This window comes from Mercenaria mercenaria, chromosome 7 (genome assembly GCF_021730395.1).
Source record: "Mercenaria mercenaria strain notata chromosome 7, MADL_Memer_1, whole genome shotgun sequence".
Taxonomy (NCBI): domain Eukaryota; kingdom Metazoa; phylum Mollusca; class Bivalvia; order Venerida; family Veneridae; genus Mercenaria; species Mercenaria mercenaria.
In genome coordinates, this window is record NC_069367.1 from 84,936,729 (window position 1) to 85,080,907 (window position 144,179).

At 33.3% G+C, this 144,179-nt stretch overlaps 1 protein-coding gene and 2 long non-coding RNA genes across 5 annotated transcripts; 2 read left to right on the forward strand and 1 right to left on the reverse strand.

Moving 5' to 3' along the window:
* The first annotated feature begins 1,566 nt into the window (after positions 1-1,566).
* On the forward strand, positions 1,567-61,153 carry LOC128545971 (carbohydrate sulfotransferase 14-like). Its single transcript, XM_045329421.2, has 2 exons — positions 1,567-1,841; positions 59,821-61,153. Exons 1-2 carry the CDS (start codon positions 1,584-1,586, stop codon positions 60,604-60,606), a joined length of 1,044 nt encoding a protein of 347 aa, XP_045185356.2. The 5' UTR covers positions 1,567-1,583; the 3' UTR covers positions 60,607-61,153.
* A 17,376-nt stretch (positions 61,154-78,529) lies between these two features.
* On the reverse strand, positions 78,530-89,468 carry LOC123543350 (uncharacterized). Of its 3 annotated transcripts, none has more exons than XR_006684948.2 (3): positions 89,452-89,468; positions 81,217-81,417; positions 78,530-80,573 (listed from the first exon to the last, which is right to left on the reverse strand). It is a non-coding gene; the product is annotated as an uncharacterized LOC123543350 (long non-coding RNA). The 3 variants fall into 3 exon arrangements; XR_008371872.1 differs by lacking the exon at positions 89,452-89,468 and adding an exon at positions 82,134-82,151; XR_006687784.2 differs by lacking the exon at positions 89,452-89,468 and adding an exon at positions 83,022-83,171 and having other exon boundaries at positions 78,531-80,573.
* A 46,611-nt stretch (positions 89,469-136,079) lies between these two features.
* On the forward strand, positions 136,080-139,117 carry LOC123543340 (uncharacterized). The gene is made up of 3 exons (XR_006684942.2): positions 136,080-136,185; positions 137,205-137,308; positions 137,835-139,117. It is a non-coding gene; the product is annotated as an uncharacterized LOC123543340 (long non-coding RNA).
* Positions 139,118-144,179: the final 5,062 nt, after the last annotated feature.

Genomic DNA, 144,179 nt, shown 5'->3' on the forward strand with positions numbered 1-144,179 from the left:
CTTTTATTAAGAATTGCAAACAAAGATGGCAACAATTTCAGAAACTTCTATTTTCATTCTTTTTTCCAATATTAGTTAAATATAATTAAACGCAATGCCTTAATATATTTGATGACATTTTTGGAAATAATGCTGACTTCTGTAAGTCCATCTTACGCGACTTTTCTGACAACTGTTATGAACAGTTATATCCATATTTAAAATTAGGCAATGTCTTTATAAGTGGACAAATACTCTTGAAATACTCTTTTTGTTGGGTTTAACAGTTATCGTATACATATATAATAGCGGATTAATTTTGCGGGTTTTTATTTCTGCTTTTCTGCGAAATAAATTCCGCACAATTAAACTATCAGCTTAGTGTTGTGACCCAAAAATAAACTTTGATTTTTCACTTAATATAATGGGCCGTAATCTTTATCTTACGAGTCTGCTGAAAAGTTATTCAACGTATCGATTGTGCTTTTGTTATTGTATCAATCTAGTATCTACAAATAAATGGTTACAGTTTCGGGCGTGTAATCGTACAAGTTTATATAACCAAACACGCTAGGTTTATGAAAAGTTTGGCAAAAGTTATATTAATTTGGGAAAATAAAAATGAACATTTTGCAATATTTGAGACAGAAAGACCCTATTTCCAAAGAAGACGGATAAATCTGCTGCGCCTACTTCACTGTCCTAGATTCAGACCTAAATAATGCCATTAAGACATAACTGATGATAACGATATCATTGAGTCCTTAATAATCAATTATGACATAGTAAATGCGATAGCTATTTCCCATGCGCCGAATTTACTTCTGGTTTATGCAAAAATAAATGTCTGCTTTTCTTGAAGGTCGAAGAATAAAAAAACAACACAGAAATAACTTAGGCCCATGTAAGGATGAAACCACAGATATTTTCGCCTGCAAAATTAACCCGCTATACTGTATATGTCATATTTCTACTGTTATATATCATATGACAATTTTATATCGTGGTAGAAGACCTCAGTTTCCCCTTCCTGCATTATTCCATCAAGGAAATCTGCACTTCGTAATACAGCTTGATCGCTTCTTCAAATGAAGAGGTGAGAGACAAGTGATTCAAATTCAGCGACCTTAACCACACGACCATGCATTCCCCTCTTGACAGTATTCTTAAGGTAAACTTGTTCTCTTTACATTACACTAGTTTCTATAAATTTCAACCAACTCATTAGATCACATTGTAAGATTTTATAATGAGTATAAATAAACGCAATGCGTTTTCAGATTTCAAAAATGTTGGTATTCCCAGAGTTCAAGAAAGATAGACATCGCAGGAAAAGCAACGCTGAGCCTTTCAAAAACAAACTTCAAAATTCTGAAATTGCAAAAAGTGATCAGAAATCAAATAGCAGTGATTAGAATGTAGTATTTAGTATTTAAAATCATGATATTCCCTTTATAAAAATGTTGTTTATCAAATAGAGACGTAAAACATCTATAGGTTATATTTATTATTTCTTCTTTAAAGAACAACAGCATCAGGTAATATGCATTTTGTCATTTGTTTTTGTTTGTATATCTGCAGTACTAAAGTATATTTCAATACGAATGATTGAAAGAGAACGCCGATTGGAACTTCCTCAAAGCGAAATAACAATTACTACTTCCAAAGTTCAACAGACAGTCATGGAGAACGTTCAACAGGAAAACGAAGGAGCTAGATACATAACAGAAAACAAGTCAATGAAACAGCAAAGAACGCAATATACTAACAACGCAAATGATTCCAGTAACGATAATAGGAGACCAAATGAAACTTATCATTACTGGAAGGACGAAAGAAGTGATTATATCAAAACTATATATGTAGGTATATTAGCACAGCCGTATGGAAACCCTAACTCGCATTTAAAATCCAAGATGCCTGACTTATGGGCCATTTAAAAACTTGCCAGGAATCCAAATATTACTTCCTTACCACGTCAAATATTTTTTAAACTGTGACAAGAATGCAACATATTTACACAGTGAAGTATAAGGGGTGTATACTTGATTCAATTTCATAGATTTTAGAACCTTAGATAAAAATACGCTGTTTAAATATATGTCCCATAAGCTTAAGAATGATATTTATATCTCAGTTATTTTATGAGAACTGGGTTTGTAAACTGACCATGTAATCTTATATAATATATATGTATATTTATATGTGTGTGTGTGTCCCGCCATGACATTTTTATCCGAAATGACACAAGCCTCGATATCGGTAAAATGACGTTGAAGTAGACGTCACTTAATCAGATAATTGTTTTATTAATTTGTTTTTAAAGCAACAGCCATTAGAGTTAAAATCAATAATATCGGACGAAGATTTTTAAGTTTAAACGTTTCAACATTTAGTTATCATACTAGAATAAAGTACTTAGTGAAATATCACAAATAATAAGTGAATTAGCGGATTGTTTCCCTTTGAAATCTACACGCCATTAACGGTGTATATACATGTGTGAAAATGGGTTAGAGAAAACATGCAGTTATTGCTCTGAATATACGCGGATATTTAAAGCGCATGGTGGATTTATTGGTTGTTATGGTAAGTGTTTATTTTCATCATAAATTCATTCGTAACTTAAGTAAAAAATGAATGAACAGACCGCTTCTTTTGTTGATGTATCGAAGATAAAACTTGGCAGCGAAAAATGGCCGTGTTGTCTGTTGACTTTTTGATTTGACTGTCTGCTGTCACATACTTTTAATATTTTTTTCTGTATAATTGTAAATTTTCATGATGGCAGAATATACTTGCAACCAAGACAGTCAGGTATCTACTATATTAAGTACATTCTGTAGGACATTTTCTATCCAGAAATTGTAAATAAACAGGAATATTGTACATTTTCTTTAACTGTCACAGATGTAAACTGGGAATAATTACATGGGCATTAATATTTAAATTATTTACATACAGTAGAATCTATGACAATTAGAAAAGAAAATACACAGGAAAAGTGATGTTTTAAATTGTCACTTTTTGTTGTAACAGCAACTAAAATAGACCTTGAAAATTTCTTTAAAAAATCTACATGCAATTTATAGTGCTTTTTTTTTATTCCCACTACTGTCAGTACTGACAGACAGCATACTGGTAGGCTACTAAATAAATGAATAATTCTTTGTTTATATTTTTCAGGACAACCTCCAGCATTATGAGATATAAAGGTTCACTGCAGTTTTGACTATGCTCAACAAGTACTGTACACATACTATGCTCAGCAGGTGGAGTTGCTGTGTGTTCTCATGCAGGTATAATATTTAAAGTTAGTGTTTACATTCATATCAGTGTCAGTATTGATTTCTCAATGCAAATGCATTTAATATAATATCAATTTTAAATATGAAATTCCATATACTGCAGTATCACGAACTTAAATTCCACAGTCTTCAAAACAACCATGGTTCTACAAATAAAACCTACAAACCTACAGTGCACATTTTACATTTGAATCTACAATGACACCTTAATAACAGAAATTTTGTTAAGTGAAAAGAAAGTTGTGTTTTTAAGACTTGATTTTACTATTAATTTCTTTGCTTGTTTTTTTTTTTTTTTTTCACTGAATTTTTTGTAAATCCCTGAAATGGGGTTGAAAATACTGCATTGGTTTATAATAAAGATGCTGTATAATAAGCACTTCAGAATTCACAGAATAAACAGAATTCAATTAAATTTTGACAAATGCAAGTTTTTGTCAAGCAGTGCCTATAAGAAATGATGGACATTTTTGGTCAGTGTTGATTCACCCTATTTTGATCAGGATTTTGATACATTTCTCATAAATTGTTCTTGTTTTTAAGGCTCTCAGATTTTCTACCTAGTGTATGAAAAGTACAGTACAGCTGTTGGAAGAGGAGCATCATGGCTATGGATAAAAGAAGGTTTCATTACATATGGACAATTATATTGGACAAAATAAGAAAAGTGTTCTAATAAGGTAAGGATTTCCAAAAAAATATTTATAAAACTCACAGAACTTGATGTTGAAATATTTAATTTTACAGTGTGATCATACACTTCAGTTTGGAGAGTCACTGGTTTCCAGTTTATCTATATAATATACATACGTTTATGTAAATGAAACATCTTATCTCCACTGATAAACATTGATTTACAATCTGAATATTGCATACTTACATAGCATATTGTATTAAAAAATTCAACTGTGTAGCTGGTATTTAATTGTTGTAATAAAGTGATGCTATGTTATATTCTTAGGACTACACTACTGCTACTTAAAAGTTATTGTCTAAGAATTCATTGTTTAAATATATCCTTATTTCAGTTCTGGAATGTGGCTTGTTATGATGGGTCTACATGATTGACTTGGACTGCAACCTGATTGAGGCCTGGCTTGCAGAATTCAGTCCAGAACATGTTTAGGTATATTTGGCTTGTCACCTCTTTAAGCAGTTTTTTGTAATAATCAAGTATTGATAAAACTTGCTACAGAGTTCATGTCTGTAATCAGGCCACTTATATTAAGGTGTCACATTTTCTGTTTCCTTTTATGTTGTTAAAGAGTTTGTATCTCACTGCAAGCCAGTTCAACAGAAATAACATAATTGTAATACAATAACTATTTTTTTCTTATCCAGATTAAAGAACTATTTGTTAAAGCAAGATCAAAATCATGGTCCTTACTTGATGTAAAATATGTGCAATGGATGAAATTTTTGATGAAAAGAGGTTGTCATTACTATAATAAAATTCTAACATGTAATTTAATGTAATTATGTGTGAGCTGTCTTATGGACAACTGTTGTTCAGGATTGAAAAAAAGGTTATTAGTGTTCTTTTTCTTAAATATTTGATACATTTATCATTACAGAATGTCTTCTGCGTGACTTAGTATAGTATTCTTGAAGGATTATAACTTCAACACAGAGACAGAGATTAATATTTTAGGCAGGTGATTGGCATGACGCAAATTCTTCAACCGTATTACCATTCCTGAGCTGGATGCCAGTCGACAGTTGTACTTGTATAATGAAATAGTGCCCCTTTGCAGCAACAACAATGTATGCTCAAAATTAGCAGTGCCAAAGCCATTAAAATTGAGAACTCAGTCATGTAAAACAAAATGAATGGAAAAAGTGTTTAACATTTAAAGTAATACAGAGAAAGAGCTCAGCTCATTTTGGTACTTTCTGAAATTTTAATTAACTTGAAAGTGTTTTTGAATTTTTAAAGGTGTACTTGACCAAAATTCCATATATGAATATGAACAAATGCTACATTATGTCAGCAATAGTATGCATTGGTTAGATATAGAGACACTGTATCTATGTAAGGCTGAACACAGTCTAAATATGAAATTCATAAAAAAACACTGGAAGATTTTTCAACAATCTACAGTTTAGTACTGCATGACATAAAATTATGAATGGAGCTCTACATACACATGATTTATACATTAAGCAAAGTTAAACATATTTATTGATCATTTTGATGATTTTCTACATTTGAACATTGTTGAAGTAATTACCTAAATGTTAAATATTTTACTGAAGATATATTTTATGCAACTATATAAGTTGAAAAAAGCTAACATCCAGGAAGAATATTTTGAAATGATACTTTTACTTGAAAATTTATGTGAAAAATGAAGGAAATAGATGTTAAAATGAATTCTTTATTTTATATAAAATTCTGTTGCCATGGAAACAGAACTCGAGTATTAAGTTTATCTGCTTTCATACCAGAGTTATATGACTTTTAATTATAATAATGTTAACAATTTAATGTTATATAATTATCACTCATCTGATACTTTTGATTTTCAATTAACAGTCATTGAGCGATGCATCTTAAGTACATTTGAAGTTGAATGACATATTACAAATATTAGATATTGATGGAATTGGTTTTAGATATTTTTGAGTTGAATATAAATCAGAAAATTCACAAATTCTAGTTCTTTTAGAGAATTAATATACATTTTATAAATTTACATTTTTAGTATCAAATGTAGACTAAAATGTTTGTTAAATTGACATTTAAAGCAATTCTTGTATTTTGTTGCTATGGAAACATGAATTGTGACAATTTTTTAATATAAAATAGCATATTTATAGCAAGAAGGAATTATCAACTGTGCTAATCGTGTTAAATACTTTAGATATTGATGGTAGAATACGAAATTAAAATATATGATAAAAGTAAATGATTTTATTATTTGTCATTACTATTATACAAAAAATGCAAGTTTGCGATGGGGAGTTATTGTACAAAAAATGCTATAATTTTGTTATTTTAAAAGATGCAGGTCTAAAATTTTGAATTTATGTTAAGGACACATGTACAGTTCAGAATATGTGAACAACTCAGTTTCCATAAAAATGTCATTTGGGACCATTTTGTCATGGCTTGCCACATATATGTGTGTGTGTGTGTGTGTGTGTGTGTGTGTGTGTGTGTGTGTGTGTGCAACTGTTTTGAATGCCTAGAAAAATAACACTGCACTGCAAAACCAGTCTGTCTGATTGTATACTAAATCCCAGGGCTATTTTATGTCGAATGGTTCAGTTAGAGAAGCAATTTAGGGGGTATTTTTGTCACTTGAATACAGGTAATAACACATAACAACATAGCTGTTATATATTATATTGACAATTTCATACCACTCTTTGACAAAACAACACAAACATTTCACATAACAATACGTTCTGTAGACAAGGTCACATCATTCATAGGTGACTTACATGTTGGGCGTACATGTGAAAGTGCTGTACATGGTGCGTGATAAAGAACGTGGCTGTCAGATCAAAATGAGCTAAGCTGTGTTAACTGGACGCAACCGTCTTAACATTTATTTCTTTCTGGCTACTTGGTCCTCTGATTATATCATCTTATAATTGGACATTTAGGGGAGGCATTTAAGTCTCTGAGTGGCTGTCACTATCTTTAAATGGCTTTCGTTCGATTGTGTTTAACACAAGAAGACGCTAAATAAATTCGGTATGGTGTGAACAATGAATTTATAGCTGTATGACTATGTGGACAACACGTCCTGATATAAGACATATGCGACATTATATTATTTTCTAATATTGGCCTCATTTGTGCATCTTCTACCAGTTGTATGGTAAAGGCATTTAAAAACAATAATTGTCTCTTAAAATCAGTTACACAACTATGTGTACTTCTCTCGCTTAGATTTAAAGCGGCATGCCTCCAGATTGTTCGACAACAATACTTTTAGATATCTTGAAATAGATGCTATCTTTCTTAAGACCGCTTTAAAACTTAATTATTGACAAACTTAATGTCACGGAAACACGTGAGAATTTGCAGTTTTACTACCTTTTACGATGAAAATCTGAAAGCGTTTCTCACGCTTTTACTCAAGGTAAAATGTCTCGATTATAAATATTTATATTTTGAACTGCTTTTTCACTACTTTAGCTGTAACGCTTTTGGTAACGACAACGGGAAAATGTCTTTATTTCCCCGGCGATCCAGGGTTCGATTACCGACGCGGTCATATCTTTTTTCTATTCTGGAACTTTTAAATCTTTTAGAATTAAAAACTCATATTCTAATTTTCATAATATGACCAAACTTCAATTTGAGAAAAAAGTTTTTTTAGCCAAATCTGGAGGTATGTTGCTTTAAGGGTATTCAGTTTAAAGGGCCAAAATTAGGTTTAATATGAAAGGCGTTCCATGACTGCCAGTCTGCTCCTATTGTTTACAATACTCTACTGTACTATATTATTTCAATGTTTTTGTAATACTAGACAGTTGGAACTTTAATGTTTTTAGGTATGAAGAATTACCTAAAATGCCACTTGTACTAAAGTTTTCAATTCGAGTTACAAAGTAATCCTTTCACATTTCACTTTAAATGAAATTAGTTTTTGCCATGCTTGCCTCTGGTTTTTGTTTTATGTGCTCTGAGCTTCCGGAAACACTACCCTTAACATTTTATCATTTTCAGTATATTTAAAGTGCAGTCTGGTGCATCTGTTCTAATAATGGTAATATAAAAGAATTTAAATCTTTAAATATTCAAGGAAAACAAAACCCAGTAAAGCATGCTTTACTTGTGTCATGCAAGGTTCAATGTGTTAGAAATACTGGACTGTACAAATTAATCAATGTGGATAGGGTTTTCTAGTAATGAGAAAAGAGTGTAATGATTTGGGTCATTCCATTGACTTGCATTAATTACAGGTAGTCAAAATATTGATAAATAAGGGTTTTAAAGTACACTTTTTTAACTTTCACGGAAGTTCTCTTAACTGCTTCAAGAATCATAATGCTTTTAAGAAAGTCATCGATTGTGTTAGTATTTTACATTTTGTGTCCACTTTAGAAACCCACATATAAATTTTTCTTCTTGAAATTCTTAATATTGGTTCTTCGAATTAATATTTGGCTAAATTCATAGAAGGTACCTGCAGTTCAAGGACATTTTAAATCCAATTTCATTCGAACTCGAAAATGGAATACCCTTAGATCAAACCAATTAAATAGAAGTCTTAAAAACTTTTGTTTCTGCATGGCTTATTAAATTTTAGAACATCTCAGTTGATCTTGTAAATCTCATAAGCATTTCAAAGATTATTTGATGGAAAATTTATTACAACAGTGTTAGTGTGTTGCCATATACAATGCATAAATGTAATTATGAATAGTATTTTTCTTATCTTCATTCTGCTAATCTTGTATGTGAATTATTTCCAGTAATTAAAAAAGCTACAAATAGCTTGTAAATAAAACAACCAGCACAGCATTTTACCATCTAGTGAGCAGTGGGTAAGTAGAGTAAATTTCAACATAGCCATTGTGTGTGTTTTTTCCGCTCAATATTGTGCGTACTAAATCGAAGACAGAAACATCTGAGTAAAAGCAGATGGAAAAGAAAATGTTATTTTTAAAACATCCTAGCTAACAACCACTAAGAAGCTGCTGAGACATAAATTTTCAATGCAAGCATTTGTTTTGGTTTGTTCTAAATTCTGAATCTGTTTAAAGTGCTCATGATAAAAGAAATTAAGAAAACTGGCCAAGTATATGATCTAAAGAAAATGATCAATATTTACCCCACCCACTCAAAATTGTACTTTTAATGACTTTTAAAGGATCAATTAAAAGAATATGCATTCAATAGATAGCAAAAATTGAATCCTTCGAATTATTTGAATTCCAGATTTGCTGATTACTGGGGTTGATTTACCCAACCCACTTGCAGAGCTGTGCATGTTACAAATGTCCATTCAGAAATGGTAAATAAGCTTATATTTTTTTCTATGTTAATGTTTCCAAAGTATAACAAACATTTATGGATGTTTTGCCTATAAACTAAAAATCTATAACACACAGAAAAGAATATATTGAAAAAAAATCAGCTACTTTTAGCTATTTTCTTTTCTCACTAAAATTCCGAAATATTCGAAATTGCTGAAATCAGTATGAAAAAAAGGATATGTTTGTATTAAGACACGCGTTTTAAATAATAATCAAGAACAAAATTAAAAGTTAGTTATTAAATACACTTAAAATAGATAGAATGAATAAAGAAGGAAAGATTTTAAATTTTGCGGCCATCTTGGATTGATGCGACACCATCACCCTCGATTTTTTTACATCTTAGATGTTCGTCTGAACATTTCTAGAGAATATTTTCTGGACCTCTCCTGTGCACAGACACCCCTTTAGGAACTATATTTTATTTCATTTGTTGACAGAGACATTCAATAGGTTTGAATTCATGTTTAAAGTAACTTTCACCTAAAAGCAGAAAGTAGAAACAGTGAGTATAGAAAAAACTATTCCTGGTCGTGAAAACAGACGGCATTTATAATTCTTATGCCTGTACCGGAAATGGCATTACTAATAAAACCTGTAAAAAGATCCTTTGGAAGTGAAGAACGCTACCAAAGAGACTAATAGCCAACCTGGTTTGATTGAGTCTGTTCATGAGTGGTAATGAAATGTGCAATACCTCTCACGCCCCTAGCACTTGCTAAAGCGGAACTCTATTACATATATGTTGAATAAACTTCATGATCCCAAAAGGACTAGATAATATAACAACACTGAATTTTGTACTCTCGTTCTGTAACCGCCCCAGCACCCCCTATCCATAGACCCCCACCCCTACGCCCCCAACAACATCACCCTCTTTCCACAAATATTGATTTCTTTCGTTTTTCAAATTCTTTAAAGCTTCCATAAATATTTATCAATGTATGAAGTTGTAAACCCCTTACCCCCGTTACCATCAATTTTCCAGATTTCTTTCTTGATCGTGCTGGCTTAATAACTCCTGTTCTTTTAAGTTCAAGTGTAATAAAACTAGTTTCCTCTTAGTAACATCATTTTTGCTGAATATATTTCTTTGCCATTCTTCAACACAAACCTATTTGGCGGGGGATACCAATTCATCGACTTCGGCTTGTTCCGGCTTTTAGTATGCTTCCGAGAAAAAGCCAATTGCAGAACACAGCAAGTTGTCTTTTCATTTTCTTTGAATTAAATGTTCCTAAAACTCGCTGAAGGTGACAAATATTATATCTTGGACTGTTGTTTGTCTATAGCTGTTCAAAATAATATGCCTTTCACACTTTGAAATTTACATTTTCGGCTACATTTTGCCAAAAAAAAACCACACACAACGAAACATGTGTTAGTAACGAGGTACTTATTTTAAAACTGTCCTGTTATGTTCCAGTAAATCTTCTTGTCAATTTAAGACCCTGGTACTTGTAAAAAAACGTCAGCTATTTGTGCAATCACATCTTTGACAGGAAGTGTGATGTTAAGTCATCATTCGCGAGAATAGAAAAGATGATAGAGCTACATCATGATCTAATAAAGCAAAAGTAAGTAGAAGCCCTTTGTTTGAAGAATACAGCTGTAGTGTACTCTTGTACTCGCACAAAAGGAAGCTAGAGTGTCAAAGTGGCATACTATTTTTTGTTCGATTTCAATACATCGTATGAGTTAATTCAGACATTCAAAGTCGACTAAAATATCGAGGATAAAGACATGTGAGCATTTTTCAAAATTGCTGCTAGTGAAATCAGAGTGCATGAAATTGAACTAGGAAAAACAAGAGCAAATAAATCCATCAGGTTAAATTCATTCTCTTATCGGGTTGTAGCACCTGAGTTCATAAATGCAAAAAATGTTGACCATTTTAAAACAAGGATGGACAAGCACTGAATTAATGAACGTTTTGAAACGTTAGATGTATGTTAAGTGAGGTTTGAATTTTAATGTTTCTGAACAGGTGGTATAATACCCAATATTATAAGCATTCTCTTTACCAAAGGAAACTATAAGCACACCAAATATCGATTGTATAAAAAGGGAATCGACTATTGAAGTCTAGATAGTTGACCAATAATTTGTGTTTATTATTGTTCTATCCAGTATTTATGTAGATGTAGTGTGTGGCTTTCCTGTCACCTTTAAACATTAAATTAAACCCTGGGAGAGAAAATACCAAGATCCGTATTAGGGCTCGAACCCGGACCTTGTGGTTCACATGAGGGCACTCTTAGTTCTACCTCATTGTTAAACGGTTAACCCTAGGTCACTACGTAAAAAAAAAATTAAGGTCACACCCGGGGGGTCAAAGACCATATAAGATCATAGGTTATAATTTTGACAAGCAATAATCAATCATTTGTGTAACGTTGTTATCATTGGCTGTTATAGGATTAACCCAACAGCCATGTTATAGGACATGGCTTATAAACCTACCATCATTGCAATAGAATCAATTAGCAGACATGCAGTAAATGCAAGAAAAGTTACTTACTGAAACGGAAAATGTGCTAAATACTAAGCATGCCTTTTATTATTATGAGTCGAGTCAGGTGGATCAAAGGTTTTAGGTTTTAAGTAATTTCTTATATCAAAGAAATGAGACATTTCTAGCATGGTTTAGGAAGCATGCCTCCTTGAAAAATAGTTTCGCAAATGAAAACAATTATAAAACTTATGTATGTTTGACAGACATTGAACCTAACCTTTTTAGATTTGTAGTGAAAACACCGATTCGGTATTAATTACTACACTTGTCATTCATCTTTCACTGACGCGCAGTTACGAGTTACGCCCTATATAATTAAATAGGGGTTACACCCTTCTCTCAGTGACCTTTTTTTTTTGGATAAATGGGCTAGAGAATTAAGCAAGAGAAACATTCTTAATAGAATAGTCACATTGCAAGTACCCAAAAGAGCGTACAGCAGGTGGTATTTGGACATCTATTGCAGCCTCTGACTTTGTAACTCCCGGAGACTAAAAATAAACATAGAAAACTGGCATTTTCCTTAGGTTATAAACTTTGTATAGAAGGAAACTCGAAAATGCAAAAGTACGTGTCATTGCGAAAACCTTTGTGCTAGAGGGTGCTATACTGACAAACCTATTACCGTTTTAGTTGTGTTTAGCCAAAAGCATCTTAACTTCATTTTAAAAATAAAAGTAAAATAGCACTAGGTTTGTCAATCTAGAAAGTCAAAAAATATAACACTAGCGATTTAAGTTTCTGCCATATGTAAAAACATACATTTCGGATATTCTTCAATAAATTGAAAGCCTACCTTATATTCCAATCAATGTAGGGTCCTTACCCTAAGGAATCTTCTCTGTCTCATTTTAATCTTACGAATGGTTTTCCTAATAAAATATTTGTCAAACAGTATACAACAACCAACATTATAAACAGGATGTTCTATCGTAGTAATTTTACCACTGTATTAAATAGGCTCTGTAGCGTATACAGAGATACTCTTACCTACTCGTACCATGCTCTGCAGGAGTATTCCCAAGGCGATGTATTGAAGATCTCAATTGTGTATAAACAGAGCGATAATCTACCTGGTCAGTATTGATGATTTATTCTACGGAAGCGTAGGAGAGTCAAAATTATAAGCTAAGCGGAACTAGTAACAATATATTACAATATATACACTCAACTGACCGCCGTTATGGGAACTGACGTCTTTATATCGTGCCAGGATTGGTATATATACTCTACGCGTCAGAAAGCATACTAGGCGTCAAAAATGTGGCTAATATTCTGCAAACAGTTCTGGGACAAACACCAATGGAGAAGTTTAGCGTGTAATCTGTACTGCTTGTTTAGTATGCTTGTACTGTAAGGAGTGATATGTGGCCATAGATATGTTCTAGATAAATATGCAGTAACATTAATAAATGTTTGTGAAGGCAGTGACGGGACATCAAATATATCACCAGGAACTATCTCTTCATGTGGGTGTTCTGTATGGATCATATTCTGAACGATTGCTTGTACTGGCGTCAGATGTTTAATCCAACCCTGGACCAGAAACTGAAAGCAGTATCTTTGATGAAAATACACAAACAAATTGAAAGCTATATTGGAAACGACAGATGAAATTCGAGAGTCACAAATGTAGTCCAGAGTGTTAAAACTGAATTGATAAGTATAAAGTCTGAAATGAGCTCAATTAGATCAAAAGTTATAGCTGTTAAATCTGAACAGAAATGCGTCGAAGATAGACTACGAGGTATGGAGGGTAAATTAGAGTATATGGACCACAATCAAGAAATATTACTTGCGTGAAATTCGGTTCGGTAATATTGAACACCAAATAAATATTATTGAATCAGATAGATTGAATATTTGGACTTGAAGAGATAGAAACAGATGATAGGCCACTGAAGGCCGTAGTCGAGGAAGAAGTACTGGATATTGCTGATGAAGTCGAAAATTTCGATGCTGAAACTATAAAATATGTTAAAGGCATTGGTGAAAAAGATTGCGAAAGTTCAAGGATGGCAATTGCACAGTTTGCACGAAGTGAAGATAAATTTAAACTCTTTAAATATCAAAATGATCTTACGAGAAATGTCATCCGTATTTCTAATGATTTGTTCTACATTCAGCGACACCAGTTGAAAGAGCTAAAACGAAAGGGCTAACGTGGGTATTTCAAAGGTGGAAATCTGCATACTTATAAACCGGTTTCTGAGGATGATGATTATAATGGAGAAACTAGAACTTTCAGCTGTGAAGTACGTAACAGGCTGGGTGGTAATAGCGGCGAACCTAAGTCATGTGGACGGTCTCTTCGGAGGTCAATTACACCAAAAAATAGGATAAAGGTCAAAGCCCAATACATACAGGAGATACGCTTAATCTATTGACATGGAATATAGAAGGTTTCAAATCAAAGTTCAATAATTTTGACATACTGGAACTTTTGGAAAGTCATGACGTCATTGATATTCAAGAAACATAGGAACTGGAATCAGATTATTGTGAACAATATTTTCCTGAATATAATGTGTATTCCTGTAGTGCTGAAAAATCAAATGCTGGTGGAAGGCATATGGGCGGTGTTACTGCCTTAATTAAAAGTGATATGACATATTTTGTATAACGTGTATGTGAATGGTTTACTTTTGGTGTTATGCTATTGTTTGATAAAACATTACTGACCACAGATAGAGATGTTCTATATGCTTCATTGTATATACCACCAGGCAATTCTCCGTTTTATGATAATAAGGATATGACGGGGTTACAAGAACTGTTGGATTGTATTATCACAAATCAGTTAGTTGATACAGAATTGTTGTTAAATGGTGACTTTAATGCCCGAACTTTTAACGCGCTAGACTATGTTACATGTTCTGTCAATATACCAGAATTAACGGACTTTAGATATATTATTGGCAGTGATGCAGTTATTGCAAGGTCTTTGTCTGACACCCAGATGAATAAATTCGGTCATGAGCTTATAGAAATTTGTAAAATTTATTCCTGTATTATAGCAAACGGTCGTTTTGGTGTGCACCCAGAGATTAATGGCTATACCTTCGTTAATAGTAATGGCTGTAGTACTGTTGACTATTTTATAACATCTAAACGTTTTTTTGACCTCATTCAACAGTTCCAGATTTCACCGAACACGGAGAGTTGCCATATGCCTATAAGTCTAAGTCTGAAATTAAGTCATGGTGAAATACCCGTCATCACTGACAAGACTTTACACGTGCGTTACAATCTAAATGATGTCAATTGTAAGGAGTGTTTACAATGTTTATCGGAAAATATACTGAATGGCTTTTTCAACCCGATAGATAACATCGTCACCTCAGTGCAAATAGTGGATATCTGCATTAACTTAAAGAAAGACTTTTTGCACTTAGGTGACGACATGCTGGATGACAGTAATATTGATATAAACGTTATTGTATGTGAATTGAAAACGGCTACAGTAGATAGCAGTTCTAGATTTCAAAAATCAAGAAGGCCGATTATTCATAAAGAAAATAAACTATGGTTTGACAGTGATTATAAAGCTGCAAAATTACAGAGTAGAAAAGCTTTAAACAAGTTTCGGTCCAGCCGATGTGAAAATAATTTAAAAGACTATATAAATAGCTAACATGTTAATAAAAATATGTGTAGACGGAAACGTTACTTATATAATACATAATATGTGTCTATAATAGAATCTGTTGTAAATAATTCAAATATGTTTTTGCGTGAGTTGAAGAAATTGACAAATAAACACAAGTCGCAACCAAATATATCTTTGAACACCTGGTTTGAACCTTTTAGCAACTTGTTTGCAGGTAATGTTGCTGATGACAATATTGATTATGAACAGGACGATAGAGATATGAATATAAATATAGATGACATCGAGGACTTAGTGTTCAATTCTATTATAACAGATAACGAGATTGTAGATACTGTAAAGTCTTTAAATATACACAAGGCATCTGGTGGTAACCTTATTCCACAGCATATAGTTTATGGCGTAAATGTATTATTACCTTTTATACAAAAACTGTTCAACAGGTTGTTTACAAAAGGTAAATTTCCAGATAAGTTGGCCAAATCAATAATTATTCCGCTGCAATAGAAGGGAAGTGTTAGCAATCCAAATAACTAAAGGGGTATTGCTTTGTTAAATATTTTAAGTAAAGTCTACATATATTTTTTTATCAAAAGGTTAACTTTCTATGTATAAGCATATAGTAGAATATCAGAATGTCAAGCTGGATTTAGAGCTGGTTATTGTACAGTTGATAACACCTTTATACTGTATTCTATTTTTAACTAATGTGTAAGTGTAAAAGGAAAATCGATATACGTAGTTTTCATTGACTTTCAGAAAACCTTTGATTCAGTAGACCGGTCAGTATTGTATGATATTGTGAAAAACAATGGTGTTCAAGATATTTTGAAAAACAATGGTGTTTATTATCATTTATACAATCCATTTCTGTGTCTGTTAATGCCTGTGGTACAACAAAACAAGGTTTTACCGGTATATTTTCATGCCCTGTTGGACTAAGACAGGGGTGTAACTTCAGTCCCATCTTGTTTGCCATGTTTATAAACGAATTGTATACTTTGTTATGTCAAAAAAGAGACATCCAGTTATTTCCTGATACTATGGAAATATTCCTACTTATGTTCGCAGATGATATTGCCCTTCTAGCAGATACTGTGGTAGGGCTACAAAGGCAATTAAATATTTTAGAAACCTTTTGTAATTCAAGTAAACTTACAGTAAAACTTTCTAAAACAAAAGTATTGGTCTTTAAGCGAGGTGGACGATTAGCGAGGAGAGACCGCTGGTCCTTTGGTAACAACGTGTTAGATACTGTGAAAGGTTTTAACTATGTTGGCATATATTTTGCTAACATACTGTCTTTGTACAATATGGCTGAAGCTATGTCGGTTAAAGCGAATAAAGTTCAGATATATATGTTTAATTCTCTACAAAATTTGCAATGTTTACCTTATAAAACGTTCTATAAAATATTTGATACAAAAGTTCCGGCTGTGTTACTATATGGTTCAGAACAATGGGGACTAAAACATATGCAATGTGTCAAATCAATACAGGTATATGCGTGTAAACGATTTCTTAAAGTGAACAGAAGTGCATGGTAAATATGCTGTTCTTGGGGACGTTGGTAGATTCCCCATGTATATATACTTAGCTAATCGTTGTATCAAATATTGGATGCGTTTGCTTACTTTGCCTAGAAACAGATATATCAAATTGTATTATGAAATGCTTTGAAGTTATGTTATGTCACAAACTAACATACGGGCTTCACTGTATCTGAAGTGTAAATACAGGTATTGCATCATCACTTTGTAAATTTAATTTTTGAGTTATTGAGATAAATATGGACGGATAGCTCAATGGTTTGCACACTGGCTTTCCAATCCTGAGGTCTGGGGTTCGATCCCCGGCAGCTACTCGGGAATTTTCAGAAACGCTTTTCAGTGTTTCCCACCCAACTCGAGGTGTACTGGTCAGGAACCCAGGCAATCCTTGTGTGTATCAGTGCTATACACTGGGCACGTTAAAGAAACAGGATGTCTATTCGCAACGAGCTAGGCTAAGTTAGCCGGCCAAGCCTGTATCTGATCTCTGATCTCTCTGTCAAGGGGGCTTTGTCTCTCTCTGTCCCTCTGGTCAGATCGCTCTGTGTCTGTACTAGTAGAGGATGAATTATGCGCCCTGTCTGGCTGCATTGAACTATGTAAAGCGCCTTTGAACGTGAAATTGGTTATGAAAAGGGCGCTATATAAATCTGGTGTAATATAATATATATATATATATGTATATGTCTGACCTTTCGCATAAAATACCTCTCATGTGTTTCTGTATTTCATAGTTTACATTTCCATGTACATTTTATTCAAATCGGATCAGTAATAAGAAAGTTGATATTTCATAAACTTCAGTAATTCATGTTTTTATTTCCAAAACCACTATAACGGGCCTTAAATTCAGTCAGATTTCCCGGCTATATCGTGAAACCCGTGAAAATAAGAATAGTCAGAGTACACGCAAGCCGTATAAGTCCCATGAAATTTAGTATTTAGTGGGACATTACCCTACAAATAGACTGGTCTAGATATGCCTAGTGCACACCACATTTCGACATTAAACGAATCTACGTCAAATTTACTTTTCTTGGTAGAAATTTATGCTCGATCGAGGTAAGAAGTTTATTAGTTAGATTTTTGTATAATTTTTGAATTACGACTTTTATTTAATAAACCTTTGTTCATTCTGCACGATTTTGCAACATTAACTTTTCGGCGTGTGATTTTGGCTAGTTTCGGTATGTCAGGATAATTTATTAAATTTTTCAGACTTTTGTAAATCATTCCGAAAGAGGAATCTAAATGTTTCGTATATATAAGCTGTAAGATTTGTACTGAAATTTGCGTAACATGATAATTGTAAAATACTCTTTGTCATAAACATATATTAAAGATTTCGTTGTTAAATATGGAACGCCGATACTACATTGCATTGTAATGTTAAATCTAAGTGGCAAGTCTAGTACCATGTATGTAATATGTTATTGAAATTTGAAATTATTGTGTGCCAGTCTAAAGCATATCTAAACAGCGTCCGTTTTGTTGAATGAAAATTGATATTATATTCATGCTAGGTTTTGTATTACGTTTAATTCCCATTGTATTGTGTTAATTTGTAGTTGTAAATAATAGCTGCAGTTTACCATTTCCTCATCTAAAATTTTCCATCAGAAACTTTTTTAATGTATTTTAATCACATGACGTATGAACTTAGCAGCACGTATATTTTGAATAAGTTACACGTGTTATTTGTGGGAGCCTACGAAGGTATGATGTACCCAAAGGAGCAGCTTTATGCCCTAACTTTTGTTTTACTATGTTGCTTACCATATGTTTTATATTTTAGTTTCTTCCACCAGACGACTTTTACCTGGTGATGATGCCACAACCCGGACGTACAATAACCGAGGTTCACTTGTTTTCAGTCGCCTGGATACGAGTTTCCCAGCACAGAGGTTTTGTCCCATGGTTGTGCCGTAAACCGCAAAGACGATGCCTTTTGAGATCCACTGGTCAGGTCAGTGATCCAATCACCTACAATTACATGGAGCCAAAACGGAGTCAAGGTATTCCCGGTTTAAAGGGATCTATGAAGTTTCCACTTTTTTATATTTATTGAAGATATTTTGTATATTTCTGCTACTTAAAGTTCAAAGTTAACAGAAACATCTGTGTCAACGAACAGTCAGTGCTAGAACTTTATACTTGATAAAAGAGTGACTGAGCTCAGATTTTTTTCTTTCTATTTGATAATAAGATTTGTTTTTTCACTTTTCATTTATTTAATGTATATAATGATTTTATGTAAATACATTTGTAAATATTGTAAAGGGTGTTGAATTGTTCTGATAGATATTGTCCCCGGTACGTCCATCCTGTCACAAATGGTGTCAGAAGTGGGATGGGCCACCAGACACAGTAGCTATTCGAACATTATTAACACTCATTAAACTGCAGCAATAATTTGTAAAGATTCCTGTCGTTTTGTTCTGTTGTTTCACATATAATTGTTTTATTCATTTTTCAGAGTGACGACTTACCTCAGACAAGACAAGACAGGCTTATAACCAGCTTAAATGGTCGCAGAGTCATAGACAGTTGCACACGATACTTGGATTCTGGGGTGAGTTCGTTCCTTTTATTTTATTTTTGGGTTTATTTTGTGTCACTCTATGATTAAGCCACCATATATCTGTGCTGAAAGTGACCACCCTTGACAAGAAGAGTTATCCTACACTTACTCACTCTAACTTGTGCGTCGCCCTACTTCTCCCAGTGATTCTATTATGTATTAGGGAACTGCATACATACTAGATACAGTACGAGGGGCGTTCAATAAATACCCGGAAAAGTGCTCTCAGTTCTTCATGTATCATCAAAAATAAATGAAAATGCTACAAAATGTTGACTAGGGAATACTGAGTTGATATGTCAAAATTAGATTGTCTATGGATAAATAATTAGTAAATGCAAGTCCCCATGGCAACGTCATGTGACGTCATCCGGCCCAATTTTGTCTCTTTTTCTATTTTACATGCGCTAAAACATTACCTGCCACTTACCTATTTTTCAAGCTACCTTTTCTTAAACTGGGTGAATATTAATATGAAAAGTAAGCGTTACGCCAATAACGTCAAATTATAAATGTGACATCATTAAGATATTTGGCAGGCATACTGAGTTGGTCGTCGCTTGAAAATCAGTGTTGAACGGAGATGTGAGATAACATTTTGTGTTCTGAATCGAAAATCAAGGAAAGAGACAAATGCTATGCTGAAAAAGGTTTAAGGGACAATGCCCAGAAAAAAAAACAAAATTTTATTAGTGGGACGTGACATTTAAAAGTGGTCAGGAAAATATTGCAGACGACTTGTGTTACAGACATGAAAAATAACGCTCAGTCACACTTAATAAATAAAGAGCTCCTTGATAGGGTATCAGTTTAGTGTCCAATATCTTCAGTACAACAGGAACATCATATGAACAGTATTTATTTATTCTTAGGAAGGTGTAAAAATGCATTTAATGGTGATAAACATTGAATCAATGGTAATCACGAGTTGTATTGATTAATTGAGTGTGATATGACAGCATCATAATGACGTTGGGCCGCTTTTGAGGTGATGGCGTTGCCTAGGAGACGACAAATAAATATTGTGCATGTTCTGAAATCTGTAATTTAGGTATTTGCATTCAGTATGTTCATATCCGTCATATTTTCAAATTTTAGCAAAATGAGACCAGAAATAAAGAAATGAGAGCACTTTTCCGGGTATTTATTGAACACCCCTCGTATTTGTATTTGTGTGGTAAGAAGCTTGTTCACTTGCATATACTTCTACCTGCTCTTATGTTTTAGTGTTGCACAGTTGGGTTATACCTACACTTTGGTTTATTTTTGTGTTATTTGTGTTAACACTAGTTACTGTCGATTATTACTTGATAAGCCTACTGTCACTGTACATTGTTGATTGTTGCTACACAACCTTGATTGACACATCGCACTGTTGCGCAATTTAGTGTATTATTATTTAGTGATGATATTTTGTATACATGTAGTATATACGTGGAGTATAGTAGTGTTGTATAGTGTTAACATAGTGTAATCATTTAAACATGACTAGTGTAGTAGAGTTAGCGTAGTTAGGACAGGAGTTAGGTTATGAAGAAGAGGAAGAAGAGGAGCACGTAACTTTGTGAAGGAAGAGCAGGCTAGGGAATGTGGGGAAAAACATAGTAGATTAGAAGCAGAGAAAGAAAAGTTAAAAGCAGAGAGAGAAAGTGAGAATGAAAGGTTAGAAGCAGATAGGGAAAGATTAGAGTTCTAAGTTAGGTTGCAGAAGAAAAAGATAGACTATGAACGACAAAGTGGTTTTGAAGCTGAGAAGGAACGATTAGAGTTAGAGGCTAGGTTGCAGAAGGAAAAGATGGAATATGGACGTAAGTTAGAACAGGATAAATTGAAATGGAAAAGGAGAAGTTAATGTTAGCTCGTTGCGCAGAATGGGGTAAAATACATTATCACTAAGCTTACCCTTCCTTCTGCAAGGTACGGCAAGAGAGGCTTTTAATAGGCTTCGGTTAGAAGATAGGAAGGACTATGATAAACTGAAAGCCGCTTTGTTACGTCAGTACAAATTCACTGACGACGGCTATAAGAAAAAAGTTCAGAAGACACCGTGATAATGAAATGTTTGTAATGTTTTTAGACAGACTAAGTAGATATATAGACGATTGGCTTAGATTGAGTAAGGTAGAGAAAACTTACGTATGAATGTTAGATTTTATCCTTAGGGACCAATTCTTAGATTTATGTAACAGAGAACTGTATCAGAATTTGAGTAGTAAGAGGTTAGTTAAATCTAGAGATGTAGCAGAAGGTTTAGATTTGTTTGCAAAGACTCGTGGAGGTCCCAAGTATGTCGTGAATCAAACCAATAAGGACCGAAGCCTTAAACCATATGAAATACCTCGGAGACAGTATCCTAGTAGTCGTAATGTAGGCACTGGTAATAGAGGCAGTAGTAATGGTGCAAAAAAAGGTAGAGGTTATCAACCCTTTGGTGTACTGAAGTGTACTAATTGTGGTCGTGGGGCCTCCGTGGCCGAGTGGGTAAGGTCGCTGACTTCAAATCACTTGCCCCTCATCGATGTGGGTTCGAGCCTCACTCAGTGCGTTGAATTCTTCATGTGAGAAAGCCATCCAGCTGGTTTACGGAAGGTCGGTGGTTCTACCCAGGTGCCCGCTCGTGATGAAATAATGCACGGAGGGGCACCTGGGGTCTTCCTCCACCATCAAACCTGGAAAGTCGCCGTATGACCTAAAATGTGTCGGTGTGACGTTAAACCCACCCCAAAAACAAAATTGTCGTCGTATAATGCATAGCTCATATAACTGTAGGAGCGGAAAGTACGGTAATAGCGCTAATGCAGCAGCAGAAGTAGAGTAGGAACAAAAAAGTAGTAAAGGGGAGAATAGAGATATTAGGGGAAATAAAAATAGAGGTAGAGGCCGTGACCGATCTAGGAGTAGAGGTAGAGGAAGAACTAGAGATAAAGATAGGAGTAAGTCAAATAGGTCGGAGAGTGGAAATAGTATTATAGAACTCAGTGATGTTGAAGAGTTAGATATGCTTGGTGTAATTACATGTCATACAAAAGCCGGTACTTGTAATGGTAGGGATGTTAACGCTATGCGAGATACAGGTTGTACATATGTGATAGTGAAACGGGACTTAGTAGAAGCAAGTCAGTTTTTAGAGAAAACCCGTAGACTTTTGAAGTAAGTACATAGACTGGAGTGAACATAGGCTGGATGTAGCTAGAATAAATATTGATTGTTCGTAGTTCAAGTAGATGGTTGTAGATAATCCTACCAATGATGTTATAATTGGTAATGTAGAGAGAGCTGTAGAACCTCAGTTTAGTACTTAAACGTCTGCAGTAGAAACTACGGCGCAAGCCAAAGTTAAGAAGCAAGTAAAGCTTAAAGTTCCGTCTCGGATTTTAGATATATCTAGAGAGAAATTCTTAAAAAAAGCTTGTAAAGAGGGGTGAAAGTCAAGAAAATGCTTTCCAGACTTTGAGGGCTAGCTTAATGGGTCCGCCTGTTGCCAGATATAGATCAGACTTTCATATTGAGTGTAGATGCTTCAGATGTAGACTTAGGCTCTGTATTGCTGTAGCGTTTGTTAGTAGAAAATTGCTACCTAGGAAGCAAACTTACTCAGTGATAGAGAAGGAGTGTTTAGCGATAGTATGGACATTAGCCGGTATTTGTTCAGTAAAGGCTTTGACAGATCATCAGCCGCTCACTCATTTGAACAAAGCTGAACTTAGCAATGGTATGGGCATTATCATTGCACCATATACAGGATCAGTATTAGAGCCATTCCTTGAAGAGAAAATGTAGGCGCAGATTATTTGAATAGAGTGTTGACAGGTAGCTGTATTATAATGTGTACAGATAGTAACAGTGTTTTTTTTTTTTCTATATATATATATTTTTTTTTTTGGTGTTTGTTATTTTCTGTAAGTCATTTTGTTTTCATTTAAGAAAATTATAAATTTTCATTTCAGAAGGGACGTGCGTCACTAAATTACATACGGGCCTCATTATATCTGTAGTGTGAATGCAGGTATTGCATCATCTTTTCGTAAATATTAAAGTTATTGCGATAAATGTCTGATTTTTCACATAATGTAAATTTTATTCAAATCGGTTCAGTAATAAGAAAGTTTTTTGTTTTTTTAAACTTCAGTAATTGATGTTTTTATCCCCAAAACAACTATAACGGGCCTTAAATTCAGTCAGATTCAATCCGCACCAAAGTAGTCAGATTTCCCGAGAGTACACGCATAAGCCGTGAGTCCCATGAAATTTAGTCTAGATATGTTTAGCGCACACTACATTTCGACATTTAGACGAATCTACGACAAGGAAGTTGATATTTCATAAACTTCAGTAATTCATGTTTTATCCCCAAAACCACTATAACGGGCCTTAAATTCAATCAGATTTCCCGGCTATATCGTGAAACCCGTGGAAATAAAAAGTCAGAGTACACGCAAGCCGTGAGTCCCATAACATTTAGTAGGACATTACCCTACAAATAGACTGGTCTAGATATGCCTAGCGCACACCACACCTCGACATTAGACGGATCTACGTCAAATTATTTGTTCTTTGTAGAAATTTATGCTCGATCGTTTAAAAAGATTTAATTGTTAGACTTTTGTAGAATTTTTGATTTACGATTTTTATTTAATAAACCTTTGTTCATTCTGCATGATTTTGCAACATTTACTTTTCGGCATGTGATTTTGGTTAGTTTCGGTATGTCAGGATAATTTATTAAGTTTTTCAGACTTTTGTAAATCATTTCGAAGAGGCATCTAAACTGTTTCGCTTATTTATGCTGTCAGATTTGTACTGACATTTATGTAACATGATAATTGTAAAGTACTCTTTGTCATAAACAAATGCAAAAAAAATATCGTTCTTAAATATGGAACGCCGATACTGCATTGCATTGTCATTTTAAATCTATGTGGCAAGTCTAGTACCAGATATTCAATATTTTATTGTAATTTGAAATTATTGTGTGCCAGGCTATAGCATATCTAAATAGCGTCTGTTTTGTTGAATGGAAATTGATATTATATTCATGCTAGCTTTTGTATTACGTTTAATTCGCATTGTATTGTGTTAATTTGTAGTTGTAAATAATAGCTGTAGTTTATCATTTCCTTATCTATAATTTTCCATCAGAAACTTTTCATATTTTTTCATACTTTAACTTTAGTGTTTTAAGTAATTTATTTTTGAAATAATGGATGTAATTAGTGACGTATTTTAATCATGACGTATAAACTTAGCAGCGCATGTATTTTGTATCAGTAGCAAGTATTATTAATGGCAGCGTGCTTTCCATAAGTTATATATTTTAGCTTTTTCTACTACACGACTTTTACCTGATGATGATGTCACAACCCGGAAGTACAATACTCGAGGTTCACTTGACTTCACTCGCCTGGCTGTGATTTTTCCAGCGCAGAGCTTTCGTCCCATGGTTGTGCCGTAAACGATGACTTTTGTGATCCACTGATGTCAGTTCAGTGATCCAATCATCTACCTTCACAGGGAGCCAAAACGAAGTCAACCTATTCACGGTTTAAAGGGACTTTACTTGAAGATAAATTATGTTGTATTTTTGTGCTACTTAAAGTTCAAAGTTAACGGAAACATCGATCTGTGTCAACGAATAGTCAGTGCTAGAACTTTTTTTTTCATTTATTCATTGTAAATAATCATTTTATGTAAATAAATTTGTAATTATTGTAAAAGGTGTTGATTTCTTGTCCCCGGTTCGTCCATCCTGTCATATGTTATGATAATTAGGGTTATATAAATTGGGTTACAGATGTAAAACAATATTTGTAGTTATGTTATTATGTTGAGTTGGCATATGAACTTGTCCAGATATTTTTATTATAACAGTATGTCATATTATCATGTCAAAAAGTTCTGTATTTAAGTCAAAGTTTGGCATGAACTTTTCGAAATGGTGTCTTAGATTGTCCATAGGGTTTTAATTATTGCACATACCTTTTGTATGTGTTAAACTGTGATAAAAACAGTCAAGTAATCAAGTTCTGTCTATAAGACAGAACGCTCGATTTTTCTCAGTGCCTGACTCTGAAATAAAGCTTTGCCAGTAAAAATATTTATACTTTTTTAATCTAAATTAGAAAGGGGCATAATTTTGTCAAAATACAAATCAGATTTATGGGCATTGCTTCTCCTGGTGAAGATTTTAATAGAAAAATAACTATTTTAATTTTCAAGTCAAAAGTTTGAAAGTAACAGTATCATTTGACTTAAAAGTTTATTAGAAACTTTAAAAAATCTAAGTAAAAAGGGGCATATCTGAAAATAACAAAATTCAAATTAGAGTTATGAGGATTGTTGCTCTTGGTGTAGACTTTGATATTTTGTAGATTATCTATATTAAAGATCTCAAAGATCTCTTAGATTTATATCAAAACTTAACGTAACATAAACCAAACACATACTTATTAGTATTTTTTTTACAGTTTCTACGGCCATCTTGCAATTTTTGTACTGTACAGTGCTTCAAAAAAAGCGTCACTTTTTGATCTTGACTTTAACCTTGCGTGTTCCACTTATCCATATCTGGAATCAGTTTAAAGCGCTCGTGATAAAATAAATGAAGAAAACTGGTAAAATATATTATCTAAACAAGAGCTGTCACTATTGGTGACAAATGGCCCGAAAAGACCCAAGAATGCCACAGTTGTATGCACAAAAAGAATCACATATCATTGTGTGAATTTGACCTAAGAAGCCTCGGTCATAAGTGTGACACATCCTCTCAATATGGTTAAAATTTGTGTCAAACTTTTTTCAAATCTCTTGATAAATGGCAGAGTTATAGATCAAACAAGAAACACCTTTGAATTCTAAGTGTGACCTTGACCTTAGAGCTAGGGATCTGAGTCTTGCACGCAACACCTCGTCTTGTTATAGGGAACATTTATGGCAAGTTTCAAAATTCCTTTCGTCAATGGCAGAGGTATGGACCGGACAAGAAACTGTTAACATTTAACCTCTATGTCTGACCTTGACCTTGGAGCTAGGGGTCTGAGTCTTGCTTATAACAAGTCGTCTTATTATGAGAAATATTTATGCCAAGAAATTTCAAAATCCCTTCATGGGTGGCAGAGTTATGGGCCGGACAGGAAACAGACCATGTTAACATTTGACCTCTTAGTGTGATCTTGACCTTAAAACTAAGGGTCCGGTTCTTGCGCTGGACACGTCGTCTCATTAGGGTGAACATTTATGCCAAGTTGTTACAAAATCCCTTTGTGGATGTAAGAGTTACAGCCCGGACAAGAATTTACTGGACGCACGGACACACGCAAGCACGCACGCATGCATGCACGGACAGTTCGATTTTAATATGCCCAATTTCGGGGTCATAAAAAATAACATTAATTTTAATAAATTTACCTTACTAACTCAAAATATTACTATCTATGATATTTACAGGGTCATTTGGCCAATTATAAGCATATGATTCATAGATAGCAAGCCCGCCCACTTAGCTCAGTAGGTAAGAGCGTCGATCTACGGATCGCTTGTTCGCGAGTTCGATCATCGGGTCGGGCGTATGTTCTCCGTGACTATTTGATAAACGATATTGTGTCTGAAATCATTAATCCTCCACCTCTGATCATTTATGGGGGGAAGTTGGCAGTTACTTGCGGAAAACAGGTTTGTACTTGTACAGAATCCAGGAAAACTGGTTAGGTTAATTGCCCGCCGTTACATGACTGAAGTACTGTTGAAAAACGGCGTTAAACCCAAAACAAAACAAACAAACAAACATAGATAGCAACAATTTAATATTTGGCACAGTAAAAATGAAATTTGAATGAAAATCATTTGATTTTTTTTTTAAATTCCAGTTTTGCTGATTTCCGGGGTTGATTTACGCCACCCACTTTCAGAGCTGTTACAAATATTCATCCAACATTTGTTTATAAGCTTATATGTGTTGCTATGTGAGTGTTTCCATAGCATAATACACATTCATAGATGTTTTGACAATAAACTAAAAGTCTATAACACAAGGAAAATAATATTTTAAAAACAATGCTTTTTTAGCTATTTTTTTTCACTAAAAATCCGAAATATTCGAAATTGCTGAAATTATTATAAAAATAGGGTACGTTTGTTTTATATAATTATCAAGAACAAAATCAAAAATTAGTTATTAAATACAATGTAAAAAGCCAAATCAAATATAAAAGGGATTTGTTGTGGTCTTAGAAGCCATCTGGATTTTCTCGGACTGCACCATGATGCGACACCATCATCCTCAATTTTCTTACATCTTAGATGTTCCTCTAATAATTTCTAGAGAAAGTTTTACTTGGGGACTGAGGGATTAACAATAGTCCATGGCGAATGTTTTAGTCATACAGATAAAGCATGGTGGATATCTCATATTGAAAACACACCAAAAGCACTTTAAGAGAAAAAGAAGTTCGAAAGTAACTATAAAATAGAATGTGGACTGTTAATCCGAAATCACAAGAAAATATAACAACCCTAAATCCAAAAATACTACTGTTTCATAACAATACGTCTTTGTGCATTACATCCATGTTTGACATCACAAGTAACTCTAGTTCGTCCGCAATCAAGACATTTCTGACTGATTAACATGGAACGAATGTTTTTCGACTGGATTTAATATATGCTCTCATTTATTATACAAATCCATTTCATTAATCCGAACTGGTTATTAGCCAAAATATGATATTTTGTGGAGACAACGATCCTCATTTTACGGAAATATATTTCTACGGATCTTTGACTTTAACTCAAAATAAAAAAAAAATCTTCTACAATTTTAAAAATGCTTTTTCTAATACATTTACAGCTTGTTGTAAACTATTTTGTAATGCAGATTCTCCTATTGAAATTGATAAATCCAATCAATTAAAACTAAGTTAAAGACATCTACGAAAGGAAGCATCAGAAGATTTCTATTAGAATGTTTTTGTCCAGCATACCAGTGGTCTATGATGTCATCGTCGTTTAGCGCTACAATATATTTACGTTTTACACAAGAAAATCCATAATACTAAAAACTACACATTTGGGTCCTTTCAATGAATAGGATTTGGTCACTAATCACATCCCTTAATTTGTGTTTTCAAGCAAAGCTTGCATATATTATCAGCAATACTATTTTTGATTCCTAAATTGCATATACAATTAGATTATGTTTGTTTCATAGATAATTTAACCTCTAATACCACTTCTAATATAATAAATCGTATAACTTCATGTCGAACTGATATTTACCTCATGTGAAAAAAATATTGCGACAAAGTATATGCAGATTCTGAAAAAGAAAAACATTCCCGGAAAAGGTAATATCCAGCAATTACAGGGTGTGATGTTCCTTTACACTTTATACCTTCTTACGAAATAATCCAAATTACAAAGGAACTGATTTAATTGAAATTTTCTTGTGTATTTGATTTCAGGTAAGCCCGTTCCTGCCTGTAACATTGCTAAAAATAATTTCCATGTGAACCTGTCAGGCAGTTTGTTAAAGCGTTTTCTTATTAAACGAGGGAATGCAGTTTTCCGAGTAATAACAAGTAATCCATGAGAACTACTAGTGCCTAGTTTGTCGTATGATTTAGAAAATGTTAAACACAGTTATGTATGGCTACTATATAAAAACATGTTAAGTATTCTTGATGAAATTTTCAATTACAAACAATCAGTTGTTGCTGGAATAATTGACATTTTATGTCAGGGAGGTGTCGTTATTAAATAAAACTTAGTCTAACAATTCAAAGACTATAATACTGTATCGCTTGGGATTGATATATCTCCATTTGTTAAATTGATTTACACTTTCACTTTGAATACACTTTCTTTAACTTTTATATAATTTTCATATATTTGCAAGAGCGACTTTCAAGAATTCAGTCAACGTTATCAATATGTCCTTTTGCAGATATACTGCTATTATCGAGTGCAAGAATATTCTACTAAATTGTACGATTGTAATTCAGACTTGTGTAGGTTATTTGTTTAAAGTTTAATAGCAATTTAAAACACTTCTATTACTAAGTGTATCAAAACAGTAGTTATTTATCAATTTCAATGAAAATTTTCACAAATGACGAAATGTTTTATCATATGCGGTTCTGACCCTCTGATTTGGAGATATGTTGCATATTCGGTGTTCATTCTTTTGTCAGCTGGGTGCTACACTTTCCTCTTTGATCGTGGCCAACGAGAGAGGTGGACCACGCCATGACTAGTGGTCCTTAAAGGCCATTGGGACTGAGCTTCTTTGATATATTTATATTTTCCTGATTTGTCGCATCCTTAATAATGTTCTGCTGGTATTCTGTTTTCTGTAACGACATGGAGAACAATTGTGCAAATGATTTGTTAAAAGCTTTAAGAAGATCCCTTGAAAGTATAGAACGCAAAGAGTCAAGATAATGTAACACTTGGTTTGACTAAATTTATTCCTGAGAGGTTTAGAAAGGTGAAAAAAATCTCATGCCTTTTAGCACCAGCTTAAGCTTAATTATATTATAATGATATTTAACAAACTTCATAATACTAAAGGACCAGAGGCTATTTGCATATTTAATGTAGATATTTACCCGATCATTTTTGTGTTTTATTATTAGCGTGCCCTCAGTTTCCCTTGCGTGAATAAGACACTCAGCAGTCAGGGAATTATGTTTACGTATAATGTTCTATAACATTGGAATATGGTGGAGATATAGAGTGTGAGTAATATTGCCAAACTGTTTAAGCACACCAGCATTGTTTTGCAATTGACCGTTCCAAAGCTTTGCCGCACTACGTTTCTTTATTTTACGTTTTAAGCTTTCTGTCTATTGGCTTTACTTCGTTCAGGTATTTATCATGTTCTAACCTATACATGCATTGCTGTAGAGTTTTACGGTTCAAATATATGTTGCGTTAACATGAATCAGAGTTTATCACAAATCGGATGTGTTGAGAAATATTTTCAGTTTCAGAGAAAGAATGCCGAAAGAAAGAAAATGAAATGATTATCCCCTGCCCCGGATGCCCCTCCTTCTGCAATTAGCTAAACATAATTACGGAAAGCCCTTAAAAACGTTTAAATGAATAAATAATATTGTTTATAAATACTTTTGTTATCGCAGAGCTGAAGACGAATTAAGTAAAACGCTTTCAGTGTTGATGTCAAGTTTGAATGCATATGATTAACCAGTTATTCTGAGTAATAGAGTCGACTATTATGAATCTAACTTTAAGAAAATATCTGTTAAATTTCCACCGGCATAGTCGTCTTGATCGTACTTTAATCTTATTTAAATAAAACTGCAAACAATGCATGTAATATGCACATGTTCTAATGCTGTACATGTTCTTATAATAACAGCATAGACAATTACTTGTGCCGACATTGATTTGTATTGCATTTTCGACAAAATCCTTTCCTTCTAGGTACTTATTAAAATCAGATATTAATAACGCATTTTCTCTTATTGTATGTTTTTTTCTTAAACGTTTAGAAATAATCTTATTTCAGATTCAACGCCATAAGATTAGTTGAAAATATTTTATTTCAAGAGATAGAAGCGACATGTAAAAATGCATTTCAAATTAGGCGGTTGGGGTACAAAAAAGAAACAATTAAAATAACTTAAATATACTTTCTACTGAGAAAGTGCAAATGTAATATATCTGATATGTCCAATTTGCTTGTTTAATAACATCATATCCGAAATTATAAGCAATTTTACAAATATTTTCATTCATTATTCAGCAGAAGTATTTTCATAAACGGTCGCCATATTGATGACGTCATTTCCGGATCCAGTCGCGGTCCCCGAAAGAGATACATACATATTATTTTTGTCTTGAACCAAGAAAAAATTTGATATATGTGGCTATATTTCTCAACTACTTTCGAGCGGGATTACGAATGGCCGTGGACTAGTACCTCGACTTTTTTCACTTATAATACTTGCTGCTCTCATCAGAGATGCTTCCTAACCGTGACTTGCTGCACTCCCAAGATTTGCTGTGTACCTTGGACTTGCTGCGCTTAATAGCGCAATCTGGGCTTGCTGCGCTTACTAGATTTAGTCCTCTTACTGGACATGCTGCGCAACCTGGACTTGCTCTTCTTACTGGACTTGCTCTTCTTACCGGACTCGCTGCACAACCTGGACTTGTTGCACCTACTAGATCTGCTCTTTTTACTGGACTTGCTCTTCTGATAACTGGAGTTGCTGGGCAACTTTCACTTGCAGCACATACTGGACCTGCTATTCTTACTGCAACTGTTTATCTAGATGGACCTGGACCTGTTGCGTAATCTTGACTTGTTGAACTTGCTGTATTTGCTGCTTCTCCTAATGTACTGCGCAACTTAGACTTGCTGCACCTACTGGACTTGCTGAAAATCTTACGTTTCGTAAGTGACAATACTGGAGGTTTCTTTCTGGACCTATTTTTTTTTTCTTTTTTATTTCTTATCCATTTCAAGTATAAAAACAAAACGCGCGAACCGGATAGAGATGCGCCATTGTGACGTCACGCAAATAAAAATAGCAAGCACAAAATGGTGGCATATTGTGTTTGTTTCTACAAATAAATTGGTTATTGTTAATAATAAATTCAGGGCTAAACTATTCAGTACCATTTTCTGTTCCGTTAAACACGGGAAACAGATAAAGATAAATACTAAAGACCCCAGACAGCCGATAAAACCATAAGAAATCTGAAACACATAAACAGTATAAATGTATATAATACAAATGATATCCTGTTATGAAAGTCTATTCTAATTGTTATGAACAATTTTGTTTACTGTAGAAAACTAAAACAATACCACCCGACTGGTGATTTTAAATGGCTTTAAAAAACCTTAAATGCCACTGTATGTACACAGACATGTATTGAGAATATAATATCTTATGTAATAAGTTATGTGATCAAACGAAAATGAGAGTTCTGTGTCAATATATAGTATACATTAATTCCCTTACTATAATAACTGAAACTTAAACTGTATTTTTGACTTAAAAACTTGAACTAGTAATATTTAGCACTGGGTTTTTCTATCAGTGTTTTTTTAGTAAGGCATTTTCTTGTTTTGTAATTAAGGTATTGGACCCGTAATAGAGTACCTCCATTTTGAAGAGTATTCAATTCCTACCATAAACCTACTTTGACTGCAATTTTCAGGGGATGGGGTGGGGGCGTAGGTTCAAACCCCACTGGGACCAACAGATTAGTAGTAACGTATTTTAAAGGGTCTAAAACAGTATGACCTCACCTGACCCCTCGACCTCTTCTAAAAAATCCAAGCTAACCAATTTAAAAAACAGATTTTAAGAAATTACTGTTTAAACCTATAGTAAAATATGATTAAACACTTCTACCAAATTTTTGCCCAACTCCTGACACAAAAACAGGGTCAGTTTAACCTCACCCGACCTCTTGTCCCTATTTTGTAAGTGCACTTTAATCTTATCCCAAACTTATAATACTAACCCGGTACATCTCTACCCCCAAAATCTTTGGTTAAACCGAATGAAAACCTCTGATTTAACAAAATGAAGAAAACATATATTTAAAAAATGAAAAACAAAACAGAAGGAAACTTTAAGAGAATCAGATATTCTATATTTAAACTCCACACTTAAAACAATTTACAACAGTTTTGTCCTTATTAATTAAGATAATTTATAATTGTTTGTTCATTTGCTCTTTTATTGTTAACTTTTAGTATTTTATACAGTAAATCATACAACGATACTTTGTCTTGTAACATTTTAATGAAAAATAAATAATAATATCCACATAGTGTACTTGTTTTGTCCTGATATTGTATATTATTGTATTTTACCTTTGGGATGTAATTAATTACTTCTTTCGGTGGAGAAAGTCCAAACGGATCAAAGTACAAAGTATTTAAGTAACAAACCCAATGTTCCGGGACCAACAGAGTCATCTAAATTGATTATGCCGCATTCGGCCTTTGCTTTTGTTTTTGGTAAATTATTTCTACTAAATACACTCCTAAAGTTTTTATTTTTTTTATTGTTTAACCCATTGTTCAATTCCAAAGTTAGAAACTGGTTTGTTTATAATTTTTTATTTTACTATAGGAATTTGCCTGTACGACCTCCGTTGAGAATCAATCTGTATACCCCGGCCATGCCCCTTTACCACTAAACAAAGATGTAATCAAAGGTATCCCTAGACTAGCAGCCAGCATACCCAGGAACCAACCGTCTTGTTTTTGTTTTTGTGTTGATTTAATCACTCCAGATTCTACTAGTTGCTTCCTTTGATTAGGTGTATGATATGACAATCTAATATTTCTCTTATCATCAGCTACCGAAAGCATACCATTTCCAAGTATTTTACTAACACTAGTACTGGCAAGACCAGAAAGGGCACCAACCCCTAACGGCCCCAATATTTTTGGAGCTATTTTTGCAGCTACCGGAAGTACTGTCCGACCTAACAAACCAGCCAAAGCCAAAAATCCACCATTTTGACCTTGACTGGACATATGTTTTTTCGAAATTGTGATTTCTAATCCCTTTTTATTTCTAATAGACTTGTTAAAAGTAAAGGGAAGTTTCCACGCAATTGTTCATGTTTTAATCTAAAATATGTGTAATTTTATTATTATAAGCTTGTGCTAAATCTTTTTTTTTTTGTCCACCTGTAAGGTTAACTTTATATTCAATATAATTTCATGACATTATATATTTAAAATTTATTTTATTTAAACTCATACAACACAATTGCGTAAACACAAATACTAGCTACTGGTGTAATTTTTAATTTAGCTGTTAATGTAATATGCTTAAGATCTTCTGTTATTACTTCCTTTTTATATTCCAAGTTAAAATGAACAAATCCAAATAAATTAGAAAAGTTTGATCTACTTAGCAAAATTCCAGTAGTCTTATTATTTTGTTTATAATAATAATTAATTACATCGTCATATATTCTTGATATACTTGTGTATTCTATTTCTGGATAAAAAAACACCATTACCAACTTCAAGACGACAGGAGCTCAAAGTGCAATTATAATTATTAGCATTTACCTTAAATGTATCTAATAAATGTGGGCTATGTTCTTGTGAATTACTTTTGTCAGGCCGTTGTAAATAAACAAATACATGTTGTGGTTTTGTTATACCAGCCGTTATTCTGAAGGATATATTATTTTGTCGTGTATCAGTCTATTGTGTCACCATTCCCCGAAGGTATGACCATCTTGCTTTTGTAAATCTTTCAGAAATTAAATTAAATCCAAATTTATTAAAAATTAAACGTAGAACCCATAGAATTAATATTGTTACAATTACTCTACCAGCATCAGCAGCATTATCTCTAAAAATTAATTCATCATCATCCGTCAGCTGCAGTGTTATTTGAATTTGACTTGGAGGTAAAATATTAGTTTCTAAACCCTGAAAAAATGAATAATTATTTAATGGAATTTTAGCATTTATCTCATTACCACCTTGGATTAATTTCTTTCTAATTTCAAAACCTTTATTATAGCCAGCTTGATCATCCCTGCTGTCAGCAACAGCAGAAGTATCTAAAGAGATAAATTCATTTGTTCCAGTTGATTCTGCATAACCTTTAGACAATTCAACCAAATTGTTTACATTTACTACCTTATATAAATTGTTACAATCATAAACAATTTTTCCATTTTGTTTAACCACTAACTGATCAATTAATGAAGCTGCATTATTAATTAGAGCAATTTGATCTCCATCAGCATAATTATTACCATTAGCAAGTTTATTAACTTTAACACTTACTTAAAAATAAGCATTAATCCAATCAAAATATGAGCTTCTATCATTAATTGTAAAATGGTATCTGTTTTTTTGTTGCTTAACATTATTTCCCAAGACAGATATTAAAGCTATTTCTAATTGAATAAGAGTTAGTTCATATCTTTCACAATATTCATTTGTTCTAAACGTGTATATATTATATATTATTTTATTTTTTATAAATTAATCTGTTAATACGTTTACACGCCCCGATCCTGACAATATTCTATTTATTCTCATATTAATATCCTCCTCCCCATTATTTGAATTTGTTTTTTGTAATTCCTTAACAATTAAATCACCAACTGCCGGAGGAGGTTTCTTTTTAAATTTTTCAACAATTTTATTAGCAGCTAAATTTCCAACTTCCGTTCCAACCTTTATTGTTCCACTTTCTAACGCGGCTTTTCCCGCTGTTTCTAATGCTTTTTTTCCAGCTGTGCTAATTGAAGATGCGACTCCACTTGAAAATAATTTTGTTTAAGTGTCAAAGATACCTGTGCCAAGGACTGTGTCCTCGGAGACCTCAGGTCTACCATGTATAATTTCTTCTCCCGTGTGAGTATCAACTTAAATAAATATTCCTTAAGTTTTATCATAAACTTTCTTGTACATTATATAAAACTAAAAATTATAATTTCATATTGCTTTTAAAATTAGTGTAAAACTTGTTTCAACCCCATTAAAATTAATTATTCTACCAAATACATCTGTAATATATATTCTTATTGAATTTATAATATAATTATTAATTTCAGAATATCCAACTCTGGTTCTTTTGTAAATGGATAAGCTCTTGTTAAATCTGCAATACTTAAAGCACAGATAATATGAAAATTTGACATTCTTAAATCCAACATAAAATTATCATGAATTGAAATCAAAACCTCAAAACTACTTAAATCAAACTCCAAGCTTATTGGAGCAATGTCTGACTTATCAAATTCATAATCACCATTACTTATTAATGTTTCCCGTATATAAAAATATTTAATATCTGTGTAACTGTAAGAACAATTTGTAAATATAATATCTTTCCATTCTTTACCATTATCATAACGAATTCGTTTATTGTCATATTCATCACTAATATGATGCCAAGAATAAGTCACCGTGTTATTACTATCCAAACCAACAACAAAGAAGTCCTCCACCTCTGATCATTCATGTGGGGAAGTTGGCAGTTACTTGCGGAGAACAGGTTTGTACTGGTACAGAATCCAGGAAAACTGGTTAGGTTAACTACCCGCCGTTACATGACTGAAATACTGTTGAAAAACGGCGTTAAACCCAAAACAAACAAAAACAACAACAAAGGTTTTATTTTTATCTAAAATTAAAGAACGACTAAATCTGATTGTCAAATCACTCGGAGTATTTTTATTATCGTTTTTAACTGTTTCAGAACTTAATACTTTTTTTGTTCCATTTATATAATTATTATACATATCTTTTTAATTAAAAACTAAAGTTTTAAAACTTTAATAAAAGTGTAAATTTAAGAAAAATAATTTTGATGTAACATTTCATGTTGTTCTGGTAACAATTTACTCATTTTAAATAATTGCTCTACTACCCTAATACCTTCATTTTTTAGTTCTTCATTATTATTTCCAGCATCAATTGAACCACAAATTAACTCCAAATCATTTCTTCTGGATTACATGGACAAACGTCATAACTTTCACCTCTAATTACTTTTTTAAATTTCATAGATCTTTTATTGATAGGCAATCCTGATTTTTGTCTGTTTATTCTTTAAATATTTTTCTAGAATGGATTGAATGTTTTTTATTATTGTTATATCTTTTATTAATCAAATCAATCAAATCATTATCTGCTTTAGCGTTAATTACTTCCTTTCCAGGTATTCTATATGTAGCAATTAATTTGTTTTGACCATGAAGTTTATTTAAGTTAATAATTATATTACCATATTGTCCATTTGATGAAACTTTACATGGATTATATCTTATTCCCTTTCCAAATACTTTAATCGTTTTTGATAAGCGTTCACCGTATTTTTTTAAAATTTTCTCAGTCTGATTTTAACTCCGAAACATACTTACCTGCAGCCATAGGTTCTGCATCTGTAAATTCAATTATTTCATTCGGGTTTTCTTTACCATGTTTATTTATTTTGCGAGTACACATAGTTAATTTCCTGGTAACCTCTTTTCTTGTTTTTATCCAATCATCTCTATCTTTGCTCATTGCTAACTCTGATAATACGGGGAAGTTCCAATCTGATAATACATCTTTATCGATATTTATATCTAAATTTGCCTCAAATTCTTCAGGAAATTTTTTAGTGTCTTCAAACTCATCACCATCATCCATATCCATATCCAAACCCATATGATCTTTTGGTGGTAATAACGGTAGCGGTTCTTGGAATAGCTGTGTTAAACTCTGATATGTTTGCATGTCTTTCATTTCATCACCTAGTAACGCTTCTTGATGTTTTTTTGCAGGTAATGCTTTTAGCTGACTTGATAATTTTTCTTTTTGACTTTCTATTCCATCAGTAATTGGCTTATAAATTTCATTATACATATCCCGATTTGTAGCTTTTTAATTTTTTCTCTCATTATTTCTTTTTTTAAATCTCTCATCTTTTGCCCGACCAAGTTTTTCCTTATTCTTATTTCATTAAGTTTTGATTGCATTTATATAATAATATAAGATAATGTAAGATAATGTAAGATAATGTAATATTATATATAAATGGAAATTCCGAATTATGGTACATGTACAAAAAGTAATAAATCTAGTAAGTCTAAACAATTTAAGCAAGATCCCTTTATGCCAAATTCATGTTTTAGAATGTTAATATGTGAATCTTCTGGATCTGGAAAAACAAATACACTAATGCATATACTTCGAAAACCTCTTATATATTATGATAAATTATACTTGTATGCTAAAAACCTAGAACAATCTAAATATCAGGATTTAATTAAACTCTTAAATGAAATAGCAGAAAAAATAAAATAAATTCAAATGAAATACTTGAATATTCGGCTGATCCCAGCCAAATTGAACCTTGTGAGAATCTTGAATCAGAAAAACAAAAAGTAGTAATGTTTGATGATTTTGTATGTGAAGATAAAAAGGTTCAGAATGAAATATCAAAATACTTTATTCAAGGACGTCACAAAAACTGTTGGGTTATTTATTTAGGTCAGTCTTACTATAAAACACCAAAAGATATTCAAACTGTTAACTGTTCACATTATATCTTGTTTGAAAGTCCAGGTAAAAAGGAAAATGATATGATTTGTAATGAACAAAATATAAATCGTGATTCTTGTGCTAATGCAACAAAACAAAAACATGATTTCTTATATGTTGACAAACCAAGGAAGTTTTTAAGAAAAAACTTTACTGGTAATATATATTGGGAGTTTTTATTGATGTAAAACAAATTAATCAACCTGACAGTATAAGCAAAGTTAAATTTGATATTGATTTAAGTGATTATGCTACTAAAAACAACAATTCAAAAAAAACTTAAAAAGGAAACGGAATCGTATCTTCACAAAAATAAGGAACTTGATAATACAATGAACAGAGCATTGGATATGGGAGGTAATGAAATAATCAACCTAGGAGATCCAAATAAACCCAACGATGCAGTTTCAGGACGATTTGTGTATGAAAAAGTTCAAAGTGTAATAGATGACTATAATCTTGAAGATATCAAAGGTATAAAACAAACACTAGAAGCAGAAGTAAAGAATATTGAAGAATTAACAAAAGATTTTAAAAAGAGTGAATTATTAATAATTCAATTACAAGGTAAAGTTGAAGAAGAAATGAAAGCTATGGTTGATTCTATTAAAGAACTTGAAGAGAAATCTGATTTAACAGATGACAACGTAAAAAAGGATTACGGGTTAATTGAAATATTTTATTCACTCAAGTTCAAGAATTAAAAGATAGTATGATTAAAAATGAAGAACAAAAAGACAAGATTATTGAAGCTGAGAAAAAGTTACAAAATATGTATCAGTTAAAAATCAGAACAGAAGTAAATAAACTAAATACTGAAATGGTAAAAAGGAATCAAGATTTGTTCGATACATTTTCAAATAAACTTGCAGAATATAAATCTGAACTAGAAAAGGCAGCTTCACAAAGAGGTGATGATCATGACACAGCATTAGAGGACTTTAAAAAACAAATTCTAAATTGGGTAAGTACTATCGATGTACGCCACAATTTACAGTACGCTGACTTAAGTAATCCTACAGATTTATTACAAAAAGATGTTAATAAAGCCAATATTAAAATTGAAAATGATAAAAATGAACTGGACTTTTAGTTGAAAACTCAGCTAAACAAGGAGAGTTAATTACTGCTAATACTGAAGCAATAACCACTAATACTCAATCAGTTTCTACTAATTGGGAAAAAATTACAGAAGTAACAAATGTTTTCTTAAAACAAGAAACACAGTTAGCTAAAACATAGAATACTCTTGACAATTTGTCTGCTTCTGAAGTTGCTACAACAAAACGACTTGATGATTTTGCTGAAATAATTCTTCAACTTAAAAAGAAAGACAAAAAAATAAAAGAAGAATTGGAAAAAGAAATAGAAAAAGTAAGACGCGAAGTGTTTCTTTTTGAATACAACAGAAGTTGTGAGGGATTTGGGGGCGCATGGGGCGTATATTATGGTGTATTCGTATCAATGAGAAAGTATTATGATCACCATGATGTCTGGATATTATCATTATATTCATTACATAGTGAAGATGAAGATCTGGCGGATGTGGGCTATTTAGATTTATTTAATTTGGAATCTGGTAATGCTGTAGATTATAAAGATTTTATAAACACAAACCAAGAATATAAACTAGCTGTACCGTCTGTACCTTTAAAAGATGTTTTTTCAGTCAAAAAAGCCGGAAGCTATATAACAGATCTCAGGTTTTATTTAAGCTCAAATTTATGGGGGAAAAAGCAATATCACATTTTGCTTTTAGGTGGTGGCGAGATAGTTTTATCGGTGAATTTCCCTCTGGGAGTGTAAATATAACACCCGGGGTCGATGACATTGGTCCGGAAATATTTATGTATAAGAAAAAAATTAAAATTTATCTAACAGAAAAGACAATGTTTGACATTAATCCTTATAGAGATTCATCATCTACAGAAGTATCATTTCGGCCTTTGAGGGATAGTTATGTCAAATTCTACATATTGGAGGAATATATAAATTATAAAGAAAGTAAACTTTTGAATTAAAACCTTAATTAAAGTTTTAATTACTGTGTTTTATTTAACTGGAATAATTAATATAATGGGAATATTCAATAATATAAACGAAAAAGAAAATAAAATAGAACGATGGACGTCAGCCCCTGAGAGCTGGAAGCCCACACAAATTTTAAGAAAACCCCCATTTTTCTTAACATGTTTATACCGAAGATACTGATGTGGATTATTTCAATGGAAAGTTGTAAATGCTAGTCCTGGTTTAGTTCAAAATGGTAATACTGTAAGAAGTGGTTTTAATTGCATTTTAATTATTCTTATTGATGCAATTAAATTAGATAAAGGAGAAGTTAAATTACAACTAGAAAATAAAGAAAATATAATTCTTCAAAGTTACAGTGCAAAAACAAACAGAAAAAAACGAATCTATTTCTATTAATTATGCTAATAAATTTAAAATGAATGATGTTATTTATATTGATTCTTTAAACGTTATGAATATTCAGTTAACAATTTATGGTTCTATAATTAAATAAAAACTTTAATTAATTTAAGAATAAGCTAATGTATCAATACCATTATCAAGAATATATCTTTTATCGTCATAACACGATAAAGATATTTTATTTATAATATTACCGGAAAGATTATGCTTATCAGAACGAATAACTTTAAAGGTGTGATTACTTTGGGTTGAATTAAACGAAGTATCTTTGTAATTTTTATGAACTATTGTTTTCTTAACAACCTGTTTTTTAATTCCTTTACATTTTTTAACATTAACTTATTTTCTAATAAATATGAATACACTATACTTCTTAATCCGACAAATTCAGCAATGGGAATGCCGGCAGCTTCATCTTTAAATTTTTCAATTACTTTTTTATTATTGTCGAAATAAAATTTTGAATTAATATCGTAATCACTAAAATCAAAGAAATCTTTGTCTTTATAAAAATCCCCATATGCATCTTCAGTATTTATTTCATAATGAATCAGTGTCAGTGAATAAAAGTTTTGCTGAGTTTTCATACTTTTCCTTAATATAATTATAATGAAATCATACATTAAATATTTTGATAAATCTAGAATGCACATTCCAACATAACAAGGTCTGTTTAATAACAAGCTTTCTTTTATTCTATGAATACCAAATAAATTCTTGTTAAACATCGTTGAACTAACAAATGAAGGTTTTTCTATATACTTCAATAAAAGGTTTTCATCATGAGTTAATTTAATATTAACCCTCTTGCGTAAATTCTCCATCGTCTTACTGAATACAGAATTGTTCATCAACTTAAAAAAGTCTTTTTCAAATGAATTCTTTGCTTTAGATCTTTTTTGAGTATTAAACTCAATATACTTTTTTAACCAAGGACTTTCGTCAAAAGTTAATATTTTGTGTGTTTTTTGTTACTTTTAACCCTAATTGTGCATATAGTTCAAGGTTTTTATAATGAACTACATAATTTTGTTTTTTCATTAAAGTTGGAACTAATTCTTTTTACATTACTTTTTCCTATTTCAAATTCTGTTTTAATATTTTTACTATAATTGGAAAGCCATTCGTCTGGTATAATAATTTTTTCAGGAGCTTAAGGATAATCATCATGTACTGTATGTAATTCTTTTGGATATTCAAGATCACATTCAATTATAAAGATAGTTTTACCTTTTGCAATTAATTTCTTGAATTGTTTTTCTGATATAAATTTGAAGTTTCCAGAGGGCAAAGGTTGACACATGGCCCAACCATAAAGGTTATTGGCGTCGAGGTACATAATGTATTTAGATTCTAATTCAGGATCATAATCTTTCATATATTTATTGTTTGCTTTACTGTATCTGTTTGAAATATAACTAGTCCCTTTTCAATAAAAATTTCAATATCAGTTATTAAATCTAACTTAATTCCAGTCATTATTAACACTGCATCCCAAGCTAAACCAGGACTACTAAAATAATGACAAGGATCTAATTTGTAGTACTCTAAACATAATTTTCTAAAATTTTCAAATACATCAGCTAAAAGTAATACGTCCGTTTTCAAATATAGATCATGATTTTCTCCCATTGTTTTAATTTTAAATTTATTCCAAACATTTTTAGCATGCTCATATTCTTTATTAGATATGTGTGTTTCATTTAAAATTGAATAAAACTCTTTTTTAGAAAGTAATTTTGTTCCTTTGAATTTTTTAAATGAATCCATGTAATCATATGGATAAACACCTTTTGTTTTTAATAATTCAATGTCATCAAATTCTTGAGATAAATATTTAAATTCTGGAATACTTTTTACTAAGTTATCCAATGATTGAGACATAAATTGAAATGAATCAATAAAGACCAAGTCGGAAATCATAAATGACATATATCTTTCCATATTGTAAGGAATAACATTAATTTCTGTTTTAAATTTTCCTATTTGCTGCATAATAAAATGGCCGTCATAACTTCTTTAATTATGAAAAATAACAGGAATTTTGTGTGTTAGTCTAAAAATAATATTACATTCTGAGAGAACACTTCCTCTGAATGTTCCTGTTATATGACAGTGGTCCCTTACTTTTACTGAATTTTCTATATATTCTTTTTTACAGATATGACAAAACTTTTGTTTTTTAAATCCACTTTCATCTTTTTTAGATATTCTTAGTTCTTTGTTAAAGTGCTCTTTAAATATTTCTTTACAATATTCCTCTTCCTCAAGCATTTTTTCAATAAACTTATAAACTGCATTAGGGCCTCTATAAATCTGGGTCGGTTTAGTAGATTAATCGTCATAACAACAAACAACTTTATAACCGTAACTACAATCTATATGTTTTTGATATGGTTCAGTAAATGAAGATTCGGGTGATGGTAAAGCAGTTAAAACTTTCTTAGTTATTGATTCAAAATCAGCATAAATTACAAAAGGTACTGCTAAACCTTTATGGTAATTTTTAAATTGTACTTTACTTCCCTTTTTTGGCATTTTTACGCCTTAGGTACCATTAATAGCTAAACAATTTGGTATGTATTCATTTTATATTCTTTCTGCAGGCAGCTTTTACAGAAGTGTTTTTTATTTTTACATTTTGTTTTGTTAAACATTAATCTATTAAAGTCTTTTATCCAAACATAATGTTGTTGTTGTGTTTTTCGTTATTATTAATTAGCAACATGTCACAGTGTTCTTCGTATTGATATTTTGATATGTACAATGGATAAATACCTGCAGGTTCTTCATAACCAAATATATTAAATGATATTTCATTTTGAGTTTCAATTTTAGGTATTTGATTTAATGTAACAGGAAACTTTATTCCTTTGTAATTAAGTTTCTCTATATGTTTCTTTTATATTTTGAAACTCTATGAGGGTTTTCTTTAACAGGAAATTTGTAAGCTAAATGACACCATCTAAAACATTCGTTATCATCATTCTTTATATTTATTAATCCTTTCTTTGGATTTTGTAATGGTTTTGGTAATTCTAAATAACTTGAAGCAGCCAGCGGACTATACTTATATCTATTAATATAATGAGCATCAACTGACTCTATTCTCCAGCCGCTTCCTTCAGAAATCCAATTACCAATTCTATTTATTATTTCATCAACAGTTTGACGTAAAGTGTTTTTTATTTCGTTTGTGTTAATAATAATTAAAGCCTTTGATTGAAAATAAGCTGATTTATTTTCCATTACTGGTCATGAACAGACTCAATCAAACCGAGTCTGCAATTTTCACTCTTTGCTTTGTTCTCGGTGCTTCGGAGGGATCTATTTTCCAGATTTTATTTACTTCACAACAGCGGGTGTTAAGTGCTGTGTGGCGGCCGTAAAAAGTCGCCCCGACTTCATCTCAGTGTTGTTATATTTTCTGGTCCTTCGGGATCATTGATTTCAACTCATTTAGATTTGAAGATTGAATACCGCTTAAGTCGGTGCTAGTGGGCGTGGGCAGTGTTGCATTTTCCATTACTGCTCATGAACAGACTCAATCAAACCGAGTCTGCAATGTTCACTGTTTGCTTTGTTCTCGGTGCTTCCGAGGGATCTATTTTCCAGATTTTATTATATATTGTATCTGTTGCACTCATTTTTACAAAAGTTATTTTTAAAACAACGTTTATTTTTATACCTTTTAAACTTTTAAGTTCAGATTTAAGTATTTCATAAGAGTCGTTTATAGTTAAATATAATTGATACTTCGGAGCTTGTCTATATTCAATCTTAATTTCAAATTTCTTAAGAGATTGATTTTTTGATCTCTCAATTTCCATCTATATATTATATTTAGAAAAAAAATCATTAAGCAAAAAAGGGTTAAAAATAAAGTTTAAGAAGAAATAAAAATATTTAAATTTATATCTTTTTTCCGTTAGTTTTTGATATTCCACTTCTTACTCTGTTTTCCCTTCACAGCACATTTTTATTAGCCCCGAATTAAAATCAAGGTCTTTAAATGTTGCGTAAGTGCTTCTATATATTTTTTCTTCATCAGTATCACAATCGGTTGCAATAACTCTTTTGGGGTTGTTTCGGTGATTATTTGGTCTGGGAGAATCACATAACCTTTCGGCATTTTCTTCTTCAGTTAATAGGCAGCCACAGTCCCGTTCAAATAAATTCCTTTCTAATAGTTAAGGATTTATAACATTTTGTAATTTATCAATGACATGATTTTTGTATTCATTGCTATCTATTTGATCAAGTTTTGATTTAATATCATTTCTTCTTTTAAGAACATTTTTATATGAATTTTTGTCTGGATACATTATTTCTCCTAAAGTGCTAGATAATTTTGGAATAATCATTCTATCTACCTTTCTATTAACCATCTATATATAACAAAAATTTGTTTATATTATCTATATCTTTTGAATAGGTTTTTGAGGCTATTTTATCTAAATTGTTATCAATTGTTAAAATTTTAATACCTTCTTGAGACATTCTGTTTAATCATTTTTCGTGTAATTTGTGTAGTTTTTCTAAATAATCTAAACCAACTGTATTTTCTTCCGTTCTGTTTCTTTTTTGAAATCTTTTAAGACATATTTCTGTGTCGGTTTTAAGATAAACAAAAACGTTAATTGTTTTTTTTTTCCGTATTTTCTTATAATATGATCAGTTAAGAAACGGTTATATAACGCCAACTCGGGAGGATTTATAACACCGTTGTCGTGATATTGTTTTGTAAAAACGTTACTGTTGGTTAGATAACATCGTTCGAGGACAGAAACACAATCAAATTGTTTAGCAGAAGATAACATTTTTAAATGACCGTTCAAAGTTGCTAGTTGGAAAGAAAATAAATATTTTAGAGGTTCTTGGGCGGCAAGTTCAAAAAGATTATATGAGTTTCCGCTTGGGTCCACAACATTTTGCCATTCATGAATTGGTTCTGGAATTATATTAAAATTAGGATTATATTCTTTAATAATATCTAAAACCGTACTTTTTCCTGATGCAATATTACCTTCAACTGATATAATTTTTCTCATTTATATAAAATACTTATAGAAAAAATCTTTAATATAACTCTTCTTCTTTTTTACTTTTATATCCGTTAAGTTTAAATTCCTTCATATATGTTTCAAAAGGCATTAAATAGTTTTTTTCTTCCTGCATTTCTAATAGTATTGTAAAAATATCCTTAATAACTTTTTTCTCTTCTTCTTTATTTACTTTTCCAGTTCGTGCTTTTGTTAGCTATTAAATTTTTCACTTAACCTTTCCATTTTACTAAAGCTTGTTTTTTTCTTATAGTGTCATCTAATAACTTTTTCTATTCTAAAAACCTCTTGTGTAGTAGGTAAAAGTTCTTGTTCATAAAATGAACCCTGAATTATTTCATCATTTAAATCTTTTATAGTGTATGTTCTGGGATTTGTATTATTAATTTCATGAATTATAAATATCTCCTCTGTCCAGTTTGATGTATATCCTTTTTCAAAATGTCTTTTAAGTTTGCTTAAGCGGACTCGATCACCTATTTTAAATTTTATTTTACTCTTTGGTATCTTTAAATTACCATATAAGTTAAAGTAAACAGTACCTTTATTTACGTTTTTACTAGCTTCGGTTGGTGTCATTTTTATACCAGAGTGTTTTGTTTTGTTATATTTATCAACCATTTCCTGCAAATTATCTAAATAAGTATAAGTATTATTTGCTGTAAAATATTTCCACATTATTCTTTTTAAACTTCTATCAAATCTTTCTATTACTACAGCCTTTCCTTCATTAAATGTATGGTACATGTTAATCTTATTTTTATTCAAAAATGATTCAAACTTTTTATTATAAAATTCTGTTCCTTCATCTACCCATAAGTTTGTTGGTGTTCTACCTTCTGAAATTATTTTTTCAAATGCTTCTGTAACAGATTCTCCAGTTTTATTCTTTAATGGAATAACCCAAGCATATTTACTGAATATATCAATAGCGGTTAACAAGTACTTTACTCCTTTATTATATTTTGAAAAAGCTTGCATATCAACTAAATCAGCAGACCAAGTATCATCAATGTCATGGACAATCACTCTTCGTTTCTTAAATTTTCTTTAATTGGTTTGTGTAATTCTTCTGCTAATTCATTGCTCCAGCGGTAGCTCAGAGTTACCGGTTCTGCAGTGATTCCGGGGGTATGCTCTACCCCCTTTACCCGTTTTTTGACTTTTGTCCCAGCCCAAGTTTGTATTTCGTTTTAATTATAGGTTTCACAACCAAATGTTTTGCAATCTTTTCTCCAAATGTTTTTGTTTTAGTGTTATTTAAGTCGGAAAGCATTTGCTTATCGCATGTACTTTTTTTACACCGTTGGCATAGCAAAGGTCGTGAGTCTTACATACTGCATCCAGTTCGTTGACAGGAGGTCCATTATTTAAATCATTTCCAGGCCGACAATAGCAAAAACCTGGCAAAAGTAGCCCTTTTTAGGTAATAAGGTAAACATTGCTTTGTGAATATCAACTGCACCTCCGGCGAGTGGATCTTGATCCCCGGTGGCTTGTCGCCGCTTCGCTGCACCTCTAGAACGTTTAACAAACTGTGTTTTTATATAACCATAGGATGCACACTGAGCTCTTAACGTAAGTCTACCATTTTTTGTTGTAACATATTGAGGGTTTATACTATCGGTAAATTTCCTTTCTTTCACACAATATATTTGTTTTTGTTTCATTTATATTATATGTATTTAAAATTATTAAAAGAGCTTTTTTTACTAAAAAATTGGGTTCCGGTAGGACTCGAACCTACACCCTCCTAAATTTGTGATTAACACAAAAAACAATAATGCTTAAATACTCTAATACCTTAGCGCGGTTTATGTGGTATACACTTTGACTCAATAACTTATAGCTTCATTTTACTGTAAGCATATACACACTAGACTGTTTCGTCTGCTAATGTCAAATTCAAATTGTTGAGTGATTCTTACAATGTGAAAGTATGCGTAGGTTAAAAAAGTAGAAAATTTATTTAAAAAGTGCAAAAGCCGTGTTGCGTACACTAATTTTAACCCCGACGCCAGGTAGAATTTATTACGTGCACACCCGACGCCGGGGTGAACCATTAGTCTTTCCTAAGAGACCTCGCCTGTAGGCTCACTATGCAGCTGGTTTTTCCTAGATCATCAAGCTTGCCCGGTTTGCAGCAGAATTACCTTTAACCCCATTGTTCGTTGCCTCCCGAAACCTTCGAAACTAGAGACAAGAACGAAGTATGGCAATTCAGTGCTATCACAACATTGACGGAAGAATTCTTTATGTGCACAACCAGTCAATGTCATAACAGCGGGCTGTAACCGTTAACAGACAAGATGACCCAGTACACAAACTATGCTGCAAGCTATCTTTAAACAGAAAAGGAAACGTCGGATTGACCTTTGGAGCATAGCCATAACGCAACTCGACTCAATGATATAAAAGTTGGAGTTGTTTTATATAGTGCATATTTTTTTATTATAATAATGTTATGGTTTTGAAATTATCATAATTTTATTCTCCATGTGTTATAACTTATTCAATTTACTTTTTGTTTTTAAATAATAACAACTCCTAAAGAAATTTTATTCTTCCAATATTAATTAAAATTATTTGTATGGATTTCAGTTATTGAAGGGATATATTACTTGTTTTGTTTTGTTTTTTAATTTCAATTATTAAAGGGAGATAAATTTGTAGATAACCTGACCTTGGTATATTTGTTATATTTAGCATTTGGTTTTCCCAGTCTGTGTTACTTTTAGTTTGAAATTTTCTTGTTTCATGGATAATTATTAATGTATTTATTGGTACTGTGTACATTTTGTGTCATTTCTAATGTCCTTAACAGTTGTTTTATCTATGCAGAAGGATTACAAAACAAGGAAGTAGAAAGGTGATTTAGTAGTCTAAATTCAACCACACTATATTTTACTTCCTGTGTGTTATACAAGGCGAAACCTATTCTGCATTTTATCTCTCGGTGTAGTGTTTAACGTTTTTAAGTGGAAACTATTTTTAAATAAATCATGTGTTTTCTTCATTTGGTTATATCAGAGGCTTTCATTCGGTTTAACCAAAGATTTTCGGGGTACAGATGTACCGGGTTAGTATTATAAGTTTGGGGTAAGATTAAAGTGCACTTACAAAATAGGGACAAGAGGTCGGGTGAGGTTAAACTGACCCTGTTTTTGTTGCAGGATTTTGGCAAAAAAATTGGTAGAAGTGTTTAATCATATTTTACTATAGGTTTTAACAATAATTTGTTAAAATCTGTTTTTTGGGGGTTTTTTTTAATTGGTCAGCTTTGGATTTTTTTAGAAGAGGTCGATGGGTCAGGTGAGGTCATACTATTTTAGACCCCTTAAAATACATTACTACTCATATTTTATTCATATTTTCCTTTTTTCTAGTAAGATTTTACTTCTTTCAAGACTTATAATATTTCCATTTTATAAGCGATTTCTAGCTGTTAAAAGTGAATTTACCTCTGAATCAGGACGGGTAGAGTTAGACGGCTTTAGAAATACTGAGTTACATGCGGTAAAAGTTCTCTATTTTGCCTTCATTCTTGAGATTACATATTTTGAAAAAATGCAGGTAGGTTTTACTTCTACCCCAAGGTTGTTTTTTTTTTCTTTCTTTTATTTTTGAAAGAAGTGAGCAAAATTCAAAACAGACCCACAGGATTCAACATTAATTTTTTAATGTTGAGTTAGAATTCTGTCCCATAAATCTGTGTACTTGAGGCATCCTTGAAAAACTGATTAAATGATTAAATACAGTTTTATTTTGTGTTTACTGATCGTTTAATGATACTTCGATGTTTCTTTTATCAAAATTAATGCTGTAATTAATTCACTGCAAACGTTTTAGATAGTGGCCATCACATTGAAATTTGTCTCTACATGAGCTTGAGGAAATACCATAAATTATACAAAATTTACAAAACACGGCACGGTAAAAGTTGTATAAAATTTGCGAAACAGCTTTAAATATATCAAGTAAATGCCATTTTTTAAACATTACAATTAGGGGTCCAATACCTTAATTTAAAATTTTGAACAAGTTGATTCACTTTTAGCACAAGAGCATGTGTGAAAAGTATTTATCGTTTTTTCTTTCAAATTTACATATTAACATAAAAGCAGACGGCATGGAACTTTACCTTTTTCATCCGGATACGTGCCTATTGTATGTAAACATTTATACCTTACCTTATATGATAAATGTGCTTTTTATACATTCGGATTCCAACAACGACAATTAGTCACTGGTTAGCACATTTTTGAAACATAAAATGTTGTAGAAAATAAAAGTATTATATAAGGTTTATGAATTTCCATCCGTTTTCAACAATGAATTGGAAAGAACACTTGCAAAACTTTTATTTGATTTGACACGTCCTGTCAGCTATGCTGACCGAAGCAAATTATATATTTACTTGAAGAAAGAAGTCGAAAAAGGGGCATAATTTTGAAAAAAGTAGAGTTATGGGACCTACACAGGGCATGTCATATCATGACAGTGAACAAGCATGTGAAGTTTCAATCCTTTCCCATTAGTGAGATACCAGCTTGCATACAAAAACTTAACCAAACAATTCTATGTTGAAAAAGGTGCATAATTTTGTAAAAATGGAAAATAGAGTTATGGGACCTGCTTTGTCCATGTCAGATCATGACATTGAACAAGTGTGTGAAGTTTCAATCCATTCCAATTAGTAAGTACTGAGATACCAGCTTACATACAAAACCTTAACCAAAACATTCTAAGTCGAAAACGGGGGATAATTTTGTAAAAAACGCAAAACAGAGTTATGGATCCTGTGCAGTGAGGGTAAATATAATCTGGAAAGTTGATCCATCGAAAGCAAATAGTGAAGTCAGTTTATCACAGTTAATAAGTGTGTGAAGTTTCAATCCATTCCACAAATGGTTACTGAGATACCAGCTTACATACAAAACCTTAACCAAAAATGTCTAAGTCAAAAAAGGGGCATAATTTTTTAAAAAGGCAAAATAGATTTATGGAACCTGTGCAGGGTAAGTCAGTTTATCACAGTGAATAAATGTGTGAAGATTCAATCCATTCCCACATGTGGTTGCTGAGATACAAGCTTACATACAAAAACTTAACCAAATCGGGCCGCGGACGCAGACGCCGACGCCGACGCGGACGCCGACGCATGGGCGAGTCCAATAGCTCTACTATTCTATGAATAGTCGAGCTAAAAATCACAAACTTTTATCATTTTTCTACGGGGTAAAGCAAACTGTGATCAGTTTGCGTTTGTTTTCAACTATTTATTGCATTTTCAATTTTACAATACAACTAAAAATCTAAACTCGAGGTTTATTCCATCCGGAATGGGTGTTGTGAGCGATTAATCAAAGTTGTAAGAACTAGTTTCGCAATCGAGAATTCAGATACTAGTATCAAGTAAAAATACAAGAATTTTTAAACGATGATTATCGCGCCTGACAAAATTGCAGACGCTTATTGTACTCACCTTATCAGTTTTCAATTAAAATTATACACAGACAATTTAAAACTGTTATAAACATTTTTATTTTAGTTTTCATATGTTTTTGTGAAGATCATAATTTGTTTCATCCGTTTAAACTGAAAATTGAACTATTGTTCTAGTTGTTGAATAGCAGAATTATGGCATTGCATATTACAATCTCAATATTTTGAACATAAAATTGTCTAGTATACCCGAGTACACATCATTCAAATAATTATATTTTTACTTTGAATCTACCGAAAAATATGTGCATATACGGGAGTATACGGTCCCGTATATGTCTAATATACGAATATCATATAAAAGGTATCTTTCCTGAAAGTATGATCAAAACTTACGCCTTAAACATACTTTTGGGCCTTGACAATCCCTATCTTTAAATACTGACGTAAACTGTTGAAACGTATTTAAGCTAAGTATGAATGAACTGGTCCATGTGAGAAAACATGAATGTTCAATTAAAGAATACGGGATTCCCGTATATGGAATGTTCCATATACGGGAAAATTGTTCGTTACGCCCGTATATTAGGAGTGTACGGAATGCGTGTGTATAGCATTGTTTTGCCAATAAATTGCTCTATAATGTGCCGAAAACCACATCTTAAAATGATAAGCTGTTATGAAACTACATACGGAGTAACATTACATATTGAACGCCTCTCGAACATCAATCTCCGCATGAGAAATATCTCATTCCGGATGAAATGGCCGCAGAGACATCGAAAATCTTAGAATTCGAATCTTTTCACAAACAGTAGCCCCCAGCGAAACCTCTCAGTGATTTTGCTGAATCAAAATGTGTATTTCAGTAAAAGAAGAAATTGTCACAACTTGGTACTGTTTATAGATCTCGTTGACAAACAGCCGATGATGACTTTATCAAAACGGATGTTCCCAAACAGCCCTCGGAAACTTTTAAATATACAAATATCAAACATCGGAAAGAAATTGAAATAATGAGCATACTTGCACCTTGATGCTTAGTTATATTTATCGTTGGACGTAATGGTTAAATGAATTTTCAAGTGAGGTATGGCCTTATGTATGTGTGCTTGGTGGAGTGGGGCGCGTAGTTGATACTTGTGTACAATTCTATAGGCATTTGTCAATTTAGGAATTTAACAGCAGTACAAATGTAAGTAAACGTAGACAGAACATCGGTGGATTTATATTAGTTTTTTATAAAAAGTTATTAGTATCTTCAATTTATGAACTCATGGTTGATGTATATATTCATCATGATGACCTATTTTTCAACTGTCCATTTCCTTGACTGATAAAAATAAACTAGTCTAGGGCCCATACTAAAAGTCTATATAACAAACATCATGAACTTCAGGTACAGACTGTATCATGCAATGGCATATATATCATTTAAGGAGGTAGGTTACCTTAATATTTGTATGTGCGCATGTCCAACCGGAAGCTAATGTGACGATTTACGACGACGTTTACGAAAAAACTAAATGTGTTTCTATATCCATTTTACTTAAAACATTTCATGAACCTGTCTCCGATCTGATGCTTTATGGTTTAATAATTAAGAAATAATGAATAAATTGCCGCAGAAACGCTTCAAAACAATGTTGCCTTTAAATGACGTCACTGACGTCATGAGTTACGTGTCAGTTACCGCGCAAAATCAATAGCTTTTATTTTGAAAGTACGTAATTCTGTGCATTTTCTTTATTTCAACTATTTTCAAACAGCCATTATTTGCAGAAATATTTTTATGAGTCTTTTGCTCTGAATTATAATCAAAATTTTGCTTCTTCTTATGTAGTTTTATTGAAATGTTATGCGGAATGTAAGAAAATGTATGATGGTAACAAATGTAATATGGAATATAGTTGGATGAAAGGTCACTTGTTGCGGCCATTTTCAAATAGAAAACTTTCAGTTTGATTTGAAATAGTATTTTTCAGTTTCCTTGATAGTTTGTTATATATATACTAAAACTAAGCTCTAAAATTGTTCAAATTTCAGTAGAAAAGTGTGGTTTCTTGAATTGAATTGATGTTACCATGGAAACGAAGCCCGTGACCTATATATCTAAATGTAAAATTCCAAAGCGTTGACATTGGTCTATTTAAGGAACACAGCTTCGGCTTTTTATTTTCATTTCAACAATATCTATGAGAATAATAGCAGCATGCTGAACGATATTTCCATGAAAAATGCCAGACGAATAGTACTACTGTATGTATTTTAAGCTGTGCACTTTGCTTTAGTAAATACAAATAACACGAAAATATAATTTACGTTAGAAATGATATGTTTTAAAGCTACATTAACAAGGAAGATAGTTTTACACAATATTTTTATAAGAAATTACGAAAAAGAGCAAGATATAAACAATTTAAACATCTCTGTTGCCATGGTTACTTTAAACTTTAAGAAAAATAGGGTACCATGTAAAGTGCTTGGTAGTTATCTAATAATATTACCTAAATATTCCATCTTGGTCATTAACAGAATTGCATTGAAGCCGTAAAAACCCGTTTTTTATACATAGTTTTTTTTAAAATGAGAGAAAATGCGTTACCATGGAAACACGAGCCCCGCGACATTTTAAGCTTAAATTAGAAAGCTAACACGCATACAAGTAAAGATATCAATTATGCAGACTTCTACGGATATCAATGAAACTAAAATACACTGAATAGTGTGAAATATCCGTGTTTTCCTTCTTCTTTCAATATAAAATACCTTTGAAGGGTCATGTTCTTCAAACCTGGATAAAATTGAACTCGAAGGGACAGAGATAAACGAAGTTCAGATTTTAGCAGTTAAAACATCATATTACATGAAATACTAAAAATTGCTGCGGTTCAACTAATTTGAATTTACCCAGGTAACAAGGTAACCTACCTCCTTAATTAAGTATTTTTAATCCGCCGTCTTTGATGTCTTATATAAACAGTTTCAATTCAGAGACATTATTGATATTCATTCTTATCTGCACAGGTCGCGTCCGGGTTCCATATGCAAAATTTAGATTTTAAACATCACAACACTTCACACAGAGAATAATGAAGAATACCTTAGCCAGAACGTGTTGTGATTCCTGATTTGGCGTATTTATCTCCTCAATTCGAGGTAAATCTGTCACGTAATTCAGATGTAAAAGTCTAATATGTTTAACGAAATACAATTTGGGAACCGTGACAGACCCTCTTATCAATCAGTTTAGATAATGTCGGAAGAAGTGCATTTAGTATTATTACAATATTTTGTTAGCGCCTTAGCAGGATAACTTTCCGTACTTTTTGGTCTGACGGAATTTCCTCTCAAAGGATGCAGAGGTCGCGGATTCAGATTACAGTGATTCCAACTTATTCACCCAAGCTGCCTTGGTAAATGACTTAATGTTCTGTAACACGTCTCTATGCTGATGTAACATAAATATGTTAATAAACTATACTATTTAATGCTTTTGTAATCCACAAAGAACCTACGTAGCTAACATTGTTTATCAACTAATGGGTTTGGCAATTTTTATTAAAAAGCATTTCGTTATTATACTAGGCGTGTACTTGAAACGTCAATGATCTGCCAAACGTTAAAGTGGCGTTGATTCTAAATACATAACCAAACAAATATCTGTTGTTTTAGGGGTTTCGACTATTCTACCCATTTTAGCCGATCATATATACATGTTACCTCAAAAGTATTGTTTTTATTTTGTTGTGTTTAACGTCGCACCGACACAATTTTAGGTCATATGGCGACTTTCCAGCTTTAATGGTGGAGGAAGACCCCAGGTGCCCCTCCGTGCACAATTTCATCACGAACGGGCACCTGGGCAGAACCACCGACCTTCCGTAAGCCAGCTGGATGGCTTCCTCACGTGAAGAATTTTACGCCCCAAATGAGATTTTTAACCCACATCGATGAGGGGTAAACGGTTTGAAGTCAACGACTCTAACCACTCGGCCAAGGAGGCCTCCACCTCAAAAGGTAGACCAAAAGACTTTCCGATAGGAATAACAGGAAAAGCGATGCTCACATTGACGAAAATCATATGAAGTAATGCTATGCAAAGATGTACACGATTTGATTAATGCAATGTACTATCAGACATCTGTCAGAAACGAACATACGGGCGTCAACGTATCTGTAGTTTAAATGCAGGTATTGCATCATCCTTTGTGAATTTTTGAGTTTTTGAGGTAAATGTCAGATTTTACGCGTAAAATACCTCTCACATTTTTTTATGTATTTCATAAATTAAATTTCCATGTAAATTTTATTTGTTTCAGTAATAAGAAGTTGATATTTTCTAAACTTCAGTAATATATATTATCCCCAAAACCATTATAACGGGCCTTAAATTGTCAAAATCGCGCCAAAGTGGTCGAATTTCACGGCTATGGCCTGATTCTTGTGAAAAACGAAAAAGCATGAGTTCACGCATATGCCGTGAGTTCCTTGAAATCTAATATTTGCGAGACACAAACCTACAAATAGACTGGACTAGATATCTTAAGTGCATAACATTTTTTTTTGTATAATTTTTAAATATTAACGTTTACTTTTCGGCAAGAGATTAGCTAGTTTCGGTATGTCAGGTTAGTTTATTACATTTTTCAGACCTTTGGTAATTTATTTCGAATGAGGAATCTAAAATGTTTCGTTTGTATAAGCTACAAGATTTATATTTGAAATTTTGTAATATAGTAATTAGACAATTATCTTTCTCATGAATCGTATATGTCAATCCTTTCATTGTAAATTATGGAACGCCGGTACTGCATTGCATTGTAATGTATATGTTGGCAAGTATTGTACCGTACATGTAATATGTTATTGTAATTTGAATCTCTTGTGTGCCAGTCTATAGCATATCGATACAATGTCCGTATTGTTGTATGGGAGTTGATATTACATTCATTCCAGCTATATTATTTATTAACTTTTTTTCTTCATTCATTGTAAATAAACATTTCTGTCAATAAACTTGTAAATATTGTAATGAGTGTTAAGTTGTTTCGATTTTTGCTGTCCCCGGTTCGTCCATCCTGTCACAACATCATTAAAGGTTTGTTCGAAATGGAGAGAATTTGTTCAACATTAACGTGACAACGAATCGTTTTACATTCTTGCATTACAGTTTCAAACGACCACGGTCAATTACATTTATTTGTGGTACAGTGCATTCTTGTTTTACAATTTAATGTTTGATTATCGGGTTGTGTCACCAAACATCAAAATGTGTTGCTATAAAAAGGAGTTTATGTACAGAAGGTGTTTTCAGTTGACGCTTAACGTACGTAATCCTGTTTCCGCCATCGAATTTTCGACGAGACAGATACGAGAAAACTTGAAATTAAGCATCTAATTTTAATTTTTCGCGCTAAAATTGTACCGCGAAAAGTCGAAAGCTTGAATCTTTTAACACGACAATTGTCGGTAAAAGTCAACTTCTCGATCTAGAATCAAGCGCGAAAACTAGAACTTTAAAAGACTTAACATCAACTCGCGCAAATATGTCCCGCGAAAAGTAGAAATCTTGACGTTATTGACCGAAGAATTGTCGTGCAATCATCAACTTGTCGACCCATAATCTAGCACAACATGTTAAAATTAAGTGGCCTATCTTCTATTTTTCGTGTCAGTTCTTTAGCCGATAATTTCGCGGTATGATCACTTAAATTTCGACTTTTCGTTCTAGGACTAATTTACCGGGGTTTGATGTCACTACATCACCACCGGTGTTATGGCTAATCCCCGGCGGACACCGGACCCGGACCCTACGAACTGTCACGGAAATACACGATTCTATACGGAAACGTTCGGCTTTTTACTTATTCCTGAAACTACATTTGCAAATAATAGGCACTTGAAAAGGCTGTCAATGGGATTGTCAAGGGAAGTGTTCAGCACCATAGACTTAATAAATTTTATATTATTATAATAATAATGTTTATTAATTGAAATATAAACCAACTTAAACTTCAATTAATCCAAGCAATACGTTTGCATTATACATTTCTGTCTTATGTCGACGTGTCAAACCAATAGAATTTGATAAATTATTCCTAACCCTAGAACGAAAAGTCGAAATTTAAGCGATAATATCGCGAAACTATCGGCCAAAGAAATGACACAAAAGGTAGAAGTTCAGACTTAAATTTATATATTTCGCCCTACAGTCGAAACGTTAACGTTTGCACGACAATTGTCGTGTTACAAACGTCGACTTTTCGTCTTTTCAAAGAAATATCTTAGCACGAGAAGTTGAAATAAGCTCTCTTAATTTCTACTTCTCGCGCTTGATTCAAGGTCGAAAAGTTGACGTTTGCACGACGATTGTCGGGTAAAAAACTTCAAGATTTCGACATTTCGCGATAAATTTATTGCACGAAAAGTTGAAATTAGATGCTTAATTTCAAGTTTTCGCGTATCTGTGTAGTCGAAAAGTCGATGGCGGAAACAGGATACCGTATAAACGTATACAGAATAGCTGTGTGGTTTAAAAGACTGAACTAATCACCTTTACGAACTTTATACTTTTTGCAATGTTCAAGGAGATAGTATGCCTAGTCAGCAAAGTGAATTCAAACAATTGTTTCATAGCAATTTATTTTATTTCGTGTAATCCAATGTTTTAGCTACTACAATCTCAAGTACAATTTTTATTCAGGTTTCAAGTACATGAGCTTCCAACGTTGATTAGTATAGAATGAAGAGAAAAGTATGTTACGTTAATTTTTTAGTGTATTTTGTGTTCACTGTTATCCGTTTAAAATCTGGAAAGTAGATCCCTCGGAAGCACCGAAAACAAGGCAAGTCTGTGTCCCTGATAATTTTACTAGAATGCGCGTAAACATTCTATAATAACATTAAATTGTACATGTGACAGGACTCATGTTACTGTTGTATCGCATTTTTTCTTTAAAAGGCTTAAGTGCATTTGAATGTATTTTTTACATCTATATGTAAAATGTATAATACTTATAATACATACACCTTTCTCATTAAATGTAGCTTCAAGAAATTTAATTTTCAAAATAGGTTCTTTATTCGTCATTTTTTTGTCTTTTTGCATTTATTTTAACAAATATCAAAGCTTAAAGTACTTAAAGAAGTATTCCTCATCTAACTGTTTTCTGAAAACTTCATTGTGCTTAAATATATTTTTCTGTTTAAAAACAGAAAAAGCCGAAATTGTGTTCTTTTTATATCCCCTAAAATGTGTCATTAGATTAACAGGTCCTGGGGTTCGTTTCGATGATAACCTTAACTTAGTTAATGTTATCACTACTGTCCATTATAATATGAAAAGCATAGTTTTAGTAAAAAAAAATATATATCAATGGGAACAGAAAAAATAGCCATTAAAAAATCAACCTGCCATTTTCGAAAATTTCCGGATTTAGTAACCTTGCACCCGACCATGTTTCAAATAACATAGCTGACCATTATCCTTTTTTACATTCTGCATTACATTTCATCATTCAGTTTTCGCTAATTTCGAGTTTTGCTTTCCTTTTCACGTAAGTATTTTCTGCACGACAGGGTAACTTTCTGTACAGATCGGTTTTGGTTCAGATTGCAACTTGTCAATGTCAACATAATAAATGTGAACACTAAAGTGCAAAAGTAGATGACATATAAGAGTAATATATTATGAGTTATTATATTTGTAATATCAATTCAATTCAAATAACTTTTTTTATATTTTTAACTATCTTGAAAATAGCTTTACGATTCTTTGACCGAAAAAGTGGTACCAAATTTGTTTCTCCATACCCCACAAAAACATTTGGGGCTATATAGGAACGACCTTGTCGGTCCGTCCGTCCGTTAATATTTGTTGTTTCCGGACAATAACTCATGAAAGACTTGACAGATTTTGATAATGTTTGATACACAAGTGTAAGATCATAGAATACAGGTCATGTTTGACTTTGGCTACAAACCATTATTTGTTTGACGTTGTTATGGTCCCTTTCCAGCTTAAAATATGCCAAACTGGTGGTTTCCGGACAACAACTCATGCAAGGCTTAAAATATTTAAAGAATGTTTCGTGCATATGTGTAACAAAATAAAATTCAGATCAAATTCGACTTCGGCTACAAACCATCAATTTTACGTAGTAATAACCCATTTCTAAATTAAAATCTGCCCAACTTTTGTAAGGACGAATTATTGGGGTTTATCCGTCACTCCTGTGACAGTTCCAGTTTAAACATTTTTCTTCATTTTATATTTCTAGATAACGCACAAGTTGTTAAATGACAATGGACAAAATCTTACAGCAAGACAACGTGCAAAGTTTGTAAGAGAACGATGTAAATCATTTCTACAGGAAAACAATATACTACTTTATCCCAATACAAGATGTAAATTCGATGGCCAATTTATGATTAGTCGTCGTTATAACTTAGCTATTTGCTATAACTGTAAAGTGGCGTCTACAAACACAAAACGTGTGCTTTACGCTCTCGACCACAATTTTACTGAGAATGTCAACAGTCTTACAAGACGAATGGTAGATCCGTATAGTAGGCAGCGCAAGCAAAAGTTCCAACAAGTTATGTCCGAAAAGCGCCGTCCCAATATAATGTTTATTAGAGAACCACTAGAAAGGTTGCTATCTGCATATAGAAATAAACGAGCTTATACAAAGGAATTTACCAACAAATCGTTTTCATTTAGAAAGTATTTACAACTGATTATAAACGAAAATATGATTAAACTGGACAGACATATTTATCCATATTTTGAAAGGTGTCGGCCATGTGAAATGCAATATGACCTAATTGGTCTCCTAAGCAATTTTTACGATGACACTAAAATGGTGTTGAAAGTGATCGGCGCCAGTGGAAAAACTGACATCCCGGAAAGGTTTGCAACTGGTTATGAATCTGATTCAAGCGATAAGTTTTTACAACAGTATTATCAAAAAGTTCCAGATAGTTTAATTAACAAATTATGGTTAAAATATTACAAGGACTATTATATTTTTGGATTTCCTTATCCAGCACACCTGTTGAAATGATATAGTTGAAAGTGGTAAATGTATTACCAAAGTTCTAAACTTTAAAGAAAGGTTGAGACTGGGTTTGTTTGTTTTGTGCTTATTATCGCTTGTCAACAGTATTTCAGTATTTCAGTTATGTAATGATGGACTAGGTTTCTTTAATCATGTGCTTCTACTCATCAAGCAGCTGCAATTACGCACATAATTCAGAGGAAGGGTACGAATGATTTTAAAAACAAGGCCTTTTATCTCTCGACTATGGGAAAATACTCCTCATCCAGGGATCAAACTAACGACGAAGCATTTTGTATATCTGCGCTTTCCCTATTTATCTCAGCACGTGTTCAGATTGCAATTGATTAAGTTATTTTCTTACATTCATTTAAGTATGACAAACGTACATTGGGAGAAACCAAATTAAAACTTATATGTAATTCATGTTGTCTGGCAGAATAATTCTTTGTTGCTTGTTGCAAAACGCCGCTCAAATAACAAGGATAAATATCAAACACGGCATGTCTCGTTCAAAAAATCGCAGCCCCAGAAAAACGCGTAACCAACATCGCACATACACACACACAATCACAAGCACAAAACAAACAAATAATGAACCACTGAGGGACACCATCTTGGAGAGTTAAGTGGCAAAAAAAAAAACACTGAAGAGCTTAAACTGGTTAATGGTGCGCACCCAATCTCATTCTTACCGCCATCATATTCTAAAGTCACTGGGTAGTGTAAATATAAGTAATCACTGCCGGATGAATCTCTAACACAGGTAATGGAAGCAAAAGGCAAGGCATGTCAAGCACAAAATTGCTCCTGTATAGTTATATTAAAGGCAAACCTAAAGAACCAAAATCGTATCTACTCAATGCATAAACAACCAAAAGGTCCGACGAAAGGCCAGATAAAAGAACTCAAAACAGTTCAGTCCAGATGGGAGTCCCCCCTCTTCCGTCAGGCACAATGAAAGAGGAAAGCGCTGTGTCCAACTGTAAACGTGTTGAACACTTTACATGCGATGTGTCTCAAAACAGTTGGGTCGTAACCTATTATAATAAAACGTTTTATAATTTAACCATATACAGTTGGAAAAATTACCATAACCCAAAAATCGCACGAAGTTTATAAACAGCATTCCAATACAAATCAGATCTCGCAGAAGCTTCTTAAATTTTAAAACCAAATTTGAATTACGAAATATTTACGCAATATTTGATAACGTTAAGCTTGCTGAAGAAATATATTTGTTATATATATTACGTTCGTTGCAATTATTCACATGAATACACGCTCTGGCAAAAATAATTAATTGAGAAATATATACACAATGCCCGAGGTACATTCCCTTCCAAATGGGGGAAATGTACAATAATAAAATTACTAAGAATAAATAAAGTAGATGTACAACACGCCTGAACACCAGATAGATTTAAACTGTGTTTATTTATAGATCTACTAGTTTTGGTTCACAATGAGTTTTCATCAGGATGTAATAATAAAATTAAAATTATCATTCTTGTCATAGATCTGTATAATTTTGTCATAGTAGATTATCAGGTTTGTTTCAATACATATAACACTAGTTCTGCAGTGGAGATTCTTGAAGTTTTAGCTAAACGACTTCAACATGCCCTTCCAAAAATAGTCTTGACCAGCAAGAGTACATAAATAACCTATACATTAGTTGTAAAATTCGCCTTATTTTATTTAAGATATTATCGATTACGCAGACCTTATTGAAATGAATAGTGTTATTCTATTTGTAGATTTTAAGAAAGCTTTTGACACACTGGAACTTCATTTATTTATTTATTTTGTTGGGTTTAACGTCGCACCGACATAATTTTAGGTCATATGGCGACTTTCCAGCTTTAATGGTGGAGGAAGGCCCCTCCTTCCACAATTTCATCACGAGCGGGCACCTGGGTAGAACCACCGACCTTCCGTAAGCCAGCTGAATGGCTTTCTCACGTGAAGATTTCTACTCCCCAAATGAGGTTTCGAACCCTCATCGATGAGGGGCAAATGGTTTGAAGTCAACAACAGTAACTACTCGGCTACGAAGGCCCCAAACTGGGACTTCATGTTTAATGTCTTAAACACATTGGCCTTCATAAATTTGGTTAAGACATTATATAACAATATATCCTCATGCGTAATTAATAATGGGTGGAAATCTGATTTCTTTAAAATTTCACGAGATATACCACAAGGATGTCCATTATCAGCTTTACCTTTTATTATTGTAGCCAAAATTATGGCAATTAAAATCCGTGAAAATCAAAATATAAATGGAATTGCAATTAATGATTAAAGAAATTAGGCATTTGAAATTGACTCAATAAGCAGATGATACTACACTTTTCTTGAAAGACAAGTCAGAAATTCCTTTTGCCAATCAAATTATCGATGAGTTCGATGTATATTCTGGTTTAAAACTAAATAAATCAAAACATGAAGGTATATGGATTAGAAATATAAAGAATAATGAAAAACGCATGAGGCAAAATGATTTTTATGAAATTGTAGAAGCAATATTTTCAGCAAATCCTTCCTTGAATAACTCTAAAACAGTGATCTTAGGGAACCTAAACACAGACGTGTCTAATTGTAGATGCTCACTAGTTTGAAGTTTTAATTATATGTGCGATATTTTTAGTCTCAAACAAGTGCAATTTACTAGGCTTACACCATCGATTTCTACAATAATTGAATTAATTCTTGTATCGGATCCAGAAAACATCCCACAGAGTGATGTAATTAACTATAGTGTTAATGACCATATGATGACATTTTGAACCAGGAAAGTTACTCGTAAATCAATAGGTAAGCACAATACTTTTACTGTTCGATCTCATAAACACTATACAGAAGAGGGTTTTAAACAGTCTCTTTTAGGATCAGATTGGACACCAGGTTTATGTTTTGAAGATGAAAAAACTGTTTGGAATAACTTCAAATTAATCTTTTTTATCTGCACTTGATACAATTGCTCCTGTCAAATCAGGTGCGTATTATACAAAGGACTAAGGAGTGGGCTAACTCTGAAGTTCTACAATGTATTAAGGCAGAAAATAAGGCTTTCCATAATTGCAAGAGAGAAAAAACTGAGAAAACTTATATCACTTTAGGGCTATGGAAACAAAGCTTGCTATGTTATAAATAAGACAAATCAGAACTTTTTTAATTTTCTGTTGAAAATAATCAGAATGACTCTAAGTCTCTTTGGAAGTGCCTTTAAAACCTACTAAGATTACCGAATAAAAATTCTCAGTGCTCAAGTAACATAGGGTTGAACATTGATAGTAGCAGTTTTAATAAACTTACTTTTTATACTTCTGTTGTTGATATCAGAATAATTTGTATGTTTGATATATTGATAACGTAACACATTAAGCACAGATAGTGCTTGGCTCCCTTTCCATGCTATCATTGCTATAATTATTGTCGAAGTGCTGTGGCTTTTTGAGTTCATTATGTAAATAGCTGGATTACAGCATCACACATTATGTCGTTGTAAAACGCTATGTATAAATGTGGACCAATCAGGAACAAGTTCTAAAAAAACACGTCCGCTAAGGCATAATTAGGAAGATGAATGGCAGAGAAGGCATTCTATATCCATTGGTTGAAGTAGACACATCGAGGATTCAACTAATAATTTATCCCAGTACCTAGATAAGGAGACTATTGCAGTTACCCTGTCAGGGCGGATAAATTATTAAAAAGATGACGTTTAAAGTTATAGACTAAAGAAGAGTTGCAGAATTTCAACACGATTTCGAGCTATAGGGCCAGCGCATAGGAGTTTTACCTTAAGGGTAGTTGAATTCTATAGACAATAGCAGATATAGGCTGAGCATCGGGAAGCTGAGCCAAAGACCGTTCCAGAGAGTTCCAGCTTATAGACAGCAAAGGCATAGGGGATATACCTATATGGTAACTGAATGCTGCATATGACAGCATATAGGCGCTAAGCATCCAAGAGTCAGGGCAATCATATAGAGTGTTATGGGACAGAGGCCGAGCATCTATGCGATAGGAATCGTATGTTGTTGATTCAGAGACATTGTCTGACGGGAACTTCAACAAAAAGACCAGTCATGTATAGAGTCTCAAGCCTATAGGAGTTTGAACTCATCATTTTTAATTGAAGATTGTTAGTTTGAAACATTTAGTGATTTGTCTGATCCCTGAAATTGTCTTGCTCATAATAAAAATAATTTACGAATCATTGGTACATGTATCATTTAGACAAGGTAGCCAGAGGAAAAATCTATATATGAGATATTTGGTATAGCCAGCTTTACGTTTTAACAATGGACATTATATTTCGTTTGTCAGCTAGTCTAAGACATAGTCACCTTAGGGATAGGACCTATATTATTGTTCAAGATACGTAATGCGTATGCACTTCCCTGGGTCATATAACCTGTGTCCTTACAGCTGACAAGCTATTAAGTAAATTACCAAATATTGTTAGTTATTTTGGTAGGAGCTTTGTTATCAATTTCAATTCCTCAAAAGGTATTCAATCGAATAGCTTTTCATTTTCTGTAGTATCTTAAGTCTGCCAGAGTAGTCCCCTTATACAAGAAGAATGACAAGACAGATGGAAATTACCGTCAAGTCTCAATAGTAAATGTTGTCTCTAAAGACATAGAGAGGTTTATTTATGATCAATTTGAGAAATACTTAATCAAAAGTAGCCCTGTCTTGTAAGCTGTACGGCCGTAAATGTTTAGACACTTCCAAGATAGCGGAAAGTCAACACAGGTAGGTGTTCCAGTTTTTCATTGATAACATGTTTTCTTCAACACTTTTAACGGCCACACTTGTAGCAAATGATAGCGGAATAACATGTTCCTCATCGGTATTATCTAAAAGTTTGTTGATGTCATTGTTTCTCGAATTATATTGAAGCAGAATGTGCCAATTTGATGAAATTAAAATCAAATCGGAAAACGCTCATTATTTTCGGTCATATCTCATTCAATAATCATATCTGTTTGAATATTTCTCTGGTATTTTGAAGCTTTTTTGCCGGTTCTTTACGATGGTAATGCTTGGCTTTACGAAACTTAACTGGAAATATCAAAATTTTTACGATTTTTAAATTGTCAATACAGTGGCGTACCAACACGTTGAGCGGTGTAGACACGTTATTTTATACGAAACAAATTGAACGGTGTAGATACAAGTTAATTTCTTCTATGCTACAAATGCCATTTAAAAATATGTAAATTAACAACGCGTTAAAATTAACTTAAGGGTGGGGGGCCTCCGTGGCCGGGTGGTTAAGGTCGTTGACTTCAAATCACTTGCCCCTCATCAATGTGGGTTCGAGCCTCACTCAGGGCGTTGAAGCCTTCAAGTGAGGAAGCCATCCAGCTGGTTTACGGAAGGTCGGTGGTTCTACCCAGGTGCCCGCTCGTGATGAAATAATGCACGGAGGGGCACCTGGGGTCTTCCTTTACCATTAAAGCTGGAATGTCGCCATATGACCTATCAAGTGTCGGTGCGACTTTAAATCCAACAACAACAAAATCACTATAAGTTCCAACTTCGTTTTTGAAAATGGAAAAAATCAAAGTAAATCTGATCAAACCTATTTCAATGTTTATTGAAATTACAACATACAAGTTTCATAAAACTGATAATGGGTGATTCCAAATCAACTTGATACACATAAAACTCATATTTTTTAAAGGTGTAGACTTTTCTCATCAGATACGTTAATCAGTACACTTAAGTTTGACAAAATTACACTTTTGTATCATGTAAAACGTTGTTATGGAAATTTAGAAACATTTATGTATGTAAATCAAAATTAACAATATTTTGTTTCTGTTCTACGTTTTGCATTGTGTAATCAACTGAAACATTTCTTCTTACCTGAGCACTTTCATATCTCTTTCAAAATTACATTGCTATTGTTTAACACAAATCTTACAATAACTATCATATTACAAAGGTAACTATATTAAAAATCTTTTGCTTACTATCTTACTTGATTTATACTTATTATTTTATGTATATGTGATGATAATTTTATGCGTTAACCAGAGGTATACCTGATGAAATGCAACAATGAATGAATGAACACATCTAATGAATGAAAATGTGAAAAAGAACTATTACAACAAACATTATCATAACATATGTATATTGTTTGACCAATTTTTATACCTTACTTTTTTTTTCTACTCCATCGTTTCTGTATAATGCCATCAGTAATGTCAGGATACTGGTTATAAGACCCAGGGAAGTGCCTACGCCTTTAGTATCTTGAACAATGGTTTAGGTCCAATCGCTAAGGTGACTATGTCTTAGACTAGCTGACAAACGATGTAGAATGTCCTTTGTTAAAACGTAAAGCTGGCGAGACCAAATATCTCCGATATTGAATTTTCCTCTGGCAACCTTGCCAAAATGATTCGTGTACCAATGATTTGTAAATGATTCATATTATGAGCCAGACAGTTTCAGGGATCAGGCAAATCACTAAATGTTTCAAACTAACAATTTTCAATCAGCTAAACCTCCTATAGGCTGGAAACTCTATACTAGACTGGTGTTTTTGTTGAAGTTCCCGTCAGACAATGTCTTTGAATCAACAACATACGATTCCTATCGCATAGATGCTCGGCCTCTGTCCTCTCACACTTTATATGATTACCCTGACTCCTGGATGCTCATCGCCTATATGCTATCACATGTAGCATTCAATCACCATATAGGTATATCCCCTATGCATTGGCTGTACTTCGCCAATAATGCTGAACCATCTATAAGCTGGAACTCTCCTAGTATCTCAGTAAATTTTTCCAAACTCTGGGTCTCTGTCTCAGCTTTCCGATGCTCAGCCTATATATGCTATCGTTTATAGTATTCAATTACCTTAAGGTAAAATTCCTATGCGCTGGCCCTATAGCTCGAAACCTATCGAAATCCTGCTACTCTTCTTTAGTCCAAGAACTTCTAAAGTCTTCTTTTTAATAATTTATCCGCCCTGACAGAGTAACTGCAATAATCTCCTTCTCATGGTACTGGGATAAATTATTAGTTGAATCCTCGATGTGTCTTCTTCAACCGCTGGATACCGAATGAGCTCTCTATTTATAGCCCAGCAGACGTGCTATTTTTAGAACTTGTTTCTGATTGGTCCAAATTTTACATAACGTTTTACAACGAGTACCTGCTCTATTAAATGTCCGGTTCTCTTTAACTATTATATATGACTCAATGTGTGATACTGGGATCCAGCTATGGACATAATGAACCCAAATCAGCCACAAATGGCCCAAAGTCTATTATTAACAGCAATTCAAAAAAGGGAGTCGAGCACTATCTGTGCTTATATGTTACATTAACAATAGATCAATTATACAAATTATTCTGACAATAGCCCCCTTCTCAAGAAAATACTTTCAGATTTTCAAACATTTAAGGGATATACAAAATATACAAAAATCTCCTTTTCTTTTTACTATTTCTCGATTTTTATAAATCATGTATCACTGCTATCAATAACGAATATTCAGTAATATTCTGATCAAAGTTCAATCATCTCTAAAAGACTCAAAATAAGGTATATAATATAAAGAATATCATACAACGTTCATCATCAGACCTTTTTATTCTACTATTATCATAAATGATATTCATTTATTTCTCTGATCGTTAGCGTACTTGTCATCTTATCCTTTGTCATAATAATTGTTTTCATCTCTTTTTTTCATGATAGCTCCTGTCAGACCTAAAAATAAACCCTTTACCGAGATCATCTCTCATGTCATTCTGTCTCCGTGACTTCTTATGGTCAGATTTATTTGGGCTATGATCTTTATAACCACTATCTTCTAGTCTGTTAATATATCTATATATGCCGTTTTTGTTAGGCCAGCGTGATCCTCTTTTCATGAACTTCTTCGTAGATGACCTCTCATGATCTTGGTCACATCCTCTATCAGTATAATTGTGTGACTCTGCTCTGAGATCAGATTGTCTCCAGTTTCTTTCTGTTCTATCATAATGCCTATATTCTCGCAAACGATATCTACCGTTACTGCTCTTTGATGCCATGCCTGTCTTTCTGGCTTACATCACATAACCGGCAAAACCTTGTTACTTCGTTTGTTATACCTGGCCAGTGAAACCTTGTGCATATTTCATCCACTGTCTGTTTAGCTGATAAGTGTCCCTTGACTTTTGACTTATGAGCTAATGTCATAACATTTCTGAACTGTGTTGGGACTACTATCTGTTTAACAACTCTGCCCTTCTTTTCCATGAAGATTCTATATAATACGTATTTCTTCACTTCAAAATGAAACCTGAAACCTCTTTTTGTTTTCAGTTTCGCCTTATCTTTAGCATAAGTCCAAAGTTTCTTTAACGTCTCATCATCTTTCTGAGCAATTTTCATTTGCTCAATATTAAACGTTTGCTCTTTGACTTCGCAAACCTCGGATGATTTTGAAGTTACTATATTTATTGCATACTGGATTTCTGTCATCCCAGTTGCAGCAACATTCTCGCCGGATGAAAACTGTCTTTCATCTCGGGTTTTCCAGTTTATATCTGGCCTATCAGAAACTCCTTTTATATTTCCGATTATCAAATCGCATGTCATGGTCGGCAAAACCATTGCACTTCACCAATAGAATATGGTGTATCAACCTGCATCTTTGCTGCAGGTACTGTCTTTGATCGTCCATCAGTCGCAACCATAAGGTACTTCTTATCTGACATTAGATTCTCTGCTACGAGATCTTTCCTGACAGCTGCCAGCTCACACCCTGTATCCCTCAAAACCTGAACTTCTTTATCACCTATATATCCTTTCTTCAGTACTATGTTCCTTTCACCTGTTACTGAATCAATGGTACAGGTGCTTGCTATGACCGAAACGAATTGACCATCTCCTAACATAAGTCATCATTTTTCTATGTTGTCTGTAACCTGTTCGTCATCTAATGGTACAGCTATGCATGAAGCTGAAACTTTTCTTTCATTCGACTGTCTGTCTTTGTGCGCTTGGCCTTCCTTTCTCCTGTATGTAGGTGTAGTATTTTGCATTCCATGCCTATTTTTCTGTCTTTCCACATAGGACCCACTACTAGCTTAAGCTGCACCACTTACTTTCCTCTTGGATAGGTCTCGGCATTCTCGTGCTATATGGTCTTCCTTATTCCTTACTACATATGAAACATATGGGCTTCTTAAAAGTTGACTTTTCTCTTTGTGTGTGCTGGGACACTGGCTGAACCTCGGTCGAAGGCTGTAGCTCCTTGCTGCATGACAAATTATTTCTATTCGTCCTGTTAGATGTGATAGGGCCGCCATGAGCTTCAATATATTGTTCTGCCAACTGTGTAATCTCAGCTCTTGACTTTGCAACCCTTTCCTTTATGAATAAAACAAGGTCCTTAGAACAAGTTTAGATGAAGTCGTCTCTGAACATAAGGTCTTTCAGCATTTCAAACGTATTGTCAACTTCTCCCATTTCTGTCCATCGACTGAAGTACCTGTCCAGCCTTGCCATGAACTGAAAAACAGTTTCGCCACGCTCTGGCATACATTCCTGAACTTCAATCTAAAACTTCCCTCTATCAACTGATAACGCTTCAGAAATGCCGTATAGTCATTGGCTTGGTCTGGAGGCATGACTGTATATACGTCCAGGCCTTTTCCTGTGGGTAATGAGCTGAGGCTCACAGCCCATGTCTCTTCTTTCCATCCCTGGCTTTTTGCAAATCGTTCGTATCGTTCAAGGTATGCATCCATATCATCTTTACTTTCTTCGAATTACGGCATCCTTGGCCGCAATGTTTTACCGCTTAAGTGCTCAGCACCTTTGTCAGCTCCCAAAGCTCCAGCATCAGCCTTTATTTTAAGCATCTCCAACGCCTGTTCCTTCAACGCACGTTCTTCCGTTAATCGTTCAATTTCAAACAATATTTTCTTCTCGGCTTGCTTATCTTCATAATCCCGTTTTTGTTCCACATAAAGCGGTAACTTCTCGGTCTGCTCAAGTTCAAACAGTCGCTTCTTCTCGGCTTCTTGAGCCTCAAACCCACGTTGTTCATCCTCATTGCGCCGCCTTTCCTCTTCTCGTCTTCCCGTCTCAACATGCGTTCTTCACGTTCAGTACACTTCTTCTCTTTTCTGTCAACAAACTCTATGAGCTCTGATCCTGAGAGACCCATACGTTCTCCCATTGAAACCCATTTATCATAATCTATCTTGAACCCTTAAGCTCGAACTACCTCTGAAACTCAATTGTATGTAGCTCAGACTACCTGCTGTCACAGCGCCTTCTGGTACACCAACAGAACGTCAAAACCACTAGTCTCTGTACCTCCTTGGATATAGATCCCGGACGAGCCCACAAATTGTCAGGATACTGGTTATTTGACCCAGGGAAGTGCCTACGCCTTTAGTATCGTGAACAATGGTTTGGGTCCAATCGCTAAGGTGACTATGTCTTAGACTAGCTGACAAACGATGTAGAATGTCCTTTGTTAAAACGTAAATCTGGCGAGACCAAATACATCCGATATTGAATTTTCCTCTGGCTACCTTGCCAAAATGATTCGTGTACCAATGATTTGTAAATGATTTCTATTATGAGCTAGACAATTTCAGGGATCAGGCAAATCACTAAATGTTTCAAACTAACAATCAGCTCAAACTCCTATAGGCTGGAGACTCTATACTTGACTGGTGTTTTTGTTAAAGTTCCCGTCAGACAATGTCTTTGAATCAACAACACACGAGTCCTATCGCATAGATGCTCGGCCTCTGTCTTCTCAACTCTATATGATTGCCCTGACTCCTGGATGCTCATCGCCTATATGCTATCACATGTAGCATTCAATCACCATATAGGTATATCCCCTATGCCTTAACTGTATTTCGCCAATAATGCTGAACCATCTATAAGCTGGAACTCTCCTACTATCTCAGTAGATTGCCAATCTCTGGGTCTCTGTCTCAGCTTTCCGATGCTCAGCCTATATATGCTATCGTCTATAGTATTCAATTACCTTAAGGTAAAATTCCTATGCGCTGGCCCTATAGCTCGAAACCTTATCGAAATTCTGCTACTCTTCTTTAGTCCAAGAACTTGCAAAGTCTTCTTTTTAATAATTTATCCGCCCTGACAGAGTAACTGCAATAGTCTCCTTCTCAAGGTACTGGGATAAATTATTAGCTGAATCCTCGATGTGTCTTCTTCAACCGCTGGATACCGAATGAGCTCTCTGTCATCAATCTACCTATTTATACCCCAGCAGACGTGCTATTTTTAGAATTTGTTTCTGATTGGTCCAAATTTTACATAACGTTTTACAACGAGTGCCTGCTCTATTAAATGTCCGGTTCCCTTTAACTCTTATATATGACGCAATGTGTGAACCTGGGATCCAGCTATCGGCATAATGAACCCAAATCAGCCACAAATGACCCAAAGTCTATTATTAACAGCAATTCAACAATAGTTAAAACAAAGATAGTTTGAAAAGGGAGTCGAGCACTATCTGTGCTTATATGTTACATTAACAATAGATCAATTATACAAATTCTTCTGACAAGTAAAATAAATAAAAAAGCAGTTAAAAATTAATCATTTATTATGGTTGAAGTTTAAATGCAAATTCAGTAAGAAAAGTAGTATATAAAGAATACTGTATTTTCTCAAACACATTCAATGTAAATGTACATAATTATGTGAATATAACTTATATTAGTACTTCTGCTATTGCTAGTGGAGTCAAACAAAAAATGTCATCAGATACGTTAACACACAAACTCTAAAGTTAAATTGTCGAAAAATGAACATCAGTCGGAAAATCAGTTAGCAAAGAAAGCAGAGGCATTTATCATTCAATATATACTGCCTTTTGGTTTTGCCATGGGGGAAGAATCCTCCATTAAAGATATGATGTTTTCAAAGTCTACCCACAATTCATCAGGTCTTGAAGGCCATCTGAACAGTGGTATCGACCCTTTGCCACGGGTCTTTTCCATGAACGAAACATGCGCATCCTTTTCATTGGAGTCGACCTATAGGAATTTGCCCACATACTGTTTGACCTCATATTTAGCCAAAACAAATTATCTAACAACAGGAACTTTCATCTGCCACTTTACGTTTTCATTGTCAGCTTTAATGTCTTGGACTTTATTTAGAAATCTTTATGTTTGGGTTTTCTGCTTTATACTTTTGATATATATTCTCTAGATAATCATTGAGGATATGCACGTGTCTCTTATCACCTTGGTTCATGGGCTTTGGTATCTTTTTCCCAGGCATCTGAATACTGACATGATGTTCCCATTCAAGGAACTGTATGATTTCTGTTTTCATCATGTTCTGTCTTCGTTGAGTCGTTTTCGACAAACAGGTCTCACTATTTTCGTGTTGAAACTGTTCAGCACTTTTCTACCAACACCTGTTTCCTTTCAGATTGTGTCTTACACTTACACGTTTTTACAAGCTTTTCCAGGCGACATAGTTTTTGACCCGACATGACCCAATTTTCGAGCCAAGCCTAGAGATCATCAATATAATAATGCGTTGTAAGTTTGTTCCAAATCAAAGCATAAATGAAACCTCTATATGGCTGAAAGAGCCAATATAGAAAAATTAGTTTATTTCAGGGGCAATAATTCTAGAACTCATGATGGAATCTAGCTGGTTTTCAAAATGAATCGAGATCTTACTGTGACTTACGTTGTTTGTAAGTTTGGTTAAAATCAAATACAAAATGTCACTTCTATCGCAGCAGTAAGCTTTACTCCACTATTGTTACAAAATCGGTCAACAACATGAAAACCAGAACAATGCGGATCTTTTCCTTTTGTTAAAAAGAGGAACATATTTTCTTTTCTGATCCCAAATGTGCTTTTTTTATTAAAAAGCAATATTCAAAGAAACACTTTTCAAAATGAAGAATAATCTGCACAAAAAATGCTCATCAGATGGCTACATTATTAACTCTATCTTGCCATTACAAAATGCAGCCTCTACCGCTAACACAAGCTAAATGTTGATAGACAGATGACGGACATCGAGTGATCACAATGTCTCACGTTCTGTCAGTGTTTAATATGTTTGGCCTGAATTACATCTTTAAGAACTACATGTAATACTGAAACAAATTTCCCTCCTCTCCCTTTAGGTAAAATAATTTGTATTGTCCTAATACGAATTTTTCAGCCGGATCATTTATTCTCGCAATATGATCTGGCCAGGCACCTGTCTGGGCCATTTCCCACTCACTCAAGAGTAATCTAGCTGCTTCCTCTCTACACCTGGCATTGTACAGAGTAAAATAAAATCTGGAAAGAAGATCCGTCGGAAGCACTGAGAACAATGCAAACAGTGAAAATTGCATACTCGGGTTGATTGAGTCTGTTAATGAGCAGTAATGGAAAATGCAACCCTGCCCACGGCCCTAGCACCAGCTAAACTTCTTAACCATGAATAATGTTTTAGTGAGTACTCTTATACTACAAAATTCATTTCTACTGTCATGTACTCTTTAACTTGTCTTACTGCATTGGTTATGAGCAATTTGTCAGGCCTTCTTGCTTTTTCTAGAGATTTTTTCACACAAGTTTGTCTGTCACATGACTTGTTTTTGTATGCAAGTTTGAAGTTTTTATTTCATTTCTTTTCTCATTCTGCTTTGTTTCTGCATAAAAACCATGTAATGTTTTGATTGACTTCAAAATGATTGCATCAATCGTCAGTTTCTGTTCATGTTTCTCCTTTCTTTTCCGATGGGTATCTTCCAGCCGTAAAGTTTCTTCAGTAAGATTCTACTTAGTCTGGCAGATAATCTCTATCAAACATATCTTCAACATCTTTTTCAGAATTACAAATATTTTAAAACTTTGAAAAAACGTTTGCTCAAGTCCCTCATATCAGTCAGTATCTCTTTGAATTCGTTTTGTTTTCCTTCCTCATGGCGCTTGAGATTAAAGTGTTGATATACTTTTTATTGTAACAAGATTTGCTCCTGCAAACATCTTTTACTTCATCATCTCTCAACCTATTCAATATGTCTCTGAATTCTTCATCATCATACTTTTTTCACAGACTTTTTGTAATAGTTTTGGTTTCAATGCCACAAGACTTTTACCATCACATGTATGTCTTGAAAAATACTTATTCGAAAAAAAAACACAACAAAACAAAACAAAAAAATCCCTTTAAATTCAGTACTGACACGTAAATTGTCATGGTATTGTGGTTTGCATTCTCTCATTGATGGTGCACTATCTTCTACAATGTCTTTTAAATCGTTCTCATATATACCTTTTCTTAATACTTTATCAAATATAGAAGTTTGAATATGGCATGGTTTGATAATATTTCCTGAACTTCTGCTTTATCTTTCTGTTTCCTGATGATGTGTCTCTATAGTTTTCCGCTATTCACTGCACTTTTACAAAACTGCTGAATCTGTCTGGTTTCTGAAAAGGAGACAAATTAAATCTTATAAGCTAAACAGTTAATTTTAGCACTTTACCATATAAACAGCAAGGTTCCGATACCTTAACTTCTGTATTCAGTTGAATGGTAATTGATAAAATGTTCAAATCAAAGGGCAGGTCATGTAACTGGAGCTGCTTTTCAGAAAATCACATGTCTTCAACAACTGCCTAAACATCTTAATAATAAGTCAGTTTTATATACTGTTTACTTGGAGCACATGTACATAAAAGACCCCAAAAGAACTCGAATACCTCTAGACCGTACGCGCATTTTTTGATACAAAAGGACCAGTAAAGGGGGGATTATTTAAGAAATGTTGGAGTTATTGCTCTTAAGCCTGATAATGTGGGTGTAATGAGGAATAACTAGCTTTAAGTTTAAAGCAAATCCATCAAGTAATTACAGAGATAAGGAGAAAAAGAGAGAAAGTGCATAAAAACTTTAACCAAACGTGTGGACGCGGAAAGACGTCGATAGCACGGCGAGTAGGATAGCTATCCATATACTTCGTATAGTCAAGCTAAAAATAATTAATTCGAGCTATCTCCACTTAGAAACCTCTGACCTTGATAATGTATAGTATGCATATTTTCAGGCGATACACTTTGTCAGAATAATTTGTATGTTTAATATATTGATAACGTGACACATAAGCACAGATAGTGCTTGACTCCCCTTTCATGCTATCTTTGTTATAATTATTGTTGAATTGCTGTTAATAATAGATTTTGGGTCATTTGTGGTTGATTTGGGTTCATTATGTCGATAGCTGGATCCCAGTATCACACACTGAATCATATATAATACTTAAAGGGAACCGGACATTTAATAGAGCAGGTACTCGTGGTAAAACGTTATGTAAAATTAGGACCAATCAGAAACAAGTTCTAAATAGACGATAGCATATATAGGCTGAGCATCGGAAAGCTAAGACAGAGACCCAGAGATTGGTAATCTACTGAGATAGTAGGAGAGTTCCAGCTTATAGACGGTTCAGCATTATTGGCGAAGTACAGCCAAGGCATAGGGGATACACCTATATGATGATTGAATGCTACATGTGATAGCATATAGGCGCTGAGCATCCAGGAGTCAGGGCAATCATATAGAGTTGAGAAGACAGAGGCCGAGCATCTATGCGATAGGACTCTTATGCTGTTTATTCAAAAACATTGTCTGACGGAAACTTCAACAAAGACACCAGTCAAGTATAGAGTCTCCAGCATATAGGAGTTTGAGCTGATTGAAATTTATTAGTTTGAAATATTTAGTGATTTGCCTGTTCCCTGAAATTGTCTAGCTCATAATTAAAATCATTTACGAATCATTGGTACACGAATCATTTATGCAAGGTAGCCAGAGGAAAATTCTATATATATGAGATATTTGGTCTCACCAGCTATACGTTTTAACAAAGGACATTCTATTTCGTTTGTCTAAGTCTAAGACATAGTCACCTTAGGGATAGGAACCATTTCATTGTTTACGATACTAAAGGCGTAGGCACTTCCCTGGGTCATATAACCAGTATCCTGACAATTTGGGGGCTCGTCCAGGATCTATATCCAAGGAGGTACAGAGGCTAGTGGTTTTAACGTTCTGTTGGTGTACCAGAAGGCGCTGTGACTGAAGGTAGTCTGAGTCACATATAGTTAAATTTTAGAGTTAGTTCCAGCCTAAAACTTAAAGATGAACTACGATAAATGGGTTGAGATGGGTGAACTAATGGGTCTCTCAGGTTCAGAGCTCATAGAGTTTGTCGATAGGAAAGAGAAGGAGTATACGGAACGTGAGGAACGTATGCTTAGACGAGATGAGGACAGAAGGAGGTTTGAGGCTCAAGAAGCTGAGAAGAAACGATTGTTTGAGCTTGAACAGGCCGAGAAGTTACGGCATTATGAGGAAGAACAAGCTGAGAAGAAAATATTATTTGAGTTGGAACGTTTAGAAAGTGAAAAGAACTTTAAACGAGCAAGATTTAGCTTTGAAAGAACATGAGCTTGAATTGCTTAAAATAAAGGCTGAAGCCGGAGTTTTAGGGGCTGATAAAGGTTCTGAGCCCTTGAGCAGTAAAACAATGCGACCAAGGTTACCAAAGTTCGAGAAAAGTAAGGATGATATGGATGCGTACCTCGAGCGATTTGAGCGGTTTGCAAAAAGCCAGGGATGGAAAGAAGAGACATGGGCTGTTAGTCTCAGCTCATTACTCCCAGGAAAAGGCCTGGCCCCGCTTTCACTAACGTTCTCAAGTCAAAATCTCAGCTCAAGTCTGAGAAAAATCTCAACTTTGATTCTCAGCTTGAGATTTTTCTCAGATTGGCTTTCACTAAAAATCTCTCAGTAAAATCTCAACTTCCGCGCTGAGATTTTTCTCAGATTTCTTGAGTCAAGGGTTGGGCTGTCTCAGTGCTTTTCTCAAAGAAACAAAATGGCGACTTTTCGACGATACAATATACGCCGCCGCCGTAGTCGGTGCCAGTTTCACGTTGAGTTCACCAGCATGACATGGATGACAACAAACTTCGTCGGAGACGGTAATTTCTTAATTTCAAGGGAAGTAATCCAAGTAAAACTAAAATGGCCGATTGTTGCTAGGGACACTGTTTACGCTTTTAAAACACATGCAGCAATTAATCTACCACAAGGACAACATTTTCAATCATTTTTACTGTTCCTAAAATGTTTCTTTCTCGTCTTGAATGCTACACAACTTTGAAGACAATATTTATTAAGTACAGTATACGTTTTACTGTGCCTATGTTTCGTACCAAAAATGCTCGTACCGAGATATATTTACTTGTGCAGTAACGTCCATAGAAGTCCTTATTCTTGTGAAATTTCGTTTCACAACTTGGGGGTTATCATCAAGGGGTGATAAAAATGAGCAGTTAGTGGTTGGCTCAAAGCCGGGACCCCTTGTTTACAGGGTATGCACACTATCAACTGAACTAACCAGCTGCTGAAACAATTCCCCCTTTGTGGTAATCAAGTCCTATACCATAAGAAACTCCCCAGCTATATAAAAGTCGTGTACATAGAGGGGACTATTCCTGGATAATGCCTCTAGTTTATAAAACTGTCACAGTCCAATGTGTGCATCTAGTTAATTGAACAGATTGAGTAAAATGTGCAGTCAGTCTACTGTAGGGCTCAATCTTGGGGACCCTCTCATACAGGACTAGTACTCTACCAACTAAGCTAACCTACTGCTTAAACAAAATCTCAACTTTGTAGTAGTCAAGTCCTGTTGCCTCATAGGCCTCAGTAGCCAAGTGGTAGATGGCCCACCACTTCAGTGGGATATTGTAGGTTCAATCTCTAGCCATGTAAAGTGATAAAAGTTATTACATAATGGCATGATATTACATACGGCTTTATACGCCAGCTTGTTTATAAGTAATCACTCATTAATAAGCATTTGGAAATATTTTGTTCTGCATTTTGCAGTGCTGTTAACTATTAACATCTATACTTTAGATAGTTCACATTTAGCAAGTGGCAAATAGCATGATGTAATTGAATAAGCAGAAAAACTGATGGACACAAAGACAATGAAAAATATTTAAGTTCTAATAATTTATTAAAGTTAACAGAAATTTTTATAAGTTGACAACAGTTTTATTCATTTATAAATAAATATGGCATTTCATAATTTGATCTAAAATATTGGTTGAACATTTAAAGTACAATATTTTTCAAATCTTTCCAAAAATATCAGAAAATCTTTACTCTATGCTATTGATAAAATTTATATTACCAGTAAGTTGTTAGATTTCAGTATGATTTACATCAATAATTTTAAGTAAAATTTTATATTTCACTGTCATTGTCTTCTCAGATAAATTTGATCTTTTAAAAAGAACTATGAAATGCCAAAGTGTACAGGTTATCATTTTCATTTCTTTTATAATTTTCATTTACTGTTCCAGTTCACTATGTTCCTTTGAAAATGTTTATAATTAACTTCTGTTCACATGTTAAAAGTTATGTTGTTGACTCAAGTTGATGGTGTTTCTCATACTGATGAGTCCTGGAAACACTGTATGGGTCACAAAATTAAATTGGGACGAAACACACCTGACAACAGATGTTGATAAAAACAATCAGTTGCATTTATAACCAACTGAAGATAAAAATAAGAAAATGTTATAACTTAAATCCAAAAACATTTTTAAAACATTGCATGTATTTTCAAATTGATCTGATTTTCAGGTGTGTCTAAGGCTGTTTTCATTCAAATGACATAGTTTAATAATAAGTTTTAATAGTTAAATGTGCTATTGCCTCCCTATTCCCATAAAGGAGTGCATTGTGATGAAACAATGTTAAAATGCTCACTATTCCAATAATTAGTTAACCAATAACAGTAGATGATTTTGCAGTTAACAAGAACTGCCACTTTGACACATAAATTCGAAAACAAGAAATTAATGTGTCTTATATTTCTAACAAAAAAGGTGGCAGCCACATTTAAATTTAATGTAAACAAAGATAATGCCTTCAACAATGTGTATCTATCGGCTATATTGTTTTTTTTTTTATTAATAATTAAGCTTTTCCTTTTCTCTCACCTTATTTTAATTCAGTTCAGTTTTATAAAGTGTTTTGGGGCAAGTTACATTATATCCAATCAATGTAGTCAACAAATGTTTGCAATTTCAGTTGAATGGCTCAAGCAGTTTTAATCCTTATCATGCTGTTCATGGTTGGTCCTACCTTTGCGACAAGTGTAGATCATGATCAGCCTGCATATTAGTGCAGTCTGATCTTCATCTGCACTGTGCGCCATTCAGTCAGAATCTTTTGGTTAGCACCCTTTTTAACACTTAATAATACTGTCCAAATTGTAAAATGGACAAGTCCATTATAGAAATTTAGCAAGGGCCTAATGGTTAAAGTTATATTAAATTATATAGCTAATTATGTCCCCTGTACGCCCAAGAAAGTGTGACAATTACATGTTGGCTAGTTTTTTTAAATCAGGCTTTATTGTTACAGCTTTGATTTTTTATGTAACTTAAAGTCTACACATTTAAAGCAAAATACCCTTTTTCATAAACTACATCTCATTCTTACCAATATGTCACATCTTGTGATGGAACCCTCTTCACAAAATGTAGTGAAAAAAAAAACAAAAAACAATTTAAATGTTGAACACTGCAGTTTCATTACCCCATTACTTTTCTTGAGTCCTAATGTTTTCTAAGATCTTAATCTTTTTCAGCTTTGAAGACACAATATGACTATTTCTGTTTAATAAATCAACTTTCTCAGAATCTTGATGAAAGTCTATACACACAAAAATGTCCCCTGTGCACCTTTTCAGTAGTTTAGTGTCAGATTTCTTATATTCTTTAAATAAAATGTTTTTTACATAGGCCCCCACTTCCACAGTATATCTTGCAGCTTGCTCCTTTCACATGGCAGATATATTTTTTCATGGAGATACATCAGGAGGAGGTACATCAATCTGAAAAGGAATTGTTTTTTCCATATAATATACAGTACACTATCACAAATTTTATTTTTGTTATGCATTTATGGAGCAAAATTTCCTTTTTTTTGTTTTTTGTTTCAATATGATTCAATTTTGCAACAGTATTTCAGTCATGTAAATTACAGTAATGGTGTTCAGTTAACCTTTTAAGTGTTCCTGCATTCTTTACTAGAAATTACTTGTGCTCACAGACAACTTCCCATTGTAAATGAGTAAGAAATGGTGGACAAATGACTTAGACATATTCTTCTCTCAGACTGTTAAAGATGTTGCATGCATAGCATGCATAGCCAAAGGATCAAACTTAGAACTTTTCTTGATTCATAGTCTAGTGCTTTATATTCTGAGCTAGGCATGCAAATTATCATAAGTGAAAGTTTCAAACCAAACCAGTACTTGGTCAAAATCAGACTGATCCATTTCAAATGGTTGTAAATGAAGTGCCTCCATTCAGGGTATCAATTTGGTTTCTGTATTATGTTGCAAGCATGATTTTATTTATTGTTCTCCTTTATTTCCGTTTGAGTAAAATTAAAATTTTTGGCATGGTTTGAATTATAATAAAGTTTGCATATTTAGGAAACATTGAGACTAACTTAGTCTAAACAATACATACTATAGTCTATACTTGAAATCACAGGCCAGACATCAGTATATGTACTGCCTTCAATTCCATCAGTGTTTTGAAACGTTGGTGAATGATCCTAGAACAACTCAGAATGGATTATCCACTGTCATTAGCATCTTTTGAATCAGCACATAGCTCAAGCCTGACCTCTGTATAATAAGCTGAGGATCTTCATCAGCAGGCTGCGACCTGATATAAATTATATAAAAATGTTTGTCTGAAAATTGATCTGTAACCAGGTTTAAATATATAGTTTATTCCATTTATAAGAAGGAATATCAAGCTTTAAATTACACAAAGATTTTGATAATACAGAAAATCTTAAACACTAAGTTTGAGCCTTAGGTATACAGGATCAGTGGTTACTGTGTACATAAGCTTATAATTATCAACAACATAATTTTGATATCTACAAGAATCTTTATAAAATTGTGTGTAACTGTTGGTGTGTATTATAATATAAACCATATATAAAATATATAAACATATAAAACTAAATAGCATACTTTGAAACATATGCATTGACAATAAACATTTAAAACTGTTATCAAAATCTGTGACATTTCAGGGATGCCTTACAACTGAAACAGCTTTTTCTTTCATAATGATTTTCAAAAAAAAAACAAAACAACAAAAAAAAAACAATTATATTAGCATTTTATTGAGGAATTTTATATTCTGTCTCTATTTAGATCTACAATATAGAGAAGTGTTCAGTAAAAGAAGGAAAAGCTTTAATATACAAATATATATTCTACTGATTGGAAATTTCCCATCATAAAATGCTATTATACTGTCATACAGATTTTCAAACTTCTGTTTCAAAAATATATTTTGTTACCATGCTTATGTCAAAAATAGTTTTTATATAGTCCTGTCTCAAGTTATGAAATATAATTACAAACCTGCAACATTTTAAAACAGGAATAAGCTAGGCCTATATATGACACTTGTAGTTTACATCTCAAGTGAGACTAATGTTTATACTATTTTCTAACATAACATATTGGTTATTCAGGAAGTCGGGGGGGAGGGGGGGGGGGGGGGGGGATGAAAGTGCTGCAAAAATGTAATTTAAAAAAAAATGGAACACATTTCAAACTGAAAGTGAAAGCAGAAATGAAAGTAGAACTAGGATCATGTAAAGCCTATGAGACCCCCTCATGTAAATTTTCACAAATGGAAATTATACCTGACAGACCAATAATATTCATAGCACATATACACAAGTAGCAGATACTTTCTATAAAGGTCACCTTGTTTGGGTATACTTTAACACATGTTCCTTTAACTGTCCACATTCTACCTTGAAGAAATGTCAATCTTTTTTTTTAAACACATTTTTTTCTCTAAATTTGTTTTTGTTGTGTATCTAACATATTTATCTAGGTACTCTGGTTAAAAAATCTAATTAACTTTTATATTTTTTGAAATATTGCATTTTTTTTTATTTTGACAGCTCTACCTATTTTCACTTTCATTTTGCATTTTCAAAAACATACATATACATGGTTTGCAGCACTTTCAACTTACAGAGTACCTGGCGAAATACGTTAGACATAGAATTAATTTATAATCATGACAGCAATGACAAAATGCTTTGGAAAAAGAAACCTGATATCTTCTACAAATGGAATGTGAGTATTTTGAACAAATTGTGTGTTTTCAAGTTTGAAATGCCTAGAGTAGAGAATGCATAGCTATTTATGTCCCTGCAATTATTGATATGAATGCACTAATTGCAGTAATTATCGATAATATGTGAATCAAAAAACAATATACTGTATACTTACGGCTGCATATCTGATTCTCATAAACATATGCCCGATAACATAAAATTGTCACACGTAGTGTAGTGTAACAACATAAGGCTGTGTTTACCTAATCCCATATTTGGTGAAGAAAACACATGCAATATGACGTAGTACCCTCGACTGTGTGTTTGATTGGTTCAGAAGTGACAGGTTTGAAGCTGATTAATTATAATATTGAAAACACACTGCCATACCTTTGTACAAACACAATTTGGATATATCCCGAAATTATACATGTTGTTTATGAACATTTCTCAACGCTTCGTTTCGTCTCAATAAATGAATAATTCCACTGCCCCCAACTATGCACTCGTGTTTGTGGGAAAGTTCACGCGGCTCCTTGGATGTTTGGCCGCTTATGTTTTAAAAAATTACGGCTCAGCTGAGAAAAATCTCAAGACTTGAGAAAAAGTTTAGTGAAAGCCAACTTGAGAAATTTCTCAGCTGAGACAATTCTCAGACAGTTCTGAGAAAATCTTGAGCTGAGAATTTCCTCACTTTGAGAACGTTAGTGAAAGCGGGGCCTGGACGTATACACAAGCATGCCTCCAGACCAAGCCAATGACTATACGGCATTGAAGAAAGCAGTTCTAAAGCGTTATCAGTTAACAGAAGAAAGTTTTAGATTGAAGTTCAGGGAATGCAAGCCAGAGCGTGGTGAAACTGTTTTTCAGTTCATGGCAAGACTGGACATGTATTTCAGTCGATGGACAGAGATAGCAGAGGTTGACAATACGTTTGAAATGCTGAAAGACCTTATGATCAGAGAACAGTTCATCCAAACTTGTTCCACAGACCTAGCTTTGTTCTTAAAGGAAAGAGTTGCAAAATCGAGAGCTGAGATCTTGCATATGCATATTCGTGTGTGAGTGTGTTGGTGTGTGCATATGCATATATGTATGGATGTGTGAATGTTTTCATACTGCTGTTGTTTTTGTTCAGGTATACATATGTGTGTGTGCGGGTGCGCGTGTGTGGAAAATGAAAATATTTCTTTGTGAACATAGAGAAATAAAAATATTTAATAATAAAAAAAGAGTTGCAAAATCGAGAGCTGAGATGACACAGTTGGCAGAACAATACATTGAAGCACATGGTGGTACTATAACCTCAAACAGGGTTTTAGAAAATAATTCCTCATCCAATAGGCCACCATAACGTCCAAGTCTGACACCTTCATCACAGCCCCAACAAAGAAAGGCCAGCTTTAAAAAAAGCCTGTATGTTACTTATGTAATAAGGAGGGTCATATAGCACGGGAGTGCCGAGACCAAAATAAGAGGAAGATCAGCGGGTCTGCTTTGGCCAGTAGGGGATCCTACGAGGAGAGACAGATAGATAAGCATGACAGACAAGATTCTATACCCAAAGACTTGAGAAAGAAAGATCAGGAGCATAAAGATAGAGACAGACAGTATGAAGACAGAAAAGTGTCAGCTTCATGCATAGCTGTGTCATTAGATGATAAAAAGGTAAAAGACAACATAGAAGATAGATGGCTTAGGTTAGGAGAAGGACAGTCTGTTTCAGTCATAGCAAACACCTGTACCATTGATTCAACAACTGGTGAAACAAACTTGGTGTTGAAGACATGATATATATGGGACAAAGAAGTTCACGTTTTGAGAGATACAGGTTGTGAGTTGGCAGCTGTTAGGAAAGAGTTCGTATCAGAGAATCAAATGTTAGATAAGAAGTATCTTATGGTTGCAATTGATGGACGAACAAGGATAGTTCCTTCAGCAAAGATACAAGTTGACACACCATATTATACAGGAGAAGTTGAAGCAATGTTTTTGACAACTTTGATCTGTGATTTAGTTATTGGAAATATCAAAGAGGCTTCTGATAGACCAGACATTAACTGGAGTAGTAGGGATCGAAAACAGTCTCCATCCATTGTTGCAGCTGTGGTAACGAGAGCACAGGCTGAGAAAGACAAACAATCAATTAAACCTTTGAAGGTCACAGAACCTAAACAGGATGAACTTGATGTTAAGCAATTAAAAAAGGCTCAAAAGACAATACCTTAGGAAAACTGTGGACCTATGCCTCGCATCAGAAGAAAATGATGACAAAATGTGGTTTAACGTATATGTACGAAGTCAAGAAGGATGTATTGTATAGAACCTTCGAAGAAAAGAAAGGCAGTATTGTCAAAGAGATAAAGCAAATTATAGTTCCAACTCAATTCAGAAAGAGGGTTATGTCTTTAGCTCATGAATGAATAGTTGGAGGACATCTATCAGTAAGAAATACAGTTGATATGATAAAACAAGTTTTTGTTGGCCTGGGTTAACTAGTGGTGTCACAAGGTTTTGTAGGTCGTGTGATATATGTCAGAAAATGATCCCAAAAGGAAAAGTTAGAAAGGTTCCTCTAAAAGATATGCCAATAATGGAGACACCATTTCATCGGGTGGCTGTGGATTTAATAGGACCTATTGCTCCTGTTTCAGAAAAAAGAAATCGGTATATTCTTACCGTGGTCGACTATGCCACAAGATATCCTGAGGCAGTTGCATTACCTAGGATTGAGACAGAACGGGTGGCTGAAGCTTTGCTAGATATATTTTCCAGAGTAGGATTTTCATCCGAAATCTTGAGTGACAGAGGAAGTCAGTTTACCCTACAGCTGCACAGCTAATGGAAGAAGTTTGTTGGCTGTTCAGCCTGAAACAAATGTTCATAACTCCGTAAACCCAAATTGCAATGTCTTTTGTGAGCGAATGAATGGTATTTTAAAGAGTATGTTGAAAAAGATGTGTCAAGAAAAACCAAAAGACTGGGATAGATATTTGTCAGCCGTATTGTTTGCATATCGAGAGGTTCCACAGGCAAGTATAGGATTCTCACCATTTGATCTTTTCTATGATAGGACAGTCAGAGGACCTATGCAAGTACTTAAAGAACTTTGGACTGATAGTGAAACACCAGAAACAAGAAACACATATGAAAATGTATTAGACTTATGGAATCGGTTGGAGGAAACATGTAAGGTAGCTAGAGAAAGTCATACAAACACCATTACGACAAGAGTGCCAGAAACAAAAATTTAAAGGTCAGGGATAAGGTGCTATTACTTTTGCCAACTAATCACAATAAGTTGATGCTTCAGTAGAAAGGACCAAATGAAGTGGTTGACGTGGTCAATAAAATGGATTTTAAAGTAAAGGTCGGTGACAAAATAGGGATTTACCATATCAGTTTACTCAAAAAGTACAAGGAAAGACAAGATATTTTTGCAGGAAGTGTCGCGGTGATCGAGGCCGATGTTAGTATAGAGATAGGGGTAGTTGATGACGAAAATTTGCTCGATCTTGTCAGAATAGGAGGATCGGAAACATATAAACATCAATCCTCGGTTATCCAAAGACCAAATATCTCAAACAAAATCTCTTGTGAAACAATACCAAGAAAGTTTCACTGATAGTCCTGGAACTACAAATCTCGCAGAACATAAGGTCGTGCTTACCACCACAGAACCTGTTTGAGTCAGACAATATCCCATACCATATGTAAAACGAAATAAGGTTAACCAAGAGGTTCAACACATGTTAAAGATTAGTATCATCGAGCCTGCCACCTCTGCATACAACTCCCCTATAGTTATGGTAAAAAAGTAACAATACAAACAGATTTTAGATGTTTGAATTCTGTAACGAAATTTGATACAGAGCCTATGGGAAATGATGAAGATATCCGGTCAAAACTTCATGGGGATAAGTTCTTCACAAAATTAGACCTCAGCAAAGCTACTGGCAGACTCCTGTCGAGAAGCAATCTAGGCACTTGACAGCATTCTCAACATCGGAGGGAAGCTTCCAGTTCCGGAAAATGCCATTTGGTATGATCAATTCAGGTGCTACATTTAATAAAATGATGCGAAAATTACTTACAGGATGCAAACATGCTGACAATTATGTAGATGGTATTTTAAGTCACACAATGACATGGGACACACATATGTTAATGTTACAAGATATTTTGAGAGAGTTAGGGATGCAAATCTTACATTTAGACCGTTAAAAGTGTCTAATAGGATAGAGTAATATTTCATTCACAGGACATAAAGTCGGAAACGATCAGCTGGAAATGGAAGATGATAAACTAGATCGCATAAGGAACGCTGACGAACCTAAGACTAAGAGACAAGTAAGGAGTTTCCTTGGTCTAACAGGATATTATAGAAAATTCATAGCATTGTACTTTGAAGTTGCAACACCCCTGACCGACTTAATCAAGAAAGGAAAACCTAATAACTTCGTATGGGAAGGACAACATGCCAAAGCTTTTAATACTTTGAAAACATTGCTTACACAAGCACCTATTCTACGGTGAACCAGACTTTTCATGACCTTTTATATTACAATGCGATGCTTCAGGTACTGGGGTTGGAGCAGCACAGGTATGAAGATGGACAATTTCCCATAGCATATGCCAGTAAGAAATTGCTCCAAAGAGAGAGGAACTATTCGGTAATTGAAAGATAATGTCTGTCAATAGTTTTTGGTGTTACGACATTTCAGAAGTATTTGTATGGCAGTGAATTCATCCTGCAGACTGATCATGCACCAGTGAGTTACATACAGAAATGTAAAGTAGAAAGCTCAAGAATTATGAGATAGGCATTGTTTTTGCAGTGTTACAGATTCAAAACTGAATCTATGAAAGGTACAGAAAATGTATGCGCTGATTATTTAAGTAGACAATAATTGAGTACATGAAACAGAATATGATGTGAAGGATTTTGACAAAAATAATCAAGAAATAGTAAAAAAGAAAAGAGATTTGTTTACAAATTATTCTTCTTGTTTATAAAAAACCTTTAGTATTTTCTTGAGAAAGGGGCTATTTGTCAGAATAACTTGTATGTTTGATATATTGATAACGTGACACATAAGCACAGATAGTGCTTGACTCCCTTTTCATGCTATCTTTGTTATAATTATTGTTGAATTGCTGTTAATAATAGATTTTGGGTCATTTGTGGTTGATTTGGGTTCATTATGTCGATAGCTGGATCCCAGCATCACACATTGAATCATATACAATAATTAAAGGGAACCAGACATTTAATAGAGCAGGTACTCGTGGTAAGAGGCTATGTTTAAATTTGGACCAATCAGAAACAGGTTCTAAAAATAGCACGTCTGTTCAGGTATAAATAGGTAGATTGGTGACAGAGAGCTCATTCGGTATGCAGCGGTTGAAGAAGACACATCGAGGATTTAACTAATAATTTATTCCTGTACCTTGATAAGGAGACTATTGCAGTTACCCTGTCAACGCGGGTAAATAGTTAAAAAGAAGATTTTTGAAGTTCTTAGACTAAAGAAGAGTTGCAGAATTTCAATAAGGTTTCGAGCTAAAGGGCCAGCGCATAGGAGTTTTACCTTAAGGATAGTTGAATGCTATAGACAATAGCATATATAGGCTGAGCATCGGGAAGCTGAGACAGATACTCAGAGTTTGGTAATCTACTGAGATAATAGGAGAGTTCCAGCTTATAGACGGTTCAGCATTACTGGCGAAGTACAGCCAAGGCATAGGGGATATACCTATATGGTAGTTGAGTGCTACATATGATAGCATATAGGCGCTGAGCATCCAGGAGTCAGGGCAATCATATAGAGTTGAGAAGACAGAGGCCGAACATCTATGCGAAAGGACTAGTATGTTGTTGATTCAAAGACATTGTCTGACGGGAACTTCAACAAAAAGACCAGTCAAGTATAGAGTCTGCAGCATATAGGAGTTTGAGCTGATAATTAAAATCATTTACGAATCATTGGTACACGAATCATTTAGGCAAGGTAGCCCGAGGAAAATTCTATACATATATATATGAGATATTTGGTCTCACCAGCTATACGTTTTAACAAAGGACATTCTATTTCGTTTGTCAACTAGTCTAAGACAAAGTCGCCTTAGGGATAGGACCCATTTCATTGTTCAAGATACTAAAGGCGTAGGCACTTCCCTGGGTCATATAACCAGTATCCTGACACACAAAGTCACTATGAACATCCTCAGGTCATGTACTACCAGAATGTAGATTGTTTTCAAAATCCCTCTAGTAGCTAAAGAGCAGTAATTGTTGTATTTACAAGAATTATGGACATGCATTTATTGACAGACGGACGGACTAGGAGATACCATTATACCCCCTTCAAGCTTCGTTTAGCGGGGATATAAAACAAACTGGTAAAAATACAATGAGTTCAGCCTACATTTTTCCGAGTTTCTTGATTTTCAGACTATTCTGTTGTTGCACTTCAATGAAAGACAAATATTTATCAGCCAAGTTCTCAACTATTTGCAAATATCTTCAAGGTCAAGGTCAAAAACCAAGCTTTATCAGGCCAATATATTTCAGCCAAAAATTTTAAAGCAAGTTTAATGGTTACCTGTTTATTCTTTGCCTTCATGTTTGCTGTAACATCGATCTGCACTGGTTCTGAATCCTTCACTGCGCTTTTCATGGGCACTACAAATAGTTTATTTATTTATTTTGTTGGGTTTATTGTCGCACCGACACAGTTTTAGGTCATATGGCGACTTTCCAGCTTTAATGGTGGAGGAAGACCCCAGGTGCCCCTCCGTGCATATTTCATCACGAGCGGGCACCTGGGTAGAACCACCGACCTTCCGTAAGCCAGCTGGATGGCTTCCTCACGTGAAGAATTCTACGCCCCAAATGAGGTTTCGAACCCACATCGATGAGGGGCAAATGGTTTGAAGTCAACGACTCTAACCACTCGGCCACGGAGGCCCCACTACAAATAGAGTCATATATGATCTATATATATGTGATTTTATTTATCTGAATAGTGTGATGTACAGTTAAAATATGAAAAACTTCTAATTTATGTTTTTGATATTTCGTTTAGTTTTTCTTATAAAAACAACATGAGCAAAGCAAGAATGAAACATACATCAACAGTCAGGGGTGTAACTGTTTCAGGTTATCGCAGTTTATAACTCATTCGAGTTGTTATATTTTCTGTCCTTCGGGATCATTGATTTCAACTCATTTAGATTTGAAGATTGAATACCGCTTAAGCCGGTGCTAGGGGGCGTGGCCGTGTTGCATTTTCCATTACTGCCCATGAACAGACTCAATCAAACCGAGTCTGCAATTTTCACTGTTTGCATTGTTTTCGGTGCTTCCGAGGGATCTACTTTCCACATTTTATTGCTTAAACTTTCATAACTTGTTTCATATATCATAACATATTACAAAGCCCTCCTGTGCCAATTCCTAATTTTGAACTAATACAGTATATACAAGAGCTGTCCGTAAGACAGCGCGCTCGACTTTTCTCAATGCTTGAATCTGAATTAGAGCTTTGCCAGTAAAATTATTCAAATTAAAAAGGAACATAAATCTGTCAAAATTCAAATCAGAGTTATAGAGATTGTTACTCCTGGTGTAGACTTTGATAGTAAATAACTATTTTGACTTTCAAGTCAAAAGCTTTAATAGTAACAGAGATATTTGAATTTGTCGAAACATTAACAAAAAAATCTAAGTTAAAAAGGGACATAATTCTGTCAAAATTCAAATCAAAATCATGTGTATTGTTTCTCCTGGTGTAGACTTTGATGGAAAATATGCATTTTAAGTTTCAATTCAATAGCTTTGATAGCAACAGAGATATTTGACTTTATAAAATAACTTTAACTAACGACGACGGCAAAGCCGGGGCGAGTACAATATCTCTCCCTTTTGTTAAAAAAGTCGAGCTAAAAATGACCTCAATAATATCTGTCCGACACATCTATTGACTTTATGAAAAACTTTAACCAATGGCGATGCCAGGGCGATTACATCGAAAAGTCGAGCTAAAAATGCTTAAAAAAGTAACTGAAATGAACATAACTAGATGCCCACGGGCAACATGTCGAGGCCCACCAGCTGTCAAAAGGACTGGGAGTTGCACATAACACTCCTGTCTCATTGAGGCAAACATTAATGCCAAATAAAAGAAAGATTGCAAACAGTTACAATATAAGTTAACAACTAAGGGACGTAAAATAATAACCTAGTCCACACAAAAATTCTCACCAGTAGAGATAGGTGAAAATTCACCTGAAAATTGAATGTAGCATGCATGTTGTACTACAGAAAAGTGGTGTTGATTTTATCCTACGACTTGTAAAATAAGTTACAAATATATTCAGCTATTTATAGTAATAACAATGGGAAGTAATTCTAGGATCTTGCGCATGACACTCTGTCTCATGATGATGAACTGTTGTGTCAAGCTACATCAAAATCCCTTTATGCATCGAAAAGAAATGCTTCTGACAAAGTCATTCTTGTATCTGACATTTGACCTCTAAGTGTGACCTTGACCTTAGACATAGGGACCTTGTTCTTGCGCATAACACTCCGTCTTATGTTTATGGACATTTGTGCCACGTAACATCATAATCACTCCATGCATAAAGAAGAAATGCTCCGGACAAAGTTGTCATTCTTGTATCCTTTGACTTCGAATTGTAACCTTGACCTTAGACCTAGGGACCTTGTTCTTACGCAACAAAAATGGGAAGTAATTCTAGGATCTTGCGCAGAACACTCAGTCTCATGATGGTGAACAATTGTGCCAAGTTACATCAAAATCCCTCCATGCATGAAGGAGACTTGCTCCGGACAAAGTAATTTTTGAATTTTACCTTTGACCTGTAAGTGTGACATTGACCTTTAAGATAGGAACCTAGGATGTTCACATGATACTTCGTCTGAGGTTAACATTCATGCCAAATATAAACAAGATTGCTCTATGCATGTCAAATTTATGGTCCGGACAAAGATATCCGGACAGACGCACGCAAGCACATACACCGAACAGCCATTTGGACAACTTTGTTGGTGCAAGCGGCTCGACAATAAAACAGTTATACTCCTGACTGATCAACGTGACCGATATATAGGTCATACCCTGTTCAAAACATACATTAAGGCGACCAATATAAAGGTCATATCTTGGTTATACCGTGGTTAAACCATACATTTAAATGACCGATACATAGGTTATACCTTGGTTAAAACAAACATTAAGGGGGACATATCTTGGTTAAAACATACATTATTGATAAAAAGACATACCTTGGATAAAACATAAGGTGACCGATTCATAGGACATACCTCGGTTTAAATATACATTAAGGTGACCGCTACATATGACAAACCTTGGTGAAAGATATGCATTCAGGGAATTAAAACAAGAGGGTCATGATGGCCTTTTATCGCTCATCGTTGTTCTTGCCTACTGACCTAGTTTTTGAACCCGAATAACCAAGAGGTCATCAAGACAAACATTCTGACCAATTCTCGTGAGTTTCAAACTTAAATTGTGCATGGTCTATAAAATAGATGGCAGTGGCACAGCCGGCTCTATATATGCATAACGTGTATGAACATGTAAGTCGTGGTAACCGGCTTTAATAAATTGTATTATATTAAGTAAATAAATTACATTTCTTGGGATTTATTATTTACTGTTTGTGATTTACCTATTTATTTCTCCGTATTTACGCACTCGTATCATACCGACCGACATTTTGTTAAGTTATCAAAGTATGATCAGACTGTCTTATCGAAACATACACACATGACATTGTATCTTAAAAAGGGTCTAAATGACTTTAGTCTTTGCTCTTGAGAGTGTGATCAATGCTGACGTGACTGATTTAAGGTGTCTTGTTTTGTGTTGACACATGGACGACATACGTACAGAAAGACAGATACATGATATTGTATATTATCCTAAATAATTGGCCCTAATTAACTGTAAATTTTGTGTTTGCGACAATATCAATGCAAAAATGTTTTACCAAGTTTGGCAGTAAAGTTTTCTTGTTTTGTTTTATTTGACACAAATGACATATGTTAACTGCTAACGATTTTTTATGCTTTCTAAAAAGAACTTATTGCAAATTTGAGATACACCAATGTTGGCAAAAAGCCGGTCTATATATAAAACCAATAACATTACATAATATAACCAACCGACTACTCCTGACCAATTTGGAATATTAGGTTGTTTTAACTAATATAAATAATACTGCCTGGATTCACCATAATCAAGCCCCAAATGCTCTTAAACAGTCATTTAATTGTTTATAAACTATGCAGAATTTCTTAACAGTCAGTATTGACTTATTGAAAAGTATTTAGCAATTGACAGTATTGACTGGTATTGACCACTTCAGGGAGCATTGACCAGAGCTGTTTTCCAAGTTTCAATTATGCTTCACATTTAATGTTAATACAAAATATAGGATAAATATATTTCTAATGAAACTTACTTCTTCCAAATGCAAAATGTTACCCATTTAATCTTGCACGTATAATCTGAATCTGATAAGTACAATGAGTAAAGAAAAAGTCTTAATCTTATGCATCACTTATGGCCTAAAGCAAATAAGGGTACATTTTATTGAAGCAAAAAATAAGGTTAGTATGAAAGAAGAACAATCTTTGCACAAATATAGATTGACAGTGGACTTTTTTGATTTATATAAGGCAGCCTTAAACCATCTAGGTTTCAAATTTCAGGCAAATCGGTTGATCGGTTAAATATTTATGAACATTTGAAGTTACAGAATTTCTCCAAAAATAGCTATTTTCGTGTGACATAATTTTTTGGGGATTATTATTTAGTTAAGAAAATATTCTGTATCAACTGTTTTACACATCTACCATGTTTATACAATGTGCTGACCATAACCCTATAAATGTTAACTACTAACATATTCAGATTTAATTTCAAAAATGTTTTTAACGTATTTTGAAAAGTACCCAAATGAAGCCAAACACCTTAATTCATACCTTTCTCACATATACATATGTTAAAACAAAATAAGTTAACATATTAGAAAATAAAATGTTCTTTTTGATAGCTAATACAGTATACTTTAATACAAACATTACAGTTTTTACATACATTTGCTTGTCATCGAACATTTGGTATCCTTTTATGCTTGTTTTTTGTCCCAACCCTAACGGTTTTACAGTTACCTTATTCCTTTGTATGCAGAATGTTGTTTTAATGAGTCTTGCATACCTGTCTTGTCTTATCATGTTCCTTAAGGCTTATTGTTTGCACTAATATTTCAGTTATGGCTGTGTTTCTACAATACCCACTATCACGGCATCCTTAATTTTGTCCCAACCCTAAAGCTTTTTGTCCCAACCCTAACATGCTTTTTTAGCTTGTTTACTGTAACATGATTAATGATAAAAGGTTTTAGAGACATTATTTACAACAACATATTCAAGCTTTTTCAGAAGTCCTATTTTTTCGCATCATATAAGCTGAACATTTCAGGAAAGGAAAAGTCAAGTACATGGAATGACAAAAATAAGTGTTTCGGATATTAAACTAAATCTAGTTAATCCTAACTGTAACTTGTTAAAACAGTGCATTTCAATATATTTATTTAAGAATATAGCCTTGAGTAGGTCACTTTCAGCCTTACAGGTACCATTAGGGTTGGGACACTTTTTTGGTTTAATGACAGCTGCTGATTTAATGGTGTGTTTTCAAAGCCAGAAAGGAGTATTAAGTATTAAACTGAAATTGACAAAGTTAACATGGAAAAAGAAACCATTTAGCAAAGGAAGTAAAAGTAAAAATAAAAACAAATCAAAGTCTGTGGCATCCGTAAAATTTAAAGACAATGGAATTGAAATGAGCCAAAAATAATGTTAAGTAAATTGTACTTATTACAAATCTCCTCAAATGTGCTCATTACATCCTGAGTTTGTTATATCCACATAACAAATGATTTCCTTATAAATCACTAAAATGTGAACAACAGTGTTTTAAGCCTTTTGTTATTAGTAAACTTAAAACATTAGATATTTTCTTGATAAATACATGTAGCAGTAATAAATTAAATTCAGGTCCAGACTGTAATATTCTTTCATGTTTGTTGATTTTAATTTCCCTTAATTTTGTGAATACTTTTAGTTCTGATGAAAATTAATTACTAATAACACTAGTCATTTCCTAAATTCACATGCACATAATATGTCCCAACACTAAGAGTTAAATGAAAAATTCTGGCTTATTTCAGAAACTAACATCTTTTGGGTGGTTCATATTAGAATAACGAAACTCGACACAAACATAGATATTGCATTGTGTTATGTGTTAAGCAGTTAGTTTTATTCTACATGTTCATAATTACTCAAAATAAAATTTCTATTTCTCATTACTGACTTTCTCCTATTCATTTTCTGAAATATTCTAAAATAAAATAACTGGAGAGCAAATACAAATATGGCACATCTTAAACACAGAAATCCATTTGTTCAAATCATATGAACCCTAGAATAAGTGTGTTTGCTGTCAATCATCACTCACTTTGTGAGCTTTTTCACTGTAACTTTACCAATTATTCTTTAATTTTTGATTTATTTTGACAATATCCTTGTTCTTTTGTTCAAAATGGTCAGTTACTTTTCTAAAACCTAACATTTTTTTATCAACGTTGATGGTTTTGCTTAAAGACAATATTTTTTGAGAAAATGTCACACTTTATTTGCTCTAGGCCCTATATAATTGTTAAAAGCTATCAATAAAGAATAATACATTTCATTCTAACCCTCCCTTTGTTATGGCTAAAACAAGGCATGCAATGGAAGTGTCTACGGACAAGACATGACGCAAATACTATTCAATATATGTTTAGTACAATATTAACATTGGACCATAGAAATAAATCAGGAGACCTTTGAAATAAATCAAGAGACCCTGAAATGCAAAACAAACAATCTTAAATATAACAAGTTAGTAGTAAAACAGAAAGAATGAGAAGATAGACCAAAAAAACTTAAGCCTGAAAGAAGTGAGGCATATAATCTATTCAGACTGACGGACACACACAAAGACGGGAGTAAATCAATCTGTCTCCAACCACAGTGGTATTGGTGACATAGTTAAGCTACTTATTCGAGTGCTAAATTTATTAATGCACAATGATAACGAACGCTGCATAAGGTCACTTGCTGTTTAGCATTTCATGAAGTGTCAGGTTTCTATGGCCTTACCAAACTGCTTTGAACAAAAACTGATAAATTCTTATAATAAATGAATGTCAGAGGTATTTCGGTACCTTATAATGCCACCTTTGACCTACAACTATATGAATAATCATCATCATATGATATTTGATAACTGTAGACTAAAATCTTTACCAGTTGTTCCATGGAAACCATTTGAACAGATTTGAATGTCGCGGTGACCTTGACTTTTTATTAACCCACTCCAAAAATATAGACATCTGTTAACCATAAGAAGTCACCTTTTAAACTTTGGCACTTGAAGGCCAAAGCATTCTGTACAGTAGACACTGACCAGAAACTAAATGATCTACCAACAGACACAACTACTGGCTAGAGAACGTATGTTGGGAAGAAAAAAACATAATTTGTAAGTGATTAGCTGACTCAAAACTAAGGGATAAAAGCTCATCACAGTGAACATTTATGGCATAATCAAATATTTTTGTAAACAGGTCAACATTCAAGGGAGTATTATTTCGCAAATGTACTTAAAAAATTGCTCATTTTAAGCTGTTTATTTAGATCTGTAGACTAATATGAGTCATGGATAAAGTAATAAGAATATTTCCTAACATACAGCTACTTTAGCAGTCAGCTTGAGTTTGTTTCATTAGTTCTCCTTTTAAGACACAGTGGTAATCTTTTTAAGATACTGTTCTCAGTTATAAGTTTAACAAGTTCTTTCTACTTTTTTAATGTTTCTTCATTTTTGAACATTTTAAGATGCACTCGTATAGTCTTATGTTGGCCAAGGGCAATATGACTGTCTTGTCCCTATACACTTGTTCATGTTGACTTCTTCATGTTTAACATTGTGTTGTAGAGTAAAAAGCTAAATTGAAATATAAAGTGAATTAAAATTGGTTATTGAATTTTCTGTTTAAAGCTATTGACTTATGAAAGAGCGACAGCTTTAAGATAAGTGATACTGAACAATGATCCTATACGTCACACATCCAATAGTCCCGTTATCCTGTTATACTACCCACTCTGCTAACAAACGCTAACCTTTCACCTATGACTTTGAATATCGATGTTCATTACATATATATGCAATAAAGTATCGTTTATAATTGCATTTATTGTTATTGTCAGTAAGTTGCAGTTGAGCCATTCCCTGAGCGAACCCATCATCTACCAAACAAATATTAAAGGTATTAGCTAGCCCTTGGCAAAATAGCCCTTCGTCATTTGTGTTTATACTTTTTTATTATTTCTGTGATTGATGTGGTTGATAACCACATGTAAATTAGTTGCCTCAACAAATTGTAGTCAGGTGTTTTCTTCCACCTAGTGGAGCGGCATATCGCAAAAATACTTCAGTTGACGATACAAGCATCAGATTTACATGATAGTAACTACCTAGCTTGCACTTTAACATAACATCAAGAACCACTTGAAATTATGTCATTTTCAAGATGGTCACCATAAGAAACAAAATGGCCGCCATTTTTATGTACTTTTCAATACTTTATTTCAGGTAAGCATGTAATACATTAAAACGATTGCGATTTTTATTTCTACATTTTTGTTTAACTTACGAACAAAATAAAAAAAAACTGTAGTATGCGTATTCATTTATTTTGTAATCAATTTTGTATGACTCCGCTCATGTGTGTAGACATCCCAACACTTTGGTTTTATAACTTATATTTTTTTAACAGTGGTTAAATCTGAAGCATACCAACCAATATAAGTTTTATATACATTTTATTCAGATTAAATTTAATGCAATAAATCAACATCGTAAGAAAATGCGTCTTATAAACCACAAGGGAACAGGAAATAGGGCAGCGCGAGCACTTGCACAATCAAGAGCAATATTTACCAATAATGCAAACCTTAAGAAACTACCACTGTTGATTTACTATATACACTCATGAAACTATACACATCGGAAATAATGTTCTAACCGAAGCAAAAAATATGCATATGCTGCATTTAGTCATTTTTTGACAGTTGCAAGAACAAACTGCTGTGCATAACAGACCAGAGCTGTGGCACTTGCAACTGGTCCCAATTACCAGTATAGGAAGTATTTTTGCAGCCCCACTTTTGAAGCTCCTGGCAGCATTCAGCTATAGCAGACAACTACGTCCAGTTAGGAATCCACACATTGTTCTGCTTCAGCCATCCCCAGTTTGAGGTGGCAGTTGCTGCATGGTAACTGTTGCTTGACCCCAGACATGACCTCCCTGAAATATTGCTCATTTGCTGTCTTGTTTCAGAGCACCTTTTCTTGGTGGAACCGCATTATACACTCTTTGTTTCTGGCCAAACAAATCAAGTTGAGCTTCATCTACCTTGCATGTCGTGCTTGATCGATCATACAATATAACTACAATTACTTAATGTATCCATTTCCGACTCAGTTATTGTGTCTTTGGCAGCGCTGAGACTATGAAATATTTCGGTAGCTGTTTCGAACACAGTCCATGCCTTCTGAGCAGGTTGCTTGCCCTTGCCGAAAAATATAGAAACAGTGTCGCAACCAGTAAAAGCATGCAAAAAGGGAAATGCCTCTGAACGAGGATCAAGTGATCTACAAACATAAATCTAAAATTCTTACCTTTCCAAAAGCTAGCCGCCAAGCATCACTATTTAAATCAGGGTCCACTAATATAGCAAGAACTAACTACCTTTGGTGGCATGTCAATGAGGTATGCTTTGCATGAACAAACGTACGACTGTTGGCTTCTTCGTGATTACATTTCTGTTTATATCTAAATTGCAAACAATATCGGGACCTTTTGTTGCTATGATCATTTTATTGGTTTGCACAGTTATCATTATACCCCCAGATGCTGAAGACGGAATTAGCCTGCGCTATTCCTTAGCAATTATTTGCCAGATTCCAATCAAATAGATAATAATGGAAACTCCACAGGTCGCCCAACGCGATAAAAACGAAAATGTTGCAGGCTCGGTTTGATTGAGCCTGTTCAAACCTTGTAATTATGATCAGTACAAGCCTATTTGTCCATATGCAAAGCGGATTCCATTTGGATGATTTTTCAATTAAGTTATGACCCTTTTATAATTCTTTCTTTGTATATATATATATATATGGGAAAAAAATGGGGGTATTCTTTGCCATTAGTGATAGGTCTTGTATTATCCGTAAGAAAACTAAATAGTTCAGTTTTTGTTTTCATCCCATCTAAGAAAGCTATTCCATGACTTAGGAGGTCTACTATTAAACTCTTCGAAAAAATCAAATGTTAACAATAGCACAAATTCTCAAACTTACAATGATAGATAAAAATTTGATATGTTAATACAAAGTATGTACTATTATAATTTGAAGGCTGATGGACTATCATTTTACCACTTTCAATATATATTTTAACATTTTGCTGTATGGAATACGACTTGGTCTGATGCTATTTTGCTTAAAGCATTGTTCTTCTTGGCTCGGCTTTCCTGAGATAGCACATTCCGTCTATTCGGGTACGACTCTTTAACCATTAAAGGGGCGGATTAAAGCTTCATACAAGTGTTAAAATTGTCACTGAACCCTATGCTGTGTTGAACGAGAGTGAACTACCCCACTGTACCCTGGTAGTATTTGCAGTCTATTCTATAGATTCATTACACATATCATTCAATTATCAAGGATTAAAAGATTTTGTTTCAGCTGATTAGCAATGGTTCAGTATTGCTATGATTTTGAGACGGTTTTTCAGTGAAACAAAGCAAGAAATAAAGAATAGAACAGAGAAGAGATTGAAAAGAAGAGAAGTCCATCTAAACAATCTTAGGGTCTTTCAGGCCAAAATCATTATATATGCTATCAGGTTTATCTTCCACCAGAATCCAGTCAACCATAGATGGTGATAACATTGGAAGTGGAAAACTGAAATTTGGTCGTGATAAGAACGCTATTTAAAAGTCTGGCGGCCATTTTAAAGATGTCGACTATCTTAAATGGGTAGATATTTGGAAAAAGCAGCATTAAAAATAAAACTAACAGCATATGGGGACATATTTATAGGAAAAGCACGCTATATCCATACAAACATGACACTTTAGAAACTTAAAGATCCTGATTACGAGGGATGTTCGAAATGAATTGCTTATTTCTATCTGGAGACTTCAAATTTCATGCCCTCGAAGTACTCCCCGTGGCTAGAAATGCAAAGTATCAGCCGATGTATCCACTTCTTGAAGGCGTCACGGTACGCTGATTTGGGCACAGAATGGCAGATCCAAGTGCCTGTCGGGACTGGTATTTCCGCCCAGCAAGGAATGATTTCAATTTCGGAAACAAAAAGAAATCACATGGGGCAAGGTCTGGGGAATACGGGGGATGAGGCAAAACAGTTACTTTTTCTTTCTTCAAAAACGCCGTAACTATTGCGGAGGTATGAGCGGGGGCATTGTCATGTAGAAGACGGACATGTTTAAAACCAGTGGCAGGGCGTCGTTTCTCATAATACTTTTTCAGTTTCTTCAGTACTGCGTCTTTGTAGTACTTTCCGGTGATGCTTTTGCCCTTTTTCACCGGCACTTTTCTTGCGACTCCTTCACCAGAGAAGAAGATTGCATACAAAAATAGAAAAAAGTGGAAACTTCACAGGTCGCTCAACACGACAAAAACGAAAATGTTGCAGGCTCTGTTTAATTGAGCCTGTTCACGGACGGTAGTGGAAATGCATACTACCGTCCACGCCCTCTAGCCCCGGGTTGAGCAGAACTCAACATTTACACATGCTAAAAGTACAAAAAGCAATTTAGACACATCCGCAGATGTATTCAAACGGCGATGAACATGGAACCTTCAATGATACACGTGTTGAGCCGTGTAATTCCATGAAAAGCGGCGTTTGGTCCCCAGATAAAATAATGGGTTTGCCCTAAACGAGAAAACAATGGACAGAACTAAACAAAACTTGAATTTAGAGAGGGGATCTGAGGTTATGGAGCCTGCGTATCACAGGAACTGTCAAAAGACAAAATTAAAAAGCAGGCACCATATCAAAGGGGTGATTATACAATACTCAAGGCTATAAAAGCGGGAGTATTGGAACCACCCAGGCCGAAATGGTCATGTTGAAAAACTAAACAGTACTAATAACACGACATAAAGGTCTTGCTGAACGATCTGAGAAGATCGAAATATAACAGCCCTGATTGAATGTACGGGGAGACTTTTTACGGCCGCCACACGGCACAAACAACGCTGCTGTGATAATAAAATAGAAAAAAGTGGAAACTTCACAGGTCGCTCAACACTACAAAAACGAAAATGTTGCAGGCTCGGTTTAATTGAGCCTGTTCACGGACGGTAGTGGAAATGCATGCTACCGTCAAAACCTTCTTTGCACTCAAAGAACGTTTGGCAATTATTGGACGTGTGCTGTGTTTTGTGGCCCAGATCTTATTGCTAACCTTTCTGACGGGCTCAGAATAATAGACCCAGGTTTCATCACCTGTGACAACATTGGCAAACTGCTTTTTGTCATATTTTGGAAACATTTGAAGCAGCGTTTTGGCCACTTTAACCCGTTACCTCTTTTGCTCATCAGTCAACAGATGTGGCACCCATCTAGCAGAAATCTTTCTGACTTTCAACTGCTTCTTCAAAATAAGGTGAACCGTTGATAGTGATATGCCTACCTTTCGTTCAATATCACGAACTGTAAATCTGGCATCTCCTTCAATGATTTCCCTTATTTTGGAAACGATTTCTTTACGAGATGCAAATTTTGGCCTACCTGATTTCGGTGCATTTTTGATGGACTCTACACCAGACTCAAATTTCTTTTTCCACCGCCGAACTGTGTCATAAGACACACAAGAAGGTCCATAAGCAGTAGAAAGTTCAGTCATCAGCTGCTTCAAAGAACAACCAAGTTTTGAGCGAGCTTTGATGTTAGCCCGTATTTCATCTTTCTTGTCGACGCTTCTACCAACCATTTTTACTACAGTGGTCAACGATTGCGTGTATTCATATGGCAAATTTTATGTCTTACACTTAGTCTAACATGTACATTTATACACCGTTGTGTAGGTATTGAATAACCCTATACAGGTAGGTATTGGTTTTTATCGTGCCCCACGTGGATATCGATCTAGAGGACAATAAGCAATTCATATCGAACACTCCTCGTATATGATAAAAATGCCAAAGATATCTCAATTCTGGTAGCCATTTTGAAATTTGGCGGCCATCTTAAAAATGGATGATTTTTAGGTGGCCCTCGATCATTTTTGAATCTGGGCCATGTGACGAACATTTGGTGTACATTTTATGGTTGTATCATCAAGTGAAGTATTTCCTTAGATTTTCTCACTTCTGCTGCTCCACTAACCATCCACTTTCGGAAGTTGTGGTTTATTTTGTTCAGTTGATGTTTAAAGTTAATATAGATAAGTAAACATAGTCTAAATGATGTACATAACAGATTGCAAGATCAGTTCCTAAGCACATTAAATACATGAGCATTGATCAGAAACATTGTCTATCATTAGTCCTCCACCTCTGATTCATGTGGGGAAGTTGGCAGTTACTTGCGGAGAACAGGTTTGTACTGGTACAGAATCCAAGACTACTGGTTAGGTTAACTGCCCGCCGTTACATGACTGAAATACTGTTGAAAAACGGCGTTAAACCCAAAATCAAAACAAATAAATGCGTTACTGGCGTTAAAAGCGCATTTTATTTTTATTTTATTTATTTATTTATTTATTTTATTTTTTTTTTGTTTTTTGCTCTTTTGCAAATTACTATTATTTATACATAAATGCACACATAACTTATTTAAGTACTATGTATCAGTCAAAAAATATAAACGGAACTAGTGAATGTATATGGTTATGGATACTGTAGATTATACAGCTAAATCCCTACGCATTGAAACTTAAATGCGTTACTGACGTAAAAAGCGCATCTGGTTATCGCTATTTTGTGAATTACTAGAATTTTGTACATCAACGCACATAAAACCCTTTTAACTACTATGTATCAGTCCGTAAATGTGCATACCGTTGTACATACGAGCCAATATATCTACGGCACTGAAAATAAGGCGCTCTCGTATATATCTCTTATTTACCAAAAACTGTAACATAGTTTATATTGAGTGTTATGGTAGAAAGGTGTTTAATGTAAATAGAGTTGAATATTACAATATGTTAAACATGCTAGAACTATTAAAATATTTTACTATGCCTATATATCTTATAACTATTGATTCTCTCACTATTTGTTCACAAAAAAATCGTTAATGTTAAAATACGTCTTGTACAGATATATAGTATAGAAGAAATATCAGAATATGTTAGATAAAGATAAGAAAGTTAATAGCATCCCTATTAAACCCATGTATTCTAAAACTATACATATCTCATCTTTTTGTTTATTAAAATGTCGTTATTTTAAGTCAAACTATATACATATATATATAGAATAGAAGAACTATCAGAATGTGTCAAATAGAGATAGGAAACACAACACTATGTTTATCATATTCATGTATTCGAAAACTATAGATATCTTTATCATTTTGTTTATGATAAAATCGTTCGAAAACATAATAATATCCTTATTATACCCATGTTTTCTAAAACTGTAAACAACAATGTTTCCTTTGTTTAAAATGAAGTCGTTAATTTTCGTCAATTCATATACAGATATATGATATAAATTAGATACCATTATATGTTAGATAGAGATGAAAACACAAAACTATCCTTATTATGTCTATGTATTCTAAAACTATAGGTATCTCCACATTTTTGTTTATGATAAAGTCGTTTTTTTTTCAGACAAATCATATAGTATTACATAAAATACAGAAGAAATATCTGAATATTGCAAATTGAAATATAGAACATAACAATTTCTTTAAAGAGATTCATCAGGATAGTTTATGTGGGAGTTTGTCGTTACATGTTCGGTGGGTAGTGTGCCTGGTTGGCGGTTTCGGCGGTATTGCCGGCCTTCCTCGGAGCTGTGGCACTTCCGGTTGCATTCGGTAACCGGAGGTCGTCACGATTCTGAGTTTTGGATCGGTGGTGTCGGCCGGGGCGGTCGGCCGGGTGTGTGTGGTTTTCCGGATGTGACGTGATAAACGGTTACATAAATAACAATTTCTTTACTTTTTTATAGAGATAAAAACCCTGAAACTATCTTTGTTATACCCATGTATTCTAAAATCATAGATATTCCCACTTTTTATTCATGATAGAGTCACTTTTTTCAGTCAAATCTTAAACAGATATATAGTACAGATGTTAAATAGTTAGAAAACACAACACTATCTGTGTTTTACCCATGCAGTTGTAAATTGTAGATATTTTTTCATATTTGCGCATCATAAAATGGGTGTTTTTCCAAATAGTACCTTATACAGATGTACCTACATAAGTAACGAAGATGTATGATGTATGTATATATATGTATATATATCCTTTTGCGACATGATGAGTCAGTTACAAATGTATCATGATATTCTATTTAGACATCCTTTTTTGTGAGATCATCTACCGTACCTTTTGATGTAAGAAATGTTCACACTACATTGACATGACTATGCAAATTTGTAGTTTCAATGTAAGAGGGATAGGTAACACTTTAAAATGGAAACAAATGCTTACATGGCTAAAGGAAAAAAACTATGACATATATCTTTTACAAGAGACACACTTAAATTCACTCAAATTTCAGAATTGGACATTAGATTGGGATGGAAAAGCCTATTTTAGCGGCGAAAACAATAACAGGGCAGGTGTATCCTTTCTGATCAACAAAAAATTGTTTGAAATGGTATAAAGTATTCAGAGATAGTCTGCGGAAGGTTAATTGCAATCGAATTTAAACTTAAGAGTAAAATGTATACTATCCTCAATATATATGGCCCAAATACAGATGAGGTATCACTATTTAAAAAATTAGATGGTTTTCTTGCAGAGAATGAAAATAAAAACTTAATAATAGGCGGTGATGTCAATACTATTCTAGATCCAAACTTAGTCAAAAAGAATGGGCGTACACATACTCATAAAAAGTGTAGACAAAAAATTAAAGAACTAATACAGAAACTTAATATCTTAGCTGTTTGGAGGATAAAACATCCAAATAAAAAAGAATGTACATGGTATGGCATTTACATTCAAATAATAAACCTGCAATAATTTGTAGACTCGACTATTTTCTACTATCACAAAATCTTATTAACAAAACTAATTCATATAAAATAGAAAATGGATATAAATCAGATTATTCAAGAATAACTCTTTCCTTAAATACTCAAACACAGTTGAAAGGAAATGGCTGCTTTAAATTAAATAATAATCTTTTATTAAAGGAGGAATATCAAAGAACCATACGGAATATAATAAAGGAAACAGCCGAGATAAATGCGGGTACAAATCCAAATACGATGTGGGAAATTATTAAAGGCAACATAAGAAATGAAACTATGAAGTTTGCAAGTAAACAAAAAAAAGAAGAGGATAAAAAAGAAAAAGAAATAATATCCACATTACAAAATTTAAATGAACTATTGATATCAGAATCACGTGTTGATAAAGTCAATGATATAAATAAAGAAATTGACAAATGTAAAGTTGCATTAAATGAAATTTATGATAAAAAGATAAATGGAATTATACTGAGAGCAAAAGCTCATGATGTGGAATATAGTGAAAAAAAATAGTAAACTGTTTTCAAATTTGGAGAAAAAACATGCTGAAAAAAAACTTGAATCAGATAAATGTAAACGGGCGTTTGATGACAGATCAGAATAGAATAATTCAAGAACAAAAGAAATTCTAACAAAACCTTTATAGAGAAGTGGAACAAAAATCATCTAACTTTGATTTTATGGATCCAACAATGCCAGTTCTAAGTGATGAATCAAATAGAAATTTAAGTACAGAAATAACAGAAAATGAATTCATAACAGCATTAAAAGATATGAAAAACAATAAAAGTCCCGGTTCAGACGGGCTGACAAGCGAATTTTACAAAATATTTTGGAAAGATATCAAGAAGTTTTATATAAAATCTATCAAATATTCTTTTGAGCATCAAAAACTAACAGGGCTTCAAAAGCAAGGCATAATTACACTTTTACCTAAAACTAATAAAGATACGCTTTATATAGAAAACTGGAGACCTATCAGCCTACTGAATATCGATTATAAAATGATAGCTAAAGTTTTAGCCAACATAATAAAAAATGTATTACCTTTTATAATAGATAAAAGTCAGTCGGGTTGTATGAAAGGAAGGTATATTGGAGAAAACATACTTCTCATCTTTGAAGTCTTAGAACAAATGGAAACTACAGACCAAGATGCAATTTAATTTTGCTCTGATTTTGAAAAAGCCTTCGACAGTCTCAATCATAACTTTTTGTTTCAAACATTACTTTTTTTTTAACTTTGGAAGCAATATATTGCAATGGATAAAACTCCTTTACAAAGACCCAAAAAGTTGTGTAACTAACAATGGACATATGTCGGACTTTTTTAGAATTAAATGAGGCGTTCGCCAAGGGTACCCACTCTCTCCTTACCTATTTATTGTCTGTCTTTAATTGTTATCCAACTGTATTTGGAAAAACAAAACTATAAAAGGCATTTCAGTTAACACAACCGAAATCAAGAACGTTTTATTTGCAGACGACGCTACGTTTGTCACAGACGGCTCAAATAGAGATCCTTTGAAACCCTAATAGCAGTATTAGATGATTTGGGCAAAATTTCAGGACTTAAACTAAACGAAAGCAAATGCCATGTGCTAAAAGCAGGCTCTTTATGCAACTCTGATGTTAAATACTGTCAAAATCGAAACTTTCACTGGACATCAGATAGCGCAAAATCATTAGAAATAACTTTCTACACAAACACTAACCTATCATATCAAAAAAATCTTGAACCACAAATTGAATCATTTAAAAGTTATCTTAAGTTATGGCAACACAGAACATTAACCCTGCCTGGTAAAGTTACAGTTATTTAATCTTTTGCTCTCCTAAAATTGATATATTATATTTCTGTTTTACCATCCCTAAATATGAAGACAATAACATCTTTAGAAAAACGTATGTTTGACTTTATATCGAATGGAAAGCCAGACAAAATAAAAAGAGATACATTGAAGAAAGATTACTTAAATGGTGGCATAAAAATTATTGACCTTCATAAATTTATATACTCTACAAAAGCTAGTTGAGTAAAGAAATTGATAAATAATGAACATGACTCTTTTATAAAATCTATATATCAATCTAAGTTGGAAAAACATGGTGAAAACTTAATATTTGAGTGTCAAATAAATGAAAAGGATATACAAGAAAATTTTAAACACTGTCCGTTTCTGAGAGATATCATTTTATCATGGAATAAAGTCAAACTAATTCCCGAATGCATAAACCCAAACAAGGAAATAATATGGAATAACTGCAAAGTAAAATCGAACAACAGAACCATTTTTTATAATTCTTGGTTTGAAAAGGGGAATTCTATACCTAGAACATTTATATGATTTTAGAATTAATCAGATGTATTGGTCATGTTTTAATTTAAAACTATGCGGTATTTTATTATTATAAGCCTGAGCTAAGTTTTTCTTTTGTCCATCTGTTAGGTTTACTTGATATTCAATATAATTTGATACCATTATATATTGAATTTAAATTTTATTGACACAATAACATGTTCATTTCCAATAGAATTTTTTTAACTGTTTCTTCATATAATACAATTGCATAAATACGATATCCTGAAGAGGATAGTGTATTTAAACGTGAGTGTAATGTAATATGCTTAGGATCTTCTGTTAATCCTTCCTTTTTAAATTTTAAGCTAAAATAAACAAATCAAAACAAATTTTGATAACTTAATCTATTTTAAAGACTTCCAAAAGTTTTATTATTTTCTTTATAATAATAATAATTCAGAACATCATCATAAATTCTTAATATACTTGTATATTCCGTTTCTGGATATAAAAACACCATTACCAACTTCAAGACGGCAAGATTTCATTATACAATCAATGTATCTAATAAATGTGGATTATGTTCTTGTGAATTACTTTTATTATCAGGTCGTTGTAAATAAACATACACATGTTCGTGTTTTGTTACACCAGCTGTTATTCTAAAAGTCGTATCAACCTGTATCTGTTGACTGTGAAATCATTTCCAACTTGTTGCTTTCATATATTCTTCAGAAATTATGGGGAAGTTGGCAGTTACTTGCGGAGAACAGGTTTGTACTGGTACAGAATCCAGGAACACTGGTTAGGTTCACTGCCCGCCGATACATGACTGAAATACTGTTGAAAAACGGTGCCAAACCCAAAACAAACAAACAGCAATCAGAAATTAAATTAAGTCCAAATGGACTAAAAATTAAAAGTGGAACCCACAATATTAATCTATTACAATTACTCTACCTGGATCAGCAGCATTAGCTCTGTAAATTAATTCATCATCATTTGTTAATTGTAATGTTATTTGTATTTGACTTGGTGGTAACATGTTTTCTTCTAAACCCTAAAAAAATTAATAATTATTTAATGGAATTTTAGTACGAGGAGTGTTCGATATGAATTGCTTATTGTCCTCTAGCTCGATATCCACGTGGGGCACGATAAAAACCAATACCTACCTGTATAGGGTTATTCAAAACCTACACAACGGTGTATAAATGTACATGTTAGACTAAGTGTAAGACATAAAATTTGCCATTTGAGTACACACAATCATTGACCACTGTAGTAAAAATGGTTGGTAGAAGCGTCGACAAGAAAGATGAAATACGGGCTTACATCAAAGCTCGCTCAAAACTTGGTTGTTCTTTGAAGCAGCTGATGACTGAACTTTCTAAAGCTTATGGACCTTCTTGTGTGTCTTATGACACAGTTCGGCGGTGGAAAAAGAAATTTGAGTCTGGTGTAGAGTCCAACAAAAATGCACCGAAATCAGGTAGACCAAAATTTGCATCTCGTAAAGAAATCGTTTCCAAAATAAAGGAAATCATTGAAGGAGATGCCAGAATTACAGTTCGTGATATTGCACGAAAGGTAGGCATATCACTATCAACGGTTCACCTTATTTTGAAGAAGCATTTGAATGTCAGAAAGATTTCTGCTAGATGGGTGCCACATCTGTTGACTGATGAGCAAAAGAGGCAACGGGTTAAAGTGGCCAAAAAGCTGCTTCAAATGTTTCCAAAATATGACAAAAAGCAGTTTGCCAATGTCGTCACAGGTGATGAAACCTGAGTCCATTATGTTAAGCCCGTCAGAAAGGTTAGCAATAAGATCTGGGCCACTAAACACAGCAAACGCCCAATAATTGCCAAATGTTCTTTGAGTGCAAAAAAGGTTTTGTATGCAATCTTCTTCTCTGGTGAAGGAGTCGCAATAAAAGTGCCGGTGAAAAAGGGCAAAAGCATCACCGGAAAGTACTACAAAGACGCAGTACTGAAGAAACTGAAAAAGTATTATGAGAAACGACGCCCTGCCACTGGTTTTAAACATGTCCGTCTTCTACATGACAATACCCCCGCTCATACCTCCGCAATAGTTACGGCGTTTTTGAAGAAAGAAAAAGTAACTGTTTTGCCTCATCCCCCGTATTCCCCAGACCTTGCCCCATGTGATTTCTTTTTGTTTCCGAAATTGAAATCATTCCTTGCTGGGCGGAAATACCAGTCCCGACAGGCACTTGGATCTGCCATTCATCAGTACCTTATTACTGTGCCCAAATCAGCGTACCGTGACGCCTTCAAGAAGTGGATACATTGGCTGAAACTTTGCATTTCTAGCCACGGGGAGTACTTCGAGGGCATGAAATGAGCCCTTTTGGGCTAACTTGAAATTTGAAGTCTCCAGATAGAAATAAGCAATTCATTTCGAACATCCCTCGTATTTACATTATTACCACCCTGGAGTGATAACTTCCCAGAAGCAAAATAATAAAATAGCTTTATTATATCAAGCTTGGTTATTCCTACATTCAGCAACATCAGTAGTATCTAAATAAACAAATTCGTTTGTTCCAGCTGATTCTGCATAATCCTTAGATAGTTTAACTAAATTATTTACATTTATTACCTTATATAAATTATTACAATCATAGACGATTTTTCCATTTTGTTCAACAATTAGCTGAATTATTGAAGCTGCATTATTAATTAAAGCAATTTGATCTCCATCAGCATAATTATTATCATTAGCAAGTTTATTAACTTTAAAATTTACTTCAAAATAGCCATTAAACCAATCAGAATATGAACTTCTATCATTAATTGTAAAGCTGTTTAACATTATTTCCCAAGATGGATAGTAAAGCTGTATCTAATTGAATAGCAGTTAGTTCGTATCTTTCACAATACTGTTTTGTTCTAAACATGTATATTATATATTATTTTATTTTTTATATATTTTTTTGGATTTAACGTCGTACCGACACAATTATAGGTCATATGGCGCTTTCCAGCTTTGATGGTTGATAAAGACCCCCAGGTGCCCCTCCGTGCATTATTTCATCACGAGCGGGCACCTGGGTAGAACCACCGACCTTCCTTAAGCCAGCGGGATGGCTTCCTTACATGAAGAATTCAAGGCACCGAATGAAGCTCGAACCCCCATCGATGAGGGGCAAGTGATTTAAAGTCAGCGACCTTAACCACTCGGCCACGGTGGCCCCTTTTTAAAAATTAATCAGTTAGTACGTTTATACTGAGCAGTTCTCTCCCGATCCTGATAATATTCTATTTATTCTTATATTATATTCATTTTTTTTATTTGAATTTGTTTTTATTTTTTTTTTTTTGTAATTCCTTAGCAATAACAGCAGGTGTTACAGGCTTTATGAAACTATTGATTTTTTTCTGTAATTTTATCAGCAGCTAAATTCCCGACTTCCGCTCCAATCCTTTTAGTTCCACTTTCAAGTGCAGATTTTCTTGCAGTTCCCGAGCTTTTTTCCAGCAGATGCAACTCCATTTGAAAACAATTTTGTTAAAGTGTCAAAAATACCTGTACCAGAGATGGAATCTCCGGAAGTCAAAGGCCTACCATATATAATTTTATTTTTTTTCTCTCCTGACCAAGGATTAACATAAACAAATATCCCTTTATTTTTATCATAAACTTTCTTATACATTATATAAAACTCAATTTTATATTTCTTTTAAAATTATTGTGAAACCCCATTAAAATTAATTATTCTACCAAACACGTGTGTAATATATATTCTTATTGAATCGATAATATTCTTATTAATTTCAGAATATCCGACTGGGTTCTTTTGTAAATGGATGAGCTCTTGTTAAATCTGCAGCACTTAAAGCATAGATATTATTACTAAAAGTGGCATCAACGAGTGAGTTATCAATAAGATCACAATGCATGTAAATTGTATCCACACAGTTAGTTATATTTGGTGTTGTAGTTCCTCATGCAGTATTTCTCATAGCTTTTTTTCTCAAATCCAAGCAATGTATGAACATTTGACATTCTTAAATCCAACAAAATTATCTTTAATTGAAATTAATATTTTAAAACTTCTTAAATCAAATTCCAAACTTATTATTGGAGCAATGTCTGATTGATCAAATTCAAAATCACCATTACTTATTAATGTTTCCCTTATATAACTATTAATGTCTGTATAACTGTAAGAACCATTTGTAAATATAATATCTTTCCATTTTTTACCATTATTATAACGAATTCTTTTATTGTCATATTCATTACTAATATTATGGCAAGAGTAAGTCATACTGTTAATACTATCCAAACCAACAAAATCAGTTTTGTTTTTATCTAAAATTAAAGAAGGACTGAACCTGACTGTAAAATCGCTTGGAGTACTTTTGTTATCATCTTTAACTGTTTCAGAACTTCAGACTATTTTTTGTTCCATTTGAATTCAAGAAAAATATTTTTTACATAAAAGTTCGTTTTGTTCTGGTAACAATTCATTCATTTTAAATAATTCGTCATTTATACCAATACCTTTATTTATTAGTTCTTCGTTATTATTCCAAGCATCAGTAGAATCACAAATTGACTCCAAGTTATTAACTAATTCTTCTGGATTACATGGACAAAGATCCTTAGCAATCAATTTGTTTTGTCCATAATGTTTATTTAAGTTAATAATTAAATTACCATATTGTCTTTTATTGATTTTGGGTACTCTCCCTTTTTATTTATCTGCTTATAGATTGATCTGCAACCTTTATTATCTTTCTTTAACAAAGCAAGACTTATTGGTATAAGCGGATTGTAGCTTTTTACAGGTAAGTATCCCATACCCTTAACTTCAAGGAAACGCCTGACGGATGCCAAAAGGCCATTGTACTCTAGAAAATTAGTCCTAATGTTATAACTGGAAATAAAGTCGTAATATGTGAAGAAACTTCCTTCGGCATTAATGAGATCGCCTGAAAAATATACACCCTTTGCAAGCCATCTTCTATAACATACACTTGAACCTCCGACCTTAATACCTGGGTTATACTACAGATTAACCACGCTAAATTGGCTACTGCACGTGGGATTTATATTTAACATTAGAGAAAGATAACTAGATAACACATCTTTCCAAAAAGGATTTTGCTCTTGAAGCATCTTTCTTTTTGTATAGTCTGAGCCAGATTTATAAATGTCTTGTAAAGCCGGACAAATATATTCAACCAAGTGACTGAATTTATTATTCATGTCTAACAAACGTCTTAACCAAGTGGCTTTTAAACTATGAACAAAAGTCTTAATATCAATCATTTAAAGGCCACCGTATTTGTATTCCTGTGTAATTGTGCTTCGTTTTACTTTATCTTTAGAATTATTCCAAAGAAAACTGAAAAATAACCTTTGCATTATATTAAGTTTTTCTTGTGAAGGATTAGGTATTGCTAAGATTAAATGGTTTATTTTGGCGAGAGCCAATGTTTTTATCACAACAAGCTTTCCTAATGGTGAGATTACTCGTTTTGACCAGCAAGAAAAAAGCTTTTTGATTTCCTCAATTTTATCATCATAATTAATATTTACCATGTCTTTCAGATTAACAGAGAATTTCACCCCAAGTACGGTAAAAACAGTGTTTTCCCACGATAAGTTATATTCTGGGCAGAGAACCATTGGACTGTACTTTCGTGCTCCAAACCATATAACTTTTGTTTTATCTGTATTTATATTAAGGCCGGAGATTCTGCCATAGAATTTTAAAACTAACATTGTGTTTATTAAAGATTCTCGGGAGCCATCTAAAGTAAGACTTGTGTCATCAGCATACTGAGATAAAACATATTCTTTACCGTGTATTTTTATACCTTTTATATTTGGGTTATTTCTTAGTAAAACTGCAAGAATTTCTGCACAAGGAATGAATAGGTAGGGCGACAAAGCATCACCTTGACGACAGCCTCTTTGCAAGAAGAACCAGTCTGACATATGACCATTAATTATTACACATGATTCAATATTAGTATAAAATAACGAAATCCATTTTCTGACTGATGGACCAAAATTGAAAAATTCGAGAACTTTCGCCATAAAACTCCACGATACTGTATCAAAAGCTGCTGCAAAGTCTATTAGTAGTAGAAGACCAGGGATGTTATATTTTTCTGTAAAAAACAAAATGTCATACAATAGCCTAATATTGGTTGCCATCAGCCTGCCTGGCAAAAATCCTGTTTGGTCTTCATTAATGATATTTTGCAATATGTTCTTTATTCTAAAGGCTATGGAAGCGGATGCGATTTTGTAGGACACATTTAACAAAGAAATAGGTCGCCAGTTCTTTAAAAGAGATTTATCTTTGTTGCCTTTTGGTATACATGTTATTACTCCTTGCTTTGTGTGTGATAGAAAGTTCTCCAACAGAGTATGAATAATTAATAGACCTTAACAAAAATATGCCTATGTCATTCCAGAAAAACTTAAAAAAAACTCTACAGTGAAACCATCGTTCCCTGGACTAGTGTTATTGGACATTCTCTTTAAGCTATTTAGCATTTCTAGGTATGTTAGTTCTCCCTCGATGGATATTTTTTCGTTTTCGGAAAGTTTTGGAACTTGTATATTATTAAATAAATCATGTAAAGATACATCTTCCGTGTCAGTGGCTTTATAAAGTTTGTCATAATGACGTTTACTTTCTGTCAGTATTTCTTCCTGTGTGTTTAAAATTTTCCCATTTTCCGTTTTTAATGTGTTCATGAACTTAGATACATAATTTCTGTTTTCTCAATTGCAAAAATATTTTGTTGGTTTTTCGCCTTCTTGAATCCATCTAGCTCTTGATCTTACCATAACTCCTTCCATTTTTTTATTCCTCAAATCTAAAAGTTCCCTCTTTTTACTATCTAATAAATCATAATTAATAACTGTTTGTTTTTCTATTTTCTCAATTTCTTTCTCAATGGAATTTTCTTTATCAATTTCTAATTTCTTTTTATGGGATGCATATGAAATGTTTTTTCCTCTAACTGCTAAAAGCAAAGATTCAAAGAACAGCTGATCACTTATGCTAAATGTTAATTCTTGCAAAGGCACATCATTTATGTCATTATATGTTTCAAGCGAATTTATTGCATATTGAGATTTTATGGTTTTTATAACCTTTTTTATTTCACTTACATAAGTGGTGTCCTTTAACAGAGAGTTCTTAAATTTCCAATATGATATTCCTTTTTTAAATTTACCAAATTCTAATGAAATAAAAACTAAAGAATGGTCTGTCCGATATCCGGGTAATATTTTAGTACTTTCTATATCCGTAAACAGTGTATCCGTTATAAGAAAAAAGTCCAGTCTTGCTTTTTTAACTGGATTTCTCCTAAACCATGTATATTCTTTATTTTCTAAGTGATTCTCTCTCCAGCAATCTATAAGATTAAAATTTGACATTATACTTGTTACTTTATCTCTGGCATTAGGGTTATTTACATTAACATAATTATACGAATCTACTTCCGGGTTAAGAATTAGATTAAAGTCTCCCGCCAAAATGAAAAGAGAATTATTATAACTGGACATTTTATCATACACCTCCTGGTAAAAAGTTGGATTGTCTCTGTTTGGACCATATATGTTTACCAACGTAATATCTTTATCACAAATTTTACAATTTAAGATTAATAAATTACCTCCCTTATCACGTTCACTTTTAATTAATTTAAAGTTGAAGTTATTGTTTACAAGAGTTGCAACACCCCGAGATTGACTATTGTAGCTACTAAAAAAACATTCGTAGCCCCATTGACTTCTTATATATTTTTCTTCCACCTCTGTAAAATTCATTGTTATTATAGAGACAGTATTACTCATTTAACCCTTTATATTTTAAACTACAATTGCAATCTTGGTGGGAATTATACAAAGGATTTACGGTTCTTGTATGTATCAAAAATCCCCCTCCCTGACCAGACCAACCGCATAAAATGTCATCGGTGTTTTTATGTAGTTTAAACATAATTAAAGTTTCAAATTGTTGAAGAGAAACTGGTGAAAATCCAGGTGTTATAATGTATTACGTTTTTTAAATTTATCAAATAGAGCTAGTCCGAAACAAAAATGGGACTATTAATATAAATTAGTTAACCATTTACAGTCAAGACATGTATCAGGCTCTATGTTTTACAAATATTTCATTTCCAAAAAATGAGTATCGCACTGCAAGGTTGACCAGTGTACAGTTCACTAAACTATTTTATTCAACCACTGAGTCACGCTTATTATTGCCGCAAGAAAGGAATTTAATACAGGTGAAATCAACGATTAGCGAAAGAGGTCACAGAATATGCAAATGACTCAGGTCAACCTTAGCATGCTATACTTCATATCTTATAGAACCTATTAACGTGAAATAAAATCCATGATATGTGTACATGTAATAATATAGTGAACGTGTAATAACTTTTTACACATACGCAATATATAATATCAAAAAAATTTAAAATACAACACCAGGCATTCAGTTCTGTTCATAACTAATTGTGAGGCCAAAATATTGCATTTGATCACAGCGGGTGCAATCCATCTGCCAATATTTGTGTTGTATATTCTAAAACTAGTTACGCATATTTTAAGTTCTTTTTAAACCGTGCAAAATATTAAATAATTAAGCCGGAAACATCCCATGTTGACAATGTTATTATTTTACTCAAACAAAAACATCCACTATTTTTATGTTATTCCTATTAAATAAACTAGAGACGGGTACCTGCAAAACCTGTTTTGGCAGGTGAAGCCACCGCTCGTCACAAAAGCGCGGTAGCTATTTTCGGTGAAGCATAACTTGGCGGCCAATCAAAACACTCTAATTTTCGGATTTCCCCAATGCCTGGTGCGTTATACACAGTAAATATAAACAAACGCACATGCTCAAAAATCAAAACAGAAAATAGTAAATCAAGACTGTAAATTGACAGATCTATTATGACTAGGCAATAAAATTATTACTCTATACTCGTTATAACAAATATTACTAAGCTTTATTTTTAAACGAAGAAAATAATAAAAAATAATAATAATGTATTGATAGTAAAATCATTTCAGAAACTGGTTGAATCCTAGAAAAAAGTAAAAAGTAAATGTAGATACGAGTACAGCAATTTAGTTAGTATGGCTGTAAAAAAAAAGAAGAAAATACATAAAGATGGTCTCTATGATGAGTACTAAAACTTTAAATGTTTTGTTATGCAAAACTGTTTTTAAATATGCAAATTGTAAATTATAATAGTTTCAAATGTATGAACATGCTCACGCATCGAAAGTTTCAAACAGGAAAATGGTAATAGTTTAAAACATGAAAAGATCGGTCTTAACCTGTGAACCTTTGCACCCACTTCTACACGTACATTATTCAGAAACTACTATTTTACTGAAGTCAGTCTTCCCATCAACGACAATCTTTTTGTTGTTTTTGAGAAGGGCTATTATTTTACCCTCGTCTGACCATGCCGTTTTCACTTTGTCCTGAGAACTTGTATGTTCAAGTAGTTTCTTAATATCGGCTGAAATACGTCATTAACAGTGTTATGTTGATTTAACAAGGATGTTACAAGGATATTACATGGATATTTCTGAAGTTACGTGTGTCTGAGAAGAGGCGTCTTTTTGTAGCCAAAATGTTACAGATGTTACTCCTCATTTCTTAAATTCGGCTGAAATACGTCTTTAGTAGTGTTATATAGATGTAGCAAGGATGTTACAAGGAGGTTAAATGGATATTACTTATGTTACGTGTGTCTGAGAAGAAGCGTCTTTTTGTAGCCAAAATGTTACACCACATTTCTTAATCTCGGCGAAATACGTCTTTAATAGTGTTATATAGATGTAACAATGATGTTCCAAGGACGTTACATGGATGTTACATTTGTTACATGTGTCTGAGAAGAGGCGTCTTTTTGTAGTCGAAATGTTATACATCTTACACCTCATTTCCTTAATTCGGCTGAAATACGTCTTTAGTAGTGTTATACAGATGTAACAAGGATGTTCCAAGAATGTTACATGGATGTTACTTATGATGCGTGTGTATGAGAAGTGGCGTCTTTTTGTAGTCAAAATGTTACACATGTTAGACCTTATTTCATAAAGGACTAAAAGGGCATTTTGGTAGTGTTACATAGATGTAACAATGGTGTTGCAGGAGTGTTACATGAATGTTACTTATGTTACGTTTGTTTGAGAATAGGTGCTTTTTTGAAGTCTATATCAGGCAGAAGTGGGGCAGTAAAAGATATTACATGATCTTTATTTATGTTACTTAATGTAACGTTATGTTACTTGAAGTTATGCTTGTATCAAATGCAACGTATGCCACGAAATTGCGTCAGATTTGTACTCTAGATGGGTATCTATCAATATGAACATTTTTAAACTATTCTCTTGAAATATTGCATTATATTTATCAACACAGAGTATCTTTTTGCATTTCATTTATTGTACACTTATGCTATAACATTACACTAACCTTAATTTTAAAGTGCCCATCAACGTTTTTTAAAACTGGGCACTTTTGAAGAAACTGGAGCTGTCACAGAAGTCATTGATGACTCAAATGTGGATGAAGATATTGAAATATAGTTTAAATCTGTGTTAAATGTAATAACTTAGATACAGGTTAAGTACATCAAAACATCAAATAAATACAAAGAGGCATAATACATTGATTTTTGCAAGGGTAAATGCACTCAAAAGGATAGCAAGTAATTAAAATTGTCTCAACATAAACGTTTGTTGACGAAGTTCAATGAAATACAAGACAAAAATAAAAAGTTAAGTTGTGAGTTGTTGTTGTTTTTTTTTTTTTTTTTAAGTTCAAACGAAGCCTTTTGGGATCCACTGTAATATCGGTAAATAGAAAAGCCAACTTTTAAAACTTCCACGCACTGCCAACCCACTCGTTGGTAGGGACCTTTCTAATTAATTCGTATACATGTTTGAGCTAAAATCAAGCATTTTGAAATGGGTTGAAATTATTGTCTAACGGAACAGTCCTCAACTGACAAGGAGTGTCTAATTGTTGCTAGTATTTCTGGTTCATGTCCGAGATTGGCGGAGCTTACTAACTTATGCTCGCACACGCACGCACGTACACGCACGCACGAACGCACGCACGCACACACACATTTAAAACAAATGTGAGAATGCACACGAGCATGTTGTTATTTGCGATTCGATATAACCACTTGATATCCATTTCTACTCCATGAATTAACAAAGTTCATAATCAATTTTGAGAGGTTCTAAAGTCATGTCTACATACGCTGTTAGTGTTGGATCACATTTACAGACTTATGTCGGACTGTAATGTATATTAACTGTAAATATATATACTATTATATATTTAGTTTTTAAGTTTCCATTGATAAGGAAATTAATATAATTTAAGATACGTTTTCACTTAAATCCAGTTCTGAATTTTGTTTCATATGAATTTTCTACGAATTGGACTTGTACTTACATTTTTGCTATTAGCTTATTATGTATGGATATATTCATCTGCACTTCCAAAACAAACAAATGCTTTCAACAACGGTTGTTATGGAAATAAATCATGTAAAATGGAGGAAAAAATCAAGAGAATAACTTATCTGAAAGTACCTAAGACTGGCTCAAGCACACTTTCAACAATCTTCATAAGGTTTGGAATTCGAAATAATCTTTCAGTGTTTCTCCAACGAAAGACTTCTATATCTAAAGCTGAACAAACACGTTTATTAAAGCAAAACAAAACGTTTGATATTTTTGCAATACATACAAAGTACAATCATTATTTTTTCACTCATATCGTCCGTAATCCTGTAATAATCGGAAATGTACGAGAACCAGCCCAGAGAATGATCAGCCAAGCTTTTTATAGTCCAAGGTACAAGAAATTAAAAAGAAAACTGGGGCTTTCTGCACAGGGTTTTATAGATGAAATAATAAACAATACTTCAAAGTATCATCTTCGGTATGTCATGTCTAGTTACTTTGGAATTGACAATTATCATATAAACGTAAGTCATTTACAGAAACACTTAAATTATCTGAACTCCACATTTTTGTTAGTACTTGTTCAAGACAAAATGAACGAATCTCTTATTCTTTTAAAACGACTTCTTAACTGGGACTTCGCTGATATAATTTACGCAAAGAAAAAACTGAATGTTCACGAAAAAATTGTTCTCAATGAAAGCCAGACAGAACACCTTAGATTTACAAACAGGTTAGAGTATGAAATTTACGAATACTTTTCCAATGAGCTTGACAACAAGATTAAAAAAGCAGGGAATGACTTCATGGGAGAAGTTCGTCATTTCATACACATTCTGAATGAATTGAGTTTGTTCTGCCAAAGACCATCTATTAGCGACAGAATACATGTTTTCAATCAATCAAGATGGGGTAAAGGTTTTTCGGTAAGTGGCGATGAGTGTGATATGATATTTGAAATGGATGTAATTAACTTCAGAAAAATGGGACAGAATTAGTTTTGAAAAGCTCTAGATATACTGAATATGTTTAAAGTATTGAACTGTAGACTTGAAATTGATGGCTAGTTAGTTGCTATACCTTCACTCCTGAATTTGGATATAGGCTAGGAATTGGTAGAATGTACTGAAATCCCCTATTTTGCCTCTGTCTTTATAGTGAACTCAAATGTGATCTGTAAGTTGTAAATATTAACGGCATAAATTCAGTCTTGAATATATCTGCGGATGTCTCTGAATTGCTTTTTGTACTTTTAGCATGTGTAAATGTTGAGTTCTGCTCAACCCGGGGCTAGAGGGCGTTGACGGTAGCATGCATTACCACTACCGTCCATTAACAGGCTCAATCAAACCGAGCCTGCAACATTTTCGTTTTTGTCGTGTTGAGCGACCTGTGGAGTTTCCACTTTTTCTATTTTACTATCATACAACATTACGCCAGTTTTAGTCATGTTACTTGTTTTAATAATTATCTTAAAATGTTTATAGTGTCAAGTTAATTTTAGGACGCAATCGTAATAGCAATAGAAAAAAATATACCGTAGAATTCATAATTCTTACATATTATTACTACATCCAGTTATGTATAGAGTTTTAAACTAACGGACGTTAATGAAAGGAAATAGTTAGAATCCAGATATTTCTGCTACGAAATAGTCTTATTAGACGAACTCTTGCATCTGTCATTATGAAAAAAGAAACAAAGACAAAGGTAATAAAACACTTTAAATGTGCTTGTTTCTTACTTAAATCTTGTTGTTTAACGCATCCGGTAAATGATACGTGCCAGGGGAGACTTTATTACAAAAAGTGTACAGTAAAGCTATAATATAGAATTTGTGATGATGTGTTAAAAATAGAGTTATATAGATGAGCTAACATTTGTTATTTCAAGCACAATGATATCAGATAGTTTCTGTTAAAGTTATATTATCCTACCTTCATGCAAAATTACGGCAAAACTCAAGGAGTATGATAACTTTTGCTTTATCAGGTCAGTGATTTGGTTAAGCTTGGTGGACTACTTTTTCGAAACGACGCCATCTTGGTTTTTGAGAAAACCTGCTAAAAACATATTTATGCAATATTTTTATAAATGCGCTTATCATGTATAGTGTTTGTTTAGGACTTTACTTTACTGCGCTTAAATCAAGGACTATATTGCATCTTGAATGGAGTGTTATTGAATAAAGTAATCGCGAAAACGGGATGCCTATTTGTTCGTCAAGAAAATTTTGAATGATATACTTTTACTATAAATTCTTTTGTTTAAAAAACATGTTTATTATTATTTATTTACATCAAATATATAAATGTAGTAAACAATAGTAGTAATAATTTATAGCGTAGTAATTCCAAAATTAAATCACGAAAGTGTAATTTGCTTATACTATACTTGGACCTTTTTTTCCTTTAGCATTTTTTTTTACTCATGAAGCGGTAGTAAGGGGACTCTTCTTTGTTTACATCATTTACATCATATATTCTGACCCTATTTCGTCTAGATAAGTACTCTAACTCATTAACTTGGTAGAAGTCGTATTTGTCTCACTAAAATTTTTCACCTCTTTGTTTTTTCTTTTTAAGAGCGGCACATTCATCCATTACCTTTTCCATTTCTGCTTTCATAGCACTCTCTGTGTTTTCAATTTCTCTGTCTCTGCCACTTAAAATTTGGTTTAACTAACCTACGGTTTTTATAGACTTCATCCATCTCGAATTGTTAGAGACATTATCTTTTCATTTAGAAAATCTTCAATCACCAGATTTTGAAGTATTTTATCTATTGCTTTCTCTACGTAGTTATTTGATGCAAGTTGATTGATTTTTTTATTTAGATATATGACTGTTATCAAAAAATCCTGAATACTCAGTTCTTTTTCTTCTTTTTTTTCTTTATATTACTTGTTCTCCATTATAACTTGTAGATCACTTTTTTTTGGCTTTTTTTTCACTAAACTCTGTAAGGATTTTTACATCCTAAGAATATGCTTTCAGATTTTCTCTTTAACTTGCCCTTCTCGGCAGTTTCACTATCCCACCTCACCGGAATATACGCTAAATGACAGAATAATGTAAAACGTATTTTGAGAAATCTGCCTCTTAATTCATTATTAAGTTCTCATACTGTCTGTTTTAATCTGTCGGTTTGATTTATCAGTGTTAATCCAAGTGTTTACGTTCAAGTACATTTATGCACTAAAACCGGCCCAGCAATATTCCGATGTCAGCCATTTTACTTTGTTTATTTATCCTGTTCAGTTTCTCCATAAATAACTTTCAAATAACAAAAACGTTAAATCGTCATACGTTTGAAAAGTACTTTCTGTAAGTCTATACCAAATTTAAACACACGTATACTCCAGTAAACACGATGAATTATTATGTTATTTCTTTCACTGGCCACAAAACACGTCCTCTTCTCATAACTGACACTGACCTTCCAAATATTTTTGTCATTGTATTGTCCCGAAAACTCACGGACTTTTATTGCAACAATTGAGGCCAAACGATGTTTATACTGTTTTGGAGACAATATTTCATATCCTACATGAAAACCCATTTCTTAAGTGTCAAAGCCGTGCCTATCAATATTACGTTCACTTTTTTGATAGGGGAGGTAACACTCACTTGTAAAAAATATTAGGGGTTAGGTTAAAGTTTACGTCTATGAATTATTTCACTGCTTAATTACAGTAACAATTTGATTGCCAGTAAATATATATATGTCAAACACTGACAGCAGTAAGAAATTCATCAAAAAGGATTAAGAGCAAATATTTTGTTATCATAAGCCATTCATCTTTATCTATATGTAATGCGCATATATCAGTAAAAATCAGAAATACAAATATTATTGCAAAAATCAAGGTCAGCCCTGATTATTGAAGGTCAAGTTAGTTCACATGAAAATATGTAAAAATGTTACCCTTACTTTTTCTAATCCGTTTAACATAGTTTTACATTATTAGTCGCTGAAGTTAGTTTGTTTAAATGTTTGTATGTCAGGCAAAGTCAGCAGATGTAACCCCAAAACTGCCAGGAGTAAAGCTGATATTATACATCGAAGGTCAAATTTGTGTGAAAAATAGCATGAATAAGTTCCTGTTTGAAAAATAAGACATAACCTTTTTCATTATAAGTTATTGCTCATGATTTGATTTAATGTATATATGTCCCACAATGTCTGTAATAAAATATAGTCCGGAATGAGTCAAGTTCAAATGTGATATTAAGGGTCAAAGATCATTTTCAAATAAAAGAATGAAAATAAATAGCTCTTAAAATTGTTCTCTTTGTTGATAATATCTTGTCGATATTGGTCAATGATATTAGTTCAATTTAATGTATATATGTTAGGCAGTTTCTGGTATACACATAAAATTTAAAAACATTCAAAGTCAACCATAATATCAAAGGTCATATGTTTAAAAAGTGAGTAAAATGTTATATAATATAATATCACCTATTTGTAATAATTATTATTGTTTAAAAGTATTTGTTTTGGTTCATTTCAGTAACTGACCGTTGTTCATTTTAATGTATATATGTCAGACAATGTCATTGAAGAGAAAATGTGCCAAGGCCGAACCTGGTCTGGAAGGTCAGATGTCATTCTTGTATTTAAAAAATCACAAAATGTAGCATATTTACTCATTACTGTGCTGAAAAATAAGTTGTTATCAAGCAAGGTCTGCAATGTAGGTCTTATCCCAATAAGTCAAAAGGCAAACCTATTTTTAAAGGTCAAAGTTCAAATCTGTAAAATTTCGCATAAATCCGCAATTTTGCAATGCTCTTTTATGATTGTTTTATGGTATATTGGTCACTGCTAGTAAAACTGATCATTATTCATTTCAAATTATCTATAACAGACAATATCACTGTTGAAATAATAATGAAAAATTGGCCAAGGTGAAACCTGATATTAAAGGTCAAAACGTCTATGGAATAATGTAACTCAACCAGTTTAACCCGTTTACGGGATCTTCAAGGGTAATACTGTACTGTTGACGTTAGTAACGTCGCTTGGTAACGACGTCGTTTTATTGCAATAAGGAACGTTACTCTTTTCAAGGGACGTCACTTTGTAATTATTAATGTGTTATTTTGCATTTAGTTCTGGACAAAAACTTTTTTGAGTTACATTATTTCCTACAATTTACTTGGATTAGCATAATTGAATATGTAAATATGTAAAAAAAATCAAGACATCTTGATTCATCTTTTTTCCGATATCTATCTATCTATTTCAGAAGAACTCAAACAACATTACCAAATCATTATTTCAATGTTATTTGTAGTTTTAAATGTCGTTGAGATAAACAAAAATGCCAAGATACGCTTTAAAACTTAAGGTTCCTTTAACTTGAGTAGTACTACGTCAAAAATACACACGTATCTTATAAACGAATTTAAACGTGATCAGACAAGTCCGAAAACGTTATAGAAATATATTTTGAAATATAATTAAATGGGATTTTCCTAAAATAAACGTTTGACATTTCTGTTCCAGGTAAAATGCATTGAATCATCGACAAGACTTTTATCATTGGATTGATAATGAACTCATAGAAAAATATATAACATTCTGTATTGTTTGTGCAGTATATATATTGAATGATGAGTACACGTAGTTTATTGATATTATGTTAGTGTAGTCTTTGAAAGTCACAGTGCTTGTCTGTAACTAGTTATATATCTTATGAAAAAAAATTGCCTGGAAAATTTTGACATTTGTAAATTTTGCGATTCTATCATATGTCATATTTATTTCTGCGAGTGTTCATATTTCACGTTTTCGAATTATTCTTCTGATAAAGCCAGTACTCAGTACAGAAGTTGTCTGGAGGGAATGTTACTGAATAGGTCTGTTTGACATTGAAATAAATCCAAGGACCTTTTAATTAGAATAAAAAGGTTTCAATTTTATTGCAATGTCAGTTTTGTGAAACAGCCAATTGTTTTATAAATGTACGTGACCCCTGGCTAAGTACGAATATTTCCTTTTCAGTATTGTACCCAATACAAGAATAACAGGTCTGGTAATCATTACAGACCTCTTGAGCTTTCTATAAGTTATATAAATAGATCTCTTTCAAACAAAATAGCCGGTAGGTTATGTTGAATAACACACCTTTACAATTTAATAACGATCGTTTAATGCTGTTGGTGTTATGTGTAAACGAAAACGAAAGCTATATACCTAGCTAATGATGATCGCCCTGTTCATCGTCCGTACTCATTGTTCAACAATTTTGCTTTGAACTCTCTAGAAATTATTACTCTGACACAATTGTATTGCAACTTGGGCAGGATGTTTGGCTTAACAAAATGTGGGACGAGTTTGAAACTGGGTGAAAAGTAGACCACTAGGCCACTAGATTGTTTTGAATTCACATAATAACCCATTGTTTACTCCAAGATAACGCAGTATTTCGTATAGATTAAATAGCCTCTGTAGAGCTAGGAAGCTTGTTTTCTATTTATTTAACCTTTCTTTTTCTCTTCATGTAGATCATACAAACAATAGTAATGACGTTTACATAATTTATATACAGTGTTAACAACGTGTTTAATATGTCAAGTATGTGCCTATTGCTACTATTTCATTTTTATCATTTGTTTAATGTATATAAAGATTTTATTTGTTTGAAAACTCACATCAATCTTACACCAACCTCTCAAAGACACATACTCATACAAACAACCTCTCACACAATCGTACACACACACTCACATATATCCGCTTATACATATGTGATATCAGCAGATAAATTGTTTCATATCTACTTTATTTTCTTCTTGTATCCATCTTTCATAGTCTAATCTATAACTTTTAGGAGGTGTGTTTTTATGTAGTTATTAGTAGAGGGAATCCATTTCATTTATTGTAATATTCATTTAATTTGTCGTGTTGCAACGCTTTCAACTTTTCCGTTTCTAACTTTATTTTCAAATAGTTTAAGAAATGTTCTAAATTTGGGACAGGTTAATTTATTCATTTTTGTAAATAAATATTTGCTGTTAAAATGATACCATTATTAGATTCGCTGTATAGAAATTGTTCCGTTATAAAAAAAATGCCACTATCTCCCATGTGAGTTCTAAATCTATATTATTTTGATTACGAAGTTATCTCAAATCTCTCCAAAATGTTTGAATATGTAAACATTTCCAAAAAGGATGTTCAACTGATTCCTCATGCGTCTGACAGAAAAAAAACATAGGTTTGATTCGATAAGGCTTTATTTAAGTAGAAGTTTATTTGTTGCTATTATTCTGTGTATAAATTTGTACTAAAAAGTTTCTACGGTTCCTGTAAAGGTATTTCTATATATTGATTTCCATGTTAAATTTGTTTTTGAAGTGGCATTCTCCCATTTCGCTTTGACTTTATGTGTGAGTTATTCTTTTTTCATCTGATGTTCATAGAGGAATTTATTTGCCTTTTTTGTGTCCGTAAAATTTTTCAGAGTAGCTTTTGTTTCTAGCTTTATTTTTGTTTTTACTAGTTCCGCTGGTATACTTTTTGTTATTAAAGATATGCATTAAATACAATCGTGTTCAGGAAGACTGTACAAATCTTTTACGTCTTCATATGTATAGAATTTGTTTCTTTGGAAATTATATAAGCGTCCGGGATATTACACACCTTAATCAAAACATGTGCTATAGAAAAATGTTTTGTCATTTAATTTCATTTTCTTATTATTCTATATTATCTCTTTATTTGCGTTTGTGCATTCGGCCAGAATATCGATTTCATTCCAAGCTATAATGACATCTCTCAAGAAGGGATTTGTCTTATAACTATCAAAATTACATTAAAATATTAGGTTTGCTCCTTTTGTTTAGTTTAGCCTTATAGATAGCTTTATATAATTGAATTGTTGTTATCATCTAATAAATTTTGAACGTAATTAGCCTTTATTATCCTGTTAAACTTAAAAAGGTGTATCATTTTTTTACCTCAATTTAAATAGTTTTTCTTTATTGTTTCTTTTTTTTTATTTTGTCCGATTTGTTATCCTATAAGAATTCAAACATATATTTTTTTCTAATTGGTTATGCAATTTTGGTAGCGCAAAACTTTTTATAACTGAGACTTTTACAAGTAACGTCAGTTTCCTGTCCTGGTATTGTTTAAAGCAACACTTAAAGGATTCAATTTTTGTTTCTTAATTTTTTTGTATTGTGGCTTACGTGTATCTGTGTAAAAGGTAATTTCAAGAGATTGCGCAGAATCGGATGTCTATTTGATTTTTTTTTGTTTGTACAGTATCTAAAATTTGTATTGCGTGTTGAACAAGCTTTTAATACTTTGCACTTTTGGAAAACGGGACGTATTATGGGAACGCCCCTGATGGGAGGATGGGCAAATGGGCTGGCGGGCGATCTGCGTCCGCAGACTTTGTCCGGAGCATACCTCCATCATGGAGGGACTTTAATGAAACTTGGCACAGTTGTTCACCATCATAAAATGGAGTATCATGCGCAAGAACCATGGCCCTATGTCTAAGGTCAAGGTGACACTTAGAGGTCAAATGTCAAATTAAAGAATGAAATTGTCCGCAGCATATCTTTGTCATGCATGGAGGGATTTTGATGACACTTTGCACAATTGTTCACCATAATGAGAAGGAGTGTCCTGCGCAAGAACCAGGTTCCTAGGTCTAAGGTCAAGATCACATACTAAGGTCAAAAGATACAAGAATGAAACCTTTGTCCGGAGAATTTCTTCTTCATGCATAGAGGGATTTTGATATTACTTGGCACAAATGTTCACCACTACAACACGGAATGTCATGCGCAAGAACTAGGTCCCTAGGTCTAAGGCAAAGTCACACTTAGAGGCCAAACGTCAGATACAAGAATGATTTTGTCCAAAGCATTTCTTCTTTATGCATGGAGGATTTTGGTGTAAGTAAAACATGCATGTAACATCCAATTTTGAGGTGTATTTTGACCAATCTCTACCTGGTAAGTATTTTTGTGTGGACATTTTTTTTAAAGATTAACTTCCCTTCGTTGTTACTATAAATAGCTTACATTGTAACTTTTTTTTATAATTGACCGTAGGAAAAAAACCAAGACCACTTTTTGTGGTACAACATAGATGATACTTTCAAATTGTAAGTGTATTTTCAGGTATCTCTACCTGGTAAGACGTTTTTATGTGAATTTAGAAAAAAAAAGAATTACATTAATTACTAGCCAACCACAAATTTAAAATTCCATTAGCAATTACTGGTGCTAGAGTAAAGAAACTTGCTGTGACGGGCGTATATTGCGACATTCTAGCACTCTTGTTTTCGTTTAGTTTTAGACAAGGAATATTTCTAAAATTTTCTAAAATGCATATTAACGTTTCAAAAGATCCATCGGTGATAAAAGTGCCATCATCTACAAATAATACATTTTTAATTTCAATATTATTGATATGTATTCCTTTTATATCATAACTGTTTAGAATACAATTTGATAATAGCTCTATACAAATAATAAACAGGTAATTGGAAAGGGGATATCCTTCCCGTGCACCTCTTCCAACTTTAAAAAATTCTGACATATGACAACATTTTGCTTCGTTATGAAATAGTTTAATCCACTTTGTTATATTTTAACAAAATTAAAGTTTTGATTAAGGCTGTCAAATGCATTCTCAAAATCAGAGAAAAAAACTGCTTCCTGTTTTGAATTTTCCATTTATTCAAGAAATGTTATCTCCTATGTGCCGCCCTTTCATAAAGCCTGATTGACAGTTGTATATAATCGATGGTGGAACATTCTATATTCTATTAGCTGTTACTTATGCTATCATTTTGTAATCCGTATTCAGCAGACTAATGGGTCGCCAGTTCTGAATATATGTTGTATACTTGTTCGGTTTTGGTAAAAGTGTTAAACCATCAGATTATCGACTTTTACTGTTTCCCATATACATGTATTTCAAGGAAATGCTGAATTCATATTCTGTTGATTTTTCCCTTATTGGTTTATTTTCCGTTTCATTTAGAGCATTAAGGGCTTGGTACGCTTTACTATACAAAATAGCCGAACATATCATAAAAATTTAAAAGTTTTTTATTTTATGAAAGATTATAGCCAATTATACAAGGAACGTAGACGTGAACATAACGTCACCTACGCAACTACTGATGACGTCATAAGTGACGTCATACAGACGTTGTAAATCGTAAAAGTAGCGAAAACGTGTGTTTTTTCAACAAGCGCTCAAAATAAATGATATCCGAAAGTAATAAACTTTAGAATTTTACATGGTTAATAAGAACAAGATGTAACCTTTCACATCACAGAGGAGTTTTGAAGTTTATCGTTTGCGGATGGTGAGTATTTTGCAGAAATCTTTCGAAGGTGTACATGATTATTCTGTTCTAGACCAGTATACAACTTTATATGCAAGAAGTTGATGTCGTTTAGGAAACGGTTATAATCGTTCAACATTTACAATCTAGATAAGTTTTAGCTTATTTTTCATTACAGCTTTCCAAGAATGTCAGTTCTTTATTTGATTTGATTTGATATGATTTTATTTAATCTTAATTGTTTACAAAATGTTGGACAAAAGAATGAACATATGCACTGGATACACTGTAGTTAAGCGACGATAAATCTTTCTGACACTTTTGAAGTGTTGGTACTTTTGAAAGTACTCTTTGAACGCTGTTTAACTTCATGCCAAGAAAAAAGGAAGCATCATAAGCTTCAGCAGACAATATTCTTCATACTACAGGTGTTGTTTGACACAGCACTTGCGAGCTTAATATGTTGAAGCTACACAACAGAAAACAGACATGACTTCAAAAGACAAATCTACACACAAAGAAGTGGAACCTGCGCAGATCAAAGCCGATTATGCGGATGTAAAAAAGTGATCACAGATATAGAAAAATTCATGTATCCATTCAAAGCAGAAATTGGCAATAGCGGCCTTTACTTTAAAAAAAATCAAAGAAAGTGACCAGAATGGCTCAGATAAGGGCTGAAAGAAATGTGTTTTGGAATATTAGTGATATTAGTTGTTGAACACGCATGATGTAGTCATAGGATTTCCAGTCTCATTTGCAACATCCTACGGAATGCCTACAAAGACCAACAAAACCAAACTATTATACTACGTTGAAGGAAGTATCGAGCTGCAACAAGCCATTCTATGGGGGCATATTTCTGCATTCGAGACTCATAAAGTTTTCATGAACATTTTATGAACTTTTCCGAAATAAAACAATACTTTTTGCGAAAAATTTAATAAACTTTCGTGAAAGTAGGAGGTTTCCGTGAAAATATAATCTTGTTAACGAGACAATGTGTCAAAGTAGTGAACTGAACTGCATAAGGATAACGCAATAGTACCCTCTACGGAAAGAAGCGTGTTATATCAACCTCAATCCCCAACCACCACCCCTAAGAGTGTCTAAAACTTATAGATATTTTATTACAACATTCATATGGGTTACAAAATTAACGTATTTTAACTCCCTTTATTATTTCTGTTAATTCGGTATCTTTTATCGCATGCAGTAGTTCGCACTATCGTGATTTTTTTCCACTTAGAATAAGAGATTCTTTTCGTGCATTTTTTAGATTTTTACGTAAAATGTTCGCGAAAATTATCTGCTTAAGTGAATGCAGAAATATGCCACCATACCATTCTATTGAAAACGTATGTTACATCATTGATAGCGATGCTTTGATAGTAGATTTCATTGCAGATGCATACTTTTCCAAAAGAATCTAGTCCGTCGAAAGAAAAAGACGTGGAACTGCATCAACTCTTCTGTTTTCTGGTCCAAAATACCAAAACATGCGCAGAATTGAAAATATTTCTTCAGTAATGATGACAACAAAACTCAGTTATGTTTAGACAGCTAAATGTTGGGACGTCAACATGTGTGCTCCGACGACGTTTCGGAGATGGAGAGTCATTTATATTTGCAGTATAATGATTGCCAAAAATATCGGAATATCAACAAGGCTAGATACGAAATGTTTGTCAACAAGAATGGCAACCAAGACGGCGTCCTAAATAGTTCTGACGGCATAGACATGACCCTGATGCCACCATATCAGTCCAGTCAATTATCAGTTAATTTAATGTTTAATATATATATCTGCGTAGCTGTTGTAAAAATAATAGGAAAACTTTATCATAATATACTCAAATTTGATAAATCTCTTCATGTTTTTCTACATTAATTTAATAATTTGTAGTTTAACTCTTATTCATATCAAAATCAAACAACCTTGGTCTGTTCTTAAAGGTGTATATTTGACTACATGCACATGAGAATAGCCTTTCTTTTCCAGGTGTTGTTAAAATTGCTGGGACTTTGATGACGAACAACAGTTAGTGTACAACTTGAGTGACAAAAAGATCGTTCCTGATGAATTTGTAAACGAAACCAGTGAAACTGATGAAGATTATTCGCGTACCAATATTGACGATATCTTATAAGATTCAGACAATAATGAAGAGTCATAATTAAGAATGTTCTAGTATGTTGAATACTATATGTGGTTTATTGAAAACAAAGAATAACCTTGACATGATATAGAAAGATAATGATTGAAAATAATAACGGCAGCATATTACCGATGAAGGTAACATATTGTAACGTAAATTACACTTTTACATTCAAATAATTAAGATGGCATTTGATATCTAACCGAAGAATGATTTTATTGATTAGTTAAAATATTTCTTTTCTAAACATAATACTAAATAACAACGACTTTAACATGTTTATATGAAATATTATGAAAATCTTGATTTTATGGTAACGTATTTTACTGTATAAAAAGAACCATATGGTATTATTCAGCATAAAAATGTTTACTGTTTAAGCATAAGAACATTGATACAGAAGTAGGTAAGACTATGCACGTTTTAGGCAGATCAGATAGTAAAACACCATGTTTAAACAACATAGTTTGTGTTTTTCGTCTACACGTGTATTGTCACGTAAATCGCAATAACAACAAGGTGGCTTTGATATTTAAAACTATTGGTCTGCAAATAACTGTCTAATTGTTAATTTAACATATCAAAACTAGTTCAGAAATTGCTTTGATTTAACTATATTAGTACTTTTCTATTCCATATCATGTATAGAAGTATTAATTAATTTCAAACAAATAGGTAACGCACATTAATATGCCGTAAATTACAAGCGCAAATGGCAAATGACAAACAACTTGGTTTTGTGATATGTAGAATTCTACTACCTTATACTACGAATATGTATTTAAACATGTCATATTAGTTCAAGAATGAGCAAAATACCTTTCTAACTGCATATTATGAAACAATATTTGTGTTCTTAAATTATGTTTTAGCACTGGTCTATGTTTGTCTGTAATTGCAATCACTAAATGCTAAAGTGGCAATATTTTAATAACAGTTCTTCTAAATACATAAAATACATAAACTGAGCTAATTCTCTATCAATTTCCAAGTAAATATATTTAAAAATATAAGAGAATCATTAGTTTGAAATAGAAAGTCTATTTATATATAACGGAAGTTTGATGAAAGTCTATTTTGGGGTGGTGTTACCACATGGCTAATAACGCACAAAAAGCTACCATCACTGCAATGCTATCACACAGTTTCTGAATTGTCAGATGTTTACCTAGCCAAAAATAGCATTGAGCTTTAATCCGCTCGGATGGTACCACTAGCCAAAATTTCTGGGTCTGGCTCACGGACAAAAAAGTAAACAGGTTTTGATTAGTTTAATATTTTTATAATAGTATATAATAAAAACATATTAGAATTATAAAAGAAATTGCCTCCCTTTATTAAATGCAACACTTTTTATGACACTTAAATGTTATTCAAAAAGGTGTGCGATTTCGTATGTGTCCGCGCATGTTAAGTTAATCTATATACATGAAGAAACGTCTGCAAAAGAAGTCAGATATATAGTAACCCTTTAGTCGATAAAAAGTTTTATAGGTTTTATACAAAGATCTAATGTGTTCATGTACGTCAAGTTTATATAAAACTTTTGATGCTTTTTTTTTTTTTTTTTTTTTTTTTAAGAGCCTTAACACTTTTAAACATAAAGGATATCTCTACACGTACGCGTACCTGCATGTGTTTAATACTGTTTATTCGGAACCTCTGTATCAACTCCCTTATAGCCGCAATGTGACAAGATTAAATGTTCGATTTGAATCATATTTTTTACAACCCATACTCTCCTTCAAATTGGATGTGATGTACATTCATCACGTAATGTTGCTCGGATATGAAAAGTAATGAGCTAAAATAACAATGGCATAAGTATCGGACCTAGAATAAACCAAACAAATGACCAGACAGATAAGAAAAGAAACGTTTTCATCCGAAATCCATCCAAACTGAAAATTATGTAGAGAAATATTTGCCCTCTTCAAATACCATAGTGGACTTATATTTTACCATTTTTTTCAGTTAAAATTATTTTATGTTGAAAACCTTTTCTTTTACTTGTCTTGTCATATTTTTAATAGGAACTGAATACTGTTCAAAAGGATGCATATTTTCAGGGGTTAAATACCTTAAAATATTTTGTATACTAACATCGGACTTATGAAAAAGGAATCAACGACTACCACAATAGAGTGACGTCGGAAAACTTCAGATTAAAGAGGAAAATGAAGGAATACTCCACAGTATTCAGTGGTTGAACATACACCATATTTGCAAATCAAGGGAAATGTATGTAGAATACATAGATGTGCTAATCAGTGACGTTCTGCAAAGAAAGAGGAATTTTCACCCCGGTTCCTGTCAGTAGAAAATAGGCCTTACCTAGTAATTTTTCCTTAATACTTAAAATTGACACAACGACATGGGGAATTCCAGAGCTGAAGAAAAATGACAATTTTATTTTATCTTACAACTTCTGTATCAGATTTCGCATAAGAGGACTTGTCTTCCTTTTTAACGAAACTTTTTTCTTTTATTTTTTTTTTCTTCTTATTTTCATAGATAGCTAGGTCCTTGATAAATGGCCTTTTAAAAGAGATTGATGGAAACGTATTGAATAATGTTGGACTCTGTTTCCGCCTGGGCTAAATTCCGCTAAGTTCTACATCTACAGTTCGCAATATTCTTTTTAAAAGAGTGATTGGATCTGATCCGCATTCTTAAATAGACTAATATTAACTGAAAGATATTAAAATGTTGAGATCATTAGAACAATATTTAAGGATTTTTATAGTATTCTGTTGATTTTATATTTATTTTTGTAAATATAATATACAATGTATTGTATATCGATACAATGTATTTTATATCGACTGGTGTATTTTGTTTGATTTGATTTGTTTGATTGCGGAGAAAAAAGCTTAAATTTGATCAAGTGATTCAATGCTGCACAGTGATAAAAGTTTCATTATATTTATTCTACTTCAAATGTGTTAAAATGACAAGAACAAAAAACAAATGAGACAGAAATCAAAGTCATATGAGAGAGCACTTGAGTTCATTGATATTAAATAAGTTGTGATAGGCTGAGGCGGTCAATTTGTTTTTGTCTTTCTATTAAATATTATTTGGAGTTCTTCGTAAAAATGTTCGCCCTAGATATAATAAGATAAAAAAAATGTTTGACTTAAACAATAATGTATAGGAAACTCTATCCCGTGATTGTTAGCATAACTTACGAGAAAAATATGTCGAGAAAAAAGTAACAGAAATACAAAAAAGTATAATGTAAAATACGCATTGATGTTAAATAAAATTATTTTTGTTATTTTTGGAAACTCAGAGATAACATTTTCTTTGACATAATGGAGGTTTTCATGTGACGTTGGGAAGAAAAATATGTGTTGTTGTTTGTTGTTGAGAGCCGCCCCCCCCCCCCCCCCACCCCCCACCTCCTCTTTAGGATGTTCAATTCAATCGTTTATTGTACATTAAGGCCTCCGGCCCATAAACATATAATAGATAATATTTGGCAAATATATACAGAGTGCTAAATAGCTCAGTAAATAAGCAATTAGATAAGACACTTTTTATACGATTGCATAGAACAATGATACGATAACAACGAATGTATCGTCTTACTGAAATACTGACACATAACGTTCCCTTTGTTCTAAAGCAAAGTATATATACATGGCCACATTGCAAAAAAGTGCTCAATATCTGACTGGCAAATTTATATACATATGTATTTTCAACATGCAAGCTTGGAATATAAAAGGAGCGAATGTTTTTATATAACGGACAGAAGAGGACAAAGTGAGATTCATCTTCAATATAACATTCACCGTAAGGACAATTCCGAAATTCTCTTGGGATACAAAAGTGTATTCCTCTTTCAATCATAAGAGAATGACTAGAACTTCTAAATGCTGCAAGATATTTTCTAAATTTATCAATATCAACCACCTTTGAATATTTTTAACCGGCATGTATTGTTTGATACCTTTTATAATAACCTAATTTTAAATTGTGTTCACACCTATCTTTCTATTTCTGGATATAGTGGTATTTCAGTCGTTGTACATATTGCAGTATGAACAAATTAGCGTCGCCACAAATATCCATGACCATTTACATACAAATGAGTTCGTATACCAGTTACTGTAACCAATATCGTCATAATACATGAGCATATCATAACAAATTATGATGTGTCTGTCTTTTGACAAGTTTAGCTGCATATATATATGTGTGTGTGTGGGTGTGTGTGTGTGTGTGTGTGTGTGTGTGTCGCGCCATGAGATTTGTGGCCCAAATGCGGCGTTACGTCATTCGAGAAAACCCCGATTAAAGTTACGTCACAAAAATTGTGGGTTTCAACACACTTTTTCGCGTCAATTAATGCATTTTATCAATTAACACTATATTATTGGGACAATAAACGAATGAAGAGACAAACGTTATTTATCAAGCATGTATTGTAACATTTCCGTGTTTTGCCATTTCGTTTCATTATCAAATAACTGACAATTTATCGCCCTTTGTATCAACACGCCATTTGTAAACATGAAAGGTCGTGAGAAAGGAAACGTTTAAATCGTAATTTGACGATTAATTTAAAAGGAATGATGAATGGTATTGCGCGATTTACAGGTAAGTAGTAATATTTACACAATATGTAGAGTTTTAAAATAATAATTATATCCATATCGACCGTTTTGTCCGTGTTTGTTAATGTTTTTCTTCAAAAATAACACAGAATTGTCAATTGGGCTTTAATTTTACTTTTAGCTAAAATTTTCGGCTCAGAGATGTTTATATGCGGTTACGGACCTCTGATGGTAATGGGAAATAATCAGAAAATAAAAACAGCGTTAGTCAGAAAACCCGCAGATTTTAAAGATAAGAAAATTACCGCCCCCCACCCCCTCCCCCGGGAAACATTTTACCCCCCTTCTCCAACTTCCACCAAGTACTTTTTATCTCTTTCTCTCTACTTGTTATATGAAATAGACCCGTCTCCAGCTTGAGAACTGCTTCCACACTACATAAACTAAAAAAGCCCCGTCTTCTCCTCTCCCTTGTTTTTTATCTGTAAATTACCCCCCCCCCCCCCCCTCCAATATCCTCCAGATAAGGGTGGTGGTGGTGGTGGCTGTCAGGAAGCTAACTTTCTCCCCAACTGTTTTCACTCTTATTTCTGATCAGTGTATCAGTATGAAAGACCAGTATGCAAGAAGTCACAGCTTTATCCATATTTATGTAGTGACTTACAGGAAATATTGTATCACATCTTTTGTCAGTTTAAATAAATTATTTCTTATTCATGTCAAACTCACTTTAATTATAAAAGTACAAAGAATGGTGGATTGTTTTTATTTTGTATAAAACAGAGCTCAATAGCTTTTCATGTTAACTTGCATTCAGTTCACTTGACCATGATTGTTGGATTCCTCACCAGCTACAAAATATCATTTACAAGTTACAAACAACTTGTACAAATTAAATGAATATATTTTAAACTTTAAAGACTTTTTGTTAAGAAAGTCATGCTTCTGGTTGAGACATATACACTCTTAATATAAATCTTTCTGTTCTGTGTACTGATGTAACTAGCTAGGCCATCTTTATCTCACATTTCAGCTTTTTTAAAAGTATTTTTAATTTTACAGATCAACTATGGCATATTGGCATGATGTAGCACTATGACCTTAAACAAAAAGAAAAAGGAATTTTCAAGACATGTCTACATACCACATGTTGGAAGAGTTTGTAGGTTTGTAATTTTCTTCAATTTTGCAGTGTCCTATTGTAAAAAAGATAAATGCATCTTAAAAATATATACAAAAAATAAATTTCTCTTAAAATAAGTACAAGTAACTTATATACATTAAAAAATATCATACACATAAATGACCTGCTTGTGTTAATAACATTTTGAAAGAAATCATTACTAATAGATTTATTCAACCAAAAATATCTAGCATATTAAAAGAGTAAACAACTGTGTATAATGACTGAATATTACCATACATGTATTTTCCAAAGAAACTGTTGTAGTATCTGAGTATTCATTTAGTTATACTGAATGAATTAATTCTTTTAAGTGTATGTCTAGTATGTCAGAAGCTTAAGCTAGCTTTTGTATTCTTGAAAATTATAAGATTGATTGGTGAATGAATACTTATTAATGCTTTTACACAAAAAACACTTTTATTTTTAAAAAAAAAAATGCTTCACAGTATTCTATTCTGTAACATTCTACTTAAGGTTACTAATACTAATGTATTTTTGTTTTGCAGAATGGCTGAAGGATGAAAGAATTTCCAGAAAAATAAAATTCTTTATGATTTTGTGAATGGAAATGAAACCCACGGATCTAACATTTGCTGAGCATCCAGTTGAAAGTATGCCAATGGAAAAAAGTGCAACTGTCACAGACATGTACAAAATAAGGCCATGTTTTCTGCAAAAGTTCATCAAGCTGATTCAAAATACAAATGGGAGTCAAGAAAAAAAGTAAAACTAACTGAACTGTCACAATTCAGTTGTGAGAAATGTTTGGTGAAAGAATGGTGTGTTGCCAGAACAGGAGTGAAGTGGTTACAATAAAACTGTCTGAATTGTTTAAGCAATACAGATTTTTTTTTTAATTTCTCCATGCATAAAATATCTTGAGTGATCTTTTTTATTTAAATAATCATACAGTTTTAAAAAATGACAATAAATGCAATTTTTTATTTTTATAAGATATATGGTGCATTGTTGCCATTGTATTAAACATTAATCTGACTACAGAATATTGTAAAAACATCTTTCATGTTTATATGTTCTACTTGTCAAAAAATAATGTAAGGTCATATTCTTTTCTAAGTAATAACTACATTAACAAAACATTATGTTATCATATGAATCTGCCTTGAACTAGCAAGAGTTGTCACTGTGTTGTGTGTATCAGAAATTATGTATATCCAAAACAATATCACATCAGTTTACATGAAATGAGGTTTTCTTACTTTTGAATATGAAGTAGACAGCTTTCAATGTAAATAGTATTTTGAAAAACACTTTAACATATTCAGTTATTTCAAGAACTTGATAGAAATGGTACTTTTGGTAAGAAAATACATCATTGTTGCCATGGTAACGAGTCACTGATTAGTATGACATCTGTACTGCTACCTTAAGCAAAATCAGTTGATAATATTTCTAATAATTATATATTTATGCATGATTTTCTGTCTAACAGTAACAAAGAAATATGCCAATGAGTTAAGTGTTCTCACAACAAAGTTAATGTCCTAGTTTTGTCATGCTATCTAACTCGATATCTAGTAAATATATTTTTCTACGAAAGAAAGCCATTCGATTTTTCGCAGATAAACTGTTATCTTTAAACACTGTACACTAGAAAATGTTAACGGTATATTAACTACACTTTCTAGATGTTAATTTTGGCTGGATTTATCAAGGAACGATTAAAATTGGATTTAAAAACTGTGTTGCTATGGAAACGATTTTAGGGGAAAATAATTTGTGCTAATATGAAAGAAAGAAACAGAAAAAATAAATTTAATAAACTGCATGTTGTGTTTGATATTTCGTTATGTACTTTCTTTTCATATTATTTTAAGAAGGGGTTTGCATTAAGATATTCTGCCTCTATTTTGATTCAGTTAGACGAAAATATGGTGTCCGAAAAGTAGTAATTTCTCCATAACAATGGCTGATTTCTATTGTCAAATTGCAAATTTTTACTTTAAACATAACAATCTGTCAGATTAGCTGAAAACCCCATTTTCGACCAAAATCGCATTTGGGCCAAAAATCTCATGTCCTGTATATATATGTATATATATATATATATATATATACGTGGTTAATATTGCATCATTACAAGCATTTTGACCCACCTTTTGCAAGCAAATATCTCGATATTTTCTAGAGACTGCTTTCTAGAACAGCATGGATCCTGAACAGACTGCGCGGATGCGCAGGCTAGTCTGAATCTAGGCTGGTCGCAAACCCACTATGTTGTATAATCATGGCACGGCTCATCATACAAGGAACGTCATGCAACGCACTAAGTAAATATAGAAATACCTTTTTTGCTATAACTGACATAGCCTCTGCCATTTTGCACACAGACAGCCTATTAGAAAGGTATATTCCAACATAAGAAAAACCAGTAACAACGTATATAACCTTATCCCCATATTTCCATCGCTCTCTTGTACCAAGTCTACCACCTCTTTTAAATACAAGAACCTTTGTTTTAGCTATATTAACAACAAGTTTACTGTCGGTACAAAATTGTTTCAATTCATGGAGTTGCTATTGCAGCCATGTAACTGTGTCTGAAATAAGGGCAATGTCATCTACGAACATTCCTCTATAATATGATGAAACAACTGCATACCTCTAACTCAATTTCTACGTAACAATTGAATAATTCATCTATAAATAATATAAATAGGATGGGACTCAAATCACAGCCCTGACATAATCCAGTTGGACATTCAAAACAGTTTGTTATACCTTTGTTTGTTTTGACACATGCTTTTACAGAAGCATATATAGATTGTATTGCCTTATATAAGTTAACCTTTATATCCTCTAATGCATTATATCATTTATTATGACTCCAGCGCTTTTTGAAAATCAATAGACGCTACATACACCATTCTCCTTTTCATACATAGGTATTAGGTTACAATAGCTAGAAGAATAATTGCATTGTCAACTGTAAAGTATCCCGATCAAAATCCCGCCTGTGGTTCACACATTTTACAATATACATTCTCATAAAATGTCAATTGTTTTGAAATAATTGATACATAAACTTTGCTCAGAACATCTAATAATGCAATGCCACGGTTATTGTAGGGTTACTCACACTACCCGTTTTAAAAAGGGGTATAACAACTGACTTTGTCCATTTATTTGAAAATTCACCTTTACAAAATAGTATATTAAACAGTTTGCGAATAAACGGTAAAAGTACATTTACACCATATATACCAAATATTATGAATAAAAACCAATTGCTCGATTTCATCAAGTTCAATGTCTGCATTTTCTACATCTGGCCAATCTCCTCCTTGTTCAGTATGTCCGCAACTCGCCTGTGCAAACAGGTTACTAAAATGGTTAAAAAACAAAGAAAAATATCAAACAGGGAATGTCACGCACCAAAAACGTAGCCTCCTCAAAACGAAACCAATCATCTAGTGAAATTATACACAAATTATTTCCATTTGCATGTATTTTATTCATGTATTTTTACTATTTATTTACGATAATATGTTACTTTCACTCCGCTTGGACCGGAAACGTTTCAAACATTTTTCGCTTCAGCATTTGCTTGCAGTCCTTATCAAACTACGGTCTGTGGGTTAGGGTTCGAGGGATCAACTTTCCAGATTATATTTATTTCACAACAGCGGGTGTTAAGTGCTGTGTGGCGGCCGTAAAAAGTCGCCCCGACTTCATCCACCCTTGTTACCCGGATAATACAAGATGATTTGATAACTCCAACATGCTACAAACTGGATGAACTGTCAAACTTGGTAAGGACATTATTTATTTCAATATTTTCTAATTACTCATTCTGATCGTTTAAAGTGTTATAACTGATTCAAAATAGTTTACAAGCTGTACCATTTGCACTAAACAGTGTGCATATCGGACATATTATTCACTTTGGAAACGCTTTAACAATGTTTATTTTGCTTTTGAGAACGAGTTTGGCGATTTAAACCGTTGTCAACCTTATTTAATGGACTTTCGGTAATGAATGCTATTTTGTAATTTTTAGTTAATATATAAACAATGATATGAACATATTAGGAAGTTTTTATCTTAGATCAAATAACCCAAATTTACAAATATATAAGCATATGTGTAAGTCGATGGATACTGACCAAAGTGTTCACAGAAATTTCGAAGATAAAGCCCAAAATGTTATATGGATAGTAGTCAACATTGTAAAGTGACACGAAAAAGAAATGCAACAAGTACTGTAATAGTCAATATTTATAACCTACTGATGTTTAGCCATACAAATTTATATGTGTAATCAAAGTAAACATAACAGAAAACAAATATCATCAAAAAATTAATATCGTCTGAGATCATATTTCTTTCCATGCTTCAACATCAGTGCAGTCAATAACGCGTATAGCCACCATTTCTCTGTATGACAGACTATACAAGGGTGGTCTTGAAGGTGGAATTTTTTGTTGTCCATACTATGACTCTGTCAACATTGTACGGATAAACCTCACGCACAGAGTTATTTGCGAAACGTTCGTTGCGGCGTCTGTATATTCTGACCTATCCGTCAGCGTGATGGAGATTAAATCTTGATTCGTCGCTAAATACAACAGTTCCCCACAGACGTCGTCGGTTATTTAGAGCCCAGCGTTGCTTTTCTTGACGATGACAAGAGCCTTACATCGAGTTGGACGACGAAAATTAATCACGCGTTTACGCAAACAATTTATGACTGTGTCACGGTGAATTGGTCGTCCGGGATTTCCAATTACAACATGTGACGTGGATTGCGACGTCACAAAGCTGTCACGTAAATGACGTTAACGTATCATATTATCTTGACGTATGCTTGTCAGACGCGGTGCTACTGAACGTTGACGGTCACCAGCTGTTACTGTAATGTTAACACGTCCAACTAACGTCGAAATTGTTCATTTTGAAACATTGTATCTGTGAAATTCCACCGGTTAAAAGTCCCAAAATTAGATTTCTCTCTGCCATATTTAGCCTTGGTATTTGAATAAGGAATTAAATCGGTGTTGGGTATACTCCTTGTAAATGAGGCAATGTATAGAATAACTATATGCATCGAGGCGTGTCTGCACTTTAAGGTCATAACAATATTGCGGTAAACACTGAAAATAGCGGTTAAGTCACGCCTAATTGGCGTTGAATTATACACTGCAAAGTTTTATTGATTCGCCTCGTGGTAAAATAGCACGAGGTTCACGAGCATTTTGTGCAGCCCCATTTAGATGGAAGCGAAATATGGAATGTAAGTATTGATGTATGCTCTTCAAACAAAATGGTCAGGAAATGTAATTGTTGCGTTTATTTTTCGTGTAAGTTAAGTTTGACATTTGCATATGCTATTCTTAAGGTACAATTTTGTATATTAGATAAGTATACGCATGAAATGTGGTAACTTATTGATGTAGCACGCTCAATGCAATGTAGTATACAGGTGGTCAGTACCAGAAGTTCTTGAAACATTTCATTATCAGTCGTCGCACTTTTAACAGAATGTAACAATTTTGGTTTGTTTCAGTTTTTACCACGCATAAAATTGCTCTTTGTAAATAATTGCTTGTCAACTAGTAAACAAGGTTCAGACTTCTTGAAACTTGTACACATCTTTAATTACAGGTATTCATTCCAGAATAGAGATGGATGAAATAGACAACATTGACGAACTGGTACAGTTGGCTCCTTTGTTGAAGTTTCAACAACTGATGAGTACCCTCATAATTGTACGGTTTGTGGAAAGGCGTATAAGCACAGCCAGTCTCTCATCAGAGAGGTCTTGGTGTACCACTATGTACACCTAGGTATTCAGAATGTGAACAGGGTTTGTGCTATTAGTGATTATAAAAGGTAGATGACAATCAAATACATGTATGTACTTTATATGGAATATAGAGATCGTGGGGTAAAAAGGGACAGCGGGGGATATAATACTTATGCACATGTGTACTTGAAACAAGGAAGGTGCAAGTTGCACACTGTGCCTGTTACCAGCATAAAAATGTTAACAGGCTGATATCATCATGTTTTTACAAAGTAATTTATCAAAACATGTCCACACACACAAAAGTGGTCAAGCTGTTATGGGATGTCAATGAAAAAAATAATCAATATTGGCTATTATCAACTTTCAAGGACAACACATGTAGGGCGTTATCAATGGTCATTTTTGGCTATTATCCATTTTTCATACATAGATCAATATAAATGGTTTTGACATTAAAACGGCAAAAGTAAACAACTTACTGTAAACTATGACAGATAATGAAATGGTAGAGTCATACATACAGTGAATTACAAGCGGGTAAAACAATTCTAAATATTTTTTATGATTTTTCAAACTAAACTTACATGGTTTTTGTAAACTATTTAACATATTGTGTATTGTATTCACAAAAATACAGTAAAATAGTTTGAGTTCCATGGAAACAAATCGCCATTCGCTCTTTTTGCAATATCTGGGGGTTAAAATCACTTATCAAGCCGCAGCAACTTACCGAAAAACGTGAAATTTTCAAAATAGTTGATCGGCCATTTTATAGCATGTTGGAGTTATCACATCATCTTGTATTATCCGGGTAACAAGGGTGTCATCTCAGTGTTGTTATATTTTCTGGTCCTTCGGGATCATTGATTTCAACTCATTTATATTTGAAAATTAAATACTGCTTAAGCCGGTTCTAGGGGGCGTGGGTAGTGTTGCACTTTCCATTACTGCTCATGAACAGATTCAATCAAACCGAGTCTGCAATTTTTACTGTTTGCTTTGTTCTCGGTGCTTTCGAGGGATCAACTTTCCAGATTATATTTACTTCACAACAGCGGGTGTTAAGTGCTGTGTGGCGGCC

What these genes read in the sequence shown, in the direction of transcription:
- LOC128545971 (XM_045329421.2), top strand. Translation starts at nt 1,584, where the DNA reads ATGATTGAAAGAGAACGCCGATTGGAACTTCCTCAAAGCGAAATAACA. An exon ending in ATTATATCAAAACTATATAT is followed by an intron (nt 1,842 to 59,820) that starts GTAGGTATATTA and finishes TTATATTTCTAG; the next exon opens with ATAACGCACAAGTTGTTAAA.